At 38.9% G+C, this 111,592-nt stretch overlaps 5 protein-coding genes and 2 long non-coding RNA genes across 10 annotated transcripts; 1 reads left to right on the forward strand and 6 right to left on the reverse strand.

Annotated features, from left to right (window-relative positions):
• Nucleotides 1–7,862: 7,862 nt before the first annotated feature.
• On the reverse strand, nucleotides 7,863–11,380 carry arl4aa (ADP-ribosylation factor-like 4aa). Of its 2 annotated transcripts, none has more exons than XM_038710619.1 (2): nucleotides 11,273–11,380; nucleotides 7,863–9,318 (listed from the first exon to the last, which is right to left on the reverse strand). In XM_038710619.1, exon 2 carries the CDS (start codon nucleotides 9,215–9,217, stop codon nucleotides 8,615–8,617), a length of 603 nt encoding a protein of 200 aa, XP_038566547.1. In that variant the 5' UTR covers nucleotides 9,218–9,318; nucleotides 11,273–11,380; the 3' UTR covers nucleotides 7,863–8,614. The 2 variants fall into 2 exon arrangements, with proteins under 2 accessions (XP_038566547.1, XP_038566546.1); XM_038710618.1 differs by lacking the exon at nucleotides 11,273–11,380 and adding an exon at nucleotides 10,432–11,151.
• A 1,053-nt stretch (nucleotides 11,381–12,433) lies between these two features.
• On the reverse strand, nucleotides 12,434–15,677 carry si:dkey-30e9.6 (uncharacterized protein LOC564083 homolog). Its single transcript, XM_038712294.1, has 4 exons — nucleotides 14,877–15,677; nucleotides 14,615–14,663; nucleotides 14,191–14,333; nucleotides 12,434–13,422 (listed from the first exon to the last, which is right to left on the reverse strand). The coding sequence occupies exons 1-4, from the start codon at nucleotides 15,318–15,320 to the stop codon at nucleotides 13,339–13,341; spliced, it is 720 nt and encodes a 239-aa protein (XP_038568222.1). The 5' UTR covers nucleotides 15,321–15,677; the 3' UTR covers nucleotides 12,434–13,338.
• Nucleotides 15,678–16,050: 373 nt separating this feature from the next.
• Nucleotides 16,051–16,543, reverse strand: LOC119897076. Its single transcript, XR_005443349.1, has 2 exons — nucleotides 16,466–16,543; nucleotides 16,051–16,336 (listed from the first exon to the last, which is right to left on the reverse strand). It is a non-coding gene; the product is annotated as an uncharacterized LOC119897076 (long non-coding RNA).
• A 162-nt stretch (nucleotides 16,544–16,705) lies between these two features.
• On the reverse strand, nucleotides 16,706–25,414 carry LOC119897075. The gene is made up of 3 exons (XR_005443348.1): nucleotides 25,357–25,414; nucleotides 22,319–22,519; nucleotides 16,706–17,603 (listed from the first exon to the last, which is right to left on the reverse strand). It is a non-coding gene; the product is annotated as an uncharacterized LOC119897075 (long non-coding RNA).
• Nucleotides 25,227–58,934, forward strand: vwdel (von Willebrand factor D and EGF domains-like). 2 transcript variants are annotated; one of them, XM_038710591.1, is made up of 31 exons: nucleotides 25,227–25,614; nucleotides 29,395–29,585; nucleotides 31,120–31,351; nucleotides 31,791–31,865; nucleotides 33,354–33,580; nucleotides 33,795–33,884; nucleotides 34,167–34,314; nucleotides 36,154–36,368; nucleotides 36,672–36,745; nucleotides 36,954–37,227; nucleotides 37,869–38,065; nucleotides 38,695–39,563; nucleotides 40,621–40,757; nucleotides 42,409–42,573; nucleotides 43,214–43,318; nucleotides 44,509–44,623; nucleotides 47,125–47,381; nucleotides 49,169–49,388; nucleotides 50,245–50,382; nucleotides 50,989–51,180; nucleotides 52,055–52,483; nucleotides 53,389–53,484; nucleotides 53,693–53,788; nucleotides 53,900–53,995; nucleotides 55,151–55,246; nucleotides 55,548–55,643; nucleotides 56,391–56,486; nucleotides 56,569–56,664; nucleotides 57,357–57,452; nucleotides 57,579–57,676; nucleotides 58,174–58,934. In XM_038710591.1, exons 1-31 carry the CDS (start codon nucleotides 25,242–25,244, stop codon nucleotides 58,186–58,188), a joined length of 5,604 nt encoding a protein of 1,867 aa, XP_038566519.1. In that variant the 5' UTR covers nucleotides 25,227–25,241; the 3' UTR covers nucleotides 58,189–58,934. The 2 variants fall into 2 exon arrangements, with proteins under 2 accessions (XP_038566519.1, XP_038566521.1); XM_038710593.1 differs by having other exon boundaries at nucleotides 31,815–31,865.
• Nucleotides 58,935–58,977: 43 nt separating this feature from the next.
• vwde (von Willebrand factor D and EGF domains) lies at nucleotides 58,978–62,724 on the reverse strand. 2 transcript variants are annotated; one of them, XM_038710616.1, is made up of 5 exons: nucleotides 62,398–62,720; nucleotides 61,835–61,930; nucleotides 60,628–60,732; nucleotides 59,691–59,786; nucleotides 58,978–59,325 (listed from the first exon to the last, which is right to left on the reverse strand). In XM_038710616.1, the coding sequence occupies exons 1-5, from the start codon at nucleotides 62,615–62,617 to the stop codon at nucleotides 59,213–59,215; spliced, it is 630 nt and encodes a 209-aa protein (XP_038566544.1). In that variant the 5' UTR covers nucleotides 62,618–62,720; the 3' UTR covers nucleotides 58,978–59,212. The 2 variants fall into 2 exon arrangements, with proteins under 2 accessions (XP_038566544.1, XP_038566545.1); XM_038710617.1 differs by lacking the exon at nucleotides 60,628–60,732 and having other exon boundaries at nucleotides 62,398–62,724.
• Nucleotides 62,725–73,952: 11,228 nt separating this feature from the next.
• Nucleotides 73,953–83,188, reverse strand: tmem106ba (transmembrane protein 106Ba). Its single transcript, XM_038710614.1, has 8 exons — nucleotides 82,885–83,188; nucleotides 80,398–80,608; nucleotides 78,783–78,846; nucleotides 78,479–78,638; nucleotides 77,605–77,745; nucleotides 77,089–77,138; nucleotides 76,956–77,009; nucleotides 73,953–75,502 (listed from the first exon to the last, which is right to left on the reverse strand). Exons 2-8 carry the CDS (start codon nucleotides 80,594–80,596, stop codon nucleotides 75,382–75,384), a joined length of 789 nt encoding a protein of 262 aa, XP_038566542.1. The 5' UTR covers nucleotides 80,597–80,608; nucleotides 82,885–83,188; the 3' UTR covers nucleotides 73,953–75,381.
• Between the last annotated feature and the right edge of the window lie 28,404 nt (nucleotides 83,189–111,592).

A 111,592-nucleotide genomic window follows, 5' to 3' on the forward strand; every position in this document is an offset into this window, starting at 1 on the left:
TAGCCTGCCCTACGTTGTTGACATGTTGTTAATTTGTCATTTTGTGTGCTTCAACTACGGATAAAGTGCAATTTATACTTCTACGTCAAATCGGCGGCGTAGCCTCCTCGTAGCCCCCTACCCTACGCCGTAGCCTGATGTGCACCTCCTCAAAAATGTAACTACAAGTCAAGTCGACGCAGACTTTAAGCTCTGTGATTGGTTGGCTGGGTAGCCTCGCAATGCCTCCGAGCCGACAGGAAGTGCCCGTGCTTTGAAGTAACTTTTACTAGCGGCCAAAACGGCAGGTGTAACACGGTGGATCAATATATTTGACCGTCACAACCCGAGCGAAATGACTCGTTTCGCTATCAGAATGTGATCCACTTGACCGATAACATTTGAAAAGGCTACACCAGCTGCACGTATATAATTTTACCCCCATTCCCGTTAGTGGATGGCTAAACCGGAAGTTAGCCTGCTCGCCTGGCAAAAGTCAACACAGTGGACGCTTAGCGCTACTGCCGACTGGCGTTTGAGGGTGTAATTGCAGAATGACGGACACACCTATGCACAAGTATAAATGCATGGCTACGTGCGTAGCCTACGGCGTATCTACGTACATAGACACAATACGTGCATAGCCTATGGCGTAGCTACGCACATAGACCCTACGCAGGAGTATAAATGGGCCTTAACAGCTTTCTGTGAGCACCTTCCACTCTCTGCAGGCTAACGTTACATAGCCACATGGAGAATTTCAGAATAAGAGCATTTTGCTTTGTCTGATTTTGCTGACTTGTTCTGATTTTCCTTATTCGTTCAGTTGTCCTTGATTGTTGTGCTTATGGTTAAGTACGCTATGTAGTTAAATTGTTTCTGTTTTTTCAGTTTTAACCGTGTTTATTGTTGATGTACGATTGGGCGTCTGCAAAGTTTTTTTTTTTTTCTGTGTCTGACTTCCTGCCTGGTTCATCAGCTCTCTGCTGCTTGACACATCTTCCGTCAAAAACTGGCAGACTGTCAGTGAATATTGAGCTTTAGCAAAACTTAATTTAAAAAATCTCAAATTGAATCGTAATCAATTGAATATTTTCAGACACCTTAAACCGTTATCTTTGGAAGTTATGTATTATAATGAGGGAAGTCTTTAACACGACTTAGTAAATTCATGATGTGAACAGTAGGTTTTAAATTTTATTATGTATCTTTTTACAAAATAACCAATATATTAATTTACAAAATTACATTTTTAGTATAGCATAATTGGATATTTCCCACTCAGCCTAAACTGCATGAATTCTACTAAGTACACATGCTTATATTCCCCCTGCATATAGAAACAACTTGTGCAACCCAATCCTGGAGCATGCAAGTGCAGGCTATAATGCTCAATGTCATGTGCTTATAAATGTTTCTAAAATGTTTGAATCCCACACGTGACCTCGGCTGCATTTCATGTCTTTCCCCCTCCTGCCTGTACACTATATCACGAAGCAGCAGTTAAAATCATCTTAAGAGAGAAGACATGTCTATGACCTCTGTGTGAACCCCTGCAAAAGGCTTCTTTCTTAGGTTTGGGAATTAATTTCAGGGCTGACACTACTAAGAGGCGTTTAGGTGAATCACAGACAGTATCATCTAATTTGAATTTCAAATATCACACAGAGGGCAGAATGTCTAGACTAAACAACTGTCCTATATCTTTATTCACAGAAAGACTTCTGACAAGTTTATCAACCTCCAACAGATGCACTGAATAATTTAGAAGCAAAAACTCCAGACTTCACTATAGTGACATTTAAACTTTATATTGCACTGCTGTTTATTTAAATATGTGATTATTTGTGAGACATCTCTCCTTTCAATGCAAAGTTGATGCTCCTACATTTGAGCAATAGATCTGATTATGACCATGTTGTCACTGATTGTGGTTGTATTGTATTGCATATGTAAAGATTGAGATTTTAAGTATATATGTCATCCTTCATTCCTTTTCTGCCTTTGTTCGTACCGCTGCTATGATCCTTCATCTAATTGTGAAAATACTAATTTCTCCCATCATGGTATTGACTAAACGTTTAAACGTTTTATTTCTACTAATGGCTGTTTCTGTGTTTACTCTTAAGAGGTTTGCAGTTGCAAATGTGTCTTTCCTGCAAATTCTATTTCTCTTGTTGGGGTTTTTAATGTCAAGATCAGCAAACCACACCAACACTTGCTGATTACATAAAGCACAGAATCTTGAATGCATAATCTTCAAACTATTTTTGGGCCTCTCATCTGTCGAATGATGAAACTCCACTGCTCGCCCTGAATTTCTCCGTTAGTCAGTGTGTGAACATAAAGGTTTGGAGGGCACAGACTAAACCCACTATAATCCCTCATGCCCAAACAAGACCAAAGACAAATTTCACAGGCTTGTGCCTCACAATACCCAGACTAGAGGGGACACGGCTCTTTGTGGACTCGATTTGTGTCTGGACATGGGCACGTTATGGATGTTGAGTGGGTGTAACTGTGTAGCCCCAAAGTTCAAGGTCAAAATGGTGGAGAGAATGAAAAAGTAATTTGACCAACATATTGTGTACGCACACACAAATTTCCCCCTTTCCTATTCCAGCTGCCGACAGTCATGCTCTCTCAGAGGTGAAAGAGCAATCATCACCTCAACAATGAGGCTTTCACACAGTCTGAGCCAAAGAATGTCACTGCATTAAAACTGTCAAGCATCCATGGCGAAAAAACACTGTTGCAGCACACAAGTGATGCCTAATTGATTTGTACTGTTCTTATAAAACAACATTTAGCTTTGCATGTAGTCCAAGTGACTGCTAATTTAGGCTTAGCTTGAAGTCCAGGGGTACATTTTATCAGATTCTGGTGCAGGCTTCAATTTGTTTTATTTACATCACAACAGTCCTACAGACAGTGCTGCAGATTTCAAGCAGATTAGATTTTGTATAATGACACCACCTTACACTGTCTTTGACACAAATTTGTATTGTGTTATTTTACATTGAAAGTGTATCAAAGTGCCACTGCAACACTATCTCTTCAGTTGAAAGTTTGGTAGCACTTTTCATTACACCTCAGAAATAACATATATTATATTACATATTAGTGGGATAATAGTTTGAAAGCCTGATAGTAGCCTATAACATTGTTAACCTATATTACCTCTTCATCAGGTTTCTACCCCACTGATGTTACAAAATATTGCACTGAATGCCAGTGGTGCATTCATTCACGAAGAGTTAATGTTGATGTTTGAGCAGAGGACAGCACCTGTTGATATTCAATCCGTACGTTGAAAGCTGATACCCACCTGCAATGTGGACCTCTGTACACCTATTTTGAGTCTGATTTAGCAAGTAAAAACATGTATGCTGGAGAAAATCAAATGTTAAATTTCAATCCTGTCTGCTGTCTCTGTTAACGCTGACGAATAAGTGTTTTAGTAGCCTAAACGTAACAACATATGGGATGTAGGATGCAAACCCCCGTCTCTGGTGTCAAATTTCGGTGCTGTGTATGCCCAGCCGCCCACGCCAACCTCCTCCCTGTGACTTATCTGCAGTATAAGGATATCATATTTCCTACCATTAATACCTTATTGGAAAAACTGACATGTGTGGGCCGTTATCCCCATTTGAACATTATTGCACCTCGCTCCTCTGTATTCCGGCCAGCTTTTCACCTTCGAGTATGGCCGTTAACAGCTATAAACAGACGTGGTCGGACGACACATTGTATGAACAAGTTCATTTCAACCATACTAACACCTTAACGGTGTCATTTGTGCACACCAAATGTAATGGAAGTATCTGTGAAGAATTAAAAATGACCAGATTAAGAAAAGACTCGGCATAATCGTTGGATTGTTGATTTTGGAAACTGACATAAATTGCTGGACTCAGGCCCTCCAATTTGTAACAGAGATGTGTGAGGAAGGGTGTTTCAGAAGCTGTTCGACAATCTGACAAGTTTCATTTGAAGCATACTGACACTTTGAATATAATCCAAGCAGAAATTATGTTTCTGGCAAAACATATTTGGCAAAGCAGATTAGTTAGTGGTATAGAAACTTATTTTGTGGGAGATAACATGGTTCATTTCAACATTCATACCAGAATATGTAATCAGCAACATAAACAGAAAAATGTCTGACAGGAATCACAGCACTGCCACAGAAATTTTTGATCTTAATTGATTTGCCTGTGTTCTTTTTGCCACAGCTCTCTCTCTGTCTCCATGGATCCAAAGGATTAATGAAACCAGCTTCTCTTCACTGCACCAAAGAAAACAGGAGTGCACTTCTCTAGCTCCTCAAACAGCGCACCCCCCCACTCCCCCCCCCCACCCTTGCAGGTGGCCCCGTTCACTACTTTGAGCGAGGCTGCGGGGCTATGGGAGGAATTCACATGTAAATAGGCCACTCGCTCTCAATAGACTGGGGGAAGAAAAATGAATCTCGTCATGATAACCTTGCATAACAAGCAGGCTAGGAGTATGAATATATTGCTATGTCCCCTTTTTAAGTACACAATGGGATAAAGCTCAAAACTCAGCAGAATAGAAGAAAAAAACCCTCTGGATGTAGATTTATGCCAAAGTGAAGTTGTGCAGTTTGACAAAAACATTAATGTGTCATGGGCATGCAGAAAAAGAGCTTTATGGTGCAATTTTAAATGTACTTCCTTCTATACTACACTACACTACACTACACTAAACCAGAACGTGCCAATCTCCTTATTTTCAATTACAAACGAAGACTTCAGACTTCTTCAGTATTCTGTTTGTGTCTGAATATGCAAATTTTTGCATAAAGACAGGTTTGTTTTGTTTTTGTCATTGAAAATTTAAATGGGAGCCAATTTTACCTATTAGCATACTTACCTACTTTTATCTTTATCAGTATAGCTAAAAACTGCTGATTTCTTTTTCTGAGTGATTGGTAATAGGCCATTATATTATTTCATTTTATATTCATTTACATCTGTGTTATTTGTTTTAGTGGTTTGATACATATTATTCATTAAATAGATATCCATGAAGTAATTTTAGCTGAAAAAGATGCATGTGCGTGCACTACCGGGTTGCCTTTGTTTGTAAGAGTTAGAGAACCACTGGTCTACAGAGTAGTGGTTCAGGGTTCATAAGTACCACACATAGACAGTTTTAGGAAATTGGCAGTTCACAACTCTGGGAAAGGGACTGTACAAGCCTTTGCCCTTAACAACAGGAAAGGGGTCAACTACAACTCCCAAGAAGCATTGCAGAGAGAAACATCCAATCAAATTCTGATGCATCATTAATAGCGATTGGAAGTTTACACTATTATATATATAGATTTTTGGCCAATGTTAGTTGAATTCAATAACTATGGTGTGGTGTTCTGTCCTCATTGGAACAACTAACTGGCTTTAATGTCAACAGTGGCTGAGGCTTATGGGAAATGTATTATTTTCAGCCATCTGACATATCAAACAAAATTTCCCAAAATTTAACTTGAAATAATTGTGACAGATGAACACAAATGTATAGTATGGCTAAATTATTCATGAGACTCCAAGATAACTTGTGTTCTCCATGCTGAGTGTTTCAAGGGTGCGTCAATGTTGAGGAACACTGAGGATATAATTAAAAGAAAACCTAGACATGGGAATTTACAGTGTGGAGAAATCCTTCTGGAACCAGCGGCTCCTCCCAATTTGCAGCTCTCTCATGTGTTGTAGATGTGTGTAAATCTCTCACATGTTCTCACAGAGTAGAACATTTTGTACAGTATTCAGCTGTGTGCAGCCCAACCTGGAAAATAACTGCCAAAGCCGATCATGCCTTAGGCGTCTCTCACCAAGAGCAGCTGAGATGGCTCCAGCGCAGTATAAAAGCAATAATGGGAGGGAATTCTTGTATGGATGAGCTACTCCAAACAAGAAATTCTCATGAAGCAGTGTGCTTTCATTTCATGTTGGTAAGAGCGTTTTCGTGCCAAGCCCTCGATATGAGGTTAATGGGTTAATGCAGAGCCCCTGGATGAGAGATTATTCACCCTAATCCACCTTTCAGTAAAGACTGAGTTAAAGGACCAGACAGAAGAAGCCCTTTCTACAAGCAAGTGTATAAACTGTATCGAGTAAATGATCAAGTAAAGTGATTATGGTTGATTTAGTCACTCTATATGGTTTGAGACACATTAATCTGAGTCAGCCAAAATAAAGCTGAAGACGTGAAATAAGCTTTTCGATTTGACCGGTAATCCCTTGGTGAGTGCCTCAGCAGATCAAAAGAAATGGCCTGAGTGCATACAAGGAGGGAAAGCAGGACAGGACGTATGACTTGAGTTACACACACCCACACACAAACACAGAAAAAGCTGACGTGGCTTGCAGAGATAAGGAAGTAGAGTCAGGAAAAGTGTGAATATACCTTTGCCCTCTTTTAGTTTCCTTCCTTGGCAAACAAGTTGTGAAGAGGCACCTGGGTTTCCCAACACAGAAACATAATTCATCAACATATGACAAAAATGGGAATTTCTGGGAACCTGACAACCAATAGGCTACTCTAGGTTCAAATCCAACCAGGACCTATTTCCTTTTGCCCTAACTCCTGTTCACCTCTGGTTAACTATATGATAAAGTCATAAAAGCAACAAAAAGATTCAAATAACTACATAAGTATTCCAATGATTACGTTCTGCTACACTCCTGAAGTCATAAAAATGTTTGAAAACTAGCACGAATGACATGATTTTTCTATTTTTTAATTCAATAGACCCCCTGAGATCCAGCACCGAAAGGCAAATCAAGGTCACAATTATCACATTTAACTGGAACAGATATTTATATGAAGTGGATGTTTGGTGATTGAGTCTGAGAACAGTGCAAACTACCAATCTGCATCACAGAGTTATTTTAGAAAGCCAGCTGCTGCACTGGCCTGTTGGGCTCACAGTCATTAATTGTTTAAAAGGGATGGGAGAGCAAATGGCGTTAATACACTGGGCTACATATCTGCCCAGCTCACTCCAAAAATACTCGTTAATGCCCCTGGCTTCACACTCTCCTGCCCCAGCCTGTTGCGCTGGTTTTTGGCCTCCAGACTGCCACGACATCATTTTAAAGTCCTGAGGATGGCCTGTCTATGCAGCAACACATCAGTGCATTTCTTAGGCCTTTACACTGCAGCAGCCAATCATGAAAACACATTTTAGTTTTTATGTGGAGAGCTTTGGATTAATTCTTTGGATGTTTGTATTAAGCGTCTCTGATGTGCACCAGGTTTGCTTTTGATGGGTACAGACACGGGTAATATTGCTGACAGTCTAATGGTGCGATATCATAGAGTTAGCTCAATACACAACATGCAAATACTGTAACTCACCGTGTGTATTTGGTGAGAAATAAAGGCTATAATAGCTACAGACAACACAGCATTCTTCACCTGCATGCAATCAGTTAAACTGAGCTCTTAGTTTTAGGAGTGTCCTTCTGTCAACACAATCATTGTTGCTTAAAATGACACCGAGGAAGTTTTTTAAAGTGATAGTTACAAGGTAGGATGACTGAGCATGTATTTTGTTTTTCGGAAACCCCTTACATCACATTCACATGTGACAGAACAACTAGTCCTGTCCTGTCAAATATTCAGCAGCTCCACTGGGGAACAGGTGGTTTAGTGCTTTGCTAAAGGGCACATTGACAAATGTTTTCACATATTGCTTGATTCAATAGTCATCCCTCTCCATGGATTTTAAGCTCAAGCCTTCCATAACCAAAATTAATTTAAGGCTACAATCCTGAACATCTTTGTACCTGCTTTTTAAACAGAAGCTCCAATAACAAAGTGGATATAATTATACCCTCCATAACACACACTTCAACATTGCTGTAAACGTTTTATTAAGCAAAACATAATGCATACACTGTCTAATGACAATGTGGTCATTGTGGACCAACTACAGTAGCATCTGTTGTATTTTGCGCAAACATTTCTGTAAAATCCAACACAATATGCTCTATTTAAAAACTGTAAACTTCATTCGAAGTGATAATCTAAAGTGCTTTTAAAAAACAAGAGATGTAAGCCTGCAAACAAATTGATAATAATGCGATAATACAAGATAATACTTTTGTTAAACTAAGTCCAGTGTAAAAAAATTAACAAATTATAATACCATATATAACAGAATAATAAAACTGATGTATTTTGCTCCTCTGTTGTAACAATTTTATCATTTACCAAATAACCCTTCAACTTGTCAAAGCCTTTTCTTAAATTATTTTTGGTAATATTGTCTGGAACAGCCATGAGCCATTTGTGAAACATACAGCATCCTTAACTTCTATCACCCTTCCAGACCCCAAACCCTCAGTGCTTTTTAATCCAAATAAACTCTCTAACATATCCACACATGTCTGAAACTTTCTCATCTTCATACTGTATTCCTTTATGTGTCACTTCCTGATCAATAGCATCATTATCACAAGACCAAGACAGTGAATCTCAAGTTTTGGACTGATAAAACTCAGTATGCTGAATCTGGGCCTGCAATGTATGCCTGTGTCCACCCATGAGAATATCCTTTGTTTCCTTCACATATAACAGTAGACAAGTCATTATCATAAGAAGTTTATCTCTTTTTCTTTTGCTGCCGGAGTGCCTTTCTCCTTTTAAGAACCATATCATGGAGTCTCTCCAGGCCCTCCCTGAGTCCGTCTCCTATGATAGCGCAGGCTGGCTGAAGGTGCCAGGGAGTTGCAGGGCCGAGTTCTTTCAACGCCAGCAACTTCTCAATTTCAGCAAGTCCCAAAGAGTGCCTCAAGTCCTGTTTGTTGGCTACCACCAGCAGGGGCACCCCCTGATTTTCAGAGGTCTTGGCAATTTTATGGAGCTCCGTTTTGGCCTCCTCCATGCGCTCTGCATCCACAGAGTCCACCACAAATATGATGCCGTCCGTGCAACGCGTGTACGACTTCCACAGGGGGCGTAGCTTCTCCTGGCCACCTACATCCCAGAAGTGGAACGTCCCAGTCCTGTGGCCGCCCAGAGACAGCTTGACCTTCTCTGCATTAAAACCTTTGGTGGGCACCGTGTTCACAAACTCATTAAACTGCAGTCTGTACAGAACGGTGGTCTTCCCAGCGGAGTCCAGCCCGAGGATGGCGATGTGAAAAGACTGGAAGAACGAGATGCCTGAGAAGAAGCTAGGTTGCTCTGATAATCCGTTCCCCATCTTTCCTCATGGGGGAGGATTGGTGATTTGGGAGATTTGATCCAATTGTCCAGCAATAATCCTGAGAGCTGCTGATATTCCACACTGACTGCAGCAATTATCTGAAAAGCATACTGCAAATGTTATTGTGGGTAAAACACAAGCTTACAGAAGCAGTAGCACTTAAAGCGAGATTATGTAAATGAGCAGCAAGGTGGTAATTACAGGATAATGGCACATTAAACTACCCTATATTTCCCAAGATTCTCTAGTCTGTTTTTTTGTTTATTTTAAAGACGATGTCATTAGTTGATCTGTATGAGCTAAAAAAAAGTAAAAGAATAGCACAAGTAGAGTCAAAAAGTCAACAAACTGAGTAATGTAAGTGTCACAACATCTATCTAAAGATTGCTAACATAAACCACCAGAACAAGTATGGTTGTAGCAGTAAAGTGTAATTATTTGAGCAAGGGTGCATTTGCAACTTTTCATTCTTATGGGCAAGTGTTATGTTCATTTTCAAAAATTTTCAAGCTAGACTTGAAATCACTGTGAGTAAAATGGCTGGTGTCTCTATCATGATATCTGCAATCTCAAGTGAGCAGTGAGGAAACATTTATCATCAGCATGCAAAATATAAGTATAGCTAAATAGTTTGCCTGAATACGTTGGGACTGAAAATGTGGTGACATTTTAGGGTTGTTTTTGGTGGTATTAGAAGATTTTCACATGCAATTTATCATTTCCACAGTCCACAGTAGTGCGTCGCTCACCGCGAAACATCATTTATGACCAGGAAAAGACTGTTGAGCAATACACTATATCTAGTCTGATATCACAATTTCATATTGAGATCAGAGCAAAGGCATGATCCAAGACCACATCAAACACCTACAGTCACACAACAAGGAGTTTACAATCACCGTATTACGTTAAATTAATGTACAAGTCTACAATAATGTGCTTAGAGACACCACATTGTACTGTAGTTTAATTTATTCATCTCATAATGTATCATTTTGACATTCCTATAGGGGCCTGTTTGCTAGTTTTGCTGTAATTCTAGTATAATATTACATCCTTAATTGTAATTAAAATACAGCTTAGTTTCCAATGACTTATCTGGATATGGGATTGCACTAACGTTAAATTTATAGAGGACTGACAAGTATTTACACGGCAGGTGCAACAAATGCAATTTTTTGTCGAGTCCAAAAGTGGTTAACATTACCTACCAGTCTGAGCCATCCGTAGAGAAAACATTCATTCTAATCCTCCCTGAACAGAAACACGGTCCTCTCCGACGCCTAAACAACCTGAAATTCAACTCACGGTATATTTCCAATTCGTAGGTATGTAACGACGACGGAAAAAATCCTTCCCCAGAAACAGACCAACCCTCCCTGTCTGTCCTCGGTGTCCCAGTGTGGATCTACCGCTGATGACACTGCTGTCAGTCTGTATCAACGCCCACACGAACACTGAGGGCGCATACGATTGGTGCGTGGCCTCTCTTTTCTGTCTGCTGATTGGCCGACACGGCTGTCAATCGCGCGCCTGCCCGGGAACCAGGATCACCTGTTGCTCCGTCTGTCTGTCACGCTATTTTACTATTGACATTAACATTTTATCGTTATTGATCCGCAAACAGATTGTAGCCGATTATATATATATTATACTATATTATACAAAAAAAACAAAAACAATGGAGAGGCCGCTTCAACTCAACTGTCATAAGAAAAAAAGGTACATCTCATTTAAAAGTTGTTCATGTTTAAAACTCTACAAGCGCTGTCCAGATGACGCTACAGTTATATCGTACCACCAAGTTGCAGATACTGCAGATAATATAGTTCTGATTTCCTTGTCAAATAAAACCCAGGCCAGTTAAGTCTACAACAAGAAGCTTCATTATCATCCGCGGTATTTTGTAACGTCAGCCCACGTTAAACCATCAACGGACATTTAGATAGCACGCAGGGATACTCGTCGATAAGCTAGCTAGTAAGTTAACGTTAGCCTTGCCGCACCAACAGTAAACGTTGGTCACCGTTAAAAGTAGAAATTGAGACTCACCGTTGATTCAACTCGGCGAGTCACGTTTGTCCATTTTCTGTCTGTTGCTGTGTGTGTGTGTGTGGAGAGAGATAGAGGGTGTGTGTGTGTCTGGCTGTGAAGAAACAGCGCCGCCCCATTCATTTGAGTGTTTTTGTTTGAAACGATTGGTCAGGGAAAGCCGGAAAAGCACCACGTTGACTGCAGCCCATCAGACATGAAAGATAACAAACTTGCCTCTTAGCCTCTGGTTTATATAACCTGTTTCTGTTTATGAATTATTTTAGTTCACAATTGTTTGTTTGATTCAGTTTCTTTTAGCAATCTGTACACACAACATTTGAATATTGTATTGCATATGTATATTATTATCATAGGCTATTAATTTTCTTTTACAGCCTAAGATAGTTTGCGAAGCCTGTCCCTGTGGGCTTTTATATAAATACATAAAAACACAGCAAACAGTTCATACAAAACAGCACAAAACACACAGTGATGCAATAAAATAACTATAAAAGTCATATATTTAAACATTTATGATATGTAGAATGTAGAAGTCCAAAATGGGCTTTTATACTAATACGCAAAACTCAGCAGAAAGTACAAAACACAAACAATGATGCAATTCAATTACAATAAAAGTCTAAAATGATAATCACAGCATCATTTTCAACTTTTAAATGATATCCGATTCATTATCCATTTTTCCACCTTTCCATCTACCCATCCCTTCATTTATTACTTCATTCCTTAACCTGCTTTATTTTCATAGATGTATTTATGCTCTGTAGCTAATAAGACAGATTACATATGGTCCATCAGTCATTAGCCGCTCTTAAAATTTCTGAAACTCTCAGAAACACAGCACAGAAACGATATAATGAAAAGTAACAAAAAGAAAACAAAACAGCTAAAGGCTCTGAGTATTTTTGCACTTGTAATGTAATAAATATAAAACCAATTCCATACAATAGACTTACAGTATGTTTTATTTTATGTGTTTATTTAGGTAGTCCTGTGCTAAATTCTTTATACTGTAGATTCTTTTATAGAGGATTTATGGAACAGATTTGGATGAAATTTATTGTGTTCCCAGGATTTTTCATCACTCTTCTTTTGACTTTGGTTACTTTGTTTTCCCTGTATAGATTTGTCCCAACTGCCATAAGACATTTGCACAATCCTGTAAAGAACTACACAACTAGTAAGTAGAATATTTATTAGCCATGCTGCAATATGCTTTTTTTAATCTCCATTTCATTACATTATTCACTATTGGAAAGGATAACAAGGGATTAAAATAAGAAAACACATGGCAGCCTGTGGGTCATGTGGTTTAATGTGACTGATATTCTTTTCATTTTATATTTAGTCTCCGAGTTATGCACAGAGTCACAGATGACTCATTAAACATGTATGTTCAGCTCATTCAGATGTACTTCAAACATGTGCAGGCTTCACGTGTTTATAATTCTTGGGATACCGAATGAGCAGCTGTCAGTGCAGCAGTGGGCTTCACAACACAATGTGGTGCGATGACCTTCATGACACCGCAGCCACTGCTGGTCTTCGGCCATAAGATTAAAACAATAATAATCTCTGAATATGTCAGATATGTTCAGTCCTTTTCAGTTCACTTGGTGCTCTCAGCTTTTTTACAACTCAACAATAACATACTGCAACTTTTACAGTTGAGATGATTTTCACATGTGCTCCCTTTAAATTGCATTGAAACTAATTCAAACTTTGTAGCTGCCTGGAACACATTCAAAATTAAAGAAAAAACACAATAAGCTTTGGAAAATATCTGTTAGTAATGAATTAATAAATTTGAATTGTAGTAAATGTACAAAAACATACATTATAATTGAATTAGTCTTTAAAACTATACAGTAGACACAACAATAAAAACTAGTCACATTTATTTTGTTTTATGCTCATTGTCTGTTAGAATTGTATGTGTATTCAATACTTAAACTAATTAATTTAATTTTCCACATTATACAGTTTAAGGAAAGAGCTGAACAAAGAAATTCAAATATAAAAATAACATTTAAAAAATGGATTTGAAAGGAGAGAGTCATGATTTAGCAATTTTTCCACGATCTTGAGAGTTTCTCCTCCACACGGTCCAAGAATGCGCTGTATGCTCCTCTTCTTCGTCTGTGTCTCTGTGAAACAGACATTCAATGTCAGTATTAAATTATATGTAACTCTAAGCTGTCTAAACTGTTGTAAATTACTAATGTAAAATACAACAGGTAGCTTCAGTCAAACGATGTAAATTAAACAAACAAAATATGTTTCCCACTTTGCCTATAACTCATGTTAAACCAAATGAGTATTTATTTAGTTACTTGCATATGCTTGTTTTTGGTAATACTTTGAGTTTTTCACTCCTGCACAGGGAAAAAGCAGTAAAGTATAAACACCTCTGACAGCATTATACTGTGATAACATGTAGTCAGTGGTGGAAGAGGTATTCAACTAATTTACTCATGTAAAAGTAGAAATACCACACTATAAACGTACCCCCATTATACAAAACGTACTTAAGTAAGAATATATGGGTATTAGCAACATAATGTTCTTAAAGGTTTCAAAAGTAAAAGTCCTCATTGTTGTCTGATCATTATTATTGACGTATAAATATGTAAACGTTACTTTACTGTTGTACTTTGTCAAGCAGGAAATCATTTTAACTACTTCATATACTGGTGGGTAGTGTAATCTTCAACAATGCATCACATTTTATAAATTCATCATATGTTCTGTACTAATCTAAAGGTAACTATAGATATCAGATAAATGTTATGGATTAAATACTACAATGTCTTCCTCTGAAATGTAGTGGAGAAAGAGTAGCACAACATGGAAATACTTAAGTAAAGTAACATAAATGATTCTTTATGTATATATGATGTCATAACGCCACTGACAGAATAGGACGCTGATTTTGGAGGCCAGAGCGGCTGAGGAAGTATGAGCCTTGCATCCCATCTTGGCTCTGCAGGTTTATAGGTGTCCATCTTGGTCTTGGTGGACCTTGAATTAAAATCTGACTGGCATCTAGTGGTCCGAACTGGAAAAGAAAATATTTTAATTCAGTCAGTCATTTGAACCCATAATGGTATTTGAAAATTTAGGAAAACAGGCTTTTGACTGAATAAGACATGTTCTGCTCGCCTTAAAAAAAATCTGGTAGACCTTGCACACCTTGACACAAAATTAATTAGGTTTTGGCACAGTTTACATATACAATGGAAACATCTATAATACCACATTTTTTCAACCAAAAATGTAAAAAGATGTAGTGAATCCACTTACTAATGTCCATATGCTTTAATTTAAAATTCAGGTTACCAGGATCTCTCTCATATGTAGTAACTATTCCTGGAAGGTCCTCATTAAGCTGAAGTCAGATAAAAAGCAAAGAGTAATAATAGAGTGAAGTTTTTACTGTTGTGTTTATCGCCATCATGTGGTCAAAGCAAACATTACAAACTGTTCCTGACAATGAGTCTTCTTGCCTTTCTTGTATCAGTCTGCATGTTCATCACCATTTTAAGAGATATTCAGGAAACCCTTCTGAATAAGGTATAATGCACAATTTGTGTTTGCAGACACTTACCGGTCTGAAGTTATGTGGTTTGGGGTTCTTGTAAGGTCCAGAAGGGTACTTCCCTGTCTTGACAAAAGTCAGCTCATATTCCTGAGCATCAGGAGGCCGGTGTGATGTGGTGAACTTTGGAGGGTCTTCACTGTGGTACTTCTCATGTAAAACCTCTGGTAGAAAAACTCCAGTTCTCCTCTTTGTTTCATAAGGTTGAGGCACAGTTAGATTTGAATGTGTCTTTCTTTTTTCTTTCTTTTGAGGAACTGACACAGATCTGTACAGTTTAAGAGAGAAATCTGGTGGCTTGATGCTCCCCACGTCGCTTTGGCTCTGAGTCTCGGGGAGTGCGAACCATTTGCTTCTTGCAAAAGACAGATTCTGACTGGCAGAGAATTTGGTTTTTTCCTCAAAGCAGAATGAGGACAGTGGATGCAACAAACTCTGGGGAGCCATTTTGATTTGTTGATTAACAAAAATTAGGCATCTTGAATTTCCTGGAGATATCTCCTGACCTGTCACTTACTTCTACAGACGTGCAAATGTAAATCCACAGAGTTTGAAGTTGGACTTGTTGTACTGCCTCAGGAGAAAGTATCCGACAGTGGCACAAGGGTAGATACAGACACAACACATAAAATTGCTGCTTGGTAACGAGCGCCTTCAGTCTTCTGAACAAAAAGAATTACGTTAAGTGGGCTGAGCTCAGTAGGACGTTTAACAAAAGCAGAAACGTAGCAACAGTGCAAACAAAGGCCCTATGAACACAAGAAAAAAAAAAGTTTATACCAAGCCAATCCATTTAAGTAGGATATTCATTTACAGATATGAGAGTATGTGTTTTTATCATATTTCATTCTGTCTTGAAGAGCAAATGTTTATATTTATTTTCACATTTACAAATCTGGCAGTGTGAGACACGTCTATGTGGTGTGCCAGAACGTTGTTGAAGTATTTACTGTAGAAATAAAATGGTTTGTGTTTTCAGAGCCATCGCACTGCAAGCCTTAGTGCTCACTTCAGGTTTTTTTTGTTTTGTTTGGCTGTTCACATTAATCTTTAAATGTGGCCAATATCAGATTCTAGTGTAAACTCCTCACAGTGCTGAACTGACCCGCATGCGCGCAAGAACAATAACAAAGACGGCAGAGGTAAACAGAAGTAAACATGGAGGCCTCTGAAGTCAGCGTTTACATTTTTTTTTATTGATGTGCAGTGGAAGCCGGGGAATTCTTGACCAGAGGATAACAAGGACGAAGATGAGGAGAAAGAGAGCTAAATTTTGAATTATGACTTTTTGTGGAGTCGGAGCCAGGAGTGGTGGGATCGTGACATGAATGGCTTTACAGAAACAGATTTCATCTAAAATTTCAAGGGCTACTTTTAACTACATCTGTCAGCGGCTCCCTCCTTCCCCCTCTCTGAATTCCCAGAGTGGCTCCCGACAGCGCAGAATTGTGACGAATGTCGATCTAGGAACAAATATAAAAGTTTCCCGCATCAGAACTGAAAAGATAAGATTCCATATGATTTGCTGTTCACACTGTATAAAAAGTCAGTCACATATGAGCAAGAAAATATGGGGGAAGTGAGATTTTTACCACTTTTGCCTGCAGTCTGAAAGTAGAGCTGCAATAAAAATCCTGTTTACGCAGTCACACTGTAGGGAGTCTTCTTCCATCTGGGAACAAAAGGGTTTAAAACTTGGCTTTTGGTTACAGCAGGTTTCTGTATAGCACTTTTCAACATCAAGGCAATTCAAAGTGCTTTACGTAAGACATAAAATGGCATTAAGAAAAATGTTAAAAGAAACGCAGGACAAAATAAAAGACAGATAAATATGATTTTAAAAATGTATATAGAATATGAGACATTAAACAAGGTAATTAAAATTATTAAAGTATAGTTACAGTCCAGTGCAATATATGAGTAACAGTCCCAAATTTAATTCAATAAAAGGGGTTTTCAGAGTCTGAGACTGCTGTACATTATTCCAGGAGGTAGGAGCAGAGTATTTAAGCATTGTCTATTTCTACCTACAGAAATGTGTATCATCAGAGTAATTTGCAAGATCCTGTAATTACAGACAACTCTACACAGGGGCTTTAAGGTCAGGTTAAATCTCTGGGAACTAATGTAAGTATGCAGCGGTGAAAGAAGTAATTCCATCTTTTACTTACATCCACTGCATTGAGAGAGTGTAGCTGTCAAAGGAATGTAGTGGAGTAGAAAGTACAATATCTCCCTCTGATATGGTGTTGAGTTGAAAATGGACATACTCAAGTAAAGCACAAGTACCTCAAAAGTATACTCAAGTACAGCACTTTATAAATGTACGTAGTTGTAAGTTTGTACAATGTCCTCACAAGTAACAGAAACATGTATGAATTTGTAATGTCAAGATAATTCCACCAGAGGGCAGCATATAATTCAGGTGGTTCCAGTCAGCTGATGGTATGAAGTGCTATTCTTTTAACAGAAGCAGTTCAAGTTCACTCTCCTTAGTAATTTCAGCAACTTAGCTCAGACCGAGGCAGAGGAGGTCAAATACAGCATAGAAAGTAGGATTTGGTCAATGGTGAGAGCTGAACTGGCTCTAATTTAAAAGTGATGAATGTACTGTCCCTAACTCAGTGTATTTCACCAGCATCATGAATGCGTCCAGTATGAGTCAACAGCTGCAGGCCAGGACTTGGCATGCAGAGAAGATGCTTCTTCCAGATTCAAGCTGCAATCGCCCTGAAAGAGAAAGCTGTTTAATGTCTGCCAGAAGCCATTTTTACTCACTCAACCTTAGAAAAGTCAGGGAAATAGTCTGGAAAGGAGCTTGTTGCAAAAAAGGAAGGCTGCCGAATATCCTTTACGCCAAGAGGTGTATTGATTAGACTAAAACAGCTGGTTTCCCAAGTGGTCAGATATAAACATATAGTATAAAATAAAAGTACAGTTATAATACAGTATATAGTTTCCTCTATTTTCAAGATGGTGGGTTTTTTAAGCAATCTTCTAAAATCCCTGGATGCAGTTCATGACTCATCATTGAGATTTTTAACTGGTGGTTCCGTCTGCATACATCACTGTGATGTTTATCAAAACGTTTTTATTAAAACGTCTTAACAAGTTTAAAGCTGCACTAACCAATAATTTCATATTAACAACAGGTCAAAAGACTATGTGTGATGTGAAAGGGGTCACTTCCACAGAGACTTTCCTCTCAGATCTAAGTGTGTCTAACAGCGTTGTTGCATTTTTAAGCTCATTGTTTTGGTCTACAACTTTATTGTGTTGATTCACTATCAGCAACAAAAAAAAAGCTCTGATAAACCTACTGCGCTGTACGCTATCTACCCAGCACCAACCAGCAGGCTAGCTTATGAACATAGTGGATAATTTAAAGATATTTCCCTCAGGAGCTGGGGGAGACTAGGCTCGGGTGGTATATATGTTTTCAGTCCTTTATACCTTCCTGACATTTCACAGGGGTCAATGGTAAATGGCGGTATTTATGTAAAAAGTAAAAGCTGAGCTGCAGGTGTTAGAAGTTACTGTAACATCACATTGCAATCATGCATCTGTAGTAATAGAATAATGAATATGTATTATGGGAGATCATAATGGTACAAAAAACATCAGAGCCAGACAGTAAGCAGAGCAGCTCCCCCTTACGTGAACACGGCTCTGTATGCAGCCGCGTTTTTCCACACAGTAGTTGCAGCAGTGACTTTGTACCAACTTGGACAGCTGACACAAGGGGGCAAAGGCAACGGGAAACCCAAGCTGAGACCAAACAGCGCCTGTGAAGGAGCTGACCTCGCTGCCCCAGTTAAACCAGGAGCTGCCACCTTCAGAGGCTCCATCTCAACCTTTTGCCCCTCAGCTGTGTGTCTGAAAAACCCCTACCATTGTGCGCAGTGACATTTACAGCCCTGTGCATCAGTGGCTTGGCTGAAACAATGACAGAAGCCTTTTGAGGTTGACCCTGCCTTTCAGGGGCCTCAGAGACGTCTCCATGTCACTCTGACAACATGATTGAGCCTAATTGCATTGTTGTACCACAGATAAATCAAGCTGTAACACGCGGAAGCTTGTAAATTATGTCTACGTAACTGCTGAAGGAAATAGAAACAAGGTGAAACGAAGTACCCAAGACCGAGCTGAGGAAACTACTGGTCTCATTTTTGGACTTTTATTATATTCCTTTCCGATGTCTGACTGTGTGTCAGGACCTCCATCTGTTTTTTACTGTTGTTTGAGCACTGTCACTGAGGCAAGATCAAAAGCTCTTCCTTCCCTTTCCTCTTTACTTTCATTTCAGCTCAGACAGAAAGAGGGAGGTATACTGTGAATGTCATAAATCAGGAAATGTCATGAATGTGGACAAATCACTCACTCACTGAACCCTGAACTCTTTAAGTATATTAAAACACAAAAGAGATGCTTCTGCAAAGTAACCTTGAAGTATGGTCACCCCTCTCACGTTTCATTTGGACCAAAGCAGACTAAACTAAACACAGATTTATCAAGACACTGGATGCTTGGTGGGACACATTTTGAAAGATATTTTTAAGGCAAACAGATCTGCAAAGAAACAAAGCATTATTTCATTATAGTCTACTGATGCTACTGTTGGTGTATACTTCAGCATCACTTAATTTTCTGCTACGTGTCATTGTTGAGTATCAGTAAAAAAAAACTGGTGTTTACCATCAATGTTTTAGTGTCTTTAACTTTTAAGGCTCTCAAATTTAATGGTAGGCTCACCTATGACTTATTTTATGACTCTTTGTTACAGTCTTGAGTTATGTTTGACTCTGATAAGATATGGAGATTTAGTTTGTTACTGGATCAAAGACTGTAAAAGACATTGTCTGCATTGTTGGCAGCGTGTTGAGTGGTCAGTCTGGGTTGCGGCATGTGATGGGAGGCTAGATGTCGGGGGTGGAGGCAGGAATAGCTCGTGTCATGACCCAGCTGCTCTGAGGTCACATTTGTCCTCTACAGTAACTAAACACAAAGCAATCCCATCTGCAACGTGGATCAGCTACAAAACAAACCCACACTCAGCATTTCTGATGTGTTCCTGCTCTCGATAGTTAGGCAGCTCAAGTCAGTTTACTCAAGTATTGCACCTAATTACACATTTCAATAGTACTTTAATGTATGGATACTTCTACAGATTTTACATTGAAAACATGAGATGAATTAAATTAGAAAATTGCAACTATCTCTTTTTGTAATCTGTCTTCAGCTCACTCTCTGTCTTTCTTTTTGTCATTCCTTCTTATATTATTTTTTTTAACCATGCTAGCAGTGAGGCTCTAGGAATGTCGGTCAGTCTGACGGTCGGTCCACCACTTGGGTTGCCAGCTCATTTTGTACAGACATAAATGTTCCTCAAAGGACAAAATCTCAAGGACTTTGATGATCCCCTGACTTTTTCTTTAGCGCCACCATGAGGTTAACATTTGTGTTTTTTTCAGTGAGACATGACATTTGGATCCAATATTATGTAGCTGCAGTACAGGACACTCGCAAACCTGGGATCACAGTTCTTTTGCGGCAGCGTCATCTAGTGGAGTGGTGCCGGTAATGCACAGCAACACGAAGGAGGTAAACCCCGTCTGCTAGGTGCACAGCTGTAGGGTTAACAGGTCGACATGCATATAATCAATAACTTAAGTTTAGGCACACACTCAGTGATGGTTGTGGTAAGGGTAATTGGCTTCAGGGGGCTGTCAAGAGTAACATAGCTAGCTGGCAGTATCAAAGTAAACAAGAGTCCTAGAAATGCCGTTCCGGTCCTAGGATTGCGGTCCTGAAACTGCAGCCTCCGGTACTGCAGCTACATACTACTCTTTGGATCAGACATTTATGGATCAGGATGTTTGTTGTAATAACTTTATTGATCCCTTAACTTTTCATCTAGCGCCATCATAAGGTCAAAATTTAAATTCCAAGCCAATACTTTGGTTTATGAACAAATACCTGCAACCCTTAACAAATAATAGCTAAGGGTGTTTTTTTTTGTTATCTCAGGGGTTTTAAGTATGACACAAAGACATGCTTCTGCAAAGTAATCTTGACGTTGCAAAACTAATGACATTTATCATCTTCAGCTTTGTGTTTAGTGCTAATTTGCGAATATTAACATGCATGCTAAAGTAAGATGAAAACAATAGTAAACATTACACTTACTGGCATCAGCATTAGCAGTGTGTGTGCAGCATGTCGATGTTTAGCTCAAAGCATGACACAGAGCTGCTTCCCGTTGTTTTTAATGTCCATCCCTCTTGAACAGATCTGGAAGTCTGGCCAGGGACATTTGTTGCATGTCATTTCCACTCACTTCCAGCTCTCAACTGTACTCTCTCCGATTAAATACATCAAATACCCAAAAATATAAAAAAACAGATCTGAAAGTTTGAAAGTGTGTAAATCCAAACAGCAAAACGAACCCGTCTTCAAAATGAGTAGTGGCAATTATTAACTTGTTTTAACTTCCAGGTTCATTTTACTGACAATATTTCTTTACTTTTACCGAGTAAATTGTTAAATGCAGAACTGTTACTTGTAGAGGAACTGCTTTTCCACTGTGTGATGCCACTTTTACTTCAGTCAGAGTAATCTGGGTTAAACTTTCTCCGTCGTACCGCCTGAGTGATTAAGACGAATCTTCACTGGCGTTTTGAAAACATGCGTGTGTTAGCCAAGACACCAGCTGACAAGTTATTACATGGTGTTGCCCAAATTTTCACCACATGGGAAGCACCATCATCTATCTCAGTGTGTTAAATAAGCACTTTCACCCTTTATTGAACAAGAGCAGCCTCATGTGGGCTGTAAATCAGAATGCTGATTTAGTCTTGTCCAGGTGCAGAATTATTCATTTCAACTTGTGTTTTCGTGCAGGCGATGATGGAGTGACAAACAACAATGAGGATGACAAAGAGGTAAAACTGGGAAAGTGTGTTTACATTTAGACCTTTAGAACATGATTTAGATTTTTCCTGCACTTTCCTGCTCTGCCTGTGTTTGCCGTCCGTACACTGAAGTTGTAGTAGTATTTTCAGTTGTACAATCAGCTTTCCTACCAGTGGTGGAGGTTAAGGTAATTATATACAGTTTACATTCCCTGCATCATTTAGCTGATATCACATTTCCCAGGGGACACTGCAGTGTTGCTGTTCTCCCACGTCTGCAAAGCTGATTATAATGAGAGCTCATGTGTGTAGATTTAAGTATTAAATGAGGCAGTTATCTCCATTTGTTTACCGCTTGTTTTTGCTCCCTGGATTTACCTCAAAAGTTACAAACGAACACATGCCATTTATCTACGTATGTATGTTTATGTTCATTGGACATGGATTCATGTTTTCCATCCAGGGAGCCAGGAGATTTAATTGCTGGTTGTGTAAGAAGAGATATGAGCAAAGGGGAAGAAAGTAGGTTTTTACCTGATGGCTATTCCAGGCTTTTAGCAGGTTGATGGTCCAGGAGATTTATGAGGGAGAGGTTATATCCCTCCTCCGCCTGGGAGTCAAACAGACGAGCGTCTCAACAAGACAGTCAGGCACCTCCATGTTACACTGGGATAAGACAGGAGGAGCAGTCGACAACCTGCACAGCTGTCAGCTTCCCATTGGTTCTCTCTAGACCTGCAGAGATAATTGTCCAAAGGTTTATTCAACATTAATCACAGACATACACATTGTCTGACTTTACTGATACTTCACAGTTTCTTTTAACCGTCGAAAAATAGTACTCCTGCTGGAACTTGGCAAAATCATCGGGTTGAGTTTCCAAAAAATAACACTACTGCAGAGTCTCTACTTCTACAAGAGTTAATGTGCCCCATTTGAACAAGCAAAATCAGCTCAAACTGCTTTTAGAAGGGAAAATTGTTGTAGAGCTGAAACAACTGACAACTATCTTAATAAATGATCAATGATTTGAGCCACTTTTTAAGCAAAAATTTGGCATTTTTGCTTATTGGACAAAACCAGACTTTTGAAGATGTCACCTTGGGCTCTGGGAAGTCTGGGCTCATTTTTCTTCTTACATTTTATAGTCAATATCCATCCAACTAATAATGAAATTAATGGTTTCCTGTTTATAATCGACTTTATACTCTGCAGGGAGACTCTAACTTTATCTATCCTTGTAGCTCTTACCATAATAGCATAAAACTGACCAAACTAACACACATTTTATTCCGTGCTTTTTCAACATTTCATCTAACATCAATGAATGAACAAGCAGACAGATTGAGCCATCACTTCCTCTGTTTCTTATTTCCCCTTCTAAAGAGATCAGTTTCAGGCCATGAAAGAACAATCAGCTCCAGCCAGTGAAACTCTATATCTGAGTTGCGTGGCTGCAGTTTAAGCGTGATAATGGAAAGGAGCAGTTTGGAAAAGGACATGAATGTGATATCTGGCTTTTCCAAAATCCCACTCTTTGGCTGAGGTCGTTTCCCTGAAAGGTGCAGCATGTGGGCCATCTGTTTTAGTGCTTTGGAGTGGTGACTAATGAAATACCACGGGCTGGCCAGTAGTGAGCTTCCATGATTAGACCACCAGTCAGCTTTCCCCCCCCTTTAGAAACAGACAAAACAAACTTTGGTGCAGACAGTTTTACAGACTCAAGTCGATTTAGAAAAAATACTTTAATTTGCTTTGAATAACAGAAACCCCGTGTAATTGGACTGATGTAGTGGATACCTTTTATGTTTGGATAGTAAAGGTGAAACAGAAAAGAGAACCCTACAGAATAAAGTAATTGTTAGGTTTATGATGCTTCACACTGATTAGTCTCTATATCTGCATATAGAATATTATAAATACAAAATCAAGCTTTGCAGTTTAGTCCTTATGCCTAATACCTGACCTATAAATAAAATTTTAACTTGATATGTCGACTGACAATGTTGACTTTTACATGTTTTACTTTTTTGTCGGATCATGGTATTCAAATGAAATGATGAGATTATTTGAGTAATAGTAACACTCTCTTGTTCTTTGTGATATAACCTATATATAATCTTTAGGGTGTGGACTTGGATTAAACAAGCAATTCACATTTTATAGATAAAATGATTAATCGATTAGTTAGTTGTTTGTTGCAGCCCTGTTGTTTAATGCACATGGCTTTCATGTAAAATTATTTGTTTTCCTGTCACATTAATACAGGTGAAAGCAAACAAAATCACTAAGTTACAATGTTTTTTTCACTAAATGAGTAGTTACCCAGAAGGATCAAATTAAGATTCTGATATAGAGTCATTCATTGATTGACAGGCAACTATTTTTGATAATGGTTCCAGCTTCTCAAGTGTGAAGATTTACGGCTTTCTCCAATCTTACATTACAGTAAATTGAATATATTTGGGCTCTGGGTAGTGGTGGAAGAAGTACCCAGATTCTTTACTTGGGTAAAAGTAGACCAAGACCATAGTACAAGTAAATTCCAGAATTAAAAATGTTCCTTAACTAAATGTATTATCAGTGAAATGTACTTAAAGTATCAAAAGTAAGGGTAATCATTATGCAGAGTGGCTTCTTTCAATGTATTATAATATTATAGAATAGTACATTATTTTGTTGTTATCACTTACAAATACATGTAAGAGCATATTAATGTTGTAGTTTGTCACTATAGAGCCAATTTGAGACATTTATATTAGTGGTATAATACTGCATCAGATCATATATCATATCATATAAGCATAGTCATATTTTTATGTAAAAATAACTAGTAACTTTAAGTTTCAAATAAATGTACTGCAGTACAATACAACACAAGAACACAATATGTCCCTCAGATGTGTAGTGGAGTAGAAGTATAAAGTATAGTTTAAATTGGAATTACTCAAGAAAGTATAGTACAGTACAGTAACAGTAAAAGTACTTAGTTACATTCCACAACTGGCTCTGGGAAAATATGACTTTCATCTTTCTCTATTTTCTGATGTTTTAGATTAATTGAGTAAATTGTACTCAAGTACTTCGATACATTTTGAGGTATTTGTTCACTTTTGTTCACATTTCAAAGGGGAAAATTGTAGTTTTTACTGCAATACATTTGTCTGATATATCTTATAGGTTAAGCTACCCAGGAGTAGCCTATATATAATCCAACAATATAATATTGTATATTATTATGAAAAGGGCGTGGGCCTAATGCACAATGAGTAACTTTCAGGTATTTTGATCGTATACTGTTGTACTTTTCTTTAAGGAATAGTTTGAATGCTGAGAATTGCTATACTGTGGTATAACATCTTTTATTTAAATAAAAGATCTGAGTACTTCTTCCACCTCTGGTCTCAGATGTGTGCAGAGGTGTTGGAGGTCTGGGTCATGGGAAGGTGTCCCGCTGATGCCCCTCCTAACACACTACGATGCTGCAGCCTGCAGCAGTCTGTGCTCAGCAGCCGCAGTCCGGCGTCTGGGATCAGCCTCCAACGCTCCAACCACAAGTGACTTTAACAAACCTGAACCACCTCCTGCGCGGATTCCCTCCTGCTTCTCTACTTTTGGGTCGGATAACGGAAACGCTGCGCTGCGCTCCTGTTGCTCCGAGCAGACAGAGGACTTTCGGCGAAAGGGCTGCCAGTCCTCGCGCTCCGTGCTCGCGCTATTTGGTTGCAAAGTCGCGCGTGGAAGCAGCAGGACGATGAGACTTGAAACAGTTTTGAAACTTCTTCCGTGCGTTGTGTTTTTACTTTCCAACGCAATGCACGCTCAAACAGGTAAGCTCACCCCTTTAAGTGATTCAAAAACTCTGACTTCGACTGTTTTAATGCGGTACAGGAGCAGCGTGCGCACTGTTTTCACAAATTTAATGGACAAACATCTTGTTAAACTATTCCCTGGTGGTGATAATGATTACTTCCGATTTCTTCTGTAAGAAAAATTTACAAAACAAAAATGTTTTGATTTAATCACGATGTACCACAGAGCTCCATGTCCTCAATATTCCACTGGTAGTTTTTTGTCCCCCTGCCAAAAGGAAGGAGACACCTCATCCATCATGTAACTGTCATCCAAGGCTCCAAACCTCCAGGTCTTATGGTCAGAGTGTAATGGAGGCCTATTGTGCTCTCATGAGACAGACCATCTTTTCACCTATATGGGTGGTTGGCTCTAGGCGCTCACTGACAGGATGTGGACTCTCTGAGTTCCTGTCCAGCTGATGAGGACTAAAGCGACCAGGCGCTGAGAATGAGGGATGTCTATAGGCAGCTTCGACATCTCCTGTTGTCTCCTTCAGCTGCTTGTCTGCCTGTCACCACTGTGGCAGACTCACTCAGGCTATCACCTTTCACTTGACCTCTCAGGTCAGGGCCAGAAAACTTTGCTGCAGTGCACAGAAGCAGAGGACTGCTACTGCTTGGTTACAGCTTGGATCTTCCTCTCTGTTCTCACTGTTTATAGTCATGCTTTAAAGTCACACTCTATAAACATCAAGTCTTTCTCTGTCTTTTGCCCCCTTAGTCACCTGTTTTCAAGCCTGGAAGGGGCTTTATCAATAGGCACAGACCAAAATTCCTCTAGGTGCAAAAGGAGGAAATGTGGAAATAACAAGGAAATATGTTATGTAGCGTAGTTAAAACTTACAAACTCCTGTCAGAAGTACGGTATACACATCTTTTTCATGAACAAAAGTACTGTTTTTCTTCTTTTAGAGAAAAAAACCCATCCGATTTGTTTAGCACTGCCGTGATAGCGGATTCAAACAGTCCAGCATCTGCAGCAGCTGGCATGGTTTTTTACAAAATGGTCTCCACAGCGATCCTCTGTAGGTCATTGTATCAAACCCACCCCATATTAGATGAATGGTTGTGATTGGCCCGACCGGATCCAGGAAGATCCGTGGAAATCCGTCAAAATGGGAGGTGGCCCTGACGTATTTGTCAAAGCAAAAGGAAAAAAGAGCTTGAAGATGTGTCTGGTTCCCAAAGTTACTCTTTTCACTTCCTGTAATTCAACATTACATCTCTCCTTAATTTCCAAATATGTTGAGTTTTTCCAAGTTGACTTACAACAACCTTTGCTGCTGCATCAGTCTCATTACACTTGTTGCCAATGGGTACAATACCAGACCTATTTAAATGGCTGAACAAATCTGAGATGAGATTGGAGATTCAGAGGTCTGGATCAAGGTCAAATTTTTGTCTTGATCCTCTCTTGCTGATTCTTGTAGCCGCTGCCCATTCTCAGTTCCGCACATAGAAATGGCTCATGTGGTCACAACAAAACACTGTAGAGTCATGTCCAGAGGTTGCCTTGACTTCTTCCTTGGTAAATGTTTTGTGCACAGTTGTAAGATGTCCTTGTTTTAATTCATTGGCTGCTCCAGTCTCGAAGAACTCAAACTGTGTGTGTGTCCTGATTTAAATTCACATTTGGCCTCAAACTGACAAAGACGAGATTCTTAGATGTTCTTGTAACATGTTTATCATAAGCAAAATAAATGGGGTTTCCAACAGCTGTTTACCACAAGCTGATGAATACCAAGTACTTCCTCCCTTGCTGGTACAACTCATGTGGAACCATATCTTCAAAATGGATCATATGGATATCAGCAGTCACATCCTGCTGTGCACTGGGAGGCCACTCCATTAATAATAATGCTGTTAGGTTTGGCTCCAGCTCAGGTCTTTTCTGAAACTGATTTCCTCGCGCTGGTGTTGGCACCAGTTGGCAAGAGTCTGGTCAGTGGTCATTGTGGTAGTTTATTTCATTAGGAGAGGAAGTGATGAATTTGTTGTAGTTAAAACCTGTAAACTGCAGGTTACATTCCTGCCTGTGATGTAATGGGAAAGTTCAAATGTGTTCAGGTGTGAGAAGATACTTTAACTTACCTTATTTATAGTTAATCAAGTACACATATTAAATAAGCCTGCCTGTAACTGCCATATGGCAGGTGGAGGTTCATACAGTAAATAATTGTATCTTATCACCTATAAGTAGATTAGTCTACTTCAGTTTGTTTTTGTGCTGTCAGGACTGAGACCCAGACTGACCTGTTCCTGGACCTGCTCTATTATGTAAAATGCTGTGGAGATTTGGGCCTTTTTTTTAGACTGTTGTCCTGAATGTTCTTCTGGTTCAGACAAGAGGAGGCTCGTGGCCATGATGGCAGTTGTTTTTGTGGAGGAACATCATCACAACTGTCCTGAATTTAACATGCGATGAGGGTTTTCATGTGGTAGTGACGTCTTCTGATTGGCCAGATGGACTTTGACGAGGTCTGAACTCCCTGATGAAGACCATGGATGACTCTGATGAAGGCCACAAGTTGAAACCTGTTGGTCTCACATTAAAGTTGTGATTTTATACCACAAAACTCCAGCAACACAAGTTTTGACCTCTTCAGACTTTTTTGCCCTTCTCCCAGCATCCTGGAAGTAGGCAGAAATCCAAACTCTGTCCAGATGGACTTCAGCATCACGTTTCATCATACTTATTTTCTTTTGCTTACTTCACGCGCATCAGTGTGGAAGAACACTGGGAATCTACACACAGGGCCCCATCCTAGCTTCTATCGGGACACCCATACATTTGACAGTGACGGCCAACAAAGGCACATGTGGGCCTGTGCCTGGTAGGCCCATTGAGTAATCTATCCATGGTCACTAGCGTGTACAGTATCTTCAGAAGAGCTTGCATTTTTACTGCATATGCTGTTATATAATTTTAGGTAGATTTGCAAAAACACAGGAATATTTTATCAAGTAAATATAAGTGGTTGCTTGTAAATAAATACTGGTATGTTACCTCTTAGAACAGTAGTTTAAAGGCTTCTAAGAAACTTTTTATGATGTTTAGAGTATTGTGTATTGCTATGTGATGATCTTACAAACAGTTTAACATAATCAGTTTAATAAGAACAAGTGAGCTCACCTGAATTAGCTCCTGTTTCCTGACTCCTCTACTTGCTCCTGATCACGATTTTAAAATTAAACAGAAAGCTCAAAACAGCAAATATGCAGTTCTTTGCTTGAGTGTTTCCATTTTATGCTACTTTATACTTCTACTCCACTAGCTTTGTAAGCCAATATTATTATTCTCACTCTGCTACAGTATTTTTACACTATGGTATTGCTGCTAGTAGTAAAATACTAGTACTTCTTCCAGCACTACATCTACATACAGTAGGTATCCAGTGACTTAGAATTAATATATTGCTTATTATTTATACTGAATCCACAATCTGTATTCTTCATTACTATTATTTATATATTTTTTATTACCACTGTAAAATGTTCTTGAATTAAAAAAAATATATTTTTACTCAGTTGTGTCTTCGTTTGTTTGGCTCTACTCCTGTTTACAAGTGTCTATCCAAATTATTTCTCATATTTCAGTCTTATTCAGTAAATGTATTCATAGCCTAAATGATAAAATCAAAAATATGAGCTTTGTCTCTAATACAGACCAGCCTTCCATATATTCCATATATCATTGGTATTGACAGTTCTGGTGCGCATCCAGCACTTATGTTGTCTCTCTGGCTACGCTTGCAGTACTCCCTCCAGAGTGTGCACTGGGAGGCCACTCCATCCTCCAGAATCCCTACCGCAGTACCACCTTCAGCTCCAGCTGGCTGCAGCAGTCGGCCCTGCAGGACTTCATCTGTGACCACTCCCTCACTCCGGGCTGGTACCAGTTTCAGATTTTTGACAAGCCGGCGAGCATGCCCACCGAGTGTGTGGAGGTAAATGATCTCTTTTTTTCAATATATGTATATAAAACATCTTAGAAAAACCAGACTGGAAGATTTAAAATTGAAATAATTTTTTTCATAATGTGCATGCAGTATATAAACATCAGGAATCGTTAGTATCTCTGCTTTGGCTTACATGCCTTAAAGGACCATTCCAGAGCTTTTGTATTTTTTTATACTGCTGTGTTTTAGACACAGACGTTTAACATTGCTTCATTTGTTAAAAGTGAGTTAGACAAAAACATGAATAAGCGTATTTAACAAAATTTTAAACTATTCCTTACCTGTACAGATCCAGTGAGCATGCAAGGCTGCAGGGTACTCCACTGCAACTTCAGCTACACTTTAGCAGCTTCACCTCATCAGTTCCGGGCTTTAAGACACTTAGTCAAGGACTCCAAACTGCCAGATTTTGAGCTCCAAGGTCACCTCTCTAACCCTTCAGCTACTTCAGCTGCTCACTTGCAGCATCACAAATTGACTGTTATCACCCTAGAATTTTCCAACTGTCAAAAAAAAAAAAAAAAAATATCTGGTTAAACTCTCTGAAATGTCTTTTTGGATATTTATCAAAAATTCCAAGTAAGATTTTAGGTTTCCGGCTGTTCCTTTACCATGTGTCAGCTGTGACCTTAGTTGAAGGTTGTAAAACTCATGATCCCCATTTAGAGAAGTCTTATTTTATTATGTCAGTCACTTTCATATTCTCTTCTTTCCGAAGCATGTGGTGAGGTCCATGATCATTATATAGAAGTGTTAATATATTTCAAGTGTTTGAGAATTATTTAAATTTTTTGTATTTGAATCCCATGACCCCATCTGTGACCTCATGTGGAGAAACTCTGAGGTGGCCTCTCTGTCCTCAATCACTGTTTGTCACTGCCAAAGTGTATGTGTACATATGTATGAAGGAGAGTGCAAGGAGAGCTTGAACGTGTCTCATTTCTTGCGGGTGGCTTGCTGTGAAGAGACTGCGGGATCCATCTGAAGTGTCAGCCGTTCCCGGGGCATCACTGCTCTCCCTGGGTGATGGATATCCACAGGATTGGGCGGAGGAAGGAAGAGAGGATCGCTGTGAACATGTGTTACATAAGAAGGCAATGTCTTTCTATTGATGGCGGATAAATGGCTTGATTTGTCGTCCTAAATAGTTTTTCAAAGAGGAATTAACTGCAGCAAACTTTAGCTTCGTCAAAAACATCTGCAATTTTCAAAATTTTCAAATTTATGCTATATTATTTAAAAGTGGTTGTGTATTTTGGGGACATCTTTGGTGAAAAGTGGGCATTTCAGAGCTTTTTCAGAGTTTTTAGAATAATCGTTATTGTCAAAGTATATTAAGACAGTTGTTTCTGAAACAAAACATATCACTAACAAGCTAACTGAAATAATGACTATAACACGTTATTATTAAGATAAGAAATGTAAAAGCTTTCGTTAATCTAGTCTCAACTTAGACAGTCAAAATGTGTGCAACATCAAACTGTGTTGATGTTCTCCTCTCTATCTCTTTCTAAACATTCAGGTTAACCACTGTGGGACTCAGGCTCCTGTGTGGCTGTCTCTGGGTGAAGGTGAGTCTCTGCCGGGGCCTCTGGAGGTCAGGAAGCTGACGGCCTGTGCTGCCTGGCAGTTCTTCCAGAGCGGCAGCAAAGACTGCTGCATGTTCCGCATCCCGGTCACCGTCCGCAACTGTGGAGACTTCTACGTTTACCTGCTCCAGCCCACGCAGGGATGCATGGGATACTGCGCACAGGGTATGTCAGAACAAAAAAATCTGTATTTGTGAAAATCCTTAATGTAATTATATTACACAAATGGAACAATAAGACAAGCAGCTAAAGTTCAAATGTGCTTGTATTTGATAATGTTAAATCAACACGCTGTTTTCACTTTATATTATATATGACTTATACTTTCATAATGCTTTATGCTGGCTTATAAGAGACAACACAAAATGTTGATCTGTAGAATAAGACTGCAGCAGAGGAATAAGTGTTAAGCTTTCCCTTCCTTTTTAGGATACACATCATACCAACACTTGTGTGCAACTAAGCTGCTTCTGCGATAAGATCTTAGAAACAAAGTGTACGGTGGCATCAATTTCACAGTCTCCTCTCTGTACTATAATCTAGTATGTAAATTACTGTTGATTTCTGATTAAGTGCTGTTATTGCTCTCTTACCTATCTAACAGAAATGTCGGACACTTTACCCACAGCATCGCAGCCGTGCGGCCCTAACGAGGTGAACATCGATGGAACATGTAAAAGTGAGGATCCTGCTGCTGTGTTCATGGCTTACGCTTGTCTCCTCGTGTTAGGTCAAACACCGAAGCAATCAGTAGGTCAGGGAGTTGCCATGCGGTCAGGAATGCACCGTCGGCCCCCTCACCGCCCCTCTTAATGAGTTGAGCATGTGTCCCGGGGTCCGCTGGGCCTCGTCTCCATGGCAACGGCCCTCAGCCAGGTTGTGAATAACACCAAGGCAGGTTTTAGGAAGATGGCAGAGGTGGAAAGGAGGAGGGAGGTTTAATTAGAGATATCAACGAACATGTTCAGTAACTTGTTTTAAATAATAGAGGCTCGGCTTGCTGTGATTCCCAAGCTCACTTTTCTTCTTTTTAATTCAGAGAACAGGCTTTGCTGAATATTTTCTGGCTAGAGCTGCTTAAATACTTTTTATACTTTACATGATTTAATGTCCTTCAGCTTAAGCTACCTTCTTCTGCATAACAATTTGCTTAATTCAGTTATGAGTAATTTATTTAGATGTAGCAGTTGGATTACTTTCCCGTAGTGGGTTGTTTTTTTGGAATGGAAATTAGAACCAGTCTCCAGCCAAATATTTACATTACATTATCAGTTTATAGTTGTTAATTTAATAGTTGCAATAACCAAAAAAAGGTTAGTGATACAACATACTGAACCCACAAAGAAATGGTCCTGTTCACATGTTCCTGGATAAAGCATGGAACTTACAGTATATCACCTCGGCTGTTATTTTCTCTAACAACACTATATAGATCATATAACCAAAAATACACAGACACCTGAACAAAGTATTTAGACAACTAAATGTTAAACCCATATTTGATACAGCTCAGTCTTTAACCACAGGCATTAATATGTTGCTACAACGGCCTCCACTCTCTTCTGGGAAGACTTTTCTCAGGGTATCTGGACCTGGATGGTGTTGAAGTCATGACAGACCAGTCATGCTCTTCCACTCCAAATTGGGAAAACCATTTCTTTATGGACCTGACTTTGTGCACAGGGCCATTGTCATGTTGAAACAGGAAAGGGCTTTAAACTGTTGCCACAAAGTTGGCAGCAAAATTTTTTTGTATGCTGTAACCTTATGATTTCCCTGAATTGGAAGTAAGTGTCCCAGCCCAAAAAATCCCAGATCACAAGTTCAGGGATATGGAGACTAGGCGTCCACATACTTTTTGACTATATTGTAACTATTGATGAAGTCCAAAAGGTAGCCTGGGGTTGGACTTGGCTTTTTCAAATGTGCACAAATCCTTGTATGAGGAGGTTAAAGAAATAGTTGAGCCAATTTAATATTTTATTTCACTTTGACAAAAGACACTGATGTACATTTACTACTACTACTACAGATATACAACCTTGATGTCTTTATAAAAGTTCAAAAAGTCGTATTAACCTCCTTTCCCGCCTCTGATTTTAAGCTGCCTACAACATGCAAAAACCAATTAATAAACTAATTATCATCGTCTCTTCTCTCCGGTCAGCAAAGCCTCCCACTCCATCTGTACCCGTGATCGTCTCAGAGGTGACAGGAAACACAGTCTACCTTAAGTGCAGCTTTGGAAACAGCTCCAACAACTCCCTGGGTTACGTGGTGGCCTGGTCCCGCCTCTCACCTGAGGGCAGGAAAGAGGAACTCAAACAAGAGACCACCATCCAGACCTCCACCTTTATTGAGCTGGACGGCTTCAACCTCCGTCTGGGGGACAAGGTCTGATGCAGGGGGTTCAGTGGTTTAACATGATCTTTGTTGAGTCCAGTTCAGTTTTAAAATGAGTCTCAATGGGTCAAAAAGTGGACTAAAGGGGGGATCCCAAAGACAAGAGCAAGCATAAAACAAATGAAGTCCGACTGTTAGCTACCATTCACCTACTGTAAAACCTTTCAGCAACAACAACAAATATCTTTCTTTCCCCGTCTCTCAGATTTACTGCTCCAGCTCCAGTTTCTTCTTGGACTCTCCCGACGTCCGTGGTGCTTCAGTGGAAAGTCAGGAGTTCTTTGCTGGGATTAGGGTATATAACAGTAATTAAGTAGTTTTATTTAGTTTAGTTTTTTTTGGAGCGAAGAGATTATTTGTGCTGTTTTTGCATGTCTGTGTGGTTCTGTCTGCAGCATATTTAATTTAGATTTTCCCTCTTTGCCATTCAAACCTGTTATCTGATGCTCTCTCAAAAGCTTGTTGGCTAAAGAAATATCATTTTGCCTAATGCCTCTCTCTCTGAATATCATGTGTTGCTGTTGAAGTTTTCTCTATGTATGAAAGGGCTGCTCAGTTTTATAACTGTTTTGTGCAGCTAAGACCAGAGGTGAGCAGTGTATCTGAGGATGGGAGGCTGTATGAGTTGGTGGTTGAGAGCACAGTTTCTGTCCCATGCCTGGAAGAGTTCACCTCCCCTGCAGAGCAGTGTACTCTGCCCCTGCAGCTCAGCACAAGCAGTAAAGGTGAGAACCTGACAACCTGTCCTACGACAAGCTCTCAGTTATAATGAAAATGCAGATTTACCAATCAAAATCCACTGTTATTTGAACCATGAGTCATTCACTTTAGACAGAAGTAAACAAAAGCAAAATGGATGGCAACCATTGATTCTGACGGCTGAAATTGTTGCTGGTAGATTTCAGCTTTAACTTCCTAACTTGTTTCCATGGTGAGTTAGCTGAAAACTTTTTAAGTTTTACTCTGCTGACTTGTATGAATGAATGAAGAACCTGCTTAAATATGCATTTGACAGCTACATACATGATATCATCCTTATACAGTGCATGGGGCTTATACATCTAGTGCATCTTTGCCAGTTGATCAAACATGTAGCAGGCACAGAAATAATAAGACGCATTGTTCTTGTACTGTAGGGTAGAGCTAGTTAGTCCTAGTATTATAGTACAGTATGATGAATTTTTCTTTCTAATATAAGACCATTCAGACTAAGATGATAAAATAAGATGTCCCTTTATTAATCAACTGTAGTGGAAATTCAAGTTGCGACAGCAGCACAGGGGAATGTAAAGAGAAGAACAAAATACAATAAAAGTAGAATCTACGTAGATGTATAAAAATATACACAATCAAATACAATAACTATAATAATTAATGCACAGTGCTGTGTCGGGCTGCCACTCTCTGCGGTGCCGGTGTCGTGCCGAAAAGTGATCGTCGTGATTGCCGTCTGCTGGTGCTGTATCGCCCAGTCTCTTCAATCACTTTCTGGCAAGTGAAATACTGCATTTTATGGGTTGTATTGGCCATTTAAAGGTATTTTAACAGGTAAAAAAGAGTGGATTGGTTGGTAGAACTACACAGCAAGTAAAATAATGCAGAGTCATAAGGATGATTGCAAAATTGTCTTCATTTTATATCTAAGTCGGAAGTAGGTCATGTTAATTATAGGCTACAGTCCGTTTTCCAAATATAAACAAAGAAATTAGACATAGGCCTACCAAACTACCAAACTTTTCGGACGATCACTTTTCGGCACAACACCCGATTCAAATATTTACCTTCGAAACACACATACACAAGTTATTTAGACAAACAACACAAATGTTAGATTGTTCATTGTAGGTGTTTTCAAACTGTGTGTTTCACTTTCACACAAGAAGAGGATTTTAGGATGAGGATGAACAAATGTGTATGGAAAAGTCATTGAGTAGACTAAATTCCAAATACAGGACCGGGACCAGTGTTACACTGGCATATGTGTAATCTGACATACTAATTTAGTGAACTGATATGCATAGAAATGATATAGTCAATTAACTTTTGGCCTAATTAATGCTAGTTCACTAATAATATAAGTATTAATCTATCCAGGCGTGCTAATGGTAGCGGCTCACATTAGAGCTAAAAAAATACACTCTTTAATTCATTCTCTTATACTTAAACTCTTGCAAACAGCTATAATATGACTGTGTACAATATTTTCCTTTAGATACATATACACCACAGATTGATACCACACATATCCACACCTGCTATCCATTAAAAACTTTTGCTCCTTGTTATAGAAATGTTAGACGTGCTGTGCGACTTGCATGTGATGATTGAAGATCTCCTCTCTCCTTCATATATTTGCATATAAGGGTTAATGTGCAAATAATGTGAGGAGATATTAGTGTGTGTTTTTTCATAGAAAATTCTCCATGTCTATAAATGTTATCCAAATTTGCGCATGTAAATAAAAGGAGGGCTATGTGTGGGATGTCAGATTTTCACTGGTGATGTTAATCGTTTTCAGTTTTCTGTTTTAAATAAACTAAACCTCATTCCTTGTTGTGTTGTAGGTGAGGGTTTGTTTGGTGCAGATCTGTCTCTGTCCTCCTGCGTTGTGGATCTGTCCCAGAGCCCCTGTAGGGACGGGGTTTGTAGCCGAGCCCTGGTGCACTTCAGCCCTGTCACTGACTTTGTCAAAGATGGCAACAGGACAACTCAGATCTACGTTAAATCCATCGTCACACAGAATTTTCTCTGGAACGGATACTCACCAGAACCTGTGGAGGTAAACAGATGAAACGGATATTTGTGATACTTTGCTGGTGGTTTATTAATTCATGAGGTTTTATATATTTAATATTTTTTCATTTCTCTATATATTTAGCTTTTTGCATTGTATATTGTTCATATTTAACCCTCTTTTTAATACTTTTTTTCTACGATTTTTGCTTGTTTCAAGCTGCTTTTGTGACATGACCCAGTTATTGTTTTTTAAATATACATTGGAGAACCAATCGAACATTCCTGTACTGTAAATCATCCCGAGTATTTTATTTTAAGAAGGAATTAAATAGATTTTTCATTTCAGATAACAGTGAACGATGTTCCCTCAGCCTATTGCTACTCCTTCACTGATCCTCACATTATCACATTTGATGGCAGGTACTTCAGTCTCTTGTTCAGTTAACTAGGAAACACACTTTATATTTTGTATCATAAACTTAAATTGAATTACATTTGAACAGATTTCATTAAATGTGGACATTTTAAATTGCCGATAATGAATGATGGCCTTTCTGTCTATTTTTGCATGACTAATAATAATAAACTAATAATATATTAACATAATAATTTATTTGTTTATTTACAGGCACTATGAGAACTACCAAATAGGCACCTTTGTTCTCTATAAGAGCAGTTTCTGGCCATTTGAGGTTCATGTTCGTCAGTGGGAGTGCGGCAGCGTGGTGCAAGACGCCTCATGTGTGTGCGGCTTCGTGGTGAGGGACGGCGGCGATGTTATTGCTTTTGACATGTGCAGTGGAGAAATGGGTGAAACCAAGCCTAACCTGTCCGTGAAGAACAGAGACTTGAGCAAGAGCGGCATTCGCATCACCGAGTCCTACCAGGGACGCAAAGTCACGGTAAGTGGGTGATGGTGCAGTGAATAAGACACATGCCGTTGGTGTGAGAGATTCCCAGTTTGGCCCATCCGCCATTATGTCCCTGAGGAAGACACTTAACCCATCGTTGCTCCAGAGGCATGCGACCTCTGATGTGTATAGCAATTGTAAGTCGCTTTGGATAAAAGCGTCGGCTAAATGAATAAATGTAATGTAATGTAAGTGAGGACGAGTCAGACACATTTCAACTACTGTGTATTGAGCATATATACGTAGAGTACAACTGAACTCAAAGCCCCAGCAACTTACAGAGCACTTCCAAAAATAGTTTAAACAGTTTTGAAACATTATTATTGAGGTCAGAAGAGCTGTGAGAAGAAAAAAAATATGCAAATATGACTGAACTGCATTAAAACTCTTCTCTTACTAAGACAGAAAACCAAGATATCACTTAAATGTTAGACAGCATAAGGGGCTCTTTATTTATACTTTGCCAGACCACCTTGTTTATTTTAAAAAAAGTGTAGAAGTTTGCACACTAAAGGTGTGGCCCCAAGGTTTCAAAATGTGACAAACCTGTAAAAATGTAAGATTTAGCTGGCTGCTTGTTGTTAAGGTGACATGCTTCTGTCTTCATGCCTTACTCCTGAATCTGTCTGCAGATGACCTTCTCATCGGGAGCATTTGTTCGTGCAGATGTGTCCGACTGGGGAATGAGTCTGACACTGAGAGCCCCAAGTTCAGACCGGAGCCACACTGAGGGCCTTTGTGGGACCTACGACGGACGGTCAGACAACGACCTCCACGCAGCAGGGGGCGCCACAGTGGAGGATCTGCACGCTTTTATCTCTGAGTGGAGGTTAGTGCTTTTTAGACTGACATACCTGTCTTGGTTTTGGTAGTGGTTGCTGGGAGTATGTTTTACATTGATCAACAGCCATGTGGATTTATGAGTTAGGATTTCTACGAGTTTACAGTTGCATGATTCTCATTCTTGCTTGTCGTCATTTTTTTTGTTGTCATTTTTTAATGTCTGTAACTAGACAGTTAGCTAGCTAGGTAGAAAGAGGACATGTAACCTGTCTACTAAACTCTGATTGTTCAATTGTTTCTCTAACCACCTTTATCAGCAGTCAGGGAGCACAACACTAGACCTCTGGGCAGGGATTGGAACCTGACTAGCTAGCAACTACTAGCTACGCAGGGATTTTTGCCTCTTAATTATTCAGGAGGTTTAGACATTTTAGAAATTTTTAGTAGTCATTTAGGAGCCAGGCATCTACTCCAAAGCTTTGTTCTAGTACACACCATTCACTGTGTATCAGTTGGACAGATGTTATTTGATTATTTGAAAATCTTCAGGAATTTGCTAATAAACATTTCAACTAGGGGAACCCAGGGCCTCTCATCAGATTAATGCGGCCATGCAAAGACCCTCCTGTCAACCCTGTTGCTTTTTCACTGACATCTTCTCCTTTCCTGTCTCAGGCTCCCTCCAGGCAGCAGCCTCTTTGACACTGTGCCATCCCATCTGAGTACATCGAGCCCCCACAAGTACTGCAACTGTCAGGCAGAGCCCCGCCTCACGTCTCCCAGATCCCGATCTCAACCGATCACCTCCTCCACCTGCTCTCATCATGGCCACGTGCATCTCCCTGGTGTCATCCCCACTCTGGACGTCACAGCTGAGTATATCAACTCAGTGGAACTACTCAAAGGTGAAGGAAATGAAAGACAGCCGCTACCTCCTGGCCACTCCAGCCGAAACACCCGGGATCGAGGTAGTGACACTCAGCACCATAAAAGAAGATTCCCCATGAGAGCCTTCAGGGATGGAGCTTCAACCTCAAGTCACCACCAGCAGCCACAGACCCACCATTACGTTTCTAACTCTCCCCACCAAAGCCTCAGCCAGTCTGATCTGGAGGGCTTCACCTACTTTTTCCCAGAGGACCATGAAGCCGCAGTTCAACCAGACTCTTCCCTAACGTGGCCCACGCCTTCTGGGCTGACCGAGCAGCAGGCCAAGACTCAGTGCAAGCACGCTGTGGGAAACTCAAGCATAGTGTTAGGTTGCAGGCGCCTGTTAGGAGAATCATTTATTAGCCGTGTGGTGGCTATGTGTGTTACCGACCTACAGATGAAGGATGAGCTGTCATGGCTGAATGCCACATTACCGCTGCTGGAAAATGAGTGTGAGAGGAGGCTAATGGAGGAGAGGACGAGAGAAGAAGAGTACCAGGATGTTCTGGCTGTCCTCAAGTGTCCCAATCTGTGCAACTGGAACGGCCAGTGCTCAGAGTGGGGTTGTGTCTGCTTCCCAGGATTTGGGTCATATGACTGCAGTGTGCTGTCTGGTAACATACTAAACATACACTGACACAGACACACGAGTCCTAGAGAGGTTTTTAATAAAGATTGATAATAAGCCAAAATTATTGAGGATAAATAAGATATGTTTTTGAGGTCATCTGGAATTTAATTTCCATTACATAGTTTGTCCACCACTGAGTGAGATTAGACAGCTGGTTGAAAATCTTCACTTCAGAAACAACAGTGGCTTAACAGCTGATTATGATGCTGGATGCATTTGGCATAACTGCATTTAGAGGAATTTTGTTGTTCTTTTAGTTTGTTAATCTATTCATCTGTTACTTGCATCTCCCTACAAAATACATACAATAAGTAAAAAGCAGGCTCACACACAAAAACATGTATCCTTTACAGGAAGTTCTGGCTACTAATGTTGTAGTTTTTCCTGCCTTGGGGCAGCAAAGCCAGCTGTTAGCATAACAATAACATTACTTAATTATAACCTAATTATTAATTTGAGTTTGTGTTTCTGTCCACCAGAAGAATTTAAGTCATATATTCACTCTATTTTGTCTCCACCAACTCCTGAGTGAAGTACATGGCTCTTTAACTGGTAAATGAGCCACTATGTTCACCAACTAGTCGCTCATTTTGTTTGTCTGTGGTTTGGTGCTGTGCAGGTAGTGTACAGTGGGTTTATCAGAGCTTTTATTTTGCTGAAAACAGCAAAAAAGAAACGCATAATTCGTGTGATATTGTTATTTTTAATATAAATTGTGTCCAGTCTGGCCCATTATTGTTAGCAATTTCCCCCATGAAAGTTTGAGATTCACTTATATAGTCAACATCCAGCTGTTTCTTTAGATTTATTGAGCAGACCACAGCTACAGCTCACAATATATTAAAGAAAAACAAGCCTTTACTTGTTATAATGGTTTTAAATTGACTTACACACACACCAATTCATCTGTGATACATTTAGCAGTTACTTGCACACATCTATCTTTGACCTTGTTGATCGCGAGACGTATGGTTTGTGATGTGCCATAAATTCTCAAGTTTAACAGTCCATTCTCATCTGCACTTTTTGTTGTTGTGAAGACCAGATCCCAGAGATCACTGAGTTGGAGAAGGAGGGTCTTTGTGACGTTCGACAGGGGGACTGCTCCACCATCCAGGTCTACGGTCAAGGCTTTAAGGACTCCTACGAGCTCAAGTGTGAGTTTGTTAAAGAAAAGGTACTTTGTTTTTCTGCGTCTTGTTTTGTTTCTTTTTGCCCTTGTTTACACAGTGACTTTGCTGTTCATGCATCCTCTTTTCTTTTCTGGCACTATCATATTATACCTCAGAGTTGTGATTAACATTCTGATCCAGTGTTTGATCTCATCTAAACTCCCCATTCAAATACTCTGTGTGAGAGAGTATGTAGCTAATATGTTCTCACAGTTCTCATAACAGGTTAAGAAGCAAGTTTAGTTATAAAAACGAGATACAAGAAACTTCCATTCCATGGATTCACTTGGTGTGTATCGGCCAATATCAGCAAATCATTAAGTATTACATTTAAATTCCTACAGTGAATACATATTACTAGAGATAATTGCTGATGTTCACAACGTACATTTATTTATCTAGGGGCATGACCATTTCAATTATCAAAGTAACAAATATTAAAATTGTTAATTATTAAAAAATGATTGGATACCAGCCGCCAGAGCCGGTCCTCCCTTTTCTACCGCAAGTAGCAGCTTAACTGAGCTCGACTCAACTCGCTGGTGGCTCGCCATCCTCTGTTTTCCATTGCTGATAGTACCCCCTCAATGTAGCTGGTCGTCACGCTGCACACAACTGCCAGGACACAGTGTCCAAAGTGACACACTCGCACGACCTACACACAACAGCGGTCTCTTGATTTAAGTTAAAATGTTTCAACATTCCTCAGAATGTAAAGACAGAAAAGTGGTACAAAAATCTTACAGCTGTGGTTTCCTCTGCTGTTGTTGCTGGACTCGTCTGCTGCTTTGGCTGCAGTGGTCTGTGAGCGTGGCTGGCTCGTTGTGAGAAGTGCCGTTGCATAAGAAAAAGTCATGATACACCTAAGAGTATGTAGAAATGCCAGTACTGCGTACCAGTGAGAACCGGCCCTCTTCAAGCACTGTTAAGATTATGTATGTATGTATGATGTTTTTTACTGCATTTAATACTTTTTAAGCAATCATCATTGACAAAATGGCAAAGCCATTTATCATGACCTTTGCTGCTATGTAAATCACAGTTATGGTGGATTTGTAGTTGTGACTTAAAGGGTTATTAAATTCTACACTGTGCCAACTCACACATATTGAAAGCGATGAGTTCACCATAATGTTCAAACCACTGTCCAAATTTTTCCGCTTGTGGGCGTATTGGGGGTGCTGGGGTTTAAACGTCAGTAGCAAATATCGGATCAAATTTATGATTTATTAATGATTGAAACATTAGGCCTATGTGGGTTTTTACTAGCTGTCACTATTTGATAAAGTAAGCATTTAATTAAACATAATTTGACATTTACAGCTGTGTACAAATTGGACGTGCTAAATGTCTTCAGGCAGAGCAAAATAAACCTCATGCACTGGAAAAATATTCTAGGGGTAAGAGTGAACAAGCCGCTTTCTCAGTACACTATTCTGGTCAGAGCTAAACAATGTCAGCTTGTGATTAGAAAAGGTAGATGCGTGATTTTTGCACTCATACCCAGCTGATCTGTATTTTAATAAATTTTCATCTCTTTCTGTATTGCTACTTTGCCTCACCTTTTCTCTGTCCTTCTCTTATGTCGTCTTTGCACCCCCTACCTCTCATGGCTTCCTCCCTCTCTGCTTCGCTCCCTCTGTGTCTCTTGTCAAGTTTGTGGATGGGGAGTGGATTCTGGACCAGCCCCAGTTTGTCCTGGCCATCTTTCTGGATGGGACGGCTCTTGAGTGCCAGCTCCCCCTGGAGGATAGCCGGGCTCCTGCAGAGCTGGATCTGGAAACTGTCACGAACAGACCACTGGCCCGCTGGCAGATCAAAGTTAGTCATCTCCAACCAATTCTGCAATGTTAACTGTTGAAACAGCAGATCTCATTCCTTATTGATACTGGTCTCTCTTTCTCAGGTTTCTCTCTCTCAGCTCTCATATACTGTTGTCCTTATTTTGCAAGTTATTCTCAGAATCTCTATTTCAGAATCTCCTAATATGAGATGTTCATATTAAATCTGCACTGAAGTAATGAAAAACAGACAGATGTGAAGGTTTGTTTATTTCCATGTGCTGGCAGCAATTGTGGGAATGGTCCACAGAGTGCAGCTGTAGGTTTTCTCCAGTTTCAATGTGGTTTAGAAGGAAAAAGGAATTGATTGCTTTACTCCACTGGCAATTGTGTGAAAGAAAGTAAGGGGGGGAATACTTTTTGACAGCAGTTAAATCTGTTAAATATGTGAACATTTATCTCTGAGGAGGGCCTCCCAGCATCAGAGTACCTGCAGTTTATATTGTTTCCATAGTCGACCTCAAGGTCAAATTACAGACATTACTTAAAAACATTATTCTCAGATTGCACAATGAATTGTACCAACGGGAGCAACTGTTGTTCACCTTATTAGTGTTCAGTTTATTTGTTTAATGCCTTTTCACAGTGATCCACAGTAATCAAGCTTCTGCTGCTGGCAGGTATCCAATGATGGCCACAGCTACAGTAATGCCAAAATACTGACTCTGTATGATGGAGCCTGCCAGATCTGCAGCCTCGACACTGAAGTCCTCTGTACCCTGAGGGTAAGACATCTTTCTCAATAGTAATATTAATTTAATACATGGATCGAAAAGTAGCAATATCTCCAAAGATATCCTCTCAGCCTGCTTTCCTTCATCCTTTTAACATCTTCACCTGCACTCTCAGCCCCCATCAAGTTTTAGAGCTCTGTTTGCACCTGTGCTGGGTGAAACATTGTTTAAAACATGGAGATGTAGAATTAACATCCTTTAGCACAGCTCAGAACCAGTTCAGTTCTAGTCTAGGTAGCATCCGAGGACAGATCTGTGCCAGCCGTGAGTAACTTGGACTGCAGATGAAACATATCTGCTGTTGTTTGATCATTACAGTTCTTTAATCTACTAAAAATAAAAGGCTTTAGACATTATACAGCAATTGTGAAGAATCAGCCACTAATCTCACCCTTAGAGGCATTAAGATTGCACTTAAATCTCCACTTGAAAGTGATTAATCTGTATATATATATACATATATGCAGGATGTCAGTCCTTCATGGCATAGTGTGTTACCGATTGTTATCTTTGTGACTTAATTGCAATAATTTCACTTTATTGGTTTAAAAAAAAACAAGTGAATAAGCAACTGACTTGAAATACTACATGTTAATTTAATATTTGTAATGTGTTTAGTGGCGAATATTTCTAAATTCAACTGGCCCATATATCAATTAGATATGTATAATTAAATGATTTCTAACATAATAAAGTGTTGTTTTCTGCAGGAGAGAGAACATTCATCATGCAAATGTAAATTGTAACAGTACAACTGCTGAGCTTCTAATTTATTGTTGCTGAATTTACTTTATGCTTTAATTCCTTGTTTTATGAAATAAAACTATGAAATATGAATTGAATGGGGTTGATTGTTCTTATGTAGTTTGTATGATGTTTTGGCAATATTGTTGTTATCCATTCATGCCAATAAAGCTAATTTGAATAGAATTGAATTTTGAGCAATCCTTAAAAACAATTTGGTTTGTTTTCCTCAAACCAAAGTGTTTTAACATTCTGGCTGTGTTCTCCTGCTGCCATGTTCTGCGCATGCTTTACATAAACCTATGTAGCTCACTGAGGTAGGTCGGGATTTTGGATAATTAGCCACCAAACAGCTTTTTTTTAAGTTCTGAAAGGCAGTTTGTTTCAAAGAGAAATAAACACTGAACCTTTTTTTATTTATTGTCTTTGCTTCCCAGGAGAAAACCTGCAACATTGACGGCCTATGTTACAATGAGGGGGAGCCCAATCCTAGCAGCCCTTGCCTCACATGTCGCCCAGACTCGTCCAAACACACATGGTCCATAGCAGAGAGTATGTAAACTGAAATGTCATTGTTTCTCGTCTGGTTTGTCTCACGGCTCGCTCATATTGTTATAGACAGCACAGAAGAAGTCTAGACTACACTGTACACAATGCAAGATTGAAAAAGTGTTTAATGTGTCACTTCCTCAGTAGAGCAGACGTTAGATAGCCATGATTTTGGTGGTAGTTGCTCAGGGCTGTTTTCATAATTTGTCGGCAGCTCTGTGCAGATTGGAGCCATTGAAGTTGCTTTAGCCCCCCGGTGCTGATATGAGGACAGCTTACCTCATTGTTACACTTTCTGACCAACTTTGCTTCTTCAACTTAAAGTAGGTCAAATGGTGCTTTGGTCCGTTAAGAAGAAATGAAGTTCAAGTTCAATCACTGATCCGAACGATAACGATGGCAGAAGGCTGATTCCATCTACCCACAATTTAAGCAAATTTATTCATGCATGCATCCAGGGCTTGACATTAACTTTTTTGTCACCAATTTCCCAAAGTTAATAGCCACACATCATTTTCACTAGCCACAATTTTGTTGGTAGTAAATTACCTTTTATATGATTAAAGTTCACTATGGTGTGCTAAAATGTATTAATATTATCGTTAGCTGTGAAAAGGTTGTGTGTAAAGCTCGTTTTTTTAAAAAACATGTAGTCCATCAAGACCAAGACATTAATAAAGCTTATTTATTTTATATAATAAAAGTGCTGCATGGGTGTAAAAGATTCATTGAAAAGATAAAAACTAAACTATTTTTTTTCATCCTATTTATTTATAACAGCACTGGGCTAAATACTGTAATACAGAGTAGAAAAATGATCTGCATTGGAAACAAAAAGCAAAGAATTATGAAATATTTTTGTGTAAATTAAGACAACAGGATTAATTTAATGTAGGCCTATATAAGTTTTGTGCACTTTTGGGTGGTTTGTTTTGCATCTGCATTTGCTCAGAGCTCTGACTGGATTTATGTTTATTTATCATCGTGAAGCTGTAGTAGTTCTGAGTAACTGAATACGTCCACCTGAAACGACTGTACAGGTCTTTATTTGCCAGATTATTCCCATACAAACACATCTCCTGCTTTCCTACGTGGCATGATTACTTTTATTAAAAGTCAACACTGGAAAGGTAGTTGTGATTTGATGATATGATGTGATATGAGTGCAGTCCTGCTAGTAGTCGTTTTATTTTTAAACACTACCCTTAATCATGAAGATATCTGTAATTTTACAGCATTTAATGGCACTTTCCTCTTTCTCCTGTGCATTCCTGTGCATGAAAGCTTGCTTTTCCATCGCTTATGCTGGTTAAGTTGATAATTAATGGCAGGCCAAAACAGCCGTCAGGCCACCGCGACCAGTCCGCTAGTTAAATCTCCACAACGTCTTATTGTTTACAGTGTGGGTCTCTAGTGTGCAAGACAATAGGCTTCACTCTTAGACCAATGAGCAAACACTATGTACGGGTAGTACTCATGGGTCGTAGTGTCACATTTCAATTTGTTTATTTCAGTGTGTGACTAGTGGGAGTGACTGTGTTACCCGCCACGGCTGAAATCCACCCACATTTGGCGAGCGAGTGTTAATGTCAAGCCCTTTATAAATTAAAAGGTATGGCCTAATCCATATTGGATTTTTGAGGCTGATGATGATATTTTAGAGTTAAGAAATCTAATAAAAACTGTACTTTTTTGACGTAAACTTCACTTCTGTCAATCAAGATGTGTACTGATTTTATTATTCCCTCTTTCTCTCATATCATTTCCTGTTATATCTCTACTGCCCTCTTTGTATAAATGGTACCAATAATAACAACAAAAATATAATAAAAAACATGCTAAAGTAAAGATGAGGAAAATACTCAAATACATAAACATGCAGTTGATAAAGCTAAAACAAAATAGAGCTATTATAAAAGTGCTGAGCTATAATTAATGACAAACTAAGTACAGTGTGGTGTAGGTAATGCTGTATTATGAACAGTTAAAATAGCCTTCACAAAATTCTTGTAACTCATTTTCTGTACTGCAATTTCTCATTTGTCATATAGAATTATAATTTAATGGAAGCCAACACAGATTTGTCAAAGGTAAGCTAAAATTGGAAGATAATTACTGGCCACTGTAATGTGTGAGATCTGTCTGAAAGCAGAATTCCTATGTAAAGATTTACCTTCTTTCATCTTATAACAAACAGATTAGGGACTGTAGAAGGCCAAATAAAGCCATGTGACACCACCGATTTGATTGTCTGCATTATACTGTTTTCAATTTGTTCCGACAAAAGTGTGACGTATGTTACATGATTTTTGGATAAGAAAGTCCAACAACAATATTACAAAATCAACAAAAAAAAACAAAACACATTTCATATCTGGGTGAGCAAAGACTTCTCTGTTTGCCACCTTTTCATCCAGTCTGTCACTCACCACATAATGACTCATATTTATTGTGTTTTTATTTTTAGGTATCTTACTTATTCCCTCTTTTGTGTTTCCCAACAGAGAACGAGCCTCCGGTGCTCCAGACGAGGCCTTTTCGTCTTCAGTCCTTCCAGGGGGAGAATTTCATCTACCAGCTACAAGCTCGGGACCCTGAGGGCTCAGCGGTGCTCTTTACCCTGAAATCAGGTCCTGATGGTGCATCTCTGTCTCCGGCCGGCCTGCTGATGTGGAAAGCCACAGCCGAAACCACAGACACACACACTTTCCAGTTTACTGTGATGGACGACTGCAACGCTGAGACCAGAGGCTCCATACAGGTAATGCATACATATTTGAGGTATGCTTTACTTCAGGATTTTGTTTTCATGCCGCTTTCTACTTCTGCTCCACTACATTTTAGAGAACAATATTTTCCTTTTTACTCCACATTGCTTTTACTTAAGTAACATTTTCAGTGCAGGAAATAAATAAAAAAAAGCGTCCACCAAATGACAAGTTATCATTGTTAACTATTTCTGTAAATATCTTCTGTTTCTGTGAATGAATGAATCATGAATTATGTGGATGTTTTTTCTGCATTTTTAAAATATGATTTTGAAAATGTGGTTGGTTTAAAGCCTTTTTCACTTGGTCAGATTTTCATGTTTTCTTTTACACACAGTAAGCCCTTAAAAAACCCAAAACATCTTTTGTCTCTTTAATCTACCCAGGATAGGCTAATTTTGCACCAATGATTTTTATTACACGTGTCGAGTTTATTATAATAATAATAATAATAATAATAATCTTTATTTGTAGAGCACTTTTCAAAAATAAATTACAAAGTGCTTTAACAAGTGTAAAGACAATAATACAAAAACAATACAAGATTAAAGCATGAAAAAAGTTTAGCCAGACTCTTCTGTGCAGCTTTACTGCAGCAGAAGCTCCGTCATGCTTACTCATTCAACAGCAACTTAACAGTGTATACTGAGGGAGAGGTGAGTGTCAGTGTTTTTGAACAGCTAAATTAATTCCTGGCAGTCCAGAATAAGCAAACTAGTTGCGCTTTTGGCTCTGAATTGTTAATTCTTTGTTGCTCCCTCCCACTAGAGGGCGTTAATGATATTTAGTTCTCTGCTCATGTGCTCTATGTCACAACTCTATAGATTCTGATTCAGGTTGTGTGTTTGTTGTGTGTTTACACTGCAAAAAGTGAAAAATGTAAGAATACCCAAAGGTGCCCGAATGCATTCTAAATCTGTTTGATTTAATTAGTTCTGTGTTGATTGATACCGTTGTCCCACAATGCAGTGCACACAGGAAGTAAAAGAGCTGCACGCAGCTGCCAAATTCAATTGCAGATGGTGGTGAGACAGCTCCAGGGACATCTCAGAAAACAGAAATTAAGGATTTAATCTTTCTCTTCCTTTCTCTGCCATGTTATATTGTCAGTGCTGCAGTTTGGGCATTCATCATCTGTGTGCATCTTAAATCATTTCCTGTTCATATAAAGTAGTAAACTACATTGATTTCTCATAAAACTGTATTTCTGTGTAGTATACAGCACATTCTGTATACAGTATTAGTTGTATGACATTGTGAATTCTTTGGTCAGAGAACAGGAGAAACAACATTAAAGCTTTAGCAGATTTGATCTTCTCTATTCAAAGTGGTAAATAATAAATGTAAGGAAAGGTAAAGTAACTTACTTTTAATTTTTGTATATTTATTTTGCCTTGCCCTTAACCAGAATCTGCCGTTTTCAATGATGAGATATTTATGTGCTTATGTTCTAAGACCGTGTACTTTGTTTGACAGTAAAAGTCAATCAATTTTGCTGTTTGTTAAAAATAATACTGGCTTCTGTAAAGTAGCTTTTGAATATGAGTGTGCTTGTTTTTCTTATATATATTTTTCATTATAGTTAATTTATTTGTTTGTTGTTTTTTCTTACATATGTAACTATGTCCATATACTTTCATGAGTGGTCACTGTGGAGTAAAGTGAGTCAAAAGAACACATAAAGCCAGATGTTTGAAATTCACCATCAGCCTAAACATTTTTATATAATAGACTTGTGTTGCTGTAATTAAAATGATGAGACTGTTTTCCCTTCCTTCAGGTGTCTGTGCTCTCTTGTGAATGTCTGAATGGAGCTTCCTGTGTGACCAACGTCAACCTTCCTGCTGGGAGTGGGCAACACCTGTGTGTGTGTCTTGATGGATTTAAAGGTGAAAGGTGTGAGGTGGACATTGATGACTGTAAACCAAACCCATGCAGACTGGGCCGTTGTATTGACGGCCCCAACTCCTTCTCCTGTATTTGCCCACCTGGAATGACAGGTAGGGATCAACCTGCAGAACTGTTTCCTTTAAACCACCTACACAGAGCAAACGCCTTAGGAGGAACTTTTTGATTTAGAAGTGGATTCTTTTTCTGCAGGGCTGCACTTTGAAGGGGCATTAAGTCATCTGTGACCCTCACTGACCTTTAATGCTGGCCAGAGGAATTACAAAAACATTGATCTTTCCGCAGAAGTTATTGCCAAATTATCTGCCAGGCTACCTTGCAAAGGATTTTATTTTACTACCTGGGTCTTGTGAAGATGGCCATCATTCCTGTTGGTTTTATTACATTTAGTCACATTGTGCAATGCTGGGAAATGCAATGATATGCCTGCTAGATGCTGCTTTACAAAGGAGTGCTACTGTAGGTAGATAGATTTATATTATCACAATATAACAGGTTATAGAGTGAAATTGTCTTATCTTCTGGGTCAACTTTGACCTGCTGTACTTATTGTAGTTATACTGGAGGTATTTATTGCAATCAACACTTCTAAACTGGTTTTAATTTAAAATAAATTCTAAAGATTACTAAAACTCATCGCTTACTGTATAATGGCTGAAATTAAGAAATTACAGCATCATATAAAAACACCTTAACAACAGAGTGAAACTGAAAGCCAAAGATGTAATCAACTTGAAAATTGTATTTATTTTGATCAAAAGCTTTATTAACCTGCACTACTTATATACTGGTCACAGGTCACTGTAATTTAACAATAAGCAACTTATTGCCCCTTTAATTTGCATCAGTACTCAGTAAAGACATCTATTTTAAATATTTGTTTATCGCTGTTATGTTCATGTGTGCAGTGTTTCCACGCGTATCATCTGGTGTTTCATGTGCTTTCAGGCCGCACATGTAGAGAAGATATAGACGAGTGCGTCTCTCTGCCTTGTTTCTCTGGAGTGGGCTGTAACAACACGCTGGGCTCCTTCATCTGTGGAGTCTGCCCACAAGGATACAGTGGTGATGGGAAAAACTGCACACGTAATGTCTTCTTCCTCAGATTTTATTTTAAAATTGGCAGCTTAATTTTTTAAATGGTATTCTTGCTTTTTGTTTCAACAAATCCCCTAAAAAGACCAAAACGAACAATGTGATTGTCCGTCTCTAAGGAATTTCCTAACTTTAAATCAGGAAGAAATAGTGCATCTGTTGTGTATTTGGTGCTCTAGGGGCAGCAGGATTGTGTATATGTGATTCATTCATGGTAATGAAGTAACATGTCACCCATTAGAACAGTGTAACTCACTGAGGGTCAATGGAGCGCTATAGCACAGAGGAATGGGATATATCAGACTTTAGCTACACACACAATACTTGTTTGAAGTATTATTCATTGCTGATTTGGGGTTTATACCTATACCCAGATATATTCTATATATCACCAAACTTATCCTTTAAAAAATGCTTATATAATGTTAATTCACATTCAGAAGCAATAAGTCCATCTCAAGGATATGCTGATTTGCTGGCATATCCTCTCATCTCATCACAAGAAGTAAATCTGTCAACGTCTTCCTCTGGGATTCATGCATTCTTACATAAATAAGAACACTTTTGTTCTCCGTTTTCATCCGTTGTGTTTCCAAGGGAACCAAGACTCTCCAGTCAAAGCAGTGACCACATCATCATCAGTGCCGCAGGTTTCACTGTCGCCGTGCTCCGGACGGGCATGTCACCCAGGAGTTCAGTGTTTTGAAAGCACTTACGTCTCGGCAGGCTTCGTCTGTGGACCCTGTCCTCCCGGTCTTCATGGAAACGGACGAACATGCACAACAGCAGGTGAGAGTGGATCATTTCAATTCAAACCTGAAGCTGGTGAAAGGACAACGGTGACCAAGTTGTATGTTTTGATTTGTAAACAGTAGGCCAGACCCGCACAGAGAATCTGAAAGTTGTTGAAAGAAATATTTGTTTAATATATGTACGTGTTTACCTACCATTATATGACAATAGTTATTTCAAACACTAAAAATTACTTTTACATTAAAAGTGACATTTTAACTATATAAATGTTATTGTCAGTATTGTTGTTAGTTGAACTTTTTTTTACTTTTTACTTTACTTTTTAAATACATTATTTAATGTAGATTTTTTTTTATGCATATTGTCGTTAGGGCTATAAAGTACAAGTTATTAGATAATAATTGTATCTATAAAGCAAAACAAAAAGCACAGCAACAAATTTATTTGAATATATATTAATATATATTAATATATATATAATAATAGCAATAAATAAGAAATAAATAAACAAGTTCAAGTTTTAAGAGCATACATGATTAGATTAAATACATTTAGATCTAATTAGCATAAGAATGTGACAGTGGGATCAATAATACAAAACATATATGAGGATAAGAATAGAGGGACACTAGTTAATTGTTGTAATGGTTAAAATGTCTGTTGTTTCTTTGTCTTATTGTATTTTTTTTAAACTAGTAAAGTAGAAGATTAGAATTTAGTAGAATTATAATTAGTTGACAAACAAGTAAAAAAAATCAACTTATTATTTATTTATTTATGTTGTTATTAAAAATGATTTAATTCAGGATTTTATTCCATGTGGTCACTTAAGAGTTGCATGTTTTAATGTTGACAAACCAAAGTTATATTTGTCTTTACGTCATATCCTCTAACTTCCAGTATTTTACAGGTCAGGGGACTGTCGCCAGCAGAGCAGATGGCCACATTCATATCATCAAATCAAATTCCAGCAAGGAAATGATTCCTACCTCCTCCTCTTCATCATCTCCCACCTCACCCAGACGACCCCCTGACAGGAGGACAAGACCAGATGCCACCAGCTCCAGTATCAAGAGAGCTTCTTCCAGCGACAGAAAGACCACAGCAACTCTAAAGAATCAAACTGCAACCAGAGCGTTCGTCCACAGAGGTGAGCCCAGCGGGGTGGAGCTGAACCCAGACCTCACCACCGGGGTCAGATGGGGGTCACCGTCTCACCTTGTGACCTGTGCTGACTCTCCCTGCTTCCCCGGTGTTCCCTGTGAGCCCACCGTCACCGGGTCCTTCAGGTGTGGTCGCTGCCCGTATGGTTACACTGGAGACGGAGTTGCATGTAAAGGTACTTAGTGTCAAGGTTTGTCTTCACAGCTTCCAGACGTTCAATACGGAACAAAAAGGCAGTGATCAGGCAAACTTTATGGTTATTAACTCATAATGTATTACTCTCTGTACGTACATTCATATTTCTGAAAGGAAGAGAATACATACTGTTTAGCCCAAATTGTCCAAATGAGACTATTATCCCCTTCCTTCATCGCTAATAAGATGCCTATGAATGCGAGACAAAGATAAAAAAAACGATTCTGCCACGTCATGACAATTATACACAAACCTCATCATCTTTATTTAAATAATATTAGTCGCAGAAGCTGTTTTAATCATGAATGTTTCCAGTTCTCTAACACTTTTCAGCTCCAACTAAAAATATATTAGATACAGTACTAAGAGAAAATGTTTCAAATGAGATTGCAAAACATGGTGTATCATAATACAATATAGCATGTTTTGGCAATTTCAAAGCATAGTTTTAACAAAATAAGAGAAAACAACATACCAAATTTCAAGAAAATAATACACATCTTTTACAATGAAATAAGTCAAACACACATCTGATGGAGCTGGTGAGTCATATTTCAAGGCATTGTTGGCTGTGACACTGTACATAAAACTATATTGGTATCAAATAATCTTTTTTAGTGAATATATTTATCATTTGGTGACATGATGGTCTGTTCTACTGTTACACTGTTGTACCATTATCTCATAATTGTCACTGGTGGCCACAGTTGAGGAAATGTTACTTAGTGTAGCTTTAAAATATAAAATAATAATTTTAAAGGCACCAAATGTTTGGCATTTGTATTGTAGGATAAATTACTTTAGGAGGTAACCATTAGTTTTATTCTAAACTTCCTTATGCTTTGGAGTGGCAAGTCCTCCCATAACGTGTGGATTTGTTTTCAGCTGCGTGCAGGTTTCAGTGTGGGAGAAACATGGAGTGCACTCTGCCCAACACCTGCACCTGCAAGGACGGCTACACCGGGTACAACTGTCATATTGGTGAGAGGGAGAGCATTTTGACAAGTTCATTAAATCGTATCACTCTTTAACGACTGTCTGCAACTCACACAGTTTCAAGACATTAAACCTTGGAGTACTCTGCATGCTGTCATGGCACATTACTGTTGAATCACTAAATGGTTTGGCTCATTTATTTCACCATCCGATTTTATTCGTTGCCAAAGCTGCCACTTTTCTTCCCTCTCAGCCGTGTGTCGACCTGACTGCAAGAACCAGGGGAAGTGTGTGAAACCTAATGTGTGTGAATGTCCTGCGGGCTACAGTGGGCTCACCTGTGAGGAAGGTAACCTGAACTCATATTCACACCTGTCTAACATGCTGACACTCACACGCACTGCTCACAAAATACTGATGAGTATCCTTTTGTTGTTTACAACCCTGTGTCGGTGTGTAGCGAGCTGCGAGCCGCCTTGTCAACATGGAGGCACCTGTCTCGCCAGAAACCTGTGCACCTGCCCCTACGGCTACGTGGGACCCAGATGTGAAATCAGTGAGATGTTACTTAACATTTTGTGATGCGTTTGTACAAATACAGTTTGTATTAAGATGGCAGTACGTCTGTAGTACTGGGGCAGGGACACATTTTTTTACGGTTTTGACTCGAGCACATTAGAATAGAAATTAAATAATGACTGTGAGGTTTAAGTGCTACAGTGAGTCAGATGAGAAGATTGATATCACTGTCATGTCTGTGTGATAAAATATGAAGCCACAGCCAACAATAAGCTTAGCTTGGCATGAAGACTGGAATGTGCTAGCCTGGCTGAGACCAGGACAGGGCCTCCAAAACTCACTAAACATCATCATCATCATTATATCTGGTTTGTAATCCCTAGAAAAATAAGTTGTGGCTAAGTGTTATGTTACTTCCTGGAGCCAGGCCACCAGCAGATTTTAGTTTTTATTAAGGTCTAAACTAACAGGACATGTGTACATTTGTGAGCTTTAGAGGTGCTGGTGAACAGATTTTTGTTTACTTTTGGACAAATGCTGAACTATTTGTGTAATTTGGGAGTGTTTGCATGCACATCAGATGAACAGTTAAGAACTTGTGACCCTATTTATAGCCCAATTTCCGGAGGTAATTGGACAAATTAAGATATAATAAGATGATCGTGGCCAGTCAGGACGATTCCCATCAAGGACTGTGACACCGTGTCTGCACAGGAGGCGTAGCATGAGCAGCATGTTAGCAGAGCAACAGCAGCAGCTTCAGTGCTCCATGTGTGTCTACATAGGATGCATTCAGGTGCTGTGTTGAGTGTGGGTCACCAACGTTTTGGCTGCTTCCAGAGCACAACACACAATCACTGTAGTTACACGCATAATACGGAAGAAAATACACCTGTAGACACCTGTATTGATTTAACAGAAACATATCTGTTCACAGCTGAAAAGCTTCCTGTGTAGACACGACGTGAGTGGTACGCTTTTACCCCACTATGGATATTTCAGCACCTGAAACTCAGTCACTGTTTCATTTTGATTTCAGTGTAGCCACAACAATTAAACGTGTCACTTCCCCAAGACCTATGGACTGAAAGTATCAAGTGCTCACTGCTATACTGTTTCAGTAGCTGTTTCTGTAGCTGGCACTCTGGGGCCACATGTAGAAGTGTGCTTATTAATTATTAATCTGTTTCAGTGGTGTGTAACAGGCACTGTGAAAATGGAGGTGAATGTGTTTCTCCTGATGTCTGCAAATGCAAACCTGGCTGGTACGGACCAACATGTAACTCAGGTACAACCTAACACCTATAACCAAGTGTAATGTAAATGCTCCGTACTTGTATAGCACCTTTCTAGTCTTTTTCGACCACTCAAAGCACTTTTACACTACATCTGCATTCACCGTTCACACACATTCATACACAGGCAGACAGCCGCCAGGGGCAATTCGGGGTTCAGTATCTTGCCTAAGGACACTTCGACCTGAACCGCCCACCTTCCGATTAACCGATACACTGAAGATTCAGAAGAAAGCTTGAAAGACAAATATTGAATCTGCGGAATCAAAATGTGGCTCCTTGTGTTTTCCACAGCTCTCTGTAACCCTCTCTGTCTAAATGGTGGAACATGTATTAAGCCCAACATCTGTGCCTGTCCCATCGGCTTCTATGGCTCTCAGTGTCAAATCGGTAAGACTATGATGAATACGTATCACAGTGACACATTTAACTGCGCTGCTGTTCTACCTCAGAGAGAGACTGTACAGAAAATGTTAATGCTGATTCCATTTCTGACTGCAGCTGCATAAAAACAGAATGTAAATCTTGGATCAATCTGTTTTTTGTCAATTAATTTAAGAATATCATGTACCCCATGACAATTGTAAAATGTGGATCACCAAGCTGTAAAAGCTAGAAGACTTTCATTAGTCTGGGTTTTAAGAATTTCGAGAGTTTTATGGAGAGTGTCCCATAATGGTCTAACAGCCGTTTCAGTGGCGAGAATTTAATTCTGGGGGAAACTGAATTCTTGTTGTATTTTTGGTATAAAAATGCCAGATTTAAAGAATTGCCAGAAACTCTTTTATACAAATATATTAGCAAGGTTGCAGTGTTGAGGGTTTATTTTCACTAATGATATGGCGATTATTCACTGATCCTACACAAACTGAGTCAGAGTTCGGGGTCAGGTAGTCACACCTCGCTAAGGGGTTTCTTGTTATTTAATACACCAGCTTTACCATGAGAGATGTAATGCTTTTTCACCTTTTTGTTTGGACAAAAATGTTACATTTCAGCCTATCTGACCTTGAGAAGTATGAAATAATTATGCACAAGAGATTTATTTAAAGAATTGGATAAGTGTTAACAAGTTGGATTTATATTTATATTATTCCTCCTGATATTTTCACTGTTCAATATTGTGGTGTTTTTCAGCTGTATGCAGTCCCCCTTGTAAGAATGGAGGTCAGTGTATGAGGAACAATGTATGCTCCTGCCCTGAAGGCTACACAGGAAAAAGGTGTCAAAAGAGTAAGTAAAACCGCTGACGGTAGTCTCATGTAAAATAATGCCACTGGTAAAATATGGTAATGTGTAAACAAATGTGTTCCAGGTGTATGTGACCCAATGTGCATGAACAAAGGCAAGTGTGTGGGACCCAACACATGCTCCTGTGCGTCAGGATGGAGAGGGAAGAGGTGTAACATACGTGAGTGACCTCATTATATGTTTTTCATACGCACAATATACATCACAGGCAGTAAAGATCATTACAGTGGTATTGGCATAGGAAGGTTAGGGTTAACACACTTTACAATCCCAAAATAGGGCTGCAACCAAGTAAAGCATCCCATTAAATGTCAAATAATTTAATTTCATAGTTTAACATTGAGTTTAGGAAATCCTCTTAAACCACAGTAAGTAGTGACTCAAAACAAGCATCAAAGGAAAATGACATTTTCACCCTGTTTGACACTGTTGCCATAACACACATATTTATCTAAGTATCAATACATGGCTAAAGATTTATTTGTATTTTCATATCAAAATCAAGAAGATTACTTTTAGTTTATGCAAAACCAGGAAAAGTACTTTCAAATGGCCTTGCATCCCACCCTTACATCCTGTTTCAAGATGAAATACATGGCAAATAATAGGGGCAAAATTAGGTTTGCGTTCAGCTCCGACAAGACGTAGCAAAATGTTAATTTCAGTGGATGTGTGGTTTGAACACTGTTTTGTGTACGCAAGCGCACTGCACTTCACTGCACGGTTTTCATCCACACCTTTGGTACCGTGTCCAGGTCACGGATGCAGTGTGGGTGGTTTTTATTGCCAAAAAAAACATTTGCTTATCTGCTGTTGGCTGTGTTCACGCCTCCCTCTCTGTTCTCACTGTAGCTGTCTGTCTGCAAAAGTGCAAAAATGGCGGCGAGTGTTTGGGGCCGAACACCTGCCACTGTCCAACCGGCTGGGAAGGTCTCCAGTGTCAAACACGTGAGTTTATTCCTGATAAAACAATGTAGTAATATAGTAATATAACATATAATAATACATTTGAATTATGTAATCACAAGTGCTACTGTGTTGAGAAAAAGCCTGTAAAATGTATTCCCTCCTCAGCGGTCTGTGAACAGCGGTGCTTGAATGGAGGGAGGTGTGTCCTTCCAGATTACTGCCACTGTCGGAAAGGCTACAAGGGCCTCACCTGCCAGATAAAGGTCAGCATTGGAGTCACACTTCATTTGCAGTATGTCTCTGTGGTTCAGTGGGAAAAGTACTAACCAACACTAATGACTGAAGGTTGTATTCCCTCTGGGGATCTCCTTTTTCCAGTTTGTATTATTCTCATGTATTAGTGTTACATTCGAGTCACAGAGCTAAGCATCTGTTTCTCTGAAAGATAAATACCCAGCGAGTTTTGAAAACCCCAGAAGGCCATTTAACAGAGTCACAGGACCAAATATTTCAGATGGTTACTAGAGTCTGCAAGTAATGTTAAACGACCACTGAGTATTTATCTTAAATAAGATTAGCTCTGTGACTAGGATGTAACACTAATACATGAGAGGCACTAACTTGATCTTGGGCTCTCGGTGCTACAAAAATGCACACATGGTAATGTTTGATAGAATTAAAAGGCATCCACCTCCATTGATACATTAAAAATGTATTACGTGAAATCTAACTAATGAATTTTATGTTTGCACCCTTACAGGCATCACAAGGATGATGAAAAGAAACGAGACGTTGGATGAAAGAAACTACAAAATGCACAAAACATAAAAGAGAACACCAAAATTGCTGTGTGTGTTTGGCCATGTGTTTGAATGTGTGGGTCTGTGCACATTTGAAAGCCAACAGAGGGACTTGATGTATTGCACTTGTCTTTTCGTCCTTATATATCACTACCTCAAGGCTCAAAGTGACACATATCTGTTCAGTGGATCCGCAGTGCAGAGACTTTATACAGATATGCGTGTGTTACTGAACAGTACTATGTAAAATAAGTAAAGGACAAATGAATCAGTTTCAAAGATAATTCATATGTTGTAGTTTATTACCATTTTAGCCTAATTATAGCCTGGTTTAACTTTTACCAAACTGATGCGTACCATTTCTGATATGAGGGAAATAAATCAAAGTCTGCTCTATTTATAATGCCTAATTTAGGTGGTACACATCTGTTACTTGTTTTAGACTGAAGATATTGATATGAATATGCTGCAATTTAACAAAATGCCTTTGTTTATTTTTCTTTATTACTTCATTAATATATTGTTTAATTGCACCCGTTTAACTTATGGACTGATATTCATTTAAACCAAAACTACATATATATATATTAAAGTAAAGACCACCTTTTGGCGTTACATATAGCGGATAGGGTTTGTTTTCTAGAAAAAAAGAGAAATCTGTCAAAACCAGATTACACTGTGGCACAAGTTACATGTGACAAAATAAAGAAATTGTACTATTTTTATGCTTTGTTTCGTTAAATGAGCTTTGACAATGCATGCAATTCACTCTTTTGTCTTCATTTAATGACACAAATTACAGTACAGTACGTAGCATGTTTATACAGTCAAATGAGAACATTTTAACAGGTTGGATGTTTCTTAAAAAAAGAATTACAGTACATATAGTAAAAAAAAAAAAAAAGCTATAAAAGGACAATGCTTCAGCTAAAAGAATGTAATGTCCTCATCAGCAATGAAGTCTCTTATTGGTCCACCTTTAACCCCAGCAGGGTCACATTAGTGGGACTTTTTCCTCTCTTCGCAGTGAGGGCCAGAGAAAGGGGGGCGACAGCGGCATTTGTTTGGAGAAATACACTTCCCTCCATTCAGACAGGGCTTGGTGCACACAGCTATAGCAGAGACACAAAGAACAGACATAAGGGACAACAAATAAAAAAATGCTTTTAATCATTTGTAAAACCTGAGAAAGACGTAAATGACTGAAGAGCTTGTAATTCCAAACACCACAAGTCCAGCAACTGGCCAAAGAGGTGAAAAGTCTTTCCATGCCTGGGTTTTGTCACATCTGGAAAAACACTCAGTTGCCTTAGCAGACACGTGGCAGACTGATACCTGTAGCGTTATTCTTAGTAAGATGTGGACAGCACAGCCAACAGTGAATATAGTTTGGACGAGTCAGAGAGGAAGAAGTGAGAATCAAATGAGCGTTGATGCATATGAAAGTGTTTTGTCTTTGGGACTAGTTTGAGCTCACCAGTGTGACAGGCGCCCCCCAGCCATCCCTCCGAACAGCTGCAGATTCCTGGAGCCACACAGATTCCCCCGTTCCTACAGCCTTGGGGACAGATCGCTGCATGAGGAACAAACCATACAAAGACATTATCAGCATGTCAGATTGGAGCTTCCGCTACAGGTGACTCACATTTACTGGAGGCTGAGCTTCAGTAGAGGCGACATTAGGAAATGCCCTTATTTGCTTTCTTAGTTAGGTGAGAAGTTCAGTACCCCTTTCATTCAGTGGTAACAAGTGTTGAACTATTTAATCTTTAATCTTAGTAGGTGAAAATGGAGCCAAGACTTTTTGTTTTCCAAAGCAGGCTAGCTTTAAAGGTGAATATGCTGGCAGATGAGACCGTGGTCCAAGCAAAAATGTATGTTTACATATAACAATTTTATATATTGGAGGTCAACAAGCTAGCTAACACCAGAGAGCTGAACAACACTAGCATGGCAGATCTCGTGCAGTGTTTTCTGTGGGAGATGGAAAACTCCCTTTGGGCTGGACTTTGGTGTTTTTCACTTTGCAAACCTATTACATGCACAAAAAAAGCATAATACCATGTCTTTAAGAAAAAAAAAGGGTAACGTGTAGCTCTTTTGCTTCTCCAATTTACCAAAGGTTTATCTTAACCAATAAGATTGTGAGACATGTTTGCTATGCCCAACTTGAACTGTAATTTACTGCCAAGAATGTCTCAATCATGATTCATAGCCGTAAACTTTAATATCATTCATAACAACTAAGTTAGCTGAAAGGCTGCGGCGGAAGACCAAATGTTGCATCCCATCATGAAAACTACTTGGAACTAGGAAAGGCTTAGAAAGGTTTTAGGAGGGTACTGCTGATGAACAGCTCCAGCTGAGAGACCTGTGGTGTTAATAAGGCAATTAGATACGGCTATAAAACAGACCCTCTTGGCATTTTGAGCCGGTCCAGCTTGAGGGGCAGATGCATTTGGCCACTCCGTTGACAGCGATGCATTCCCCTCCGTTCCAACATCCCCCATTACACGTCACTGCCAAAGAACATACACAGATGTTGCTTAGATAAGCTCTGCCTGTCCTCAAGATTTTAGAAATATATTACTTGGTCGTGATTCCTAATTCCCCTAGGGCAATCCCCCTGACACCAAAAAAACTCACATTTATTAATTTAACTGTTTAGTTATATTTTCTGTAAATGTTATCGCCCTACAAAACTGTCTAAATCAGTGCTTCCCAATCTTTTGGGTTTGTGACCCCTAAAAATGATTCTATATATACTTAGAACCCCTAGTCTCTAGTTGCATACTCCTACAAGTGGTTAGAAGCTTAATATAAAATTATCCAGTACAAAAGAAAGTCTGGTTCCTGTCCTGTTACTTTTCTTTCAACTCATCAGATTTATCTTCCAAACCCCAGATTGAGAAACACTAGCCTAAATGCTGTTTAAAAGAATTCTTCACACTGACATAACTCTGGAGATAAACACAAAATACCTTCATTTTATTTTTATTTAAACTTAATGCTTTACAAAAGATAGACACAAACAAATACATTTACTTGTAAATAACCTCATACCTTGTAAATAACCTCATAACTATCTTATAAAACCCCAGTATGTTTCAATTAAGTGTACAAAATTGACAAATTCACAGAACAAATACTGAGGACAGGACCTTGGTTTTGTCAATGATAGCTACATAGCTAATACTGATAACCTAACCTTTAGGCTCATTTACAAAAACAGCACATAAAGATGGAACTACTGGAGAAATATTTACTGTATGTATCTAGCTGCTCTACTTTTCAACTGGAGGTTAGAAGGAATCTGGCTAATATCTGGTAAAAGAGGGGCAGCTGTGTATTGGAATGTATGTAAATAGCTCTACTGTATAACGTAGAAGAAGGAAAATACAGCACAGATGCAGTTACTACAGGATGGATTCAAAATAAATGTATGAAGACTGATTTCCAGACTTACTAACACTATGTGAATTTGCAAGCCTTCTTAAAAAGTAAACAACTTTCAGAGTCTTCCAGGCTTCCAAATCACAAAAAAATGTCAACAAGTGCACAATAACTGTTGGTCAAGCCAGATATTTCTTTTAAAAGTCAAAGTCAAACAAACCAGCCTACCTTTGTGGCAGTATTTTCCTCTATATCCTGAAGGACATCTGCATTTTCCAGGGCGAAGACACTCTCCTCCATTCTTACATTTGGGATAACAGTTTGCTGCGTTCACACAAGGACACTGCTGTGAATACTCATGTTAGAAGTTCTGATAATCTTTTTCTTTATTATTATGATGAGGAGTATGCTCTTTCATAGTATTTTGGAGATGTCTTAAAATCAAGATGCTTTCTTCCCCATCAACATAGGACTGTTTAGGCTAACGCTGATAAATCTTTGTAAAATACCTTCTACATTGAACTCATGTAAGTTACATTAAACCTGCTTAAGGAGAAAGCATTTGTAATTCATTTTTGTCCACAAATATCTTTAAGGAGAAACAGGAGAAAGAATATACATTAAAAACACAGATAGACAGACAATGTAATTTCAGTGACAAGCATGACGTAGGTCAAAACAAGGTCTAAACTGCACTACAGACCTAAATTGTCCTTACTGGAAAACTTAAACCAGCTTTGCACTTTAACTGCACTTAAATATAAATGTAGACAAAAGGTCTGTAACATCACCATACTGGCAGGTCTCGCCTTCATAACCCTTGGAGCAGAAACATGTGCTGTTGCGGATGCAGATTCCTGCGTGTTCGCACGGCGGTTCGCACTTCGCTTTGGGGTCAAAAACGAACCCGAACGCGACACCGCGGGGAGCGTCCGAGCGCGCGGAGCAAACGCCGACAAGAGCGAGCAAGAAGGCCAAGAGCACCGTTGAACAGAGACCCGTAAGCCCCATGTTTGGTCTTGTTTTTACTTAACTGGGGAGAGTAAAGGAACAGACAGACGGAGGAGAAGGTCCTCTACAAATAACGAGACCTCTCCACGTCTCCCCCGCTGTTGAATGCAGGGAAACGACAAGGTTAGTGCCGGGGGGAGTGTCCTGCTGTGGGGGCTGGCTGAGTGTTGAGATTTGAAAGTGGCCACGGATACACAGACATTGCGGTAAATTACACATAATACATAACATTTTAGCCAAAGCAGTCTGGGTAATGTTATGGCAGAAAATTGTTAGTACATTTAAAAGACAACGGTTGGTTGTAACTCAGTTATTTGCTCAATACAATTTTCCACGACAGGTAACTTTTGGAATCTGAATCTGAACCTATAATATTTTTATGAATAAACGCCTGAATTGTAGCTGTATTGTTTCAGATAGGACGTGTAGGCCTACTTTAAACAGACGTTAAACGAGTTTAAGGAGTGTGCGCATGCACACCTCGCCTGTCTGTGTGTAGGCCTATATGATGATGATAATAATAATTAATGCGATGTTGATTTAGACTTGCGGCAGGATGTGTTGTGGACTGGATGTTTGTTGTTTGTTTCATCTGTATGTTCATGTGTTCATGTGTATGTGAATTTTAGTGCGGTTTGTATTCAATATGTACGGAAGCCCTAAGCAGCCATCAATTCATATTTTTTATTTTACTCCGTTTTCCCGTGATAATCATCTCATGATCTCGAGATAACGACTGTTGTTTTCTCTGATAACGGGATAATTTTCTCGTGATCTCGAGATAATGAACCATAGCTGAATACAGGGGTCCTGCATTTCTTTAGCTAATTTTTCGTGTCAATTGCCAAGTCAGGATTTTGCTCAGTTGGTAGAGTGCAGGATTTGCAGCTCAAGAATTGCAGGTTTGACCCCCTGCTCTCTGCAAAGTTTTTTTTTTATTCATCTTTTGTGTGTTTTTTAATCATTCTCTTCAACAAAGTTGTTATCATGAGATTCTGGGGAATCCAATCACACATTTCTATTCGGCTATTTCAAAGGTTGTGAAATAGCCGTCAGGAAATGTGTAGTTAAATGGATTCCCCTGAATGAGAAGCGGATAAATTTCCTCTGCCTGGAAATGAAAAGTCCATAGGTGATGAATGTGGACCAATCGCCGGGATGCGCACACTCCAACACGTGATTAATTGTGAGCATGTGACTCAGTCATCTTCATAACAACTTTGTTGAAGAGGAATATGAAAAAGATTTTTTTTTTTTAAAGTTGGGTTAGGGTTAGGAGGATCAAACTCATAATCTTAAAACTTCAAGTCATGTACCTTAATCACTGAGCTAATTAGTGACACAAAAACCACCTTGAAATTACCATTAAGAAACGTTCTTGCCAACCTCTGTGTTAAACTACTATTATCTCAAGATCACGAGCAAATGATCCTGTTATCACGAGAAGGCAAGAGTCGTCTCGAGATCATGAGATAAGTATCCCGTTATCATGGGAAAACGGAGTAAAATAAAGATATGAATCGATGGGCGCTTAGGGCTTCCGTAAATATGTGTATGTTCATTGTGCATAGATACAGTGGGTACGGAAAGTATTCAGACCCCTTTAAATTTTCCACTCTTTGTTTCATTGCAGCCATTTTCCAAAAATCTAAAAAGTTCATTTTATTTCTCAGTAATGTACACTCAGCACCCCATCTTGACAGAAAAAAACAGAAATGTAGAAATTTTTGCAAATTTATTAAAAAAGAAAAACTGAAATATCACATGGTCATAAGTATTCAGACCCTTTGCTCAGTATTTAGTAGAAGCACCCTTTTGATCTAATACAGCCATGAGTCGTTTTGGGAAAGATGCAACAAGTTTTTCACATCTGGATTTGGGTATCCTCTGCCATTCCTCCTTGCAGATCCTCTCCAGTTCTGTCAGGTTGGATGGTAAACGTTGGTGGACAGCCATTTTCAGGTCTCTCCAGAGATGCTCAATTGGGTTTAAGTCAGGGCTCTGGCTGGGCCATTCAAGAACAGCCACGGAGATGTTGTGAAGCCACTCCTTCGTTATTTTAGCGGTGTGCTTAGGGTCATTGTCTTGTTGGAAGGTAAACCTTCGGCCCAGTCTGAGGTCCAGAGCGCTCTGGAAAAGATTTTCGTCCAGGATATCCCTGTACTTGGCCGCATTCATCTTTCCCTCGATTGCAACCAGTCGTCCTGTCCCTGCAGCTGAAAAACACCCCCACAGCATGATGCTGCCACCACCATGCTTCACTGTTGAGACTGTATTGGACAGGTGATGAGCAGTGCCTGGTTTTCTCCACACATACCGCTTAGAATTAAGGCCAAAAAGTTCTATCTTGGTCTCATCAGACCAGAGGATCTTATTTATCACCATCTTGGAGTCCTTCAGGTGTTTTTTAGCAAACTCCATGCAGGCTTTCACGTGTCTTGCACTGAGGAGAGGCTTCCGTCGGGCCACTCTGCCATAAAGCCCCGACTGGTGGATTGCTGCAGTGATGGTTGACTTACTACAACTTTCTCCCATCTCCCGACTGCATCTCTGGAGCTCAGCCACAGTGACCTTTGGGTTCTTCTTTACCTCTCTCACCAAGGCTCTTCTCCCCCGATAGCTCAGTTTGGCCGGACGGCCAGCTCTAGGAAGGGTTCTGGTCGTCCCAAACGTCTTCCATTTGAGGATTATGGAGGCCACTGTGCTCTTAGGAACCTTAAGTGCAGCAGAAATTTTTTTGTAACCTTGGCCAGATCTGTGCCTTGCCACAATTCTGTCTCTGAGCTCTTCAGGCAGTTCCTTTGACCTCATGATTCTCATTTGCTCTGACATGCACTGTGAGCTGTAAGGTCTTATATAGACAGGTGTGTGGCTTTCCTAATCAAGTCCAATCAGTATAATCAAACACAGCTGGACTCAAATGAAGGTGTAGAACCATCTCAAGGATGATCAGAAGAAATAGACAGCACCTGAGTTAAATATGAGTGTCACGGCAAAGGGTCTGAATACTTATGACCATGTGATATTTCAGTTTTTCTTTTTTAATACATTTGCAAAAATTTCTACATTTCTGTTTTTTTCTGTCAAGATGGGGTGCTGAGTGTACATTACTGAGAAATAAAATGAACTTTTTTGATTTTTGGAAAATGGCTGCAATGAAACAAAGAGTGACAAATTTAAAGGGGTCTGAATACTTTCCGTACCCACTGTATGTGGCAGTGTGTGGTGTCTGAATAAAGAAGTGTTATGTAACAACTCAATACTCATACATCCGTAATGTTGGCCTCTGTTTCAATATGCCCTCCACCTCTCTCCAGCTCTAGTTGTTCTAGTTGAAATCCCAAAGTTTTCAAAGATGCCAACTACGTCAGACGGAAGGAATGAAATTTTGCAGTCATACAGACACGGGGTCTTGGGTTTGAATATTTCTCATCATATAGCTTCAATGAAGAGCATGAATACTAAATATAGGATCCTGTCATACAGTGGAATAAAATGATTTTAACAACCTTTAATGGTACTTAAAGGTTGTCAATATGTTATGGGGTTAAACATACAAGGTGACTTCAGTTTTCAGTAATGCTCACTCAGTGTATTCACATACTGTACATAAAACAAAGACAAACAAAAACTTGAACAGAAATCCATCATGTAAAGCCAATTTGGTATTAATAAATAGATAAACAACAAATCTACAGAATCAATATTCCAGGGAAGTTGTTAATGTATATACAGAGTTGTGGCATCTTGTACATTGCGATGGAACTTGGACATTGTTTTATAGGGTCAGTTCATCCAAATTTCTAAATCAAACAAAACATAGCATTTTCATTTACCTCTAGTGGTATCAAGCCTTGCAGGTAGCTTTGGTTTTATTTGTACAGGTTTTGAGATATCCATCTCCAAAGATTTCTGTCCTTATCTAAATACAACAGAGGTGAAAAATTAAACAGTAACAGTGCCCCACTTACTCTGGATAAGTGGGGCATTGTTACTGTTTAATACTGTTAATTTTTGATCTCACTGTCAACAGTTTTCTTTGGAACTGGAAAACAAAAATACAAAACGATTGATGGCATGTTCTGAAACAGGGACACTGTTTCTGGAAAGACACATTGCTTGTGAATGTTTTAAAACAAACGCTGTGCACTCCATAAATGAAATATATATAAATTTCTATTGTATTAGAATAATGGCAGAAGTCTCAGAAGTAAATAACTCAAAATCTGTGCAAATTAAACTAGAACTATCTGCTTGATAACACTAATGGTAAGAAAATATGCAGTTTTGTAATTCGGTTTAACCAACCATCTAAAAAGCGTAACATATTTTGATATGAGTCTGATTTTAAGAAGGTTTTTATCGTCCATTATGTAAATATGAACAGGCATGATGTTGTTCACTTCCAGTGGACATACTGTAGTGTTTGCAGCCTTGTGGACTACAGCCAGTGGGGAAAAAGGTTTAATTGTGGAGCCAACTAGCTTATTATTTTCAGAAAGCAAGACTTGAGACTCACTTAATATGTGAGTTCATGTAGAACACATGTGGAAAAGCCATTTCCTTTTACCTGGTGAGAGGAAGTGAGGGTCTATATGAACTATGGGGTGAGGGGAAGGTCTGCTGTAATGGCAATAACACAACCAAATACTGGATGTAGCTACTCTACTCAGTGAAACCTATCGGCAGAGAGCTGACAGGAAATAAGTTGGTAGATGGTTCAATTTGTTGATTTTATTTGTTAGCCAGTAGGTCATGACCTTTGCACACCATAACCTACAATGATAATGAAAGTTTGCAAAGTAGTCACACAGACCATCCTATAACATTTGTGTCACCCCTGCTGCTTCGCTGGTGTAATTCCCATTATGTAATGAAGGCAGGGAACACACTCTGATCACCAGTCCATCATAATGTTACTTAGTTATAGACTATTTTGATATCAAAGAAAAAAAACAAAGTACTTATCAGTGAGTATATGATGAACAAAACAAAAACATAGTATTGAAAGATGCTTATATAAAGGACACTGGAATCTTTAAGGCATATAGTAATATTACAAAGAAAAACAAATCTGTTAATGTTATAACAAAAATTACTTTTTGTTCAACAAACAAACATGTTGGTCAAGGGTGTCTAGTTGTGAAAAAGATAATGTACAGAGGTACTGAGTATTTATATTGCATAAAAGTAGCAAAATATCCATACCAAGAATTCATAACAAGTGAACCCTGTGGGGTACAGAAAAGGAATCAGCTCAAGAGTACGTGGTTAGACAAAGGGAATTTGTTTTCTGACCCACATGTATTCCAGTGACTGACCTGGATCTCAGAGAGGAAGTGAAGTGGCGTTTTAATGAGTGCAACAGATGTGAACATACCGTGATACACTGGAGACGTCTGATTGCTTTGAGCTCCAGTTCCTCCTGCTTTGAGAGCCTGTACTGAGTTGACATACAATACAGCCAGAATGGTGTTTTGAAAGCAGGACAAGTATATGTGTGTGCATGTGCTTGTGTATACAATGGGGAGAACAAGTATTTGATACACTGCTGAAATTGCAAATTTAAAAATCATACAATGATTTTCTGGATTTGTTTGATTCCGTCTCTCACAGTTGAAGTGTACCTATTGTGGCAGAAACGGGCTATAACAACTGCGACTGCAGCTGAAAAGATGGAAACTGTGGGCCCTGATCTGGCCTAGTTGCTGCAGGAGATTCCAAAGGACCAGGAGCTGGGGCACCTGATGTAGCGTCGGAAATCTATAGCAACAGGTCACCGTTTGATGACTCATCGAATTGATCCATACCCAAGGTTAATGGTATTTCAGTTGGAGGGGGATCAGACTCAACTGGCTGTACCACAGCCTTCAACATGTCGCGATGTACATTCCTTACTTTATGCAGTGCATTCACAGGTGCCACAGCATAAACTGCTCCTCCTGATAAAGTGGTCACCACTTGATGGATCTCCGAGCTCCATAGGTCTTGCAGTTTATGGCGGCCCCTAGCACCATGATCCCTCACATACACCAACTGTCCCACACTCAGTGGTACATCTCGTACCTGTTGGTCATGCCGCTCCTTCCGACGACTTGCAGTTGCTAGCAGCCGCTCACGAGCACAATCAAAGGCCACCCTTAACCTCTCCTGATGCTCTGCCACCCAACCTTGCACATCCCCTGGCCTTGGTTCTTCCACACGCCCCAAGAGGAAATCAATCGGGAGCCTTGGTTCCTGACCAAACATCAAATAATATGGGGACTCCCCAGTACCCTGATGGGGTGTGGTGTTATAGCAGAAAAGGACATAAGGTAGACAGGAAGGCCAATCCCGCTTCTGTGGCAGGGGCAGTGTTCTGCAATTATGCAGCGTACGATTGAAACTCTCACATTGTCCATTTCCAGCCGGATGGTAAGGGGTAGCGCGAGATTTAGTTACACTATACATCAAGCAAAGTTGTTGGATCAAAGTGCTTTCAAAGCTCCTCCCTTGATCATAATGCAGACGGCTTGGCATGCCAAACTTATAGAACCACTCAGCCACAAGAACCTGGGCTACTGCACAGGCCCTCTGATCACGTGTAGGCACAGCTACTTTGAATTTGCTAAACACATCTGTCACGACCAACATGTTTTCAAACCCATTTCGAGAAGACTCCAGCAGTGTAAAATCAATAGCCAATATTTCATTGGGTCGCGAGGCAAGTAGATGACCCATAAAACTATGTGGCACCTGCCCAGAGTCCTTTGCGACCTGACACCGTTCATACTCTTGCACCCAATTCCGGATGTCCGCAGACATCCCAGGCCAATAACAACGCTGCTGGACCAATGCTGTGGTCCTTTCGATACCTTGATGGCCATGTTGCTGATGAAGCAGACTCAGAGTCTCCTGCTTGAGAGCTGCGGGCAGCAAAAATTGGAGAACTTCCTCCCCACCGTCTGGGCGGAGGACCCGGCGGAACAAAACCCCATCCCGCTCCACCAGGCGCCCCCACTGGCGTATCATCATCAAAGCTGGTTTAGAAAGATGCCGCCGTTCAACTGTGGTAGGTTGGGATTTCTGTCGCCAGAACACCAAAATCTCCTTCAACAGGGGATCATCCTGTTGTAGCACCTGAAAGTCAGAAACTGAATAAGCTGGCAATGCAGAGACCAGGGCCAATGTAGCTACTACAGGCTGCTCTGACGGTTGGCCATACTGCGGATCAAGAGAAACTTGGCCTCTTGGCAACAACGGTACAACAGACCCTAAACCTGACGCATACTGCCTGGAAAGAGCATCAGCATTCCAGTTACTACAACTGGATCTGTACTTGATCTCAAAATCAAAAGCAGCAAGCTGAGCTGCCCACCTTTGTTCCGTGCATCCAGGGCAGTCATATATCCAGACACTGTATCAATACACAGAAAAGTTTTATACCAATATCCAGAACAGCAAGAGTGGGAGGAGAAACGCGCCAGGGAGTGTTAACCTCTTAGATAACTGGCAGGGGGGCAAGCAATCCGCGCAACCACACAGCACCCAACTATAACAAATAAGACTATCAGATCTTGATAAACACCAAGTAGGACGAAGAGGGAGGCATGCAGCTTACAGTGGCACCCAACGCCAGCAGTCCAGGTATTCATCTTTCCACACGGGGAATATCCACGGCCAAAACAAAGTCGGCTCTATGAGAGAACGCTCATTAGTGCAGTGTATCAAATACTTGTTCTCCCCACTACATATATATCTAGAAAGATATGTATTTACTGTACCCTACTTAGCCTCATGTAATGGTTTGTTCCAAAGCAGCTGGGAAACAGCTGGCCACTAGGGCTGTCCCCGAATAAGGATTCACATTGTCAAATCAGAAGTCTTATTGTTCACCCTTGTCTCTTTCTCTCGCATGCCATTCACCAGTCTTGCGCGGAGTTTTGCATGCATGCCCTGCGGCCGACAGCTGCATGCACGTCGCGGTTCCTTGCGGGTCTATTTCAAGTACTGTTTAAAAACGATATAATAATGTTTATGTGGTTCATCAATGGTGATGAATGATCCAAACGTCCCGCGAGGTGCGGACAACTCTGCACAACACCGGTGAAGTTAAGGCTCCTTCTTTACACCAAGTTCCTCTCCTGCCACTACACACTTACACACATACACACATACACGCCACGCCTACACATGCGCACTGATGACCCCTACCTTGAGGGTTAGGGTTCTGGAATTCTGGATTTATTCACACACTTTAAAAACATTTATTTGCAGCATTATATATTGAAAAATATATTGTAATAGGCTGTATATTTACTTATTGGGAGAAAACTGGTAGTTCTATGTAAAATCAGACGTTGATATTGCCAAAACGCCATGATCCTTCTTTTTGCTGCGAAGGTTCGACTGTGAGATTGACAGTCGAATCAGGCTCTATCCGTCGAAGCATCGAATCTTCGACTATTTCGGGTCAGCCCTACTGGCCACATTGTCATTGTTTCCCCTTTACACTTGTCTTTTACCACCAGCATTTGACGTGATGACACTCTGCCAATAAGATTTAAGTTATTAAAATTTAATTGAATGAAAATTTGAACACAATAAATATCAAAATCTAATGATCAGAATGCCATGAAATGTACACACATTTGAGTTCCTAAAGGATTTTGATTTTGGTTTGATGTTGTTTCCTCTCGTGCCACCCTCAGGAAAACATTCCATTTTAGCCCTGCTACTGGCGAATAGAAACATTGTCATTGTGTGCTCAATCATAATTTCTATCACAATTATGCAGTGTCTTTGATTGGCATTAGTTCAGAGCAACTTGTTGTAAAATCCAGGAGCACCCCAGGGTTGTGTCTTCCGTCTGTACCGTTTGCCATCTATACCAACTTGGTGCAGATCCAGGACTCCCCTTCCACTTATTTATATAAGTGTGCGGATAATATGGCTTTGATTGATTTAATGCATGAAGGAGAGTGGGGTGGGGAGAGAGCATATTTTAATCATATTGGTAAATGAATTAGCTGGTGTTCAAACAGTGCTTTAGTCAAAAATGCCAATAAAACTAAAGAGTTGGTAATCTGCAGTAATCATCCACAGTAAACATTAATGACATTGTGGAGGACTTTAAGTACTTGGGTTTTACAGCAAACTCTGACTATATCTACAAAAAGGCTATGCAACATATGTATTTGTTGAGGAAGTTTAACAGCTTCTCTGTCAGCGAAAATATCCTAGAGTTGGTCTACTGAAATCTCGTGGAGAGTGTTCTTACGTACAACATATCAACATGGTATGGTATTCTTGGGGCTATCACTGCAAAAACTAAAATCTAAGATTAATTATCTTAATTGAAGGCAAAATATACTTGTTTTTTGTCTGGCATGATATTTCTTCTTACCAGGTGGCTTTTATGTTAGGGAATTTCACTTGTTTCAAGCTTTTTTGTACATAAGTAGCAAGTGAAATATTCAGTTCTGTTGGCAAATAATTTTGCTTATTTAAGTAATATTTCCCCCATTTTACTGCTTTTTCCCTTTGTTTTTGAAAGCTCAGTTTTTGCAGTTTAAGAGTATGTCCAAATTGACTAGGAGTGTGAATGTGGCTGGGGAAATCATAAATCAAAGCACAGAGACCCCTGAGTGAGATGTATACAGGCGGAAAGCGCAGCGAATTGTGGGGGATCCCTCACATCCCCTGTTTGTTGTCCCCCAGGAAGGCATTCTAGTGTACCCAGGGCAACAAAAAAAACATTTTAAAAATGATTTTATCCCTCCCGCTATTGCTTTGATGAACTCATAAGTGAGGAATTTTCTGTATTTTGATAACTGGTCTACTTGAAGCTCTTTTTGGTTTCTGTGTTCTGATGCTTTTAATGAACCTCTTGAAGCCAAAGACAAGTTTCCAGAAATGGATAATAAAGTTTTATCTTATGTGGAGACAGTGAAATTGAGTTGAAACGATTGATTAATTGATCAACAGAAATTAATCAGCAACTAATTTCTAAATTGATTAACTGTTAAAATATTTTTAAAATGTGACTTCTCAAATAAGAATGTTGGTGTTTTTTGTCTTCTTTGTTCTGCCTTTAGGTGGCCCTATATGGGGCAAACAACGCTGACCCAAACCAACCAAAGAAAACACCTTTAAGAAAACCAAATCCATGAGGTATTCACATGACGAAATACACACAGCCAAGACGCTAAATCAAAGACTACCAAAAGAAACAAAGTCAAACACACAGAACAGCAACACAGAATCCTAAGCTGAGAGGCAGCTAGGCCTGCAGTCCCAGAAGCATCTTCCCTCTGAAGCTGGCACATGCTTTATTTCAAGGCCAGCTGCATCTCATTAAGCAATCAGACATCATGCACCTGGGCAGAACTTTAGAGGACAGAAGAGGAAAAAGAACAAACAGCACAGGGAAACATACAGCCTTAACAATTATCATAAACTGAATATTTGAATTTGGAACATTGGTCAGACTAAATAAGACATGAATTTACTTTGGGAAACTAATAAGCGTGCAAATGTGACAACAGATGATTACATTTATACTCCTCTGATTTAGTGATCTGCATAGGTATCATTTACAATGTGACATGTCCCCACCACATTTTAAAATGGCTGATTTTGTCTCTATTACCTTTTGAAAGCAATTGTTCTGAAAAATAGCTTCCACCAAGGACTGTTAACTAACAAATTAAAATGCTTTGAGAAAGGTTTATTTGAACAATAAGAAAACATGCAATGCAATTTGAATATAGAAGAAACAGATGTGCATTGTCCAAAAAAAGTAACTAAAGCTAAAAAAATCTACTGTCTATCTACTGTAAATTGGAGCAGAAAATGTCTCCAGAATGCAGGAAATTAAGTATTTAATGCAGGACCCCACTCATACATTTCAGCATTTCATATTTCTTTTTGTGCTCGTGCATCGTCACATCTTGTGACCAAAGTGTATCATCACGCCCCACCACTTTTCAACACAGAGTGATGCCCTTGGTGATCTGTGGTGTGATGAGGTAAAAACAAAGGTTTACTTTTAGTCAGTTGTTTTGCAGTAATCATGGGTAACTTGACAAATATTAAATTTATTGCAAATTTTTCTCCCAATAAAAACTATTGTATTTAAATTATACAATTTTGCAGGTTGACCTTTGTCTATCATCACTGAGGTGGTGATGTGTCCTTTTAATTATCTCGTTAATATGAAAGTATGTAATGAAATAACAGTGAAATAACTGGATCTTCAGCACAGCTGAGTGATCTTGTAGTTTTGCTGACCACTCGGCACCACCCAGTGTGTACAGAGAACATTACAAGCACACCCAAAAAATTGCAAACAAAATTCTAAATGAATCATGATTTTATTTTCAGCTTCATGCACAAAAATCATAAAACCACTGTGTAGAGGCAGTAAGACAGAGGTTTTCACATCTACACTCATCATCAAATACTGAGAAGGGTTGGATCTGGGGCTTTCAAGGTCAAAAAAAACAAACCCATATCATTTTATTTGGCCCGTGCGATCACAACTGAAGTAAGATCAGAAGCATAATTCAAATTTTAACCATTTATTTGTTATGTGCTTTTGTCAGGCAAAAGTTGTACATAATCTGTTTAAAAATATAGAATATCATCAGAACATGTGAATGCTGGTGGTATTATACACTTTTGGTATTATCCAAATCCAAGCCTTGTGATAAAAGGAAGCGAGCCATAATAATTTTAAAAAATAATAGCGGTTAACTCATCATATAATTTATAGATGCAGAGTGGATTAAAATAGCAAACACATTGCAAATGACACCACAACCCACAAAAATAGGACAACCTCATTAAAGGGAAGGAAGTTGCTCTCAGATTTTTTTTCTTTATATACCATGTTTTGAAGCAAGCCAGAAGAAAAGTACATATTTTATATTTACACATTTCTGTATTTTTTTGCCCGCTGTAATGCACCCACACTTTCTATGAAATTAAAAAATATTATCCCTTTTACACATTTATTTTTACTCTGCAAGTCTTCACAGCGTCACATTTGCTTTTAAATCACACCAGAAAATCATAGATAAACGTAAGAGAAGGCTTGAACTACCTTTATTCGAGCTAAAAGTAAAGAACTCTAAGCAAAAAACAACAACTAAAAACAAATGAAAATAATACATCATCTATATTGCACCAAACACTATCAAGAATCATATCTTTTTTAAACAAAATAAAAAGAGAGGGGCTGCTGTAGGAATGAATGAAAAGAGGGGGACAAGAAGTGGTAGCGAAACAGCTCTGTGGTTTTCATTGTGTTGTTGCAGTATTCCCATTGCACTCATTCAACATTCTTATTAATATCTGTAGATTCAGATCAGGTTAAAGTGCTTCATATCTAAAACTCCAGTCATTTTATTGTTGAGGAGTGATAATGTAAACAAGATGGCAATGCCTACCACGTGAATATTAAATTACATCTGTCTATATTGCTGGCACCAGGGAGAAAAATGACCACAAGCCTCGAGGCAAATCCTGCAAAAAATCTGGCTGTGGCAAGTTGGTAAGTTCAACAAATACCAAAAAATTTGCTCTTCTAAACATTATGTTTGACCTGTAAAAGGAAGAAAGTGGTTGTGAACTTAAGAACTGATGAGCCTTTGACTAATTTAAGGAAAAGTTATGTCCCTGTCCATTATTCCATTGTCACTGAGCAAAGATTTCCTATGTGGAGGTCAGCCCAGTTCTCTCGTTAAGACCCTCAGTCTCAGCAGTGCATTTTTTTGCTTGTCTTATTTGTAAACCTGCACATGCCCATGCAAGGAGGTGGTGTTCCCCCCACAGTCGACATACTGGTACATCTCCTGAGAGACCTGCTCCGCGTGGCCGAAGTACGACGTTGTCACCGTCACCCTGAAAAATAACTGAAGTAAACTGCTGTACAACAGACAACAAGGTGAAACAAGTGCAGCTGTCCAGGATCTAAATCCTGCATGGGTGTGGAAAATCTGGGTGGGAAAAGTGGATGAGAAACTACTCGTCTTTACCAGGTTCAGATTTGAGTTTCAGTAGATTATAATTATTTCTCTGGGGCACAACTTTTTGGTTGACTTGAATCTATCTAAGTGGATCCCAAGAACCAGTAAATATCTAAAACAGTAATAGTTTTTTCACATGAACTCATGACCATAACATTCAGAATCTTGACAGGTCAGGATCAGCAGGTTATCTTGGTTGTATGCGAGCTCGGTATGGCTAGTTTGAACTTGTAAGGTCTTCTTAAGTTACTGTACGTCAACTACAAAATACAAGAATTCATTTTTATTGAATAATAATTGACAAACTTAATTACTTATTGTTACGCGCTGTCTTCTATTGTGAAATGGGTCAAACTGAAGCCTGCAACAGACACTCACAAGTGAGCTTTAGGGCATTATGGGCTAGATGTAAAACCACTGAATATCAAGAGTAGTCAGTCTGTGTAACATTACTAGGCTAGAAAGTTGTTATTTGGCTTTGACTGCAGAGGATTAAGTCAACTAGTGAGCGAGTCAATCCTTCTTTGGAAAAGATCATCTCAGGAAGTCTTATACCGCATTGTTTATTGAAGCCCAGCAAGGGAGACTAGCAACAGCAACACTGGTTTGGTCTAGTACCAAACCAAATCGGAATGTAAATGTATTTATTTTAGTATTTATCCATCCTAGACTTACAGAGATTCACTGTGTCCAAATACGGTTCTTGTTGACCCCTCTATGCATGTGTGAAGATTCTATTCTACCCTGCTAATCTAAGCTAACCTAAGTCACGTTGTGTGTCATTCAAATCACATGCAGGACTTTCCAAAGAGAGCCAGTCAGTCAGAAACAAAAAGCTAATCTCGACCTTGGGTTACCTAGGAAATGGATCACAATGTGTGTCCTTATCAAGGCAGCTGTGTCAGTCAGTAAACTAAAGACAGAGGAGAGACAGAGTCTGACCCGCTGCTAACATGACCTAAGGAAACCTGTGTGATATTACCCATAACAAAGCAAAAAGTCCTTCACAATAAAGATTATTTCTGCCATGGAGAAATGTCTGCTTTGCTAAATTTACAATCAGTTTGAATGTCAGCGTTGATGTGTAAATGAGCAAGGGACCCAAAGGCCCATGTGTCTCCTGTTGGTCTGAGCAGAAGGCTTTCTGGGCAGCTCTTCAGTATGTGTGGGTGAGACTATGTGAGTGTGGAGGTGAGAGTTGTGATTTTGATTAATGTTGATGTATGAACAGATAAAAATAATAAAATAATGATTCTCTCACATACAGTATGATTATGTTAATTAAGAGCATTAGAATGTGAGATATAAATAAATTAAGCTGTACTTACTGCATCATGACTACTATGTTGTGAACTTTTATGGTTGGCAAGGTGCAGTAGTCACTGTAAGACAAAAAGTGAGTTATTTAAAATGATCCAAGTGTAAACAATACATTTTTACGACTTCTAACAAGATACTTACAACATATAACTCATCTCATCAGCAATGGTGGTGGGAACTGTGTAGTCAATCTGCAATAAACACAATTTATAAAGCATTAACATATAACACATGTATAGTCAGTGGCCAATGGTCTAATAGTGAGCAGTGGTACCAAGATTTGTAATGTCACAAGACTTGAAGATAATGAGGCTTTAATGGTGCTTAAAACATTTGTTTGAAGTCTGGATTCTTGCAGAAACATAATTAATATAATTTTTGTGCAGTCACATGACCGGTCTGTGAGTAAAGTTGGGCGAGGTTCTTGGTATTTTGACTACGGGTGTAACAATGAGCTTTTGTGTGTGGGTTGCAGTCGTGACTACAGTGCATCTGAATTTCAGTGCATTTTTAGATTTGTTTTTGTATAGCCTAAAATAACAAATAAATGTTCTTACCAGCAATGAATTTGTAACTATGACTTGTAACTATAACTTTGAGTCCTTAGAGTGTAGTTTTTCTTTGTGTGTGTGTACAGTAAAATATATTTCAACCTACCTGCCGTTCATCCAGTGGTATGATCACTGAGCTGTTGTTCAGCTTGGCCTTGCCTATCACCGTTTTGGAGAACTGCACTTGGGCTGTGATGTTGGTCACAGATATGGTGTAGTAGTTATTATTGGTGATATTCAGAGTGCTCTGGATGGAAGAAGATAAAAGGTGTGAGATTCTGGCAATAGAGTGCTTCATGAAAAAAGTCCCAACATTAACTTGAAAGGAAAACAATCATTGTTGTAATTATATAGCATTTTGATATGGAGAACGTGTTAGTACAGAGTTGCATATTTACACATCCAGCATTAACATTAATTTGGAGTTGTGTTTCTGGCTATGTGATAAATATAAATCCATTATTCACACTCTGTATTTAATTATGTCTCCACTTACACCTGAGGGAAATATCTGGCTGTTTAGCTACTAAATGCTCCACAGTATTCATCAGCTAGTTGTGTACTTCGCCTCCCTGCCGTTTGGTGTTGAACTGGTAACTTAGAGAAGGTTTTTAGATGTTTTGTTGCTGAAGATAGCTGCCTGCTGCAGCCAAAAAACAGCCCTGTTGAGGGCATTGAGTGTGAGCTAAAATGGTATAGTTGTGGGCCGGAAGTGAACACATGCTGAAAGACATGATAAAGCTCCGTAGATGACAGCTAAGGAGAGCTGCAGTCAAGTGATAATTCGCTGTGTATTTACCACTACGAGCAACCCCATTTACATACAAGGAGTGTGATGTGATTGTCAAGATAAAAATATTGATTATAGCTGCTTTAAAGCTTTGTCAAAAAGTTAAACCTAAACACAAGCCGAGTTATACCCTGCAGGTAATTATTACAGATTTATTTTAAGTCAGAAAAGTATGGCTGCATAATCTTACAGTAATGTTGAGATAAACAATTCGTTTGTCCAAGTCATAGGAGACATAGGCAGACTTCACTCCCACATAGGAGACATCAATCGAGCGAGGGAACAGAAAGAAAACAGCCAGGCCTGACAGCAGCAGGCAAAGTGCCACTGATATTGTGACATACAGCTTTCTGCAGGAGAAAGAAAAGAGAAGTGAGGCCCTGAAACCAGCTGATGACTTCAAAGGCTATCGTGCCACTGTGTGTGCATCGAGTTTCATCATGCCGACAGTTAACACAGTCAATCTTTACAAAGAGCACTTGGTGCAGACTTACGTCCTGCTTGGCCTGAGCCTTTGGTCACTGTATGGAATCAGAGCCACAAGCTGATTCTCTTGACCTGTTGAATAAATCATAGAAAGCACAGAAAAGATGTGCCATTTTACTCTTGGATTGAGTAAGGAGTATGTTGTAACATTTGCACTATGCAATACCTCTGTACATACACCTGAGAAAAATCTTGAAATTGACATTTTCCTTTCATCATCATTTTATTGATTATTGGTTTATTCTTAACCCACCAAAACAAACATCTGAATAAACAATGGAGTATATCATGTAACTACCACAACGCAGTATAACTTGAATGCACTGATGAGTTAGTTCTTGGCTACAATTAGATGTGTTCAGTACACAGTGTAATAACATGAAAACTTTAACCAGATTCCTGGTTTGCAGAACCGTTACAGCAGCAGGAAGAAAACAGACTGTTTGTGCTCGGTGATTATGCACAAATTTAAAAGCATAAATATTTCATGAAAAGTCTTGACAAAACCCTGAAAGATTCAAGTTTAAAGATAATTGGAAATGGATGTTTGTTACGTCATTAAGTTAACTAACTTTGTCTCTTAAGCGTGTTAAAAAAGGCGATATGGCCCGTTTGTTTAATCTCTCGATTTTACTTGTACGTTATTATATATTTGCTACATGTGTGATCTGTGAATTTTGTTGTAGATGTAAATGCGCGCAACTTGTATTTATATTTGGGCTTTTGTAATATTATATTTGGATATATGTGAGCCAGGCATATAGACATATTTGATAATGCATCAAAACTGTAGAAACCTTTGATCATCTTCAAATATGCATGATTTTTTAAATACAACTTAACCTAACTTCCAGCGGGGCTCAAATAGATTGTCACAGACCCTGTTATCCCTACATGGTTGCCCTTTTTGCCTCAATGAAATTCTTGTAGACTCTTGTACATTTGCACAATTCTGAACTCCACTGCCTGAAACTGAAAGCTGGACTTTGAAACTTTAGATAGCATGCATGTGTGGAATCCATTTAGCGTAAAGCCTCACACCTTGGTTGGTAAATACAAACTTACTATCATCATGTTACAGGATCTGTGTATTCATGAGTGAGAATAAATGGATGTTACTTCGTGCCTCAGTTTCAAGGTACCTAGTTCAGCTTTATAAGGCCCTGAAAACTGACAAAACACCTTCTCAATCAGTTGTTGAGCTCATTGGTGACTTGTGTTCAAACAAGAACACAGCATTTTCTGCCAAAGTTAGAGCAGTTTTGGTTATTTCACGTGTAATTTCTGTATTTTGTGGTTTTTGTCCTTACTTTTCTCACTAGTTTGAAGTGCAATAATCACTGATGTGGAAAAAGTTGTGTGCTTATATCGCTGGCACAATCAGTTAAATGCAATCAAACCACACCCACACATTCCTGCTGAAGCAGATTAGCTGAGTTTTTGACTGTTAACGCTTTATAAATAATACCAAAGGCTGTCTTTTTCTTAACTATTCAGTCATGAATATTTAATGTTATCGAGAAATACTTTGATTTGAACCAGCTTTAATGGCACTGCTCTCCATACAGACTTATACTGATAATGTTTGTTGATCTATGACTACATATATCTCGAACATTTTACCTCGTGGGATTCTGCCAGTGCCCTGGCATGTGGGGCATGTGACACTGTCCCGTCCAGTGAACTCCACGTAGGGGAACTGAGATACGTCTCCATTCTTGCCATCCTCCTCTGTCTTACTGTCTCCATACTCGCCAGCAGTCGTCAGAGCGTCCTGACTCTCGTTTTTGTGCTTAGCCAAGTGTGACTGGGACTTGCCCATATCTGCAGCTGTCTGCACACAACACAAAAGATAGCATGAGGACAGAGGAACTGCCATATACGTAGGTGCAGCAGGATGTTCTGAGTAGGAACCACATGCCACACAGCCACTTGAATGTGAAATTGGACTTGGAAGGATTCCAGGACACATTTTCCAACAGAACAAACTTCAACTGGTGCACTGTCCGTGTTAAAAATCTTCCAAGAAATCGTTCAGTTGGGAATTTATCTCCCAATACTTGTGTAGTATCCTTCCAAAGTAATCATAGAAATTCTATGATACATGTTAGATTATTCTGCATGTACTTTATGACTTCTGCCTAGTCAATTCGGTGAGTTCCTTGTCATTAAGGCCTTAACTGATTAAGAAATCGATTGTCTTTTTTTGGAGAATAAGCTTGATGATCACATCTCTGGCATCACTATAATATTCATAAATATGCTTAAGTCCTAAGAAAGACCCATCTGTATGCATATATTCATCAGGAGAGTGCCACCAATATTGGATTAAAAGTTTGTCCCCCCCCACCCCCACCCCTTCATTGAAATCAACTAATTGCTTAGTTAAGATGCGTTTATTATTAGGGTTTATTTAGTGAGAGACCAAACTTTCAACATTTTCAATAGTATAATTGTTTTATTTTGTTTAGATGTAGCTGTATGACATTTTAAAAGCTATGCTTATTTAAAACAATTGTTGTAGGACAGTCTTCTTGGTGTACCTTTTTACAAGATGTCTGAAAAGATGGCAAACAGATGTTAGTTTGTGTGGCAGACATCTTAAAAGTCAGCTTTTAGTGACTTTCAAATCAATCTCATTTCAGTAGTTCTGCTTAACTTGAGTATTTCTGTATTATGCTACTTATACTCCAAACATTACACTACATTTCAATGGAAAATATACGTATTCTTTGCTACGTTTACCACACAGACAAAACATGATCAGTCTAGAAGATATCATGCACTGTTGTTAAAGATTAAATATCAAAAACTATATAAAGCAGTGTAAATTAACTCCACCGAAACAAGCTACAATATTAAAGTACTGCTTTTAGTACATTTTTCTTATAATACTTAAGTAAATGCAGCTATGCTGATGGGGCTATGTTTCTATTGTGGTATTACTACTTCTACTTATGTAAATGATCTGAATACTTCTTCCAACACTGATGGTATCTATCATTGGTATTTGTAAAACATAATATTACTGTCTAGATTGGGGTTGACTCACTGATATTTGGAGGTGGAGTAACTACACAGATCTTTAGAAATACCCCTCTGTTTCAATTAAAAGTCATGCTTTTCAAAGTAAAAGTACAACAGTATTGGAATCAAAAATTATACTTAAAATACCAATATTAAACGTACTAATTAATTATGCAGAATGTCCCATTTCAGAATTATATATATTATAAGTATTTATGCATTAATGTGTTTATTACTTTAATGTTGCAGCTGGTAAAGGTGGGGCTAATTTGAATTTATTCATATACTGCCTTGGTAGCTTGTATATTTCCCCTTTCATTTCGTTATGTCATGTCTTAAATTAACCTATAATAATAGATTGTAGTTAAGTTGTTGATTATGTTTTGTATTATTAATCTGAAGCTGAAAAGATACTAGTAACTAAAGACATTAAATTAATGTAGTGGAGTAAAAATCACAATATTTACCGCTGAAATGTAGTGCAGTAGAAGTATAAAGTAGCATAAAATGGAAATACTCAAGTAAACTAACCCTTAACATAGTGGTTACTTTAGTACAGTATTTGAGTACATGTAGTTACTTCCGCAGCTACTTAGGTCTATCCTAAAATGTATTAGTGATATTTAGGCCACATTTTACACTGAGTAAGCACAGACAACTCAGAGACCAACACCATGAACAGAAAAACAGATGCCGCAGACAAACCGCAGCAGGCTGTTGCTCAGAGACGCTGGCAGGATGACTGCTGAGCCTACACTGTGAACAAGGCGCAGGCCGCCGCCATGCTGCTGAGCTGCCGAGTCGTGCTCGGCCAGGAACACAACGTACCGGCCAAAGCAAAACGGTTATAAAACCTTAATTCTTACAACCAAACGTGATGTTCAGTGTTTATATTATTACTTAAACACAGTGAGAACAACAGCATTTCATGTTGTCGCCTAATCCTGACATATGGTTTAGTTAACACAAAACCACTCGAAACAACGGTCCGTTTAACAATTCGCACCGCACAGATGCGTCACCAGAGCAGCTTAAAGGTGATTAACAACATTTATATTATTTTTCCGTTAGCTAACGTCTTACCTGTGTCTTGTGTTTTATTCGGACTTGTTTGCCATCCGTTGCACCGTCGTAGCTTGTTGTGGTTTGCACACAAATGAAGAATGGAGCCGACGGCAACGCCCCCTCCTCTCCTCATTGGACAGACTGGTGGTGGAGGATGCATCTGTTTCCACCGTGCAGCTCCCACCAAAGCACAAAGGGTCCACCGAAGGTTAAAATCAAGGGCAACTGGACTTGGTTGAAGATACTGGAAGACGTTTCGTCCCTCATCCAAAGGACTTCTTCAGTGCTGACTGACTGGCAGGGAAACTCAGCTATTTAACCTCAGTGGGGTCGTTGGCCAGGATCGTCGCTACTGCTGGTTCGTTAGTGTTCCTTGTTGCTGTGACGACAGTCGTTACAGTCGTTAAGACTACCGGTGGCCAAGACTGAACGACCATCGTTGGTATCTTCACCTGAGGCCAATAGGTTACGTTTGTTGAGTTTCCTGGGAAGTGATGAAAGGACAGCATTGTAAGTGGGGGATACTTTTGATATTTAAACATTTTTAAAAGCAGGTACTTTAATACTTTGACTCAACTAGAAATTTAAATCGAAGACTTCTACTTATAGTGAATAAGATAACTTTATTGTCCCCTGAGGGAAATTTGTCTTGGACATCAGTGCCACATAAGGCTGTAGTAACATCAGAAACACATATGGAATCATTACATTTACACATTATGTTGTACAAGTATCTGAGACACTACACTTGTCAATAATTGATTACAAGGTAAGTATAACCTGAGTGACATGAAACCTCTGAATGATTGTATTCAATTGCTCTTGAGCTCATAAAGCAGTGAATATAACAAACACTAAAATTACAACCGTCGCAATTCTAAAATTAAAAAACTCATTTAAGATCCGGTTGTTCAGAAACTCTAGTGCAAGCGATCAATCAATATTATACTATGCTTAAAAATAAATAAAGTGCCGGAAGTACTTCAAGCCATCTTGTTCAGAGCAGATTGTTTATTTAGAAACGCTATGGAAGAAGGGATGAAGGACACCTTATAGTGGTTACTTTTACATCTGCTAGCTCTATAGCGTTTCCCTGAAGGTAATACGTCATATTCAGAGTGCAGAATATGGGAAGGGTCCTTCAGAAGTTTCTGTGCCTGGGAGACTACCATTTTTTCAAAGATGGTCTGAAGGGAAGTATAGTCTTTCATTCCCATAACCTTCATCACAGCTTTTATTAGTCTTTCAATATATGAATATGAATATTAAGCAAGGGGATCTGTACTCTTTACTCAAGTACAGGATTTGTGTACATCATCCACCACTGCATCTGTTGTACAAAACACAACCTGATGAGATCACTATAAACCCACTATGTTAGGCTATATCCTGCTAACACTACATACTTAGTATATCAAAAGCAAAAGTAGCATAATATATTAGAAGAATTACCTCATTTAAAGTATTTATTAATAATAATAATTAGTCATTTAGCTAACACTTTTATCCAAAGCAACTTATAATTGCTATATATGTCAAGGTCACACACACCTCTGGAGCAACTAAGGGTTCAGTGCAGTGGGAATCAAACTCGGGTCTCCCACACCAGACACACATGTGTCTTATCTACTGCCCCATCACCACCCCATGACCCCACAAGTAGTCTTTTTAGTGTTATTGGGCTATTGCTGATGCATTTTCATTAAAATCATAGATATTTGTGATGAGGCAAATTATTTACCACAAATTTGTACTCAAGTATTTGAGTAATATAGTTAGTTACATTCCATCACTGATCATTATATAGGTACAGTATATGGATTATATAGGCCTAATTTGATTATTATTGCTGATGCATGATCATTTAATCAGCATTTTAATATTGTAGCTGGTTGCAGTAAGGCTAATGCTTTATATACTGTACTGGTAGTTTAATATCCATCATATTTAAGACGATTACCATATTTTTTTATTGGTAAAATCTTTATCGGCAACTAGTAACTAAAGCAGTAAATTAAGTGGCGTAAAAAGTACAATATTTCTCTCTCAATTGTACCAAAGTTGAAATACAAAGTAGCATGAAATGTAGCTCAAATTGGTACATCAGGACAGTATTTGAATAAATGTGCGTTACATTCCACCACTGATTAATAAACACAGCAAACACAACAACAATAAACAACAGCATATGGATTGTTAGATAATGATCATTGATGCACCTCCGTTTATGCAGCATTTTAAAAGTGTAGCTGGTTGTGGTGGGGCTACTTCTATATGATTTACATACTGTTGGGTAGTTAAATAGTCAACAAAAAAGACATTTACAAAATGACAGGTTCAAAAAAAACAGTAAAGAAAAAACAAGACAAAAGGCCTGTTAAGTTAATGAATTAAATTTTAAATTAACAAGAATTTTTACTAGCATCATAAACAAGACCAAATGTTTTGGACAGTAGGCCAAGATATTCAGCATTAAACTGTCTAAACAGTATGGAGTCCAAAATTTGCCTTAGGCTCAGACTAAGAGGTATCACAGCCAGCCAATGGCTACGGTTCCTGGAAAATCTTGTCAGCTGAGAGAAACATGTCAAAGAAGTTCCCTGTGAGAGCAAGTTTTGCCACAACCACCACCATTGTCACTCTATCAGATAGAATTTACTACATTATTCCATTAAGCTACTCAGTGGAACCAGCATTTCAGAAGATTGAAAATAGATGACAAGAGGCTGGATAATTAATAGAAACACACAGACTTGGTTTTCCTCATGGACTATTTTAGTAATGTATAGTTAACATTTCTTTTGCCTTTACTGTTTTAGAACAACAGTGCATATATTTTTCTCACACAGATCACTTATCTCAACTAAAATATTGGCTGCATTTAAAGGTGTTCAGAACATTTAACATTTGATTTGAATTAGAATTTACTCAAGTCTGTTGAGCTATACACAACTCACAAAACGTGTTTGAAGTACATATAACAATAACTTGTAGATGAAATTAACTCTTGAATTATTGTATTTTACCATAAATTATATTATTAACCAGTAGACATCAAATAATATACTATGAAACATCCCAGCTACATATATATCCAGAATACAGTATTTCTTTGGCTCTGATTGTCCTTGGTTACTGGCTATATGGCTTTAGTGTTTGGACGTGCTTTCCACTAGCCAGATGATGGCAGTGTGTTGCCATGTGTGAATATATGACTCAGCAGCACTGACACGGTGAATCCTCTTGTCAACAACAACATAGTCATGAATGCCCGTGAGCAAACTTGAAATTATAGTGTCAATAGATTTATTTTAATCTGTTTAATCTCTCTATGATTTCAGATGAATCACTTTGAATAATGCATAACCTGTCAAGCTGAAGGAAAAGTGCACATGGAAAATGGCTGATGGATGTGATTCTTACCATACCAGATGAAGATGAAATCAGGCCACAAGCCTATCCACAGTTCAAGCTCCTTTAAAACACGCGTTGTCAGACACCGAGTTGGACATGAGAATACAGAATACAGTCTTCGCAGAACAAAGGAAAACCATCCTTTGAGCTGCGTACCCGTTTACACATCCATTTGAGGAGGCTTCAGTGTAAATTCATACATGGTCTGGTCAAAGAGTAAAGTCCGGAACACCCATACAAACATAGTAACTCACTCTCACTCCTGCCAGCGTGCGCACAGAATGAAGGAGAGGGAGAGACGCTGACTGAGATTATTTGAGCACTATGCAGGTGAATAAATTAGCCTACATTATAATGGGGGGGGGGCATAATCTTTTAAAACTTAAAACGCATTGGACTCGTAGTCAAGAACGAGAGCTGTGAACCGTTTTTGTACCAAATACACTGACTACACACCTTGTTAGGGACAATTCAGTAGTTGCTGGATATAAATTCTACGCCCTTGATTACACTGTAAGAATGGTATAAATAAATAAGAAATATTAGTTAAATTGTACAGTATAAATGCAGTATTAATGCTAGAGTATACCAGACCAGATTAGTTGTTCTTCTTTGGGCTGTTCTTCAGCAAAACCTGGGACCCTCCATGTTCCTTCTCTTTACATTTATCATATACCATATCAGGGAACACAGCAGAGTCCAGCGGTGACACAACTTATAAAAGGATACATCCAAGAGATACAAGCTGATATGAAATCATTATAAGAATATATGTGGTTAGCATTGGCTAATAAAAATAATAACCAGTAATGTTTTTGCACCATTTTTTGGTTTTTGCAGTGCTGAAAACTGACTTGGGTCAAGTTAATATTTCCAAATATCAATTACTGTTTTGAATACTAGATTGATCTGGTTTAACGATTTAGGACAGCACATACATGGGTTTTGTCCACTTTCCTGTGATTGTTTATCTCAGTCACACTTATGAGTCATTGTACAGTGCTGTGTGCAGAAACCATCTGGTAGTCGCATTAAATATGTGCTAAAAATAAATAGGAAATACTATTTGACTCAGGTTGGCTTTAACAGTGACCTACTTGGCATTGTCAACAAGTTTGTCATAATGCCAGTGCTAAATGACAGAAATCAGCATCAACAGTGGCCCTGAATATCCACTTAAATCCAGGTTTGCTACTTTAGAGAAAATGTGTTTTTAATGATGCAGATTCACAGTATTTTTAATGGTTTATGAGCCATCTAGACTGTGAATTCCCCCACGTTTCACAATAATTAAATGGTTTGTCCAGCAAGAAACAACATTAACTTGCTGAACTTGGAGGATATGTATCCTCGAAAAGCTTTATAATGCAGATCTGCTGCTGCTGATACGAGAGTTTGGGACCAGAATATTTCCTCTTCTATCATTAACTGGGTTGGAAATCACCACCAGCTATGTACCAGCCGGTGGTGTTGGGTTTGTCAACTCACTAAGCACTTTGGCAGGAAACCAGCCATTGTTCTGGGCTTGAGTTTCATCTAAAGGAGGCCATCACTGCAGTTTATTTTCTCTGATCTAAATCATTGTGGAAAAGTTTTCTGTTGTTGATCATTTTTCATCCCACCAGTTTGGATTTCCATTTCCTAATGATTAAGCCAAGCATTATAGACTGCACTCCTACTTTCCCTGGTGTTCATTCTACAGATGGATGACAAATTAACGGAAAAACCTACATGAAGTATCTTAGTATGGAGTAAGGTCTACTACCTATACTGTTAGCTCACTTATATATACAGATTTTATTTCAGGTAGTCTGAGATCGAGATATCTTTTGCAAGAGAGACCTGCGTACAGCAGATAGAAAGAAAAAGATATAGAATCAGAGACAGTCACAGACATCATTAAATAGATTTAAATCTAAAAGTTTATATTATGTAATTTGGTCTTATGGAGATTGTGTTGGAAAGCACATGTTTAAAATCTTCAATAGTTGAGATCTGGATATGGAGTGGTGGTGGGGCAGTGGATAAGATCCATACCTTTGGTGTGAGTGACACAGTTTCAAATCCCACCAATGTGTCCTTGAGCAAAACACGTAAGCACTGGTTGCTCCAAAGGTGTGCAACCTCTGACATACATAGCAATTGTAAGTCACTTTGGGTAAAAGCATCAGCTAAATGAGTAAATGTAATCTGCCTTTCAAAGTACGGGTTTCAGGTGCCAATTTTCCTCATCTTAAAGCCATAAAATTTTGTGCGTTGTGATTGTTTCTTGCAGTTAGTTTGCATCGCATTCTGACTCTTAACAAACCACAATGCAGAACAAACTGAAGCATCGTGGTGAGGAGATTTGATACCACCACCTGCCACACAATCTAACGTAAGAAGAAAATGTGCTGTCAACATGCTTGTTACAAACTTAACGCTTGCCAACGGGCAAATTGGTTGCTGGTCGTCTTTCCTCCCTAATCTCAGAATCCTCTCCTGTCACTGCAACTCACAGTACCAGTACAGTCGTGTAGTACACAGAGAGGACTAATTCATTTTGAATTACCGTGGGGCATGTGAAAACACCTCAGCACTAGTCTGAGGAGACAGGTTAAAAGTGGCAGCGCTGGTCCAGTCCGCAGTGTGAGGAAGCTGCCTGTGTGTCCCCGATAAGAGGGAGCGAGTGGTGAGGACACGTCAGCCTACTTCAGGTGTCAGCACTTCAAACCAGAAGCAGGGCTTCAGAGGGAATGTGTAAAAGTCCATATTGCAGAGGTGAAGTGGAGGATATTCTGAGTTTGTAATATTTGAAGGCTGGTGTCAACTTGTTCAAGAAAAATGAAAATGACTCCTTGGAATGGTAACTCACTAGATTTCTGCTCCTTTTTTTCAGCGAAAGCATACACTTTATATTTAATTGACAAACCTCTTGTGGTATATTACAGCAATTTACAGCATTGCCCTGTAAGACCACTTATTACTGGGCATGATCAAATATATGACAGCATATTACGCCAAGCCTGTTGGAGTTAATGGGAAATTACTGCGCATCATTGAGAGGTGTATACCTAACAGTCCCCGTCATCAGCGTATGGAAGGCTGATAAACTGAGCACTGATGGTGTAAATAAAGGTGTAAATAAAACGACTGAGCTCTTAAACTCAGCCCCATGAGTGCATTGCAGTTCACTTGTTCTTAATTGCTTGGTAATAACTGGGGAAAACTAGTTCTAACAGTTTCCTGATCTCATAAAAAAAATAATTCATCCTGGTTGTTTGTCTGGGTTCAAATATGCAGCCAGAGTGGAATCATCCCAGTAATTATCATAAAGTGGGTTACTCAACACTAAATCTTGCCATTTTGAAATGGATTCTCAGTAGGAATATGCACCCAATAGAGACCACATAAAAAACTGCAGCATGGGAAAAGAGCATATTGAAAATAAATTTAACAGGGATTCATCATGGTCTGACCCAGCAGTAGAAGGATTTATTTTGCAAAGGACTCACCAGACATTTTACGCAGCAGGAAGAAGAAGCAAGCGTTAAGAAAAGGATAAAAGAAATCGGCCATGCGACTGTACATAATGTTTGATTCTGCTAAGTATGTAGAGCAAATTGAATCCCCAATTTGCAAATGAGCTATGTTTGCTGTAAAGTGAATGAAATTAGCAGATATTGTGATAAGAATGGTTCAAATTTCTTTAGTTTTGAGGAATTAGACTCCATGAAGAATTCATGATGACATCAAATACAAGCACATTGACTGTTTGCAAATGTGAAGAAATTGTTACAGGGGTTCAAAGCAAATTTTTTATGAGCCTACATTTAAACAGACATTTGCTGCATTCAATTTGCTCCAGCATAGCGCTGTTGATGCTTCCGCTTTTGTTGTTTTGCGATTATGTATCATCAGATTGAAGAACTCCCTTTCTTAAGACACACAAAAAAATCATTAATTCATAGTAGTTCAGATAAAAAGAGCATAAATAACTCACTTTCAAAACAAGAGCATTTATTCTTTCCTTATTTCCCTGAATATTTTCTTTATCGTGAGACTGGAGGAAAAAAACATGAAACACAGTGTAAGGCAGATGCAGCAGAAAAGACTCAGAGGGAGGGATCCAGCAGAGCTACTGTTTGCTTCCAGGCACTTAACCAACACTCGTCACTGGCAGTGCTGTGACACTTTAGGGACCGGATAGACCCCAGCAGGGAGTCTGTGAAATAATTCCAAGCAGATCTACCATGCTCAGGCAGTTTTCACTGTCTTTTAGCTGTTGTTGTCACGTACAGCTGACCTGTGATTCAACTCTGGTCAGCTTAACCAGCGGTGTTCACATCTGTCCAACTTTGGCAAAGATCACATGTATACACCCTCAGGAGCGGACATTACCCATGGCCCGGGGCCAGTAAAAGTTTATGCAGGGCAAGGGGATTGGCTAGTGACTGGCCTCCAGAGACTTGACTTCAACTGCATGCATTTCAACCCTTTATTGAAGACACACATGTTCCGCACTCTGTGTTAACCACAACAGAGAAGTTTGCCTTTCTGGCGGAAAGCCAACCTGATGAAGCGCACCTGGTGGTACCCCGCCTCCACATCAGTACCTTCGTCACATCAGTATAAGTGCACGCGGCTTTCTACTTCTGTGTGTAATACTCCTTGCTAGAAAACACTGACTCTGGTATGTGTTTTACAATTTCCCCCAATTCCCTGCAAAAGCTGATTGAGGGGGTTTATCAAAAACATGCTCTTAACATTGTATGCTAGCCAAGCAGATGGTGGACAACACGTTATCAGACCCAATTAATGTTGGTCAAAATGTTGCTGAAATGTTATAATGAATTATTCAATTAATTCAAAGTGGGCCAGTAGTGGAAAATGTTACATTAGACACTGACGCTCCTTACACCCACTGAAGGGAAAGATCTTGCTGGTTTGGTATTGGCAGCTGATAGGCACTTTAGTAGTCACCACATTATGACTAATAGATCATAAGCAAGAGGCGGATTACTTCTTCAACCCTTTGACCACAAATTGTGAAGTTGACTGCCCACTTTCACTGTTTAAGATTTTTAGAATCAAAAATTGGATCACATAATGGTTGGGTACCCGCCAAAGAGGCTGGTTGACGCACACACTAGTTTCTGTCATAATTTGCCAACATTTTGTCTGGAAGCTGATGGTTATTTTCCACCCCGCTTATAAAGCATGTCATCTTTGAGCACCATGCAGTATTTCTGATTAACTCCTGCTGGAATCCAATCTGATGCTCTATTTAAAAAAAAGAGAACACTCTGGTTGGAACGCTGCAAAAAAATATCAGAGGGATTTACGAAGAGAGTTAGATAATAGATAAGGAAGGGGAAGACGAAGGAAGGGTTCAAGTATATTTTCATGACTGCTTTAGAATGCTCTAGTCAGGATATATGGCTAAAATAATAGTATCTTAATGTAATATGAGAAATTGATTAATGTATACAGAGTTATCTTACACACTGGCTTAGCAGTGAGAAGCACAGTTGGAAACTGTCAGTGGTGTCCATTGCTGTCCTGTCCTCTTAAACTCTCAGTGTTGTGCAGACTGGTGGTCTAATTAGGTTCCCACACAAGTCAAGGTCAATTACCTGGGCAATCATCTGGTGCACATTGCATTAATCTTGCTTTGGTGCTTCAGAAGCTACACTTACCACTGGAAAAATTATACAGGAAAGTCTCCAAACGTACTTCTACACTACACATTTTGGTTGTGTAGACTATCATAATGAGCACCCAAAGTTTGAGCCATGTTATAAAACTTAAATATATGGCATACAAGAAAGTTTAGTGCTCACTGAAAGAATACCTTTAGGAAAAGAGGAAATTAGGATGCCATGTAGTTTGCCCAAACATTGGCAAAGTTGTGTAGCAGATGCCTTGGCAAACCTTGCCATCCATACATTTTCAAATCATAATTTAAATGTCTGTTTGCTACTGTCTGTCATTAGTTGATATAGCTAAATAATCATCATCATCATCAATAATAAGCTGCTTCATGAAAGTTTCTTCACCTTTTTTTTATTCAGAAAAAAAACTAAACCTTATTGCTAATAGATTTTAACAATATCTTGCAGGTTAAAACTTGATGAAAAACCTTATGCATCTCATTTGGTCTTGATTATCACACAGCAGTGATAACAGCCCTACAGATGTTTTGACCAAAGTCAGATGGTAAAAGGAAATTGTGTGGTATCTAGAATGCAAAATAAATAGGACACAGTTTGTGTGCAGTTACATACACCGAATACATGAAAGTGTTTTTAAAGAGGTGGTATTATGCTTTTTAGCTTTCCCCCCTCTCCCCATTGAGTTATATACCTTTTTTTGTGCAGGTAATAGGTTTGCACAGTGAAAAAGCCCAAAGTCCACCCCAAAGGGAGTTCCCATCTCCCACTTCTCTGAACTGCCTGAAAACAGCTTGTTCATAGTCCAGCCTTTTCTTCCGCTTTGCTGTAACGTCACAGCGAAATACGCGTCACAATGCTCGCCTAGCGGATAGTCCGGCACGCCCTCATAAACACCGGTGGAAAAACACATTGAGCTGCAGCACACAGTGAGAAGATGTCCGCCTGCTGCCTCTCCTCTCCCTTCCAAACACTAGCTACCCTCCAGGCAGTCAATGGACATGAAGTTGTTACTGTGATGTAGAGACAGAGCTCAGTTAAAACTTTATGGATGAAAGATACTTTTGTTACAGATTAATAACTCACCACTCTGAAACTCTTGCTCCAGTCTATGGTGCTAAGCTGGTAAGGGGAATATACAGCTGGACCAGAGCCGTGTTTACCGGCTTTTCGCGACCCGCCCTACTCTACTTCTGATTGGCTAGTAGTCCTTAACTAGGAACTGCGCATGTGCAACTCCCAACAAAGATTTTACACAAGTAAGATGCCTCGCTCTATAGCTAAAACAAAGTGTTCAACACACAGGGTAAAAAGAGGAGCTGCAGCAACTTGCAGTATGACAAAAATTTGGTGTTTTTTGAAAATTAAACCATGTAAACCTGTTCTGGTGCAACCCCTAAATAGGATTTTGAACCTGAAAATGAGCATAATATCATATAAGGTCAAGCAGTAAGAGATGTTGAAATGCAGTTTTTGACAGTTAACTACAGTCAATAAAAGTCTTTCGGTTTTAGGTGGCAAATGGAATGTGACAGTCTGCAGTTACTCTAATCTCCTTGATCACCTTTTTAATTTACCAAATTGCAGCTTGATCAGGGAACAAGAGAGGGCAGGACAGGGACAGAACACAGGACACAGCATCGCTACAGAGCAGGCTTGGGGATTGCCAGTCACATTTGTCATACCTTGACCCAGTGTCTCCCCCAGGACTTTGTGAGACCGTGGTTTGTGGACATCGGACCATCTAGGGACATTTTAGAGTTAAATGCATCAATCTGATGCACTTTGAGAGCAACATTAAGAGGCCAGATCTATGAAGATGTTTTGTTCTCGTAAGCCATTTTGTGCTCTAGTGAACAATTTAATCGTAAACACATTCAGGGTTTTCCCATAGGTTTCAGGAGGGCTTTGGTTCTGTGGTTACAGTAAGGGGGTTGTGTGGCCGTGGGGTTTGGGCATCCTCCCTTAGGGAAATTTGCATATTTGTTTGAATTCAAACTATGACCTGTGCTTATAGAAGCAGCAGCCGGTAGCTACTCAAACTTCGCTACACTTTTGTTTTTCATCAGTTTTTTCCGGCATTATTGCCAAAAAACGAGTTACCTGACATGACAATGACAGAAATACAGTCATTGGAAAAGGAAGACAGAGTTTTTGGATTAAAAAAAAGCAGTCCATGATCCCCCCCCACCACTTTCAACTGGACCAGGCACCACTGCGGATGCAGTGAACGCTCAGAGGAGAGGGAAGAGAGCCGGGATGGGAGCCATGTTGGCCCAGCTTTGACTTAAGGCTGCTACTAAAGGTCCAGTCTGGACAAAATGGGACTCATGTTGGCCAAGCATCAGAAATCAGAGACTGTTGTGAGCACACCTTAACAGAGACTTAACAGAGGCTCATTGACATCCCGGATCAAGCACTCTGCGGGTGGTCTGTGTTCTGAGCTGTCAGAGCGCAAGACTCTGGCAAGATGAGAGCAGCTGGACTGTGTTTTACATCAATTTTCACCCCTGACACAAATAAAAAAAAAAAAGCAGAATGCAGAATGTTGTATATGTGTATGTATAACTGTATCCCTTGTTTTGTTTTATTTTATTTTATTTTATATGTTACCATATTTTAATTATATGTTAATGTCTGTGTGTGTGTAGCATGAAGGGACTACAAACTTTTACATACTGTACTAATGAATATACAACCATATATGAGTGGATTAGGGGTAATTATTGATAAACATACCTATCAACCCCCACAGATCTTTTACAGACATTTTGTGCTTCAGGACTGGTTAAAATTCCTTTTAAAATATGAAATTGCAGTGATTAGGTTTTTTTTCCACGAAAGCAGAGATTAATTTAAGTGTCAAACATACACAAACATTATAACCTTGTGGGTGAGTGTGGGGACTAGGGGCTGTCTCCGCTCTCATTTTTGTTGAAGTCTCAGCTAAGAAGCATGGCAACGGCACATTGAGGAGTTAATGAGCTTTACATACAAACACAGACACACATGCGCATGGAAACCCACAAACTGTAGCCGAGTACACGCACACACAAGAAAAGTATATACGCTCAATAAAACACCCACCCACACACACATGCACATTCTTGCCTGTCAAATCATATTAACATCAGGTCAGGCTGCTTTTTTTTTGAGCTGGTTGCCATGGCAGCAGTGAGAGAAAAATGGCCGTCTATGGGCTGTTCCTACAGGCGTCTCCAACAATAGGGCTGCAGCAGTAAGATTGGTGTAACTACTACAGATTGCTCCCCACCGCTGTGCTTAATGTAATATGAGAGTGTGACTCAAAAATGCATCAGTAACTGAAATGCTCTTGATATATATGAAATGACTGAAATTTGTCATTGTAAAAAGGGGTCAAAACCTTTCAGGCCTCCACATCTATCCATTAACAGTATTGTAAAAGCCCCAGAATAAAGTTTATTGTTCTAATATTTCTCACCGAGATGATCTAGGTGATTTCATTCCGGATTTAATGTTAAATTGTTTCGTGTATGTAAGTTAAAGTACATAAATCACTGTTCATCCTCTACTTCTCTTTTTCCTTTGAATTTATTGTTAATGCGAATTTTGCCCATTGAATTGGATATAAATATGTTTTAAGTGATGATCAGCTAGTAATAATTCACACTTACATAACAATAGTGATACACATGCTTATTTTTTATTCTTGGCCCCAATCAAATCTAAATCAGTGTTGTGTGTCAACTTTCTAATGAAACACTTATTGTCCCGTATCTAAATTATACCCCCAGGAACGCTCAAGTCTAATTACATTAGTTTCATTTGGCAGATGTCAAAATTGTGACTATCTATCTAGGTCAAATTTTTGTCAATAATGTTATAGACAAAATCACGATGCCAAGTTTGTTTCTGCTGAGAAGTGAACTGCAGTGTGCCAAGACTTTTTGTCATATCCCTGGAAGCACAAGTTGTTTACAGCAAAGTGAGCACAAGCAGAGTCAGAAATTAAAATCCCTATAATTAAGTACAATAAACACATCTGAGTTGTGCACTTCCTGTGGGCAGGATCCTATAAACAATGTTTCCCAAATTCCAAGTAGCTTTAAAGTTCTAGTGCCAACCTACTTCATATAACCCCTCCTCCATGGTTGTCACTCTGTTTTGTATGCAATTCACGATAGGTGTGATCCTGACTGCGCTGTAGAAGCTTTTCTATCAGCAGCCAGGACGGTACTATGTATGCTGGCATGACGTGGAGGCCAGGATTTGGCATGTGGGTCGAGTGTATTTTATTTATTTTCTGTATTTTCAGTATTTTCAGTGGCTTGGCAGAGTGGCCACTAAAAAAGCAGCCCTATCTGACCTCGTTCTGCTTCAGACCCCTTTTGGTCTCTTCTGATAATGACACTGACCCATATTTGGTGTAACTATTCACGAACGGTCTTGTTTAGGACACAAACAAGTTTGTTTGTTTTGAAAATGAAATTTTTTATCTAAATGTGTCCAGAGCTAAACAAATGAGATTGAAGAAAAAATCCTCTACTCGCAGATACATGGATACAAAAAAGTACACGTTTAAAGTTAATATATTAACAAAGATATTCAGCTAATTATTATCAGTAATTATAATTTAGTGTTTAAACTTACACACACTGTAGGATTTGACAACCATCACAAAACATTTTTCTTTGTTCTTTCATTGGCAAAATTAATGATTGATTTAATGTGTTAAATAATGGAACTCATAAGAATGCTTACAGGTTGCTTATAAAGCAAATGCAAAATGTGTAGGTTTATGAACCATTTGTCTCATTTACCACAGCTTATTTGTAATTATACATGTGGATAAGCACCTTTTCCACACTTTTACTTACAAAAACACCTTGTAATTGCAGAAAAGTTAGTTTGTTATGCCAAATCATGTTCTTTTAGAACTGCTTGTTAGGCTAACGAAGTTGAAAACTAGGAAATTGATGTCAAGCTTTTGCAAATCATTTGACTAGTGAAATGGTAAAAATGTACCAGCTTGCTGGCTGTAATTTTAGAAGACAGGTAACCCGTTCAAATGGATTCGATGTGCTTTGTGATTGTCTGAGACAGCAGTGTGCTTGACGGCAGCTGATGTGGGTTTATTTTACACCCACATGAAGCAGTTTTGCAAAACAAATGTACTATGTTGACACACTAGAATAAACATCTTTAAAAGTAATCAAATTATTGGAGGACATATTGTTCATGTACAAACATTTAATTAATTCGCCCTTTTGAGAGAAGTCCGTATTTCTAACGCATCTGATGCTTCACTTGCCAGCCATCGCTCATTGATGGCAGCGACAAGTAACTAAAAAATAAATAAAAATACACAGGTTCATTGATTTTTGTAGGTTAAACAACATCTAGGCATCTAGGATAAAACTAGACAAAATGTTCTTCTTTATGTTGTACAGCTCAGCTCTCACATTGTCTGTCATGCATTTCCCTCCTCACACCTACGTGCAAATCAACATTGCATACAGACATAAACAAGCACACATTATGTATCCAATCAGTAACACCGTAGATTACGCTCCACATCACAACAATTTGTTTCTTGAAGGTGACTTTTTTAATATATTTTTTTAAAGATTTATTTTTTTATTTCAAATCAAATTTATTGGCAAAGGTCTAGTTTTTCACACATCTAGGTTACATATAATCATTGTGTCAGCAACATTTAAATGACTATACTTAAATCTGTAGCAGGTCCTAACTACACTTCATATCATTATATATACTGAACATACCTACTTGCATAAAGCACACTAAAGTTCTTCAACGGGGGGGAATTTTTTCCAAACAACAGTAAAAAGGTGATTGCCCATAACCATCAAAACATAAAAAATTATTAGTGGCATAATATAACTTAGTGACTCTGGTTTCAAATTATTTATTGAGACCTCCTGAATCACACTTACTGAAGGGTATGTGGTGGATATACCCACCCACTGATAGATACTCTGGTGTGTACTGTAGATATATTTGTCTGATTTCATGGCCTAGTACTTTGGAAATTGCATAATAGATCAAACAGTGTTAGAGTTTTAAGTAAATGTCCTCAGATTAATGAGTGCATTAATATCCAGAAAGGTTTTAATACACATTTTAACATATTAATCAAGGAGTTTATCAATTGATTAAATTGCTCTGTCCCATAGTGGAGGGTGAAAGTCAAGTCTGAGTCAAAGACTACAATTAATCAATAGTAAACTAAATAAAGCAGCAGCCTTTTTTCCCAGAGAAAAGGCTGCGATGCTAATGGATGTCTCTGTGTGTGTCATCAGACTAATTGGCTTTGACTGGTGACCACAGGATGAGGTCGACTGGGAGTGGTCACATGGAATGAGTAACGTAACTAGTTACTACTCAGGCACACCCACAAAAACACTGGAGGAGAAACAGCTGACCTGCGGCACACACAGTGACAAGACGGCAGCCCGCTGCCTCGCCTCACCCCCACCCTCCCTACCAAACGTTAGGCAGTCTGTTACTGTGATGTAGAAACAGTGCACATAACATTAAATGTACTCATTTAGCTGACGCTTTTATCCAAAGCGATTTACAATTGCTATATATGTCGCACACCTCTGGAGCACCTAGAGGTTAAGTGTCTTGGTGGATTTGTCACAGTGGCACTAGATCCCCAGTCTCTCACACCAGAGGCATGTGTTTTAGCCACTGCGCCAACACCACCCTGCACAGTTAAAACTTTACGTATGAAATATCAGTTTGTTATAAAAATGAATAACTTACCACTCGAAAACTTACAGCTCTTTATACATTCGTGACACAGACTGACAGCAGAGGTGAGAGATGGATATAGCAATGTAACCTGCTCGCCTTGTTTTTTATAGAGTCCCAACCTCGCACTATGAGAGCTGCCTAAAGTTTGATGCCCAAAAACATCCTGAACTCATCAAAATAATAAGAAAATACAGACAGAGGGCAGGGTCTCTCTAGACACAGACACACACTGCCTGTAGGTCATAAATGATTATTGAGAGGGATTATTTTTGTACGAGTCTATACGTTGTTGTTTTTTTAGGAAAATCCTCCTCATTATACCTTTAAATGAAATGATATAATGTGAGACAAAACTCTACTGCCAATTTGAAAATGTCACTGAAAGCTAGTAAAATGTTTTTCCAAGGATTTAATATTTTAATTCTAAATTTTCTCATTTGTCCCCAGAGTTTTTATGTGCATTTTCACAACCATATGTAGCTCCTTCATTTCCACTATGGATATACTAGGGGTCCATAGTGTCCATTAACATCTCACGTAGAATTCAAGTTATTTTATGCAAGCATTTTAAGTAAATTTAAGTCTTTTTTCCAGTGTGAATGTACTACACAGTCATAACAGAGTTAGAAATTCTGTCATTTAGACTATGCAATGGGGACACACCTTGGGTCTACTGCACACTATTTTGTACTACTACACAATGTTGGCCCAACTGCAGACTTTATGGCATGGTATACTTATTAGTTTCCCAAAGTGCAGACTTTATGGTGTGCTATTGAGCTATATCTCTTACACCCCTAGTCTATATGTTCTGGGGGAACCATCTCTACGTCTCCAGCGGACTGGATCCACACAACAATTATGTTGGTCAGGAAGAGCACTGTTAAAGAGTGGACATATGTTCATTTACCTCAGTCACATGGATGGTTCTCTCAGCGTGGAATTGTAGCAGCATATGAGAAATTGTCTTTTGGGATTAATGATCAAGTAGATATAGTCTGAAATGGTACAATACAGATTCCATAGTCACAATTTATGCAATTGCAATTTATTTGTATTCACTAACACATTGAATATGCTCCACATTGCAATGGCCCTTAACCCTATTCTGACATAAGTATCCTTTTTTTGTATATATTTTTTATGTATTATTAAAGTTATTTTCTGTTTCTAGAATTGCCCATTGTTTAAAGTTGTTATGTCTGTTTAATAACCAAACTGTTGATCATAAAAATGTTTGCACAAACAGCAGTAACAACAGGTCTCATGAAAACTGGCCTGAGCTCTTCCCTGGCGGCAGACAGACAGTGGCAGAGAGAAGTGGAAGGGCAGATAGACATTAGCTGACATAACATCGTACATATTGCAGACAGAGAGAAAGAGGGAATTAGTGTTGACATCATCTAGCTCACTAGGCATGCATATTACAACAATTGCTGATGGTTTCTGTATATCCGTTTGAACTCTGAGTAAATATTTATCTTGCCATATGGCTTTTAGTCAAATGTTTAGAAATGTCTGCAGACGTTTCCCTGTTGGCATGCTAGGATCTCTGATCCGCGTCTCAGATGACTCCTGTAAAGATTAAGAAGCACTCTGACCTCATGGTTGATCTCATAAAGCCATTAACTACTTTGTGCTTCCCTAAAGATTCTTTAGGATGGATTACATGTCACATAGTCAGAGACTGGATTACTTTGATAAGGCTTGTGCCTAAGCACATTAAATGCCATTCCCAGAAAACATGGTATGGAGTTGTACTTTGGATCATAGGAATATAGTTAAAAACAATTTCAGATTTGTCTGGTATTGATTGCTTTATCTTGAGTGGCACATCCTAAATACCCCCCCACCCCTCCCACCCCACCAGCAAGTAAAATTGTGCTTTATTTGCAAATAATACTCAGCCCAGATCATCTCAGGCATATCTGATGACACTGCAGTTTGTGCTAATCTTGTGGGATTCACTGTGAAACTGTCCCTAGTGACTTTGGTGCTTACTTTTACCCTAGGCAATCACTACAGCAGCTTTGTCTGAGAAAGATAAATGGGGACCATTTCACACAATGCAGCATTTAATCATTTCCATAACATTGTGGTCAACGTATCAAATATAGCTTTTCCCCCCTCCTGTGGCTGCAGAAGGGAGCATTACAGTATTACATCCATTTAGTAGCCCATCGGTGTGTGTAACTTGAATCTCTTTGGCTCAAAATCTTTTCTGTTACTGGAAGAGCCTTGCAGCATGTATACGGTAACTGCAAATTAACTGTTGTCATAAAAAAAAGGTTTAATTTTTTTTTTAAATGTGGGATGCTGGTGTGTGTGTTGCACACAGAACTGATTTAAAGCCTTCTATTTCATGATTAATTCGGATGAATCTTTCTTGGTAGCACTGTTGTAGGTTGTATTGTATTGTGTATTCCCTATGCTTTCTATGTTTAGATTTACACTGCTGAACAGAGCTGGAATAAAGAGTCCATCTTAATTTCATGCTTTGTGGGCTTAGATAAATTCTAAAAAAAGGCTGTATAAATGAAATGTATCCAATCATCTATCCATATTCCTGCTGCATATTCGGGTCAGGATCTTGTTGGCAGTCCAGCTCCAGGCAGCCTGTATGACTTACAAGTGCTGTTGCTGTAAAACACTCAATTCCAACAATCCTTAAATTAAGTCACTATTTTATGTTTTCTGAAATTCTGATTGTGCTCAGTTGTTGTTTGTCAGCTATGCGGCTTGAATCTAAAATCTAGAGCAGAAACCTTTATCTACAAACCCAAGAGAAGGATTATACCTTCCCCTGAGTACCTAAATTCAGGACAGGATGTTGTTCCTGTTAAATAAGCCAAGAGTAAGAAGTCTTATGATATTGGCTCCCTAGGGTTTTTCATTGTCACTCCCCAATCAGGGTGCATCTTTGTTGGGAGTGATGAGATCGGAGCCTACTTGTCAAACTGTATACATATTTTTCATTCACACAATAATCTGACTAAAATACATTTATGCTTTAAGATATTTGTACAATCTTATCTTTAGTCTGAGGCTTCACAATCTCCTTTCCATCTTGACAATCTCTTCTGGTGACTCTTTTTACCAGTATGACCCCGAAATCACTTTGAACAGGCTCCTATCTCCTCCGGAATACAGAGAATACAGCTAAGAGGCTCTAAATCAACCCTATGCCTTACAAATTACATTTGTATGCATCAAATTAAGTCTAACTAACTGGCATTCCTAGTATACACCGTCACAACAAGTTGGGGGTTACCACATTGATTTGGTTTACCCTGCCATCTGATCCGTGTTTCCACTATATTATATGTGCTTAGATGACAACATAGTTCTTGCCACAAAAAATATCATATTCTGAGTCCAGTGAATAGGACCTCAGATATGATGAGAAGAAACTAAATTATCAAGGCCCAACAGCAGCCCAAACACGTGGCATGTTGTTAAATGTCGACACACCAACTTCATGACTCTCATCCATAGACTGTATATAAGTAGTGGACGCAGTCATCGTGACATCACCCGTTGCTTTGTGGACTGCCGTTTTGAAGCCTCGAGTTTGGCCGATAGACCGCTGCTGAGTTTGTGCAACCAGCAGCACCGGACGTGACCATATGTGGACGAGACGGTGGCGCTAAAAGCCGTGTGTGGAGCTAGCTAGCTTGCTTATCCAGGTGCATGCAGGTCACGTTAACTGTCATTTTAACAGGACTCTAACCAGATTGACAGGTCGCCATGGTAACGACATGCCAATCATAGATAATCCGGCCCTGAAGCATACTCTGCTTTATGGTCTATTTTCCTCTAAATGGCACCACAATTTACTAAATGAACATCATGTTGTATTGAAGACAACTTGAAACTAGCGACTGAGACAATAAACTCATTAGGAAAGTCTTTACTGAGGTAATTATTCAGCTGAGAAGTAGGGTCATTTTACCATTATTTGTAATGGAACTGGACTGCTTTTTGCAACCAGAAAAGTTGCCCCCTGCTGGCCGTTTGATAGAAAGCAGGTTTAAGGGACTTCAGACCGGAAGCTTCCCACTTGCTCATATTGTGGACAACCGCAGAGTAGAGAGATCATCACCTGTATAAACACAACCAAAAAGTACAAAATAAATACTAATTATATGCACTAGATGTCTACCAAACCAGCAGATTCACAAACCTGTTAAATCATGAGAACAAAGCAAAGACAGTTTTTATTGCATCTGTCATAAAATTCAATATTAGTTTAAAATTGCCAAGAGAGACCAGCTCATTCAGCTTTCATGAAGGAGGAGAATATTGTGGTGGTGTGCAGCACACTGCCAGAGGTGGTATGTGATACGAACTTGTTTTGTTATTGGATTCCTTGTTGTGTTTGTATCACTTTACTTCAGTGTCTCATCACTGTACTGTACAAAGTAAACCAGTTCAAACAAAGTTGAGAGTAGTCATGGGCAATCTGTATGTGCATATCCCAGAGTTATATTCTCTACACAGTTGTGAAGCACACTGATCTCATTGTGTCACTGGATTACGGTCACCAATTCCAGAAGGCACGAGTGTAAGGGAATGTTTTGACTTGAGGTTTCAAAGTTCAGTTGTAGCATCATGTCCTCTCTCCACAGTACCGCATGAGTCATTCCCTCAAGACTCAGTTTTAGGGGAATCCTGGGCTGCCGTCTCTTTGACTTGAGCGTTGATGTCACTGTTGTTGTCCTTTTGCTTAGTGAGTCATGTTGTCATGAACAAGAATTAAACCCTGAACTTGAATACATAATTATAATAATAACAATAACTATATGAATATTAATAATTATAATGTATCTTGTACAGTTCCACAAACTATTAGCTATTAGCATTTATCAATCAATCAAATGACAACAGTGTCACAGTGTGTGAAAGGGGTCACTCTTCTTGATGAACGTACAGAGAATTATCACCTAAATCTGCAGCTTTAACGTTGTGGTTCCCTCTCACTGCTCTCATAGCGTAATTTTTGGCTTGCAAAGGGCAGTTGTTTTGGGCAAAATAAAAGCTCTAAAAACCCATCGTACACTACCTAAACAGCACCAAATGACAGGCGAACACAATTAGCGACTAGTTATAGAGAGCATAGCAGCTAAAGAGCCAGATATTTCCCTCAGGAGTTAGTGGGGACCAAAACAGAGATAAAAAAAAAAACAGGAGGGAGGGAGCAAAACCATAAAACACAGCTTCACCACAATCATAAATAAGGACAAACGCAACAAAAACACACACACCACAATCACAGCAGGGGTTTGTGACACTGTTATGTTCACAACGTGTTTCTGCTTCCCCCCAAGTGGCCAAAAAATCCGTTATTGGAGATGGTTCTGCTTAAGGTTTCTACCTGCTGCTGGTTTTTCCATGCCACCTTTGCCGAGCTTGCTCATTGTTGGTCTAGACCTACTTGACATTTGTTGTCCAAAAAATACAGTTTTCACAGTTTGAATTATACTGCAGTCATTCAAAACACTTTTCTAAATTCACATTTTCTGAGGGTTCTGCTATTTGTCTTCTTGTCAGAGGACATTTCAACCAACACAGTACCTCTATTTGTCGCATGAAAAACAAGTTGTATTGTTTTTTTTTCCCCCAACAAAGTGATTATGGTCAGTTTACCTTGAAATGGTGTTTGGTCTTGTGTGAGATTACTTTGATGACTTCGGTCTTCAATCCCCCCTTACAGCTCTAATCAATAGAGCAGAATACGGCAGCTTCACCTGGCAGCCAGTCTGTCTCATTTTATCTAACTGATACTGTGATCCAGTACTATAGACTTCAAACAGATGTGGCACTGATTCAGAGTTGATTAACTGAAAGACTTTGAAAGTGATTTGATATGATATTTAAATTAAAAAGACACTCAAAATTATGACACTTTTGTGACACTGTACATCTTTCACACCTGAAGTGCAAAACATCCATAGAATTCTGTTGACGTCAGTGGCTGTGCTTACATGCATGGAGAAATCTGTTCTTCACCTGTTTTCTCATATTTACCTTGGTTTTTAGGTCAGTGAGTATAAATGTCACTATTTAATTTAATATAGCTGGGATGCACATTTTTCTTATTGTAATAATGAAGATACATACCCTATAAAATGAGCAACAGCGACATGTTCTTACGGATTTTGTTTTTTACTTTCAGCATGTGGCAAATATTTTTGAAGATTTCTTTTTTGTTAATTTTTTCTTTTTCTTTTTAGAGCAACACTGGTATGTGCCAAGTAAACTGTCCAGGATTGCTCCTACCAAAAACTATAGTTACTGACAGGGCTGAAACAATTGGTAGATTAATGAATTAGTTGACAGACAAGTTTTTATCATCAAATTATTGTTTCATATAGCAAAAAATTTCAACACTCTGGCTGCTCAAGTGAGAGGATTTGCTGCTTTTCATTTTCAGATGATACTAAACTGAATATTTTTAGCCATGGTGGCAGGCAGTGGTCTCTGCCGGTCTATTGTTCGGTCCCACCACTTTGGTTCCGGCTGAAATATCTTAACATTTGGGTGGATTGCCACGAGATTTTGTGCAGACACTCATCATCTCCAAGGACGTATCCCCTGACTTTTCCTCCAGTGCCACCTGGAGGTTGACATTGTGGGATTTTGGTTAAAATATACACATTACTGTTGGATGGATTACCATTACATTTGGTAGGATGCATTGTCATAACTTGTCATCTAGCTGCGGTCAACCAATGTCTGACAAAGCGGGCAGAAATAAAGGAGTTGTATTGCTGCACATTTTTTTTTGTATAGATCGGCTCCACCTCATCTTTCCCCTTCCCCCTCTTGTGATATGCCACCCTGATTCAAATATAATAACAATAAAAAAGATTATCTGTCTACCACAAGCCAGCATACTTGCATAGCACAGCATTATGAGCACATTTCAGTGTCAGCAAAACATAGAGATGAGCAGTAATTACTCTACTTTTGGAAGCAGAATTTCTGTGCCCTTTGGTTTTTGCTCAGTTGGCGGCTATTTTCATATGAGTCTATAGACGAAACACCAGTGACAGACAAGACAATCCTGTAAACTGTTCTCAGAAGCCGGTCTGTTTGCATAACCTAAATACATTATGTTGTTAGCGGATATCTATATTCTGCCTGTGCATGTAAACAACCCCACTTCTGTTATACTGTAAATAAAGCTCTGTCAATCATCTGCACATTTGTAGAGTATTCGTATTAAAACCAGTAACCTGGGGGCGTCTGTTAGCTCACTCGGTAGAGCACAAGCACCATGTACTAGGGCTATGACTCCTTAATGCATTTGTGCAGCATTTTTTGCATGTCTTACCCTCTCTCCCCCACATTCCTGTCTATTTTCAGCTATTTTCAGCATCCTCAATAAAGGCAAAAAATCATACTAAAAAGAGCTGATTATTAAAACCAGTAGCCTTCAAGCACTTCAGCCTGAGAATCTATAAGCTTTCAAAAAGCTTACTTATTATGGAAAACTTGTCACGAGGTGATATTAATATCTCTAAATCAACTTGACATTCATTTCTAAGACAAACAAGGACTCTGTAAAAGTCTTTCCTTTCATCTGTCTTTCATGATGTAATTTTTAAAGGACAAAAATGTGTTGTCAATTTTTGCCATCAATCATTTTCAAAGCGCGAAAGTGTCAGATTTATCAAATGGTGGATTTTTAATTGTAATCACAAAATGAGGTTTTAATGGATTAAAAATGTGGACTTTTATTTGTTAAAACAATCTAATGTGTCAATATGACATATTTGAAATGCTTGGCTTGAGTGATGATTGCCTTGCCCACCTTTAGTAAAAGAAAAACACATACAAAAAAAACGTACAAGACAGATTTGAAGATAACAGGAGTCTTCATGCTGCTGTTAGAAACCTTCTTCATGTTGGTGTTGCTTTGCTCTGATTACCAAATAACATGCTGCAGGGGCTCCTTGAGTGCTGATTTATAATTCACTACATGGAGTGCAATAATGTTTTTTGTTGATTCCCTGTGTTTGATTAATCAATTTTAATAGTCTCTTGTCGAGTGATTGTGTTTTCTCTATCATTATCTCAATCATCTTCTCTATTCCACACATCTACCTAGTCGGCCGTTTATCAAACTGCCATGTAGAAGAGCAAGTTCTACAGCTTTACAGCTTTGGGCAGGTTTAGCTTTGCAAATATTTAGAAAATGACTTGATTATAGCTGCAATTAAACCATATATATATATTTTTTAATTTGTGTGCACCTATTTAATATTTAAGTACAACTGGGATTAAGTTCTATTTATATGGTATAACAAAGATTAAATGCAATAAGACTTTTAAAACAGAAAAAATATATAATTACTCACACACACTTGCACAGAGGCAGAGGCATAATTTGGCCTGGCCTTAAATTATTAGTCAACAAACCCCAAATCCCTGATAAGCAATCACTCGGAGGAGCATAGCAACACTTCAGAATAATTAAACATAACCCCTACCAATCAATGGGTTAATGATGAATTAAACTACAGCAACTTACAACACTTTGATAAGGTACATTAAAGCTTGAATGATAATGTGGGGAAAGTAGTTGGTTCCAGCAAAAAGCTTCAGCATTAACATCAACACCATATTGTCTTGCAAAGAGTTAAAATGATTTACATGTATGGATTTAAGGGTCTATATGAACCGTCATTCCAAGCATTCTCAAAGGACCAAGCCATGCCTAAGGTCTAATCATTCAGGAGACATAATGAAATGATATAAAATGCAGATAACATTAAAAACAGCATGACATTTTGAAACCATCATTAAAAGTTGCAGTATGTATGCAGCTTTTACCAATGAGAGCAGCTGATATGTGAATTTGCATCAAAGTACACATTAACAAGCCTACAGATGGTCATAAATATGGACAGAAGTCATTGTAGTGCGTGGGTGTGCATTATAAAAATACACCATGTCAACATATTCAGTTACAGATACAATTACAGTAGTATATTTATGTACAAAATAAGCTGAATTGTTTTTTTATGTACACATATAAACTCTTAAGACCTTGTTACCATGCAACCAAAGTGTGCAAAACACACTAATGGTCCATTATCACTGTCGTGTATGTTGAACGTTTTATTTTATACATGAACATTGTACACAAGGAACATATAGTAAAGTTAGTACATGACCAGATTAGTCTAGAGCATACAGAGAGCAGCGTTGCCCAATTGAGTGCATCATTAGTGATTGAATTGTTAGTACAGCAAATTATCTGTACAGCATTTCTACATCATAGTCTTCATCTCTTTAGTGTCCTTTATCATGTAAGTGAAATTATTGCTTTTTACTTTATTCAATATAATTTTTGTTTGGAAGAACATGACAGTACAGTGTGTACTCTCCTTTGATTATGCTGATATTCTACCCAAAAACACCCTGTGGACTTAACAGTTACTTACAGTACAAGAAGATTGTGAAAGGTTTACTTTTATGTCCTTCCCGGACAACTGAGGCTCTGGTCAGTTTGAATTACTGTCCGTCAATTCCAATGATTCCAATAATGACGGGTTTTCACAGCAGAAACAAAATGTCAGTAGAAACAGCTCAAACCACTTCTGCAGAACAATGTTATTTACCATCCATTTATCTGTTCAGTACGTTCCAAAAATACCTTGTTTTGCCAACATATAGCTAAATACAATTTGATAATGAGGTATAATTATATAAATAGCAAGCTGTTCAGAACTCAGCTGCTAGACTCTTAACTCATACAAGCAGAAGAGTGCACAGAGTGGCTGACAGTTCATTTTAGAATTCATTTTAAAATCTTGGTCCTTACTTTTAGAGCGTTATAAGCTCAAACTCCCTCTTACATCTCTGACCTGTTACACCAACATACTCCCCCCCCCGTAACCTAAGGTCATTAGGTCAGAGGCTGTTAGTAGTTCCCCGTACCCACTTTAAGACCAGAGGAGACCGGTCTTTCCAAGCCGCTGCACCCAGGTTGTGGAATGCACTCCCCAGTTCGTTACGCACCTTAAACTGTGTTGTTTCTTTTAAAAAGTAGCTGACGACTCATTACTTACTAAACATTAAGCTTGGTTTTAAAGTTGTCTGTCATATGTCAATGTGTTCCTGGTGTTTAGCTAGTACTGTTTTTTCTTGTTTCATTGTGAAGCACCTTGTCATTTTATCTGTGAAAAGTGCTATATAAATAAATATTACTTACTCACTTACTATAATGTAAGACTAGGGACTCAAAAAAAGTAATTATTAAAATTCATAGAAAAAATATTCATAAAAATTTTAATGTAGCAACATAGTTGGTAGTAAATTAAAGATCCCCTTCAGAAATGTAAAATTACTCTGCTTAGAATAATACTTTGTGTCTGATAGAAGTTTTTCTGCTGTCCAAAACATCTGTGCTCGAGAAGAGATGTAATCTAAACACTCCCCCGGTGATCTGAGCACCAAGTCCATGCAAAGTAAGCAAATATGACCACTAGTTGCACAGCTAACTAGATAACGGCAGCTAGATAGCCGGAATTAGCGGTTACTTTAGCAACAAGTAAAGCTATCTGTCCTCAGGAAACTCTGTAAATCACAGAGAGTTGAAGCAAAGCAGCCGGAGGACATCAGACGGAAAACCAGAAAATAAGTTCTCTGTGAAATATGATCCAGTTTCAGTGTCTTTACACGTTACAAGTTATAAAGTTGGGGTTTTATACAGTAAACAGTGAGAAACACTCTGCTCCGGTGACATCATAAAAACTGTGAAAGCACTCATTGGATACAAAGTGCAGGATGATTCATCAACATTTTTTACTGTTTATCAGGAAATGACAAACTCTAAAATACCACTTTTTTGTCATTGTTGGGCCAGAGAGTAGTATATGTTACGTATAGCACAAGATTTCATTTCATTTTGATTTCATGGGGACTTTAATGAGGAGAGAAACCTGGCTGGCACCCTTTGCAAATATTTTAAAGAAGTACAATAATAAAATGAATAAATAAAATGAGTACACGCCAATGTTGATGGATTACGAGCTTCATCACATTTCATAGATTTTTATATGCATGCTTCACTTCAAGTTGGCAGCCAGATAATGGTCTGACATTCATTCAAATTTCAGTCAACACCCGTTCTTGCCATCTCACTAGTGCTATGTGTTGATTGTGTTCTGATACAGATCAGGACTAGGTGTTGTCACACTGCTAGGCTGCTGTCTTCATACCGTAGGTGACTCATTCCTAAGGGCAGGTTTTTGGTCCAATGGAAACATTGGCTGCACTTTTCACTATATTACAAATTAGATTTTCCAATTGAAAGATGTTCAATTGGTAATTATGTAAATAGCAAAACTGATTTGTAGACTAGACTCATTTGTCACCTACTGATAAAGATTAGCCTGCCAGTATTCAGGTGGCTGTTGGCTTTTAATCCTGCCAGTTCCACCCACATCTGCCCCATCTTATCTATTTTTGTCTGTCTGTCTGACTGAATCCAGTGCACTGCTCACAGATGACATTTGATTGCAAAGACAGTGACATCCAGACACTACGTCATTAACTGACACCATAACCCTATTGTTAAGCTGTCAAGTGGTAAAGACTGACGGAAAGATGAAAGACTTTTTAGGTGTTTAAAATAATTGCAATGAAAGTCATTGCACAATACCGCACACAGGATCAAAGTTTTGATTCTTGAGTTGGTTAGCTGACTAAAAAGTTTTCTGTGCAAATTCTAACCATAATTTTACATTGTATAATAATGTGAACATATGAAAGACAGTTATGTAAATACATCCTCTAGACAAGTAAGTATAGGGACAAGTTATAATCATAATATCATCAGTTATAGTCTTTTCTGATATCTCCCAATCAAACCAAAACAGAATTTCACCATTTTCCAGAAGATTACCATGGCCTTAGATTTGGAGGTGCTGACCTTCATCCCAATCAACTGCACCAGTGCACTCTGGAGGTCATAGTTCGATGAAGGCAACATAATCATACCATTGGCAAAAAGCAGCGTTGTGAAAATGTGGTCATTAAAATGTACACTCTCTACTTCTTGCCTGTGCCTTGTAATTCTGTCCATGAAAATGTGCGAGCTCAATCCATGACCAGACACAACCTTTGCAGAGGCCAAAAACACAAAGACAACACACTTTAAATGCTGGAATATGTATACAACCCTCACTGTAGTTAAAAAAGGATGTGACATCTTTGGAGTAAAACCCATATTCCTGCAATACACCACATAAGACATCACTGGGGGACACAGTCAAAAGTTCACAAAACACATGTAGATACCACTTGAGTGTACTTGCAGAAGCTGATTTACCGTTCCATGACCAGGATGGACTGCACTGCTTCTCCTGAATGTGAGAAGCAAAAGTCAGTCAGTGCCTCCTAGGATAAGCTTTCCCAGAAAGGCTTATGCCAGTAAACATATGAATAACCAATAGTGCAAAGTGGAAAATGCAATCTTTTACATGACGCATTACAGACTGGGTTGATATTTCCATGATGACGATGTTTTGCTATTAATGCGTAGTTGACTTTTGCTGAACAATAAGGACACAATGTTAATAATTCTACTATGGCTTTCTGAAGGGGAATTTTAAAGTTAAGCTGAATTTGGACAAGCAAGCAAGCAGAAATCACCATGCATGAGATATGTGATAGCCTCAAGTAAACATCACTTCAAGCATACCTGTCTAGTATGCCTTCATATCTTCTTAATGAAATGATGGTTTTCCACATTGCTAATAAGATGCACATACAGACCCACTGTAGGTTAAAGGTTAATTGTGGTATTTTTTTAATCGGAATTAAACCATTTTAAAACAATTTGAACCCTATGTTTACATATTTTGGGGTTGAAATGACTAGTA

This window comes from Micropterus salmoides, unplaced genomic scaffold (assembly GCF_014851395.1).
Source record: "Micropterus salmoides isolate LMB-PRFRI ecotype aquatic unplaced genomic scaffold, ASM1485139v1 Ms_hic_scaffold_11, whole genome shotgun sequence".
Classification (NCBI taxonomy): Eukaryota; Metazoa; Chordata; class Actinopteri; order Centrarchiformes; family Centrarchidae; genus Micropterus; species Micropterus salmoides.

What these genes read in the sequence shown, in the direction of transcription:
- arl4aa (XM_038710619.1), bottom strand. Translation starts at nt 9,217, where the DNA reads ATGGGGAACGGATTATCAGAGCAACCTAGCTTCTTCTCAGGCATCTCG.
- si:dkey-30e9.6 (XM_038712294.1), bottom strand. Translation starts at nt 15,320, where the DNA reads ATGGCTCCCCAGAGTTTGTTGCATCCACTGTCCTCATTCTGCTTTGAG. An exon ending in ATAACTTCAGACCGGTAAGT is followed by an intron (nt 14,664 to 14,876) that starts GTCTGCAAACAC and finishes ATCTGACTTCAG; the next exon opens with CTTAATGAGGACCTTCCAGG. An exon ending in CAAAATCAGCGTCCTATTCT is followed by an intron (nt 13,423 to 14,190) that starts GTCAGTGGCGTT and finishes TCTGTTTCACAG; the next exon opens with AGACACAGACGAAGAAGAGG.
- vwdel (XM_038710591.1), top strand. Translation starts at nt 25,242, where the DNA reads ATGCCCCTCCTAACACACTACGATGCTGCAGCCTGCAGCAGTCTGTGC. An exon ending in TGACTGCAGTGTGCTGTCTG is followed by an intron (nt 39,564 to 40,620) that starts GTAACATACTAA and finishes GTTGTTGTGAAG; the next exon opens with ACCAGATCCCAGAGATCACT. An exon ending in CGGGTACAACTGTCATATTG is followed by an intron (nt 53,485 to 53,692) that starts GTGAGAGGGAGA and finishes CTTCCCTCTCAG; the next exon opens with CCGTGTGTCGACCTGACTGC.
- vwde (XM_038710616.1), bottom strand. Translation starts at nt 62,617, where the DNA reads ATGGGGCTTACGGGTCTCTGTTCAACGGTGCTCTTGGCCTTCTTGCTC. An exon ending in CGGCTCAAAATGCCAAGAGG is followed by an intron (nt 59,787 to 60,627) that starts GTCTGTTTTATA and finishes TTCCTCATGCAG; the next exon opens with CGATCTGTCCCCAAGGCTGT. An exon ending in GGGGGGCGCCTGTCACACTG is followed by an intron (nt 59,326 to 59,690) that starts GTGAGCTCAAAC and finishes TCTCTGCTATAG; the next exon opens with CTGTGTGCACCAAGCCCTGT.
- tmem106ba (XM_038710614.1), bottom strand. Translation starts at nt 80,596, where the DNA reads ATGGGCAAGTCCCAGTCACACTTGGCTAAGCACAAAAACGAGAGTCAG. An exon ending in CACTGGCAGAATCCCACGAG is followed by an intron (nt 78,847 to 80,397) that starts GTAAAATGTTCG and finishes TTTATTCAACAG; the next exon opens with GTCAAGAGAATCAGCTTGTG. An exon ending in TACCACTGGATGAACGGCAG is followed by an intron (nt 77,139 to 77,604) that starts GTAGGTTGAAAT and finishes TGTTTATTGCAG; the next exon opens with ATTGACTACACAGTTCCCAC.